The sequence below is a fragment of the Patella vulgata genome, chromosome 7 (genome assembly GCF_932274485.2).
Source record: "Patella vulgata chromosome 7, xgPatVulg1.2, whole genome shotgun sequence".
Taxonomy (NCBI): domain Eukaryota; kingdom Metazoa; phylum Mollusca; class Gastropoda; family Patellidae; genus Patella; species Patella vulgata.
Window position 1 is genome coordinate 2,515,970 of NC_065885.2, and position 144,179 is coordinate 2,660,148.

Below are 144,179 nucleotides of genomic sequence, written 5' to 3' on the forward strand. Positions count from 1 at the left end.
CCGAAACACGTCCTGGATTAAACCATTATATTTTAAAGTCTTGTTAAGATTGTTGTTCAGGGATTAATTTATTTGGATTAATCTAAAGAACATGGTGGTACATGTAAACTGACATATAACTCCATAAATTGTTAATCAGATCTTTTATCCCATGTCTAACAGTATATCTCCCCAGGACAATCAGGTGTTAACTGGTAATTACTAATGAAGAAAAGTAATTAACTTTATTGTTGAGGTCAAAGGTCAATATTATTGAAGTATGTCCTAGTTTAAACAATGCTATGAATTTGTAGGTTGTAGTAGGATGGGTTTCAAGTATATCATATCCTAGTGTGGATATTTTATAAGTATAAAGTGGGATGGTCATGCGGGTGTTAGGCACTTCAATAGAAGGTGTTACTACCAGGTATATCAAATATAAACAATACCAACACCCCCCCCCCCCCTGCTCAGGATCAAATTAGGGTGTCTGGTTCTTTAAATAGTCAGAAATGGTAATCTGAAATTTCTGGAAACCGCCTCCTCGCGAATCCCCTCCTCGCCACCGAAAAAGTTCTGCATCTGCCCCACAATATCAGTACAAAAAAAACAAAACATCTTTGTATTATATTTATCCTGTCAAATGAAACTATTTATAATTATTGAGAAATCTTATAGGAAAGATCAATCACATGTGTATCTATCATATTTGAGATGGTTACTATCACATCCGATAGTGAAACTTGGAACATGGGGTTTGTCCAATATAAGAATTTACAGTGATGCAGGACGGAGGGCCTGACAAGGACAGCTGTCTAGTCCTTCGGATGAGACGAAAAACCGAGGTCCCGCGTATACATTGGAATGCACGTAAAAGATCCCTTGGCAGTTGGAATTCGATATAAGAGTAGGCGATAGTGCCGCTGTCCGGGCAAAATTTCCCTCATAGCACACTGTATGGCGTATGTCCGTCTTCATTAGCCCATTATAGGAGCAGAACAATAGGACGTTAAACCCCATTTCAATTCATTTCATTTCACTGTATCACCTCTCTCCCCCAAACCACGTGGGTAAGATATTGGTACATTCACATGACTATCAACTCACGAGACCATATCACGTGAATCAAGGTATATATATATATGGAAAATTCTGCGTACTAAAATAAATGTATGGAGGAGTGTCATCACATTTTAAATTTATGTAAACTGAAACCGTTTTGATTAGATATAAAGCAGTAGGCTATCAATTTAAGATATTATTAAATGGGTGACTGGTTTAAATACCCGAGCAAGGTCATGAAGTTTATGTTTTGAGTAATTCGGACCTTTTCATATAATTGGAAATATATTTTGCTGTTGCTCAGTTCATTGTTTTTTTTAATCTGTGGTTTTGACTTGACAAGGCATTTTCGTAAATTCTAAGACGGCTTATGCAACATATTAACACGATCAGCAATATTCACTAACCCAGAACGCAGAAAAAACTTGACAGGTGACGTAGTACCACGTGGCTTTGTTTATTTGCTGCTATTTTTAGGATTTACCTAATCGCTGGATTAATACGCGTTAGTGTGCGAATAGCTGATTGTTTTGTGACGTCACTCGGGGATTATTGTGTTATCACAAGGTATAATCTCGATATTTATAAAGTTTAACGTTGGCAACTGTATATATACATGTGATTTTAGTAGTGATATCCAATAAATGTAATCGTGTGTATGGAAACAACACCGTTCACAGGGAACTATTTTTTTTATCTCGCAATGATATCTAGAAAAGGGTGAAAACATCGTAGCCATATTGAGGAAGAAAACAACCTTGCAACAATAATTTATTCTGAATCGTAAAAACAATATTTCATCTGCAGACATGAAGTGGCAATACAAAGAAGAACATCCCTTTGAAAAGCGACGGGCAGAGGGAGAGAAAATCAGAAAGAAGTACCCAGACCGTGTACCAGTACGTATAAAAATGTCATTTCTGTTTTGTGTTTACAATGAAAAATCGGCCATATTATTTTGGCTGGGTCAGCTGACAGAAAGATGGCTTCCCCAGAAATTGCGATTTGTTTGGATTCATTGTTACGATCTCATTGGGAACAGAATTGAAGCCTGATCCTCGAATTTGATTAGCAGATGTCATCCCCAGCGAAAATTGAGAATGTTCAGACTTTCTATTTTGAATTTTTATTTTATGGAGCTCGCCCAGAAATCGATTAGCTCAAATTTGCATAAATTTCTAGATCCTACACTGGCTACAGTTGTATTTGGTTTGCAACACAAACTATTTTGAACATACACTGAATATTTTGCCATAGAAGTTCCTGATCTGCATCCACTAGATCTAGATTTTATGAGACAAAAAGGCTATTTGGTGATCCGTGTTCCAGTGCACAATAATGCTGACTCTTCGTTGACCTGTCTAAAAATAGCTATTTATTAGTGAGGCCATCTCCTTGGTTTGCCAATTCTTTGTCAAACTGATAAGATAGAATGATTTAATAATACACTACACTAGAAACCTTTCACTGTCTTCTTTAGCCCAATTGGTGTAGACAAGTTGGTTATTAATGTTAAACCCTGTTCCATTTCTAGATTTATATTTTTATGTCAACAAACAGTAACTGGTCACATTTCTGTTGACTGTTGCAATAAAAACATGGCAATACTTATTGAAAGCACCTGATTAATATCCAAGCTTGAAAGCCAGAGTTTTCTGGCACAGTCATCCCCTGGTTAATGGTGCAGAATGGAGGGCCTAACAGTAACAAGGACAGCTGTCCAGTTGTTTGGATGGGACAAAAAACCAAGATACCATGTACACAATTGCATGCACGTAAAAGATCCCTTGGAATTCGATTTAAGAGTAGGCCATAGCGCCGCTGCCACTGTCTGGACAAAATTTCCCTCATAGTACACTGTTCGATCCCCTTGTTGATCTCGTTTATTAGGATTTTTCGGTGTGGTTTCCCATATCACCGAGTGGTGCAGGACGGAGAGTCTGGCAAGGGATGTCTAGTTGTTTGGATGGGACCAAAAAAACAACATCTTGTGTACACGTTTGTGTGCGTGTAAAAGAACACTTGACAATTGGAATTCAAAATAAGGGTAGATGTGATAGGTCCGGGCAAAATTTTCTCGTTGCACACTGTATGGAATATGCCAGTTTTCATTAGTCCAGTCTGTGTGGACAATAGGACGTTAGGATTACATGTCATTTCGGTCCCGCGTCATTTCGGACTTACGTCATTTCGGACTCCAAAAAATATGTCCCCGACATTTCGGACTCGGGTAGGTGACATTTCGGACTCGGGTAGGTGACGTTTCGGACTCGGGTAGGTGACGTTTCGGACTCGGGTAGGTAAGATAGAATTATACAACACACTGACGCCAATTTACTTATTTTTTTTAATAGTCTACTAGTGCTCATCTGTTTTTCATTGTATGAATCCCATATATTAAAAAGTTGGCCTTCTACATGTCGATACCGACGTCTTTGGTGTCGTCTCAATGAACCTTCCGACATCATTGTGAGGTCCAGTGGTATCTTTGTAGCTTCTGAAAAAAGTGCGCAAATCAATAGATAAAATGGCACAGGACCTCTGGCGTTGACACGGGAATTTAGTCTGTTGTGCCAGCCCTCCACGTCGTTATTGGTTCTCACTGGCAACATAAACACGCACCAATCTTCTATTGGAAACAGACGAGATGAAATCCATTGATCTTCTATGTATGTACATATCGGCCCTAACTGTTCTGGGCACCTGTCTTTCAAATGGGCAAACATGCCCGCCACGTGTTCTTCGGGCAGGAAAGGGAGAGCCATCAATCGCCTCAAATAATTAAACACGTCCCCCTTTTCGTTGTACGCTGTCTGAAATAATAAAATATTAGAAATATATTAATACTGAAAATCTATTTGTGCACTTGTACTTTAAAAGAAGATATTATAATAAGAATTTTTTTATTTTACTATAAGAAGATTTATTATAAGAAGAACGCACAACATACCTGGAATCCCTTTTCTTGAATTTTCCGGAAAACGGCCTGGGTCCAATGAAACACGCATCCTTGAATTCTTATATCTACAAAACGGCGTCTAAGGGCCTGCCATAACCCCGCCTCAAAATCCACCACAAATCCCTCCAACCAGATTAAATACGAGTTGCAGTGTTTTTATTTCTCAATCATTTCTTAGCGGCTATTAGAAACGCCGATCAGTGTTTTTATTTCTCAATCATTTCTTAGCGGCTATTAGAAACGCCGATCAATTATCGCTATTAATCTTAAATACAACAATGGGATGGTTTCACTAATCGCTGGATTCACTAATCGCTAGATTAAAACAACAATCGCGGATCGATTATCGTCAACAATCTAAACTAATTCATCGTCAACAATCAAAATTTACTCATCAAAATACAATAATATCCGATCAAGTAAATAAACAAATACAAAAAAGGCAAGTAGCATAGGTTTTACTTCAAGTTCAAGTTCAAAGGCGTGTTGTCAAGTAATGGCCTGTATGGGATAAATAAAACAAGACTAACAATGTTTAAATCTTTATTAATGTGAATGGTCTGTCTTGAGCCTCACCTACAACGAAAGAAAAACAGCTATTACTAATATATACACACATAATTTTAAGTTTTATTTGAGTCCGAGTCCGAGTCCGAAATGTCGCCGGTCCGAGTCCTAAATGTCGTTTGACTGAGTCCGAAATGACACCGAGTAAGTCCGAAAAGTCGCCATACTGAGTCCGAAACGACGTTTGTGCTGAGTCCGAAATGACGCGGGACCGAAATGACGTGCTACCGACGTTAGACCCTAATTTATTCCAGAAAAGGGGAAATTATAGAACAAGATTGTTTTGTTTTTTCAGGTTATTGTGGAAAAAGCCCCTAAAGCACGAGTTGGTGATCTTGATAAAAAGAAATACTTAGTTCCATCTGATTTAACTGTTGGACAATTTTACTTCTTAATCAGAAAGAGGATTCATTTACGGCCAGAAGACGCTTTATTTTTCTTTGTAAATAATGTGATTCCTCCAACCAGTGCAACAATGGGACAACTATACCAGGTGGGTTGTTTATTTAAAAATCTGTGACGATGTATAATTTGTATTGGGGGATGTTTCCATGCAATCTGAGTAAAATACAGATCTATATTTCGTTTCGTTTTTTTATACTTTCAATGGCCTACACTACATGAAGATCTGACGAGTTATAGTGATAGGTCACGTCAGAGGTCAAAAGACCGACTTTTGACCTATGACATCAGACATTTGATTAACCAATCAGCATTGATGTTACTAGTGGATTACCCACAGTTCCGGGCAAACAAGGTCAAACACTCGATTCGACAGACAATTTGATTGGCTGACCCCTCATTTCAAGCAGAACACAAGTTAAATAACAAGTCTTCCAGATCCAAGTGTAGTAAAGACAAGTGAAACGAAATTTTGAACTATAAAAAATGAAACGAAATAGGATCTGTGTTTTAATCAGATTGATTTCCATGGATTATTAATTAGGCTTAGATTACTTTGAGGCGAGGAAGAGGGAGGGTCGAGGAGTCTATCACATACCCTTTGGATAACATTGAGTCAAGTGACATGAGTTTTGATCCCACAAGGAGTACGGTAGTCTGTCTAACCGTGTGGGCTTTCTCAGGGTTCTTCAGCTTCCTCCCACTTCTAATGACCCCTACACACAAGCAAATTGTTGAAACATGAAATGACCTAGTTTTTGTTTGAGTTTATATTAAGCTTATTCTTGGCCTGTGAATTCAAGGAATGAAGCAATAAAACAACTCCCTAAGAAGAGTAAAATTGGAAGTTGGTGCGAATCTTAGGATGTTAATTGACAATAAATTATCATTAATTGCTGTCTTTATGCATGACATGTATAGGAAAGAGCCAAACTGAAACAGATCCTATTTCGTTTCGTTTTTTATAGTTCAAAATTTCATTTTACTAGTCTTTACTACACTAGGATCTGGAAGAGCTGTTATATAACTCTCGTTCTGCTTAATGTGAGGGTTTAGCCAATGAAACGGTCTGTTGTGGCGAGTTATTGGCGTGCGGTGCACAGAACTGTCGGTAAATCACTAGAAACATCAACGCTGATTGATTAATCAGTGTCTGATGTCATAGGGTCAAAAGCCTCTCGTATGAACCCTGACGTGACCTTCCACTACAACTGGTCAGATCTTCATCTAAAGTACATGTATAAAAAAATCGTAACGAAATATAGATCTGTATTTTAATCAGATTCAGGAAAGAGCAGCACTAGAATATGTTTGTTGTTGTTTTATATCAAAAGCTAATAAATGCAATACAGGTCAAAGGTTAAAAATGTCTATAACGGGTTTTTTCTATTTCAGGAACATCATGAAGAGGATTTTTTCCTGTATATTGCTTACAGTGATGAGAGTGTTTATGGAGCGTAAAATGTATGGAAGGATTATGGGTTCGGAGAGGGATGTTGTGTAAATAAAACTATCATCGTTTATTATTATTATTACCTTGTTTATTGGGCCGATTGACTTGGACTCAAAGAAATATTTTAAACTTATTTGGTGATATTTAATTAAGAGATTCCGTACACTACAGCTAATATTCATAATACATAGAAATTTCATCCTAATTTATTTTCTTTTACTCTAATATTGTCGATCAACCTGGAATTTCAATTTACTGATTTTTCCATCCAAATTTTTGCAATGTTTTTTCGAAAAGAATTGCATAAAATGTCAAATAAATGTTCCCCAAATGTTTATTTTTAAAGTGTGAGACATGTATATTATGTAGCCTAACTGCCCACCCAATTGGATAGGACGTGATAATTGGAAGAATTTTTTTTTCTTTTCCCCGTATATCCAATATAGTATGTACCGGTAAATATAATAAATTAAATTTGTGTATATTTTTAGTGGAAACTGAATAAAAATATCTTTATATTGTGAAAGATAGTTACGCTTGAAGATGCAATATTGTCCAGCTTACCGTTACTCTGTATGTAGACTTTGTGTCATTTATCTTAATGGTTAAAAAATAAGTTCTATGAAATAACGAATCTAAAAAATTGAAAATAGTTTTAAACACCCAGATGCTCTTGATTCGTCCATGCCATTGGAAGCAACAATTTATCAGATTTTCTTTCTCAAATCAACAGCAGTTTGCACCTAAAAAAAACCCCAAAGTCTGTGAGTGGACTTTGTTCAATGCTTTGGAAATAAAGGGGAGATAACTTGTAGATCATTATGGTATTCTTAAAACATCCTTTCAGTTATTCCGCTTGAAGGGTCGGTATATAGCTTCACCCCTTAATATCTTATTTATTTTAAAAGAAAATTATCTTCTCCATGTAGATGTTTTTATTTTTTTTTTTCTCATGTTTTTAAGATTTATTGTATGTATTTTTTTTGTCTATAGATTATAATAAGTGTATCTCAATTCTGTGTTGGGTTAGTTCATTTTAATAAACCATATAAAAACATCCATTTAGTTTTTTAATTAAAACAAGTTTATAGTTGGGATAATTTGCTAGATGTGTATATTGATTAAGAATTTCTCGTAGTTTAATCTCTGTACCCTACACTAGAAACCTTTCACTGTCGTCTTTTGCCCAATTGGTGTAGGGGGTTGGATGGTCGAATGGTTAGCACATGCGTGCTGTATCATAAGGCCTGTCATTGAGTCAACTGGCATGGTTTCGAATCCCCGGTTGTACATGACAAGGAGTAGGGTCGCCTGTCCAGTCTCATTGGTTTTCTCCGGGTCCCCCAGTTTCCTCCCACTGCTTAAGACCCCTACGCGCAAGCGAATTATTGAAATAAAATTAAACAAAATGTTAGTCCGAAATGACCTAGTTTGTGTTGAGTGGACGTTAACCCCATTTCTCTCCAATTGGTGTAGACAAGTTGGTTAAGTTAAACCCTGTTCCATTTCTAGAAACAGATTTTAATGTCAACCCCATTTCTCTCTCTCCAGTTGGTGTAGACTTGGTTGTTAACGTTAAACCCTGTTCCATTTCTAGAAACTGATTTTTATGTCAACAAACAGTAACTGGTCAGATTTCTGTTGACTGTTGCAATACTTATTTATATCCAAGATTTCCGGCGTGGTTTCCCCTTTTCAGTGGTGCAGGGTTAAGGGACTGACAAGGACAGCTGTAAAGTCATTTTGATGGGACGTAAATCTGAGGTCCTGTGTACACCTTGGTGTGCATGTAAAAGCTCCCTTGGCAGTAGGAATTTTTTTTTTTTTTATTTAAAACAAGTTTATAGATGGAATAATTTGCCAGATGAGTATATAAAGAAATTCTCATAGTTTAGTCTCTGTTGAATCAGAAAAAATACAGTTGTGTGGAGCTATCAACAAAAGTATGTTTGCATACTCCACACAAGTCTCGCTATCCAGCAGTCGTGTGGACTGCAAGGGAAGACAACTCTATGATCATAATATGACCGGGACAACCAAAGACAGAATATAACGGTGATTTGGTGTTAATTTACATCTGATATAAACCTTGGGCAAAACGCTGCTGCCTAAGCAATGTTTTCGACTAGATATAAGCAGGGAAAGGAAATGGGGGGTTTACCGGTAACCTTGGTTACGCAACCAACTGGGCATATGAAGAAAGGCATACAGATACCCTGCTATGTCTAACCTTTCTGCACCAACTGGATTTGACAAGCAAAAGGTGGATCTGGAGAGAGAAATGGGGTTTAACGTCCACTCGACACGGAATAGGTCATTTCCGGACTAACATTTAATTTTATTTCAATAATTCGCAGTGTGAGGAAACCCACAAGGTTGGACAGGCACAACCGGGGATTCGAAACTACGCCAGTTGACTCAATGACAGACCTTATGGATCTGGAAGTGCCAGCATGCAGAACATGAAATGAGGTTTAACATCCTACTGGGCTAATGAAGACGGAGCAACCACAACAGGATCTGCTACAAGAAAACGAATAAAGAGTGGTTACTTTTTTTATAAACATTTATTTCATAACAAAAACAATGAAAAGAAACAAGTATTGTCAACCCCTAGTTGAACCCAAAAATTCGGTTTAGGCCAAGATACTATGTTAAGCTGTGGACACAATAGCCAAAATTCACCTAGTGTGTCTGCTTCACCGAAGCATACGCTTGATTGTTGAATTAATTAGCCAATCGCCACTCATATCAAGAGGTAGATTGATTGAAGACATGGTTAATCAATGATGTGAAAGGTGATAAAATCGACTGGGGAAGGATTTGCCTTGTGCGTCCACTCATTCGGACGATTGATTCGACTAGTGTGTCCACCGCTTAAAGAGCCCTCAACTGACATTAAAGTGATCTTATCAACTAAGATTTAAGTCTTGATTCTGACTTTAATTTGATCAACAAAGATTTAAATCGTTTTGATTTTAATGATAATATAATGTAATCAACTAAAATTTAATCCTATCTGATTCTGACATTTATAAAAATTGATCAAGTAAAATTTAAATCTATCGGGTTCTAACATTGTACAGGGCCCTTATTCACGAAAACTTAAACTAAGATACAATCGAAATTTTAAGAAATACTGCAATTCGATTGGCTGACCAGTAAAATCAATTTGCATATATCCAATTTGCATATTGGTCAGCCAATCGAATTGCAGTATTTCTTAAAATTTCGATTGTATCTTAGTTTAAGTTTTCGTGAATAAGGGCCCCGCTCTATATCCAAATCTAACCTAATGCATCTTTAATGTGATTTCATATACCCATATATTAAAGATGCATTATGTAAAAGCTAAATCTGCCTAATGCTTTTGGCCTCAAATGTTATATAAATTATTAATTAAACATTTATTCACATCACAAGCCTATAATCAACTCTCTAGTGCGTCAGATGGTTGTGATTTGTAATGGATTGAAACATGACTGCCATTTAGTAATTTAATTTAAAAATGGATGATGAATACTTTATTATTGTAACCATGGTAGCAATGCAAATCGAGACTACACTAAACTTCAGACACTGATAACTTCACTCAGAATAAAGTAATTTAACTGAAATTTTCAATATTCCATTTTCATTGACCTATTTTTAAACTATTATATGACTAGACCTGTCAGCTTTTTTATTTAAATCTTACATAATGCAAATAATATTATTTAATCACTAACTGAAAAGAAATCTTTTTTTTAATATCCCAAAATTATAATATCGTCATCACAATTTTGTCATGGAAATAATTAAAATACATGTTTTTTTTAAAAAAAACAACAAAACAAACCAAATCTATCTTTTTAACAAAAAAACAAAACAAACAATAATGACTTAAAACTCATGTTAGTCCCAAAATGGCCTGGTTTGTGTCGAGTGGACGTTAAACCCCATTTCTCTCTCTCTCAACTCAAAACTATGGCGGTCTGTGTGACAAGACCCTTTGGAGTCCTATGAATAGCTGCAAACTTTTTAGGGAGAGAAATGGAGATTAACGGCCACTCGACACAAACTAGGTTAGTTCGGGACTAACATGGTTTAACTCTATTTCTATAATTTGCTTGAACTTACATCTTGTCACATATAAACGGGGAATGGAAACCATGCCACCTGACTTGATGACAGACCTTACGATGCAATGCAACGCAAAAGCATTAACCATTCCCCCCCCAAAAAAACCTGTTGGACGGTATACTAGTTATGTCACTTGGGCAATTTGAGGAGTCAGGGAGTTGTTTTGAGAATGAGCTACCAAGCATGATGTAAAAATAACATCAATATTTCAGGGAACTGTGGTAGTCAGTCAATATTTACATGTTTTAAAGGGTTAATCCTTCAGCAAAATATTATATAATGATAACAAACAATAAATACAAGAGGGTTGCCATGCAAGATACGCCCACATTTTGCAAGAGATGGACAGAGAACAAGTTAAGTGATTTTCAGAAAAAAAAAGTGATTTTCAGAAAGTTACGATCTGATATGTGCAAGTATTGACAGGTATACCCAGATCTTTCGGATATAAACATACGATTTAAATTTCTTTAAAATTGGATAGTAATTGTGACATCTAGAAATCTAGAGTAGAGGGTTTCACATCCTTGGCATTACATACTTTTACACTATTTGTGTACGAGGAAAGGTCATTTTGACGGGTAGTTTTGGTCCGATTTTAACGAAAAGGTGATATATTTGAACAGTCTTTAAAATCGGTTAACATTTGTGACCATTAAGGGGCCAAAAGCTAAAAATGTGATTTTTCGTACAATCAGGTGCCATTATCCAGGAAATTATGTTCCAATATGTGGGAATATTGAAAGGAACCAAAATATATATTTTAAGCTTCATCAAAATCGGATAAAAATTGTGACCTCTAGAGTCTTCACAAGCAAAAAGCATGATTTTTCATATAATCAGGAGCCGTAATCCATTAAGTTATGATCCAATACATCCCATTATTGAAAGGAACCGAGATCATTGTACAGATATTTCAAGTTTCATCAAAATCGGATAAAAATTGTGACCTGTAGAGTTGTCCACAAACAAATTGTGGATGGACGGACATGGGTGACAACACGGAAATTAATTAACATCCTAATTTCTGCTCCATATGAGCTAATGAAGACGGGCAAATGTGGAGTGTAAATTAAGCCTGGACTGCGGCAATGAGTCTACTCTTTTTAAAAAATTCCAACTATCAAGGATTCTCTTATGTACACGGCAACGTGTAAGGACCTTGGTATCTCGAGGAATTTTCTTGGTCAACACTTCTAAGTTAGCGAACCAGTGCCTTACTCAATGAACCACTGCAGCTTCATATCAAACAAGAAGATATTTGACTTGACCTTTGTGATATAAAAGAATTAAAAACAATTATACATGCTTCAGAAAGATAAAAAAAAACAATGTTGTAGGCCTAATTAATATAAGTTTCGGCAAAAACCCCTTGTTGGGAAAAACAAGTATTATAGTACTGTACGGAACAGGAACTGAGAATGACATCATTGCCACCATTCTGGAATTGTGACATCACATCAAAAATCTGTTAATTGATCCAGAATCGTCCAAGGAATCTTCAATCAACAAATTGAAAAAATCGCTCCCGTAAAAAAGCTCTCCCATTTCCGATAAGAGTGATTTAGAAATTAAGGAGAGTGATTAGTTGTGTGTATGAGAAATGGTTCTAAAGATCAATAACTGCATGTTATGGGATCATTCCTGGTTTCACAAATGATAATAAACCCCCAATGACTTTGTAAAGGAGAGTGATTTTCTATTTTAAGGGGAGGGGGAAAAACCTCCCCTCGTTCGACATTCAGGTAAGCGGCAGGTGCTCAAGACCGGTCGCTTGCCTTAAAAAATAATGACTGGTTGATCGTACTCGAACTAGCAAAGCCACATTATTTTAGAAGAGCATTGCCCCCAAGAAGAAGACTTAAAGAACAAGACGAGTAACACTTGGGGCCCAGTTCCTGTTAATATTATATTAAACTGCATTCAATCTAACGACATCTGACATTTTCCAAACATTTCTAATCCTTGTATCGTAAAATATTGTATGATACTTTTTAGAATTATAAAATTATCTTGTATTATAACTCCACTTGTATGCCTGTATCTTCTCTGGTTTTTAACCTTAGAAAATTGAGAGAGCGCAACACATTTCTACCACGACAAGAGAACTAACTCAAAAAAGAGCCCCTATTTTGGGGGTCCTATCATGTTTGAATACTTCATCGTAAAATAATCTTCACTCACATAGATTTCATTCTCTTTCCAGGGGCAGATAACTCCGCTTCTTTATCGGATCCAGATTCTAAAAATCTTTTACGATAATTTCGAATGTCTTCCATAGTAGAATAAATGGAGTTCTTCATGACGGTTGCTAGACTTGTATCTGTCGGAATCATTTTTGATCTCGATACATGATTAGATTCAACAATAAATTTAAGCTTATTTTCCACAAAGCTCAAAACGCGTACCATTTTATTTTGCATGATTTGACGTGAATTGGTTAGTTTGCGTTTATAAATGCAGCTTTGTCTGCACCATAAGGTGTCAAGATTGGGAGAGTTGATTGGTTCACTGGTCGTTAATTCTGAGTCTCTCGTATCCCACAAAATGTCACTGTCATGACTTTCTATGTATTCCTGCGAAGCCATATTGCTATTGAATGCACAATTTTGTCCAGAGTCAAATCTTAGAGACTTATTACCAGTTGTGACTTTCCTTGAAGCACTATCGAAAAGGTTATCACCTAAATCTAGTTCCTTTTCTGAATGTCTTGTATCCATGGAGACACTCCTTTGTGGATATTTGTTGTTGATCCTGGTATAAGAGTTGCAGCATGAATTATTTGTACTTTTTAAAGTTTCACTATTATCAATATCAACAGCCTGTTGTTTCAAATAGCAATCCAATAATGATCTTCTCCTTGTGGAACTTTGCAGTGTTCTTTTACCAGAAACAAAGAAGGAATCATCAGCTTCCACAAACACATGCATACCTATAGATTGTTCATTAACTCTGGTGTCCATGGTATCACATGTACATTTTTCCATTACTGAGTCTTTAAGTCTAGGTACTGGTATGTCCATGTTTGCAATACATGGTGATTGGGGACAACTATCCTCAAAATTATCATTGTCTGGTATTGCGCAAGTCTGCTGTCTCAGTTCTTGTGTGCAATGTTGCACTTCTTCTGTGCGCTTTCTCAATTCTCTGGTATGTTGTATTCCTTGTTGTTGATGTTTCAGTCCCAATTCTCTGGTATGTTGTATTCCTTGTTGTTGATGTTTCAGTCCCAATTCTCTGGTATGATGTTGAGCCAGTGGACCAGGTCCCAGGATCTTTCTCGTGGGTTGTTGGACTTGATCTTGGCTGTTGAGATGAACTTCATTAAGTAAGACATCATGGCCGTTCTGTATTTCTGGAATGCTGTTGCGTTGTTCATTATGTTGACCTTGATGCATCTCAGCAGCAACATTGATACAGTTGCTTTTATCTTTGTTTGCTGGTGGATTTTCTATGACAGAATCAAGAGTTTCTAGAAATCTTTTATTCAGAAATGAACTAGTTTCACTACGTAGCGACCCATACATCTTGGAGAATTTCTGTAACCTTTGTCTTAACTGTGCTACAGTATAATGTGAAGTTTCCGAGTACGATAAAACCGTCACCCATAAAGCGAAAGCGTTCCATGTTTTTTGGTATTTTATACGGTAACGATTTAGCTGTAAAACCATTGCATTGGTCAACATGATTTTATGTGGATAGTTGTTGACATGGGCTTTCAGATGATTTCTGTTCTCCAGCATGGTTTCCGTTATTCCAACAGATGAAAGTTGTTTGATGAATTTATTACAAAAATTTGGACCTGGACAGTGTGATTCTGTCAGATATCCACAGTGAATATGAGGTGACATCGGTATCGGCCATCTTTCCAATACTGTGACATCGGTCTTTTGATTTGGGCTGTACATTATTTCTGAAATTCGAACAGTGGAAGCAGGACCTTTAGGATTTTGGATATCTGAAGTTTCTGAAACTGTGGAAGAAGAGTTTTTTGGATGTTGAGTGTTCATTGTTTCTACTGTGGAAGAATTGATTTTTGGATTGGCAGTGTCAGTTGTTTCAGAAACTCCATTAATGGATCTGGTGCCTTCTGTTGGAATAATTGCTGCTGAAACTGTGGAAGAAGTGCTTTTCAGATTTGGGCTATCAATCACTTCTGAAACACTAGAAGAAGTTCTTTTTTGATTAGGAGTGTCTATATTTTCTGAAACTCTGGTTATGTCAGTATCAATCATTTCTGAATCACTAACTGTGTCTGCACTACCTTTTGGATATTGACTGTCCATAATTCCAGAAACTGTTTTTGAAAGAACATTTCTACAAGAATTGGATTTCCTTTTCAGTGTGTCCATTCTTACTGATGCACAAGAACTGGTTTTTTGACTTGGCATGTCCATTTTCTCTAGGACTACAACTGGAGAAATCAAAGTTATCTCTGTTCCTTTCTTTTGCCCTTCTTGTTCACAAAGTTTTGGATTTGAGGACAATATAGTTGGCCTGTTTCTGTCATTAGTATTTAATCTATCGTTGTGGATATCATTTGTTTTTTCAGAACTTCTATTTGGTGATGAGTAGCCACTCAGACCCCATTCTGTTAGCTCAATATTTGAGAAAGATGAAGAACTACCAATTGTTGAGTCATCTGGTTTATCTGCATGACCATTAACAGGTGCTTGCTGTGCTGCTTGGTACTCTGCTGCTATTTGTTTATTATGTCGAGGCCATCGGACCTGAGTTACTTTCACATTGGTTGGAACCCTAAGGGAAACTCTTTTATTTAATGTAGGGCCTTGAAACTGAATTTTCTTACTTGTAGAGGAATCAATTGAACCTTGATCAAGACTGGACAGTCGATCTATATCTATTTCTTCATTATGGGACAACCTCTCTTGTATATCGTCTACATTTTGAACCGATTCGTGACCAGAAACGGCAACAGTTTCACTTTCCGAGGCACAATTCTTCCGTCTTAAGCTTAGAATACTTTTATCTTTATTAGCAAATAATTTATTTTCTACATTCATAAATGCATCTCTGTTTAAATGTAGGACTTCCTTACGAACATTCACTGCTGTTTTTATTTGAAATCGTAATTGATCACATACGACATTATGTTGTGTAAGAAAATTACAGGTGAGAATATTGACTAATTGATGAATCTTGGGGAAAGGTATATTATTCTTCAGGTGATAATAATTCAGATCAACCAGGATTCCATTAGTAATTTTAATTTCTGTCTGTCTGCTCTCCACAAAACTTTGCAACTCAGCTTTCTTCATTAACAGATCTTCGGTAATTTTCTCCGCAGCAAGATAACTCCCAATTTTTGCTGCGGAATTACCTCGCCTAAAAATTGGTTCAATGTTAAGAAATCTAGGTGCGGATCCAAAAAAGTCTTGTTTACAAAATTTTATCGATTTTTCAAATAAACATTGAATGCTGCTTTCGAAGGTTTCGTAATTTACATCTTTAACAAATGCGCATAAATCTGACCAGGGTATCGATTGTACTAGTTTCATTAAGTAGATCTGTAGAATGCTTTTGTTGTCCAGTGGTTTATTTTGTTGGATTGGTTTAAATAATTCCTGTCTGGTAAGTGGACTACATTGATAAACTTTTCTCCAGCGACTGTAGATGAATTTAATCTCTGTATAACCTTCATCTACTGTATGAATAAAAAAGAAAAGGTTAGGGTTAGGAGGGTAGGTGAAGGTTAGGCGGCTAGGTTAGGGTTAGGGCAACAATTTATTGAGACACTGTAGTGTACAATAAACAGAGAGAGAAACAGGGTTTAACGTCCACTCAATACAAATTAGTTAATTTCGTGACTAACACGTGGTTTAATTTGATTTCAATAAATCGCTTGCGCGAAGGGATCTTTAGTTGTGGGAGGAAACCAGAGGACCCAGAGAAAACCCATGAGGTTGGACAATCGACCTTACTCCTCTCCATGTGCAACCGGGGAATCGAAATCACCGCGCCATCCAACCCCCCGTACAATTAAACAAGCAGAAGGTTTAGGGTAAGATCAGTCAATGTTTGTCATTCTTTGCAATGGTTCAAAAATGTTTACGTGATAATCGTAATTTATCATACAGTAGGCCTATAGCCTACACAAGGTAATTCTTTATACATAAAATAAATAACAAAAATATTCAAGTTATCCCTGTATACCAATAACTAAGTTAAATTTGTTTCCATGGAAACACAAAAATGATTAAACATGATAAGTTTTTGAATTGGAAAAATGCAGCTAGTCTACTATACTACTGGTATCAGCTAATAATGGGCTAATGTGTAGGCCTACAAAATCCCAACGGACATTCTCAGCTGACGCAGGGATCGAACACCAGATCTCCAGGTTAGCGAGCCAACATCGTATTCACTGAGTCACTGTGGTTCCCTCTATAAGAATTAGAGGTTGATGTGCGTAGGACCTACAAAGTTTCATAAAGTAGGCCCATCCCCTTCATCTGCGCACTATTCCATTAAATAGCCAACTATTTAGTACAGGTCTTTATTAATCTAATTCACACAAATTTTGTTGATATGCTACATAGCCTACTATGGCTACGTTTATCAATTCACTTTTGGCGCCAAAATTACTTTCAATGACGTCAAGGTCACGTAGTTAGGCCCTATGTTGTTTTTAACAGTGAGCTATTTTTTTGTAATAGGGAATTTCATTCAATCTAAAATCAACAAACTGTCCATTTATTTTCTGGTAACAAAGTTCGTTCTTCAAGTTCATCTGTATTTTTAACGAATGATATTTCAAACTGAACCCAGCGAAACACAATAAATAAACAAAACTGACATCGAAATGATCGAACAGGTCATAATTGGCATAAGAACAACCCATATTACGCACTTATTACAGAAAGACATCTACTGAAAAAACCTTCATAGAAATTGGGATCTCTTATAAAGAAAAATGGCGTGTCTTTTGACCATGCCAACTTACATATAAACGGCAAATATAGCTTTAACCAATTCGGTATAATGGCATTTTCCACAAGCGCCTCCATCTTTTTTTTATGAAAGGCTGGATAATCCCCCTTTTTTTAGTTGTGCCCCCTTGACCTAAAAATTAATGAAAATTTCTAAAGACAATAATTATGTCTTTACGCGTGTGTATGTTACAGCATAGGCTAATTCCCATATCAACAATTGTTCTTCTGGTTTTTTAAATTCTAATTTTAATGATATTCACGAAGGCTCATTCCCATCTAAGAATAAACATTTGAAATTGTAATTAAAGTTATATTTGAAATTTATCGTATTTTATTTGAAATTTATAGTTAGTATTTTATTTGAAATTTAAAGTTATGGGCCTATAGCCCTATACTGTAATTTTCCGGGGCGAACTGGGTCTCAGACGGTCGTGGTCCAGAGTCCAAGGGCCTTAGAGGAGAAACATTAGCCTCTGAGGCGCGGTAGGTCTTTGAAATCCTTTTTTTCATTCTCCCCGCCCCTGGTAATTTTTATGGTTGTTATAAAACACGAACTGTTGCCAACACTAGTGTAGCAGGGATTGCAAAACCTCACATCGACAAGTTTTTCAATAGATTTATTTTTTATTTATTTAATAAAATTTGACAAACAAAGGTGCGTAGGTGCCAAAATATGCGGTAAATAGTCAACGTCCTTTCCAATTCCATGCGGGGAAATTATTATCACAGAACACATCGTGCTGTCATTATTACCATAGTGTTAAATTCCCCCCATTACGATAGGCTACGTTGACATTAGGCCTATCTAAAAATATTGGTAGGCCTGCTATGATTAACTATGGGAAGTCTTTATAACTGTGCAGTACTATAATTCCACGCGATTTTAACACAACCATATGTCTTCCACGGTCTTCAAAATGGCGCCAAAAGAAATAGCTAGTAATTTCCTTCGTAGCGTCCACTAATTCCTAGAAATAGACTTGTTGACGGACTATATAGGACTTCCAATATACATTTGTATCTCCATCGAAACTCGGGAAAACAATGTTCCTCATAAATACGTTTTATATCAAGCACCAGATACATTTGCACAAGCATACAAGTCCAGATAAAAATAAAATGACTTTTGGTCTCTCTCAACTGCTGGAAACGTTACACACCGTGTCTTCCTAACAATGTCAAATGGTCCTGGGTCTTTCAACCCCGATATTCTTAGTTTAGTCGATTTTTTTCATTATTTGATTGGTTAAATATGCTCAGTATAGGTGTTCGTTAGCCAAATAAGGATTATGTAAATAAGGATAGAAAACAGTAGGACTATCTTATATCGGCCCTATTTATGGTTCAACAACATGCCTGGAATCTAGACCACATTTCATTTACGCTGTTTATTGGTGACCGATGCATCTGTCAAACCAAATCAATTGCGTTTTTTAAAAAAAAAACAAAACAAAAAAACTAAACAAACATTTAGCCTAACAAAGAGCTTTTTAGGCCGGGCTGTGATCATCATATTCATGGTAATTAGAACAGAACAGAACTTTATTTAGAACGTTCGTTATTTGTTACACGTATATTTGTTGTATTGTATTAATGTTCGTTTATTTGTTACATGTATATTTGTTGTCTTGTATTAATGTAATTTTGTAATTGTATGTTGCTCTTCGTGGGCGTTTTTATGCAATAAATTTACTTACTTACTTACTTACTCAGATCAAATACATGACAGGTTATTTACAAGACGGGGGCTTTTAATTTCCTTGTCAATGGACACAAATCTGTTAAGTGTTATCTTTAAAAACATACATAATTTTATAGTTATTGATTGTTTGCTTGCTTGAATTAAAAAGTTTATTATATTTAAAAGTATTCGGTCTTGTATAATAATATCTGGATATATAGTTTTCACGTTTTGTAATAAAATATGTACAATTGAATAGGTAGTGATATTCGTCGCCGACTGTATTTACTTCACATAAAGGACAAATTCTTTGTTTAAAATCTACATTCATTCATCTCCCGACCTCGGCAGGGAGTTTATGGTTATATGTTCTATATTTTATAAAAGTATATTTATAATTATTCAGCAATGAGATAAGATACGACTCTAATTTAAATCTCTAGATGGCAGCAATCCATTATTATACATGTATTACACGATTTGATCTGAAAGTCAATTATCTTGGACAGCTCCTTCCTGTAGTAGTTCTTGGGGTAATTAGTACGAGTTTCAACTAACGGGCTTTGGTAATAATTAACGAGTTACCAGTGAAAATATGTTTGTTCTTTTGGGGTTGATTTGGGTAATTCATGCTACAGGATGAGAACTGATTACTTTTTAAGGCCTTAAAACTTATCCTAATTAAACGACAAACAACACGAGTTTAACATGTAATCATTTTATTTATATAAACATCTAAAAAAGATTATGCATTCATATGACTAACGGTTACAATATATTATAGTCTCTACAATTATTAATAAAAACAGAATTATAATTTTATTACTCTCTATATCAGCAAATATTTCCAGGATCTAAACCGCTTTGATTTAGGTCAAAACACAATAATGAACTGGCTTGATCTGACGTGTTATTTACATTCAGGATGTGTTATTTCATAGGATGTGTTATTTCTATTCCTGATGTGTTAAATCCATACAGGATGTGTTCAATCCTGATTTGCTTTTTGCATATCTGAGGCGTTAATTCCATCCCTGGTGTCTTATTTCCGTATCCAATGTGTTATTTCCATACAGGATGTGTTATTTCTATCCCTGAAGTGTTATTTTCATATCTAATGTGTTTAAATCCAAATGATTAAATTTTATTTTAATTTTTGACGACAAGATACCCACGTCGTTAAATCAGTCAAACTATTTATTTTCAACCAAATTAAAGAGGTTTAGTTTTAACTATATAGTTCAGATTATTAATAAACTTAAAAACTTTATATAGTTTTAAACTTTGGCTTGAAGGTAAACATCAGATTATTACTTATTACCATTTCTAGAACACCTGACAACACTTCTCAGTTGTAATTTAAAGGAGGTCAGAAAGCTAAAAATATCTATTGCACTTCTATATGGAATTAATACTATTTCCAATCTGATTTAAATACAGATTTATATTTCGTTTCGTTTTTTTTTACTTTCGATGGCCTACACTACATGAAGATCTGACCGGTTGTACTGAAACGTCGTGTCAGAGGTCGCACGAGCGGTTTTTGACCTTATGACGCCAAACATTGATTAATCAATCAATTTCTATTGGTTTACCAACAGTACTGTGCACCGCACGGCAAGAACTCGTCATAACAGACCGATTCGTTGGCTAGTCCCTCACATCATCCAGAACGCGGGTTATATAACAACCCTACCAGATCCTAGTGTAGTAAAGACAAGTAAACCGAAAATTTGAACTATAAAAAAACGAAACGAAATAGGATCTGTATTTTAATCAGATTGTACAATTTCATAGTTAGCTGGAAATACAACAGGAAATTTCATTTTGATCATCTTTTTAAATATATACACATAATGAAATATAAAAAAGAGAAATGGCATTGGTATACATGAAGTCAAAGCCCAGCTTGAGCATGGGCCTGAGGGGCCCAGGCCCAGGGGCCCGTTGTTTAGGGGGCCCAGCGGTTCATGGCAAAAGGAGAAATAATTTAAATGCCAGATGAAAGTTTCACGGTAATCGATCTAGCAGTGCGAGGGCGGAAACTGAGCCACCATCAACCTTCAAAAGGATATGAAATAATCTTTTCGTCGCGTTAGGGGCCCAGCGATTCTACTTAGGCCCAAGGCCCCGCTCCGGTTAAGCTGGGCGTTGCATGAAGTATATAAATAAAATTACATCCCAAGAATGGTCCCAAGTATTCTTTTAAATAATACTGATATTCCTGTAAAAATTTCTATATACATATAGAAAGGTTAAACATCAGTATGTAAATCAAAATTACGAGAACAGCTTCAAGCATTGTTTTAAAATAATATCGACACTCCCGTGTTAGATGAAATATAAAAAAGACAATTGCCATTGGTATACCAACATTAAACATGCAGTATATTAACCAACAGAATGGTCCGAAGTATTCTTTTAAACAAAACCAGCTCTCCTGTAAAAAGGCCACGTAACAAGAATCTATGTACAAATGGAACACCGTTAATGCACTTACGAAGAAAGGTATATAAATATAAGGTATTTAAAACAACTTCTGACAACAAATAACAAGAATATCCTGCAATAATAAGACAATTTATATTTGATATATGTAAATATTTAAATATTATATACCACAGCACCCTATTAATTATACCACTTATTATACAGAACTACTGGGGAAGGAATGAGGGGTTAGAACTACTGGGAAAGGAATGGGGGGGTTAGAACTACTGGGGAAGGAATGGGGATTAGTACTATTGGGAAAGGAATGGGGTTTAATTAAGGTCCCTGGCTCAAATTTTGCTATCTGGTGAATTCTTCATCAATTTGTGAAACTTGTCTAGGAACCCTTTTTCCAGAAAATTATGTCAAATTCCAGAAAAATACGACAATTTCTACAATAATCTCAATTCTAAAAGTGTTTTTACACATAAATACTACAAATTTAACTGTCTTGTGTCATGAAAATTGAATAACAGGTAAATTGGTTTGCTGATTACCTGGCCAGTCAGATGAACATGAAAATGTAAGTGAAACAAGAGTTTTGATTCTTCGAGAGGGGGAGGGGGGGGGGCGTTCCTGGCTTTGAAGTGTCATGATTGTGTTCTTTATCCTTTATCATCAGATGGTGGAATGGGATGGACATTCAAAGTACGAGATAATGATACAGACATATGTGATATCATTGCATCAATGAAATTGAATCACAATGTGATAGTATTAATTCATAAAAAAAAAATCCGTCAAATGGGGTGTTGTGTTTTTCTCTGTATATAAGTGAAAAAGACGATAGATACATTATCTCAGGAACCTGGCAAACCCCCTCCTGCAAAAACTCCTGGATCCGCCCCTGATGAGCAATATATAAAATAATATACATGTACCTTTAGATAATTAACAAATAAAAAAAATACAGTCATCTAATTATCATATATTCAGTGTAATATTATGTAACTTTTATAATAAACCAAATAACAAACTTGTTATACAAGTATTATCTTAATTATTTTATAAATATTACTTTTACCAGAACAGCAGTTGATACAACTTTAAGTAGAGTACACTCAGACAGACATTGCTATAATATTCACAATAGTATAGGATACAGAATACAATTGGTGTTTAGAATATGTCCTGAGTATTTCTAGTATGACTATAAAATAGGCCGTAGTTCAGGACACATTACATGGAATACAAATTACTCTTTATTAGAATAGTGCCCTGAATATTTCTAGTATAACATACAGGACACATTACATGGAATATAATTACGTTTTGTTAGCACTGTCTCTTGAGCATTTCGGTCAATAACCAATCTGTGACATCATTTTAGTCCTTCTTCTCATATTCTAATCTATATTTCTATGAGGGAACGGACTAAAATGACATCACAGATTGTTTATTGATAGAAAGTTACGACTACTCATGGAGAACGGAGGAAATTACTAATGTTTAAATTTACCTGTTGCAGGTAATATTGACATTTGGCTTCGTGTTATACTTATGAAAAGGATATGTTGACATAATTACTTGCATAATTTATAAAAAAAACAATTGAAGCTTTTCCAGTGACCTTTAATATTTCACATTGTTCGGCCGGAGCCAGATAAAATATTTAGATGGACCTGATTTTAATTGGATTAAATCCAAGCTAAAAGATTATCTACTGTTGATAATTTGGTTGTAATAAATGTCAAATAATCAATTTGAGTAAACTTTAGTGTTGTGTGAGAGAGAAATGGGGTTTAATGTTCACTCGACACAATCTAGGTCATTTCGGGACTAACATATGGTTCAGTTTTATTTCAATTCGCTTGCGTGTAGGTGTCTTTAGCAGTGGGAGGACCCAGAAAAACCCACGAGGTTGGACAGGTGATTTTAGTGTGGTTTAGGATGTGAAATATTAGGGAAAAATAGAAAAAGGTGGTTGAACAACTACTCTACACAAACTAGGTCAATTTGAGACTAACATATGGTTCAGTTTCATTTCAATAATTCGCTTGCGCATAGGGTCTTTAGTAGTGGGAGCAAACCTTAGGACTGGAGAAAACCCACAAGGTTGGACAGACAACCCTACTCCTTGTCACAAATAAGCGGGGAATCGAAACCATGCCCCTTGACTCAATGACAGACCTCACGATCCTCCCCACCCCCACTTAAAAATATAAAAATCTTGATAATAAAGACAAAGTTTCAAAATCTCTTGCACCCGATATTTAACGTTAAATTAAATCGATACTACACAGTTACCATTCTTAGTTCAACTAATATTCAGGAGCATTACCCATCAAGGAATAAATTTAATAACTAAAACTTAACAGATAAAAGAGAAATAACATAATAAAACTGCTGCGTTTTGTTAAGGAGGAGGAGGGGCCGAAGCCCTTGTAGGAAGATGTACATTGGGTGGGGCAGGGCTGTACCTTGCTGGTGGCCCCCCTTGGGGTGAGGCATTATATTGATTAGGGTATCCCCCTTGAGAGGGATAAGGGGGAACACTGGCAGGGTTTTGGTTAGGGTATCCCCCTTGAGACGGGTAAGGGGGAACACTGGCTGGGTTTTGGTTAGGGTATCCCCCTGGCGAGGGGTAAGGGGGAACATTAGCAGAGTTCTGGTTATATTGGGGAGGAGCAGCAGCAGGGCTTTGGTTGTATTGGGGAGGGGCAGCTTGAGCAGGGCTTTGGTTGTATTGGGGAGGGGCAGCTTGAGCACCTGCAGGAGCTGCATTAGGCACTGGTGCTCCATGTGCTGGTGGTTGGTAAGGGGGTGGAGGTTTAGGTACAATTCCTCTCCTCTTCATATATCGCGTAACTTGATCTGGTATTTCTGCTAAAACTTCTTTCGCTAGATATCCTTTACTCATCTGTAGATTATTACCATATTTACCACCAATAAACTCACGGAACGGCACAAACTACAATACAAAATACATTAGGATCTGTATATTATTGCCGTATTTACCACCAATGAACTCACGGAACGGCACAAACTACAATACAAAATACATTGTAAAATTCTACTTGAAAATAGTGTTAAATTATTATAAATGTGTGTCAGCTGTGGCAAGAAATGATTCCTTTGGCAAACAAAGAAGAATCAGGGTGACAAATAGTCGATAAGGATTCCAAAATAGCCTTAGACCAGAGGTAGTATATTTATATTGCAGCTATAATAGGAACTGTCAGCGGACATCTTCCGATCAGAGACAGTTCCTAAAGGAACTACATATAAACATCAGAATTTACAGATTACCTCTGGACCTTGCCTAGTACCATTCAACAGATCTCTGTTTTTCTGTTTTCACATAGAACCTAGTTTTTAGCAGTCAAGTAATGCCTTATCATCTTACTTGACCGTTTGTTAATCGCCATTATCAAATCCGCCACTAGAGAGCTTTTCAAAGCCTAATCTTTAATTTGGTATTCGGTTTCAAAATTATTTACATGTTTTACTAGTAAAAATATCAAGGGTCAACTTTTTGACAAGTAATACAAAAATGAACCAAGTCAAACCAGGTACCAAGTCAAACCAGAGAGAGAGAGAGAGAGAGAAATTGGGTTTAAGGTCCACTTGACACAAACTAGGTCATTTCGGGACTAACATATGGTTTTAATTTTTTATTTCAATAATTCGCTTGCTCAAAGAGGTCTTTAGCAGTGGGAGGAAACCGGAGGACTCGGAGAAAACCCACAAGGTTGGACAGGCGCAAGTCAAACCAGGTACCAAGTTAAACTGTGATACTGGGCTTGACAAATCCTAAAGATACTTCTTCAACCACACTGGGATATTAGTCAAAACTGTTGTGCCTTAATCGCTTGATGACCTTGATCCAATTTAGTAAAACAACCCACCTGTACTATGTCTTGTTCAGCATATTTTCCGTTGTAACCTAATCTTTTATTATCAGAATCTAATTCATCCATAGCTTTAAAAAAATATATATAAAAAAAATAATACATTTCTATTCACTGTGCTTTAAAAAATTGTTATTATTATTATTCACTGTGTTTGTTAGGCTTGTTTTGCAGTTATAATGTCTTGTGGAGCCACAGTGGATAAGTGGGTATAACGTTAGCTTGCTAGATTGGAGGTCGCGTGTTCGACCCCTGCATTGGCTGAGAAAGTTCAGTGGGATTTTCCAGCGTGGTTTTCCCTTGTCAGTGGTGCAGGATGGAGGGCATGACAAAGACAGCTCTCTAGTCGTTCAGATGAGCCGAAAAATCGAGGTTCTTTGATACATTGGGGTGCACATAAAAGATCCCTTGAATAAGAGTGGGCCACAGTGCCGCTGCTTAGGCAAAATATCCCTCATAGCACACTGTATGGCGTATGCCCGTCTTTATTAGCCCAGTATAGAGCAGAAAAGTAGGACGTTAAACCCCATTTCATTTCATTTATAATATTTTGTTTATCAAAGAATCGATTTCCAGCATCATGGCTCTCCTCACTTACATACCGTGGGTGTAAAGTATCAAAGATGAAATACTGAATTCATTGAAACTATCTGCATACTGATCAAAGCTAACTAAAACTTTCATAATTATTGCATATTATTAGGTTGTATTCATGGAAAGTTTATAAAATATTAATAATTATGAATAACATTTTTGTTTCAAATATGCATTCAAGTATTTAAAGATACATTATGGGAGATTAGATAAAGGGCTGGCAGTTTTCACTATAATAGTTAATAGATAATGTAATAGATAATGTAATAGATAATGTAAAGGGAATTTGCTGAAAATTTCAGTCAAATTGATCCACTCTGAACCAAGAATTTAGCGATTCAATTTTGGCCTAGCCTCGATCATCATTACTAAAGTCAGTACAGTAAAAAAAACATAGTCTTGATTATCCATTTTTTGATTTAATTTTCAGTGAGCGTTGTGCAGCAGATATGAATCTAATCCAGTAAATATCGTAGGCTAGCGATGCCATCGATAGTTGATTATGGTCTGGGTAAGTTAATTAATATCTAATTAATCATTTAGATAACATTTCAGGCCTATAGAAAGATGTGTAATTTGCAGATTTAGCTCTTGCATAATGTATGTTTAAATAAAGTCTTCATAATTTGTTTATAAAGGAATGACTTTCCACACCATTCACTGGCTTCTGAGAGGAAAAAAGACAACTAATTGAAACTTTGACAATATTTGTTTACCTTCAAAATCAGCATTTCCAACACCAACAATAATTATAGACATAGGAAGACTTGATGCCTAAAAAAAGCAAAATAAAATAACATTTTTGACAATTAAAGGAGAAATCTGGCCATTGCATTTTTTTAAAATACCATGTGCTATAATAACAATCTTGGTGAATAGATTTTGGACCAATCAGTTTAGATTGCACATGGTTTTAAATTTCAAAATTTTGCTTGCCTGACAATTTTAACTCATTTTGTGCACTTTAGAGTAGGAAGATTGTTTTCCAAATGGATGCCAATCTTTAGCATTATCCCAAATATTTTAAAGTGTTTAATGTCCACTCAACACAAATTAGGTAATTTTGGGACTAACATATAATTCAAATTTATTTCAATAATTTGCTTGCTTGCTGTTTTTATTTTAGCAGTGGGAGGAACCGGAGGAATTTGAGAAAACCTACAAAGTTGGACAAGGAACTTTCCCTTTAAGTAAAATAGATAAAAGATAAGATTACCTCTACAATAGATTTCACAGTTTGTGGCATGTCTGTTATAACACCATCAGTTATTATCAACAACACAAAATAACTTGATCCATCTCGTATTGGTGCAGCAAATCTGAAATATAAACATGTAACAATCTAATATACTTTTTTATTCTTTCAGTGGCTTTGCAAGGGAGCTTACATTGGTGAACTCCGACTGAATCAATCTTAGCACAGCTTAATTATACATCGATTGAACTGATCATTTCAATGTTTATTGAACTGATCATTTCATTGGCTAATGTTTATTGAACTGATCATTTCATTGGCTAATGTTTATTGAGAGTGTTTGTATTAATATAATATATTACTACACTGATATATTGATATACTGTAAAACATGAAATTATTGCGAGCATGAAATTATTGCAAAAATTGCGAGCGAGGCCCTCTCGCAATAATTTCATGTTCGCAATAATTTTGTGAAAATTCGTTGAAATGTCGGCCATATTGAATTATCCCCCCCTTCATTACTCTTCACAAGAAAGAGTCCCAATAAGTACCAATATCGCCATTTTGAAAGTAATAAAAATGTCGCATGCCATGTGTTTTATAGTCGCTCGTCAGCTTGGAGTTAATCAAGGGATTTAATTTAACAATAATTATTTAAAAATTGAGTTTGATAACAGGTATTTAATTTTCTTTGATCTGTTGAATACAGACTCAAAGCCATAATCCTCAATAGTTGTTTATTTACTGTTACTAATGATCACCAATCAACCGATGTTTTGAAGAGCCGACTGTCACCTCAAAATGACAAAATTTCATGTCGCAATAATTTTTTCCCCACTATAGAAATTCGCAATAATTTTATGTCGCAATTATGTTTCACCACCCCAACTCGCAATAATTTCATGTCGCAATAATTTCATGTTTTACAGTATTATGACAAACAAAAGAAACAATAGAGTGATTGCTTTGCATGCTAGAACTGATAACCGAGTGGTTACTAATGATAAAATACTTAGCCAATGTAATCAATTTTATATTTTTTCTAATGAGCCCGGAGCAGACTGATAAATGAAATGGGGTTTAACGTCCTACTGTTCTGCACCGAACTGGGCTAATGAAGATGGGCATACACCATACAGTGTGCTATAGGGGAAATTTTGCCCGGACAGCAGCACTACAGCCTACTCTTATATCGAATTCCAACTGCCAAGGGATCTTTTACGTGCACGGAATGTGTACACAGGACTTCGGTTTTTCATCCCACCATGTGAAGATATAACTAACCTTGCCACATGATTTATAACTGGGGAGAAGTTAGTTGGTCCGTATAATTCCACTTGTGGAAGACAATTATGATACACTTGTAAAATACCATCTACACCGCTACAGTACGGATTGTTAGGGTTGAAATTCTGCAAATAAAAAATATCTAAACATTTGTATATTACAGATAAATATTTATACTTTCTAATATATCACTGATAAATATTCAAATATTATACTTTATGGTGAATAACTTTGACATTTCATGGGGGCCGGGTCTGTGTAATAAATCATAGGGGAGGGGTGGGGGGGAGATAATAGATGGTTAGGGTAGGAGGAGGAGGGGGTGAACATCATGGTGGCGGCTTGACACATCATGGGGGCTGGGTCTGTATAATAAATTATAGCAGAGAGGGAGGGAGGGGATAATTCACGTTGATGGTAGGAGGAGGGGGAGGTATACATCATGGTGTAGGCTTGACATATCATCATGGGGTATGGCATAAATTCGTCAATAATCCTAAACCCTTGTTTGGGTAAACAAACAATTAAATTATTCAAAAATCTGACTTACCACAGCGAATTCATGATGAACTTTACCATCCGGTAATCTGGCACCAAATCCTAAAACTGGAAATAATTTATCACTGAAAAACAAGATATAAATGATATTACCATTACACTGTAACAAAGGTTAGACGTCGGCAATATCAATCAAGGGACAGAATCACCAAACACAATCAACCAGTCTTTGAGATCGGCATTTGGTTTTCCCCTAATACGGTTGTTATCCATTTTTGCCCAATGATAGTTATATTGTTTCCATGTTCGATCCCTGTATTGGCAGAGAAAGTTCATCAGGATTTTCCGATGTGGTTTCCCCTTGTCAGTGGTGCAGAACGGAGGGCCTGACAAGGAGAGTTGTCTAATCGTTCAGATAGGACGAAAAACCAAGGTCCCGTGTATACATTAGCATGCACGTAAAAGATCCCTTGACAGTTGGAATTCGATGTAAGAGTAGGCTATAGTGCCGCTGCCTGGGCAAAATTTCCCTCATAGCACACTTGCTCAATCCCATTCGTTTATGAATACAATACTGTTTAGGTAAATCTAAATATATAAATTATAAATAAAATACTGTTTAAATATATAAATTATAAATAAAATACTGTTTAAATCGAAATATATAAATTCTCAATAATCACCTGTCATAATCTTGTACAATTTCCCCGACTGCTTGTATAGCAGCAGCATATTGATTGGGTTGTTGTGGATTTATAAAATGTAATGACGATGGCTGCCGTGGATGACCATTAGATGCTGTAAAATCTATAGCCACTGTAAAATTCATCTGCATCCTGAAGAAATATAGAAATGGATTGGAATTGAAAGGAATTAACACAGTATTTTTCTTATTTCTAAAGTTGAAATGAAATGAAATGAAACGAAACTACCGTTCTGCTCCAGCTGGGCTAATGAAGAAATGAAATTAAATGAAACAAAAGGGAATTAAACATCCTATGTTTTGCTCCGACAGGGCTAATGAAGGCAGGCATATACCATACAGTGTGCTATGAGGGAAATTTTGCCCGGGCAGTGTCGCTACAGCCTACTTTTCATCTAATTCCAACTGTCAAGGGAACTTTTACGTGCACGCCAATGTGTAGATGGGACCTCAGTATTTCGTCCCATCTGAATAACTTGACACTGTTTTTTGTCAGGTTCTCTGTCCTACACCAATGACAAGTGGGGATCACACTGAAAAAGTCTGAGGAACTTTCTCAGCAAACATTTGGATCAAATTAAGTGAATCAGCGCGTTACTCATTCAGCCACTATCACAACCTATTTCTAAAGTTACATGCCCAATGAGCGGAAGAAGAAATGTAAAATTAGTGCCAATAAATTCCATGCTAGACAGTCAAGACCAACAAATGCAGCTCAAATGAGAACCAAGCCTGGAAATAAGACACCTGTCACAGACAGGTACAAACAAAGACATTATCCAAATACAGATATTGTCAGGTGAAAATACAGATATTTTCAGGTGAAAATACAGACATTGTCAGGTGAAAATACAGACATTGTCAGGCACAGTTAATCTGGTGACTGTTGATATGGCAATGCATTTACAGAGAATACCCAAGCCTAGAAGTAAGACACCTGTCACAGACATTGACAGACACAAATTGAGGCTTTGTCAAGTACATTTCATTGGATGTATGTCTTGTATTCAAATTTGTCTTTTTATTAGTGCTTTAATAATACATGTTCCATACAAAATCAATGTCAATCCCAGAGATAAGTTTGCATTCTGCTTATGTCTGGTAAAACTCGCCGGCCATTTTCAATGTCACATGATGTATCCTTCCATCAGTCACTTCACAAAGATCCAAGATGGCGGTTCAAACTCTTTAGCAATTTCACATATTTAGCTAAATCACTGATATTGTGCCATAAAAATAGTTCTCAGTTAATGATCACATTGGCTGTTTTCGAAAGAACTTTTGATGTCAAGATGTGGAAAATGTTCCAAGGAGGATTAATATGTAACTCATGCAATCAATTGATGCCTAATTGTTGAGAAATCGTTACCATTTCATTTTAACAAATCCTGCCAATCAGTAGCCACTGGGGGCAGAGCTTAAGAACTGATTTCATGCTGATTAATGGCCGGTGAGTTTTACCAGAGATAAACGAAGGGTAAAGATATCTCTGGAATTGAGATTGATATGAAATGTCAGGTATTTATATTACAGGGGCCTGTTTCATGAAATTTTAACTAAGATAAAATCCAAATTTTAGTAATTTGATTAGACAATATTAAATTGATTTTAGTCCTTAGCCAATCAAAATTGAAGTATCTACTAAAATTTGGATTTTATCTTTAGTTAAGATTTCGTGAAACAGGCCACAGGAACTAGTACTGTTGTTTCCAGACTTGAGAGATGTATATCTACTCACCCTCGTTTGATATAGTCTAAGAAGATGTATAACTACTCACCTTCCCTTGATATAGTCTAAGAAGATGTATAACTACTCACCCTCCCTTGATATAGTCTAAGAAGGAATACACTGGAGTAACTTTTGAACTAATCAGGTGAACCTGAAAATATAAACACGACAATCATCAGTAACTTGATGTCTTAACAAATAAAAGTTATAGGGAGTCGCAGTAGTTGTGTAATTAGTGTACCTGAGAGTCCAGTGTTCGGCAGGGATCAAGTTTAGTTCCTATCTGTCAGTGGGTCTGTGTGGCTGATGAGGAATGTTTGTCTAGTTATTTGGATGATATAAAGACCTAAGTCCCCTTTTCTACTACTGACAGCAACATTTTCGTCTTCTCATTGTTAAATGCCAACTATCAAGTGGGAGGAAACCGGAGGACCCAGAGAAAACCCATGAGGTTGGACAGGCGATCCTACTCCTTGTCACGTACAACCGGGGATTCGAAACCACGCCAGTTGACTCAATGACAGGCCTTATGATACAGTGTTAACCATTCGGCCATCCAACCCCCCTACAGAATTTTGGACCATCCAAACAACTAGATTCTTCTCAATTTTATTTCAATAATTCGCTTGCACGTAGAGGTTTTTAGCAGTGGAAGGAAACTGGAGGACCCGGAGAAAACCCACAAGTTTGGACAGGGGATCCTACTCCTGGGCACATACAAGCAAGTAGTCAACACCATGCCAACTGACCCAATGACAGACATAATGATATCATGCGCGCGCGTTAAACCAGTAGACCCCCCCCGCACCCTCGGTTATTCAAGTGTACATGTATATGCACTATTTATTTAATATTAGAAAACACTTTGGGATTGCCACAGCTAATATAAATTGGACATTCAGATTAAGTATAAAACGGCTATTTTGTGATTTTTTGTTGTCCACAGTAATGTTAGACACTGAAGGACTTACCTGTCCGGAATCCTGGTAACTTTTCTTTTTGGCTTTTTTTTTGGTATTTACAACCTAAAATAAAAATATTTCCAATAATTAGTATTCATTAATTATTTGTAATAAATTAGTATTCATCAAAAATTAGTATTTAATATTAATTAGTATTCATTAGTAGATTTATGATGGTAAGTAGCCTTATTTCAGTAGTTTAGACGAATATTGCATTTCAAAACTCACTTGATAAACATTATGTGTCCCTGGACCTTTTTCTAATTCTCGTACATTGGATATAAATTCTCCAATAATCTCATGCCTGAAATATATGAAAAAACAAAACAATCATCCATTGGTCTTTGAAAGCTACATGGAGAATCACTTATTCTTTAAGGTAGTGGCTATAAAATCACACTAATACAAACCCTAAACATTTAAACCCTGAACTTAAAAAAAAACTTTTTTTTTTTCAATTGTCATTAATGTTTTAGATGTTAATGCATTTGCTTAAGAATAACAAATTCAAATACTCACGATCCATTACTATTCCAATCATAGCATTCTACTTTCACCGATCTACAAATCAATAATCAAAATTACAATAAAAGTCAAATGAGACAAACTGCTGACTGTGATTCAAAGAATTTTGAATCTCTCGTAAACTACTATATTGTGAAAGTTAAATTTCTAAAAGGAATATCAATCCACAAATGGTTCAATTCCGTTCAGTATTTACACAGATGAATTGAAATCTTCAGCAGATGAAATAACAAAACAAACACCCATCTAGAAATTTTAGATGGTGCTCCTTTGAATCCAAGCCGTTGACTATGATTTCATTATTAATTAGAGAGAGAGCAATGGGGTTTAACGTCCACTCGACACAAACTAGGTCATTTTGGGATCAACATATGGTTCAATTTTATTTAAAAAAATTTGCTTGTGCGTAGGGGTCTTTAGCAGTGGGAGGGAACCGGAGGAGCCAGCGAAAACCCACAAGGTTGGACAGGCGACCCAACTCCTTGTCACATACAACCGGGGAATCGAAACCACGCCAGCTGACTCAATGACAGACCTTATGATACAGCTCGCACGCTCCAACCATTATTAATTAGAATTATATATATATATATATCTGAAAATATTAGCATAACTGTAAAGCTTCACTACTTTGAAAAGATAAAAGGTATGCGGACACAAACTTTTAAAGTAGTGTTTCCCTCATCCCCTCCTTCCCCCTAACACAAAGATTATCAATTTGTAATTAGTTATTACCAACTTACACTGCACTGCCCTCCCTCCCCACCCACCAAAACACACAAAACAAAAATTATCAATTTGTAATTAGTTAGTACCAACCTACACTTCACTGCCCTCTCTCTCCCCTCCTTCCCACCCCCAACATAAAGATTATCAATTTGTAATTAGTTACTAACCTGTCTTTATCACCATTACATAAGGCTTGTAGTGAAACACAAAATGGTCGCCAAGTTGGATTCAAATTATTCTTTACTACTTCCGTTTTGTGACAAATAGTAAAACTTAAAACAAATGACATCTTCATTTTAACAAATTATAAATCAAACAATTTCATAGGTTCAAAAACTTATCAAACCATGTATAGAAAGGACTAACAGTAGGACGTTAAACCCCATTTCATTTCATAGCAAGGGCTAAAATAGGTCAAGTGACCCCTCAAAGATGGATTAGGAGCCATGGTGGCTCAGTGAGTAAGACTTTGGCTCGCTAACCATGTTTGCTTATCATGTTGCTCGAGAAAGTTCCTTAAGGTTTTCTGGCCTGGTTCCACCACGTAAAAGAACTCTTTCTTGTTGGAATTTGATATAAGAATAGGCCGAAGCGCAGCTGTCTGGGCAAAATAGCACACTGTATGGCATAAGCCCGTAATTATTTGCTCAGTCAGCTCATTTCATTTCTAACATGGACTAACGAAATGATGTACGTGTTCACGTGGAGATTCTACACGAACCCTGAGTCATACGTTCTTCCTGAAACATGCTCCCTTTCTGTATGTGAGAGAGAAATGGGGTTTAACGTTCACTAGGCACAGACTAGGTCATTTTGGGGTTAACATATGGTTCAATTTTATTTCAATAATTCGCCTGCGCGTAGGGGTCTTTAGCAGTGGGAGGAAACCGGAGGACCCGGAGAAAACCTATGAGGTTGGACAGACAACCCTACTCCTTGTCACGTACAGCTGGGGATTCGAAACCACATCAGTTGACTCAGTGACAGGCCTCATGATACAGCGCGCACATGCTAACCATTCGGCCATCTACCCCCCCCCCCCCACGTTGATGGACATTAACCCCCCCTTAGACCATCCAACCCCCCTGTAAAATCATTTAGTTATAAACCTAAATACCTTTGATCTTCATTTGCTCTGTAAAAAACTAAAAACGGGTCAGATTTTCCAAAGAAATCCTTTTTATCTAGATTGGTTGCTTTAAACTGCATGGTGATTTCATCCTGAAAGACATAAATCAGAAGAAATTATTATATATACAATTAAACATACATTATACAGAGGTAAATCTGTCTATTGCAGGTCTCTCTTTAGGCCTGAAATGTTATATAAATTAGTATACATTAATTAACTTATCCAGACCATAATCAACTCTCGATGCCATCGCTAGCCTGTGATATTTAGCGGATGGGAATACGTTTTTTTAAAAAGATAATAAACATGAAAATGGATATTCGTATTTACACAGTGATTTGCATTCTTAATACTTGATGGTGGACTGTTCCACAGTTTAGGAGCAGCAACAGAAAAGCTTCTGTCTCCACATTTCAATATATATGATCATAGCAATACACTTCAATTATTAATTATTTCATCTCCAACTGCATACCTAGGTAATTTGTTCTTAATAAAAAGTTATTGATATTCACGTGTGTAACAATATATCTCAATTAAAAATTAATTTTCATTAAATAAATACAGTCTTACCTTGTTTGTACTGACCTCTTCAACTCGTACTGGAAAATATAAACATACAAATATATTAACGGCTATAAACTGAATTTATACTAATTTGTGACTGTCGTTTGTTTGTCTGTCTATCTGTCTATTCAGGGTTGGAAGCACCAGGTTATCCGCTATAAGTTATAAAAATTCTAAACTTTGAGCGGAATATGTGAGGCATGTGAGATAAAATAGCCAATTCCATGTCAAGATACTGTAAAACATTTTAACAGAAATAAAATTAAATCCATCGGTAATTACCAGGAAGTGCATCATGAGCCAAATTTTCCCCCAAGACAGATGCAGTACGGTCAACTCTTACTTCATTTTTCAACTGTCAGGGGATCTTTAAGGTGTGGCCAATTGCAGACAACAGGACCCTCTTTTCTTGCCAGGGGGGAGAGAGAGAAATGGGGTTTAGTAATCAAGACTTTGTTTATTATTGTGACAACATTAGTAATCACAGTCCAGGCTAAGCTATAATTGTATCGACAACAGGGGATCACGTGGCTAAGTGGGTAAGACGCTGGCTCGCTAGCCTGGAGGTCGGGTGTTCGATCCCTGCATTGGCCGAGAAAGTTCATCCAGATTTTCAGGCGTGGTTTCCCCTTGTCAGTGATGCAGGATGGAGGGCCTGACAAGGAGAGCTGTCTAGTTGTTCGGATGGGACGAAAAACCGAGGTCCCGTGTACATATTGGCGTGCACGTAAAAGATCCCTTGGCAGTTGGAATTCGATATAAGAGTAGGCCGTAGCGCCGCTCCCCAGGCAAAATTTCCCTCATAGCACACTGTATGGCGTATGCCCATCTTCATTACCCCAGTTTAGGAGCAGAACAGTAGGACGTTAAACCCCATTTCATTTCATTTCATTTGTATCGACAACAGGTTGGCTAAGAGTGAAGTAATTTGACTGAAATTTTCAATTCTCTTTTCATTATCTATGTTTCAACTATTATAGTGAGAACTGTCAGCTCTTTATCTAATCTCCCATAATGTCACTTTAACTTAATACAAATATCAATTTAAAGGATCCACAATGAGAATCTTTAGAAATTTGGCCGATGGTGGAAGCAGGAAATGACACTGTTCATTGGAGGTGTTCACACATACTAACAAGTTCTTTTACTTTTGAAAATAATTAAAAACAAAATAAAGTCTTGATACTTACTGCTGATGGTTCCAAAATTCCCATGACCTTTACCCCTAAAACGAAAGGAAAAGGAAACACCATGAAAAAACAAACCGGAACTTCAATTTTGCCGGGTAGAGTGGGGTTGTATTTGAAGGATCAAATGATTTAGAGCTCACTCACCTTTATTAGAAGCTCTGTTAAAATATGTCTTACAATGAAATGAAATGAAATGGGGTTTAACGTCCTACTGTTCTGCTCCTAACCTGGGCTAATGAAGACGGGTATACGCCATACAGTGTGCTATGAGGGAAATTTTGCCCGGACAACAGCGCTACAGCCTACTCTTATATCGAATTCCAAATGCCATGGGATATTTTACGTGCATGGCAATGTGTACACAGGACATCGGTTTTTCATCCTATCCGAATAACTAGACAGCTGTCCTTGTCAGGCCCTTCGTCCAGCATCACTGACAAGGCCGAACCACGCTGGAAAATCTGATTGAACTTTCTCAGCGAGCCAGCGTCTTACCCACTTAGCGTGTCTTATAGGTGGGAGGAAAAAGGAAATCAGATAGAGTGTATTAACGTCCTACTGTTCTAGTCAAATTCTACATTGTTTTAAAACAATATTCATTTTGATTTGAAAACAGAGAGATTGAGAGAAATCGGGTTTAACATCCACTAATGACAAGTTAAAATCCGACTCGAAAATTGTGCATTTTTTTCTCGGCCAAATCACTGAGCATGAACCATACTCATTAGGTCATTTCGTGAATAACATATGGTTCAATTTAATTTCAATAATTCGTTTGTGCACAGGGGTCTTTAGCCGTGGGAGAAAACCGGAGACAACCCACAAGGTTGGACAGGCGACCCTACTCCTTGTCACGTACAACCGGGGAATCGAAACCACACCAGTTGACTCAATGACAGATCTTATGATACAATGTGCACATGCTAACCATTCGGCCATCCCCCCCCCCATTTGAAAACAAGCCGAAACTTATGAATGTATTTGAAAGTTTAAATAAATTCACCTCTATGTTCACTTTGGTATTTAAATGATATTCTATATTATTAATTTTGGTGCATTTTCAAATGTGCTTTACAAAACATAAATTATTACAAAGCAGTATCACAGACAAAGAAAAATATAATCATAAATTAATTATTAAGCAACAAATTATGAAGATATTATAAATAAAGGTATAAAACAAGACAACAGAAGTCAGTCAAATAAAAGATTACTGAGAGATTAACACAAATTCAGTATAAGCTAAAGACTTCTTTAAATAAAAAAGCTTTGAAAGATTTTTTTCAAAACAGCAAGAGACAAACAGCATTTCTGATAGAAAATCAAAGCTTATTCCATGCAATTGGTGCTCCTGCTGCAATAAAAGTCCTATCACCAATTGTTTTGAGTCTTGATCGTTTAGAACATAAAATTAATGCATCGGAGGAGGAACGAAGTGTTCGGGACGATGTATATAATTCAAGTAAATCTCGTAAGTAAAGAGGTGCAAGGCCATTAAGACATTTAAAAAGTAAAAGAATGATTTTATATTGAATTCTAAAATAAATAGGTAGCCAGTGTAACTCAACTACTGCTCTTTAAACTTTGATCTGGTGAAAAGCCTTGCTGCACTATTTTGTACGATTTGTAGTTTATTAATTAAAACATGTGGGATTCCTGCTAAAAGTGAGTTGTAATTATCTAATCTTGATGTTACTATAAGGGAGTTTACAACAGTTTTAATGGCATCAATAGTAAGGGTTGACCTAATTCTACTAATGTTTCTTAGATGGTAATATACAGAGTTGACAGATATTGTTAATTTAAGCATTCATGAACATATAATCGTCAAAAAGTACACCAATATTTCGAGCGGATTCAACCAAACAGACAGTATGGGAACCAATTTGTATCAGCCCCTGTTCAAGGAGTAGACTAAAGTCTTCAAGAAACAATTGTTCATGCTACTTTAACTGGGGGTCTGTATATTGTTATTAACCTGTGTTTACTCCGACTGACAGATAAAATACAGTCAATGTATTCAAATGAGGATAGTTTCATGTTTTTCTGGACAGAGACTTTAATACTGCCTTTGTAAATTAGAGCTACGCCGCCACCCCTAGTATGGGGGTTTATGTTCTTTATATGATATCCTTTCGGAACAAGATCAGAGATAGTATGATCGTCACTGTCAATACCAAGCCAAGTTTCGGTAATAGCAAGAGCATCAACTTTTGATTCACAAATTAAGTCATTTATTTCAGTTGCTTTGTTGTTAACCGATCGCATATTCAGGAGAGAGATGAAATTTTTTAATTTTAGCATCATTATCAATCTTTGGTACACGAAGATTGTTGTGATTGACAGTACGGTCGTTTGGTTTACAGACGATTCTAGTTGTTGTATGGACAGGGATTCGATTTCAAAGCTTAGCCTGACGCCTTTCCCCCCGCAGAACAGCCCCGTTTCGTGCATTTAACTAGACTCATTATAGCATTTTTTTTAGAAAGCTCAATTTATTTTCGGAGAAAATGTTACTTAAAGATACATTAGTTAAGAGTTTAATAAAGAGTTGGTCATTCTTGCTATAATAATTCAAAAATAGATGATATAAAAAGAAAATATTGAAAATTTCATTCAAATTACTTCAATCTCAGCCAAGTTATCATTGTTTGTAGTTTTGACAAGATGTGTGCACAGTGGTAACCAGGGCACTGATATAATCGGGACTTAGCCTCGCTTTCCCATTTTTAAATTAAATTTTTAAATGGCGAACCGTTTCAATTTAGTTAAAATCTCGAGGATCCGATGCCATCGAGAGTCGATTATGGTCTTGTTTTGTTAATAAATGTCCAATTAATAGTTTATATAACATTTCAGGCCTAAAGAAAGACCTGCAATAGACAGATTTAGATCTTGCATATAATGTATGTTTAAAGAAAATTGTATCAAGAAGTCTCTGGACTACTTCAGCGACATTACTGATTGGTAACCACTGACACAGTCATTGTCACACCTGAATGATCACTATTAAAAATCCGTAGACACACAAATCTTGCAAAAATTTCGCAAATTTCACACAAAAAGTTAAAAAAATTACCTCCCACAATGTGTCGACAGTAGTCCTAAAATGTCCATACAAAAAATGGCACATCAAAATTGTATATAAATAACATAAAAATCCAAAAATTCACACAGGTAAACACGAGCAGCATATCACGATCAGCTTCACTTTTATTATATGTTTCTTTATTCATGGACGGAGACAAAAAAAGATCAAAATCTATCAGATCTAATTGACACTGAATGTTGTATACAGAAATAATGGATACCACAAAAAAAAACCCCAGTGAACTTAGGTGTACTGACTAAATCCACATTGTGCTGACAAAATTAAATGGGGTTTAACATCCTACTCCGACTGGGTTAATGAAGACGGGCATACAACATAGAGTGTGCTATGAGGGAATTTTGCCCAGATAGCGCGGCTATGGCCTACTCTTATACTGAATTCCAACTGCTAAGGGATCTTTTATGTGCATGTACCCTCAGTTCTGCACTACTGACAAGGGGAAGCCACACTGGAAAATCCCTATTAACTTTCTCGGCCACTACAGGGAGCGAACCCACAACTTTCAGGCTAGCGCGCCAGTGTCTTACTCACTTAGCCACCGTTACAGCCACATTACAGCAAGACCCTCATGTATCATACACAAGCCACATTACAGCAAGACCTTTATATATCATACACAAGCCACATTACAGTAAGACCCCCATACATCATACACAAGCTACATTACAGTAAGACCCCCATACATCATACACATTACAGTAAGACCCTCCGCCCCCATACATCATACACAGGCCACGTTACAGTAAGACCCTCATACATCATACACAAGCTACGATACAGTAAGACCCTCATACATCATACACAAGCTACATTACAGTAAGACCCCCATACATCATACACAAGCTACATTACAGTAAGACCCCCATACATCATACACAAGCTACATTACAGTAAGACCCCCAAACATCATACACATACCACATTACAGTAAGACCCCCATATATTATACTTCCAAGGATATGTGCCAAGCTCCCCCCCCCCCCCACACACACACACCACACTACACCCAAGCCTCCCTTAGGGACCACGAATGATACATTGAAACCAGGCTCGATTATACAGAAGATGACGACTAATCTGTAACAGGTTACTACTTGGCAACATGCAAGGAACTTGGGAGTTTACACGAATGATACATTGGAACCAGGCTCGATTATACAGAAGATGACGACTAATCTGTAACAGGTTACTACTTGGCAACATGCAAGGAACTTGGGAGTTTACACATGCAAATATACGTATAGCTTTATTCAAAATGCATAACTCCATTCACTTTTTCAAAATTATTATTGTATTTTTAGCACCTATCCCACATATATATAACAATATTTATATGTTTTGACCATTCAGTCGTTTAAAATGAAATTAAACGAGGTTTGACATCCTCCTTTTCTGCACCAATGAGGCCATTGAAGTTATATTTATAGCACGGCTTTCGTGAGTTAACAGGTTTAACCAGAGGCCAAAGGCCGAGGGGTTAAACCTGTTAATGAATGAAGCGTGCTATAAATGACTTAACATTGACACCTGCTCAACATGCTTGTTGTTATTGCACAGAAAACCCACCCCACTTCTCTATATGATTTCTACTAAAACTAGTGTAAACCAACAAAAGTGTGCAATAACATTGAACATGTCTAGTTATTGCACGGCTAAGCTCCACCCAATCTACTAGAGGGAAAACAATCTGCTTATTCAACGAAAAGAACAAAGGAAGATTTCCCATCCATGTTACAAGATAGGCGTACTCCATGCAGTGTGATATGAGGGACATTTTGACTTACTCTTCACCAAAAGCCAACTGTGTTTTTGTCCTATCCGATTAACTAGATGCTTTTACTTGCATGACTCTCCCCCCTCCTGCAATACTGACAAGAGGTAGACGAGGATTGATACTTCCGATATTTCTTAGACAACTCCAAAATGAAGCTCAGAAGCTCCAGATTAGTGAGGCTGGTTCTAATTTTTACTCTCAAAATGGTCGCCATTTATCATTACCTTTTAGATAATCCCTATCCTTATATAAATACACAAATATCACCTTACTTTAAGGGTTTGTTCATACATCCTTGGGCACTGACTAATTCTCCTAGAGAAGCTTCGTAGATTCCAAGGTAATCCTGTCAAAATAAATATAAATATTCAAAAAATGGGTGAAAAAAACAAACTTACTTTAAAGGTTTTTCAACTCTTCCGCCAGAAGAATTTACTACTTCTCCAAGACTAATGTCTAAACAGCCGAGAAAATCCTGCAAAATATTTGGATGGTTCTTACTTAAAGATAATGTAAAATGGACTGGATGTTAACGTCTCGTCAGTGCTGTGAGAAGGGGGGGGGGGGTACTGGTGGTGGTGGATGGCTGACTGAATGCATGAATGCATGATTATAAAGTCTGTCATTGAGTCAACTATTGTAGGTTGGATACCCCTCGTGTACTTGACAGAGTCGCCTGTCCAACCTTGTGGGTTTTAATCAGGTCCTTCAGCTTACTTCCACAGCTATAGAACCCTACATGCAAGAGAATTATGGAAAATCATTTGAACCATGTGTTAGTCCCGAAATGACCTAGTTTGTGTTGAGTTGTCGTTAAATCCATTTCCTATCTCTCTAATGTCTTGTCAACACTAGCAAGAACGATCAGGGCCCTTATTCACGAAAACTTAAACTAAGATACAAGCGAAATTTTAAGAAATACTGCAATTCGATTGGCTGACCAGTAAAATCAATTTGCATATATCCAATGAAGTTGCAGTATTTCTTAAAATTTTGGTTGTAACTTAGTTTAAGTTTTCGTGAATAAGGGCCCAGCTTTCTATCTAAGTCTTTTATAATACAACTTTAATTCAGCAACTTACATGATCATCCAGTCTCACACTATGTGAATCTACATCATACCTGAAAAAAAAGTCATGATAACAAAGAATAAATATCTAGAATTACTATGCCACTTACACAAATGAAATGAAATGGGGTTTAACGTCCTACTGTTCTACTCCGACAGACATACACCATACATTGAGCTATAAGGAAAATTTTGCCTGTGGCCTATTCTTATATCGAATCCCAACTGCAAAGTGATCTTTTACCTCAGATTTTTGTCCTATCCAAATGACTAGACTGCTGTCCATGTTAGGTTTTGCATTATGCACCACTGACAAGGGGAAATCAAGCCGTAAATCCAGATGAATGCCACTTACAAAAACTTATTTTTATTTTAATAATACACAGTGGAAGGAAACTGGAGAAGCAAGGGATCAAGCTCATGCTTTTACACTGATTGACAGACCGAATAAATGTGTGTGGTAGATATGAAATTAAATAGCGTTTATCATCCTACTTTTCTGTACCGAAATGAAAGAGAGAGAGAATTGGGGTTTCACGTCCACTCAACTCAAACTAGGTCATTTCGTGACTAACATATGGTTCAATTTTATTTCAATAATTCGCTTGTGCGTAGGGGTCTTTAGCAGAGGGTGGAAACTGGAGGACCTAGAGAAAACCCACGAGGTTGGACAGACGACCTTACTCTTTGTCACTTACAACCAGGGAATCAAAACCATGCCAGCTGACTCAATGACAGACCTTATGATATAGCGCACATATGCTAACCATTTGGCCATCCAACCCCACCAAGATTGAGTGAACCAAAATACTAACACCTTCCAAACTGAATTCAATCAATAGGAAACTTTAAATTTTCTCCTTGTTTTGTATATAAATCAGATAAAGTTTTGTATTTTTAAAATTACTTACAGTTCAAATCTCAATAACTGTCTTTCTTCAAAAAAATATTGCACAATAAATTTTTTAACAAAATCAGGATTTAATGTGTCTTTTATTTGTTCTGTTCTTCCAACCTACAAAAAAAAAATATTCATTATTATCCCAATCTATTTTGCAGAAGAATTAGAATTTACAGCAAAAATGGGTACAAACCTCCCGATCATTTAGTAATTTCATAATCTTTGAGTGGCATTTAGCGATTGAACACATTAAAAAACACAAGAGAGAGAGACATGGGGTTTAACGTCCACTCAGCACAAACTAGGTCATTTTGGGACTAACATGATTCAATTTTATTTCAATAATTCGCTTGCATGTAGGGGTCTTCGATCAGCAGTGGAAGGAAACCTGTGGACTGGGAGAAAACCCACCTCCCTACTCCTTGTCATGACAACCGGGGAATCGAAACCACACCAGTTAAATTAATGACACCCTCCCATTCTGTAAAGTAAAACCAGAACGAAGATTCAAAATTATAAAAATTTAAAAAAACACAGAAATTACCTCTCTGTACGATTGTGATCTAAAATCTCTCATCTTTAAAACACACAATGGATCCGATTTAGAAAATGTGTCCATATCTCGTAAATTTCTGAAAAATAACCCAAAACAAATAAAAACATGAATTGCCAGTCAAAAAAAGCGGAATAGTATAAACTCTGAAACCGAAAGTGGTAGTGTGAAACAATCAGGAACATGTTAATCCCCAATTCCAATTGCCCTTACACCCAAAGCTTCAACATCGGGGCAGCTCGAGTGTAGCTGTCAACCTCGAACATACAAAAAAAACACCAATTATTATATATACTATTATTTGTGACTGTCGTTTGTCTGTCTGTTTGTCCTTACACCCAAAGCTTCAACATCGGGGCAGCTCGAGTGTAGCTGTCAACCTCGAACATACAAAAAAAACACCAATTATTATATATACTATTATTTGTGACTGTCGTTTGTCTGTCTGTTTGTCTGTCTGTTCGGGGTTGGCGGCTACACTAGGTCTGCCCAGAGTCTGAAATTTGGGGTATAGGGGTAGCTCGGACCGGGGAGTAACATTGGCCAGGTGGCGTTAGTCTACCACTTTCGGTGTCGGGGTTATGACTCCCGAGCGAAGCCGGGCATTCTTCTAGTATGAGATAAAATGGGCAAGGTGACCAGATATCCCTATTTGAATAAAGGGGCATTATGGAAGATTAGTTAAAGAGCTGACAGTTCTTGCTATAACAGTTACAAAATAGATAATGTAAAGGGAATATGCTGAAAATTTCAGTCAAATTGCTCCACTCTGAAGCTAGATATTAGCAATTGAATTTTAGGCCTAGCCTTGATCATCATTAATAAAGTCGGTATGATAAAAAAACATACTCTCGATTATTTTTACGTTAAATTATTCATCACAAAATGTATTCAAATCCAGTAAATATTGCAGGCTTGCGATGGGATCGAGAGTTGATTATGATCTGGATATGTTAATTAATTTCTATTTTAATCATTTAGATATGTTTCAGGCCTAAAGAAAGACCCGCAATAGGTAGATTTAGCTCTTGTATAATGTATGTTTAAAAAGCTTTCTACTGTACCGGATCAATGACAAAATATGAACTTTGGCATCCCCAATTTTTTCCCTTTTGTTGTATGTATAATTTTGTTATACATGTATGTATAATTTTAATGTTACCTGCAGGATACACTGATTTCAACCTGTGTTACAGGCACACTCGCCCGTCCTGGATCAAACGAATTCATCTTCTAATTCAATATCTTTCTTTTTCTTTATAAAACTCAGAAACTGAAAAAAAAAACCCCAGATTTAATCACATTTATATTCAAATTTGAAAAATCTTTTAATTCTGTTTATTCTGAAAAGTAAGTTTAATATTTAAATTTGAAAAAAAATATGCTTTACAGACATCATGAGTATCACAATGGTACCATGTTTTTTGTGTATTGAGTCAATAAAATTGATGGCAATGGGATCCTGGGCATAGGCGTACGTGGAAATTTTTTACTGGGGGGGGGGGGGCGGTGGTGGTTGGTGCCCCAAAAATGTAGTTAGGTTTTTAGTATGTTACATAATAATCATAATATCTCTTTTGCGATGAATAAGTTCTTAATTTCTAAATCATCAATAAAAGAGAACTAAATTTTATTTACTTGTAATATACACAACTAAAAACAGTTGTTTAGGTAACTGTAATTTGTCGCTTACTGTACTCCAAACAATAGAGGGTTCAAGTCTTAAGATTTCTATTTAATTGCCTAACTATAGACACTCTGAATTTAAATTCGCTGTTAAATTGGACGCATTCAAGAACACAATATTTTTTTATACAACTTTTACAAAGTACAATTGTGTGCCCAAATTTTCCCAGCATTTGGTGCCCAAAATGGGGGGGCGGCTGCCCCCCCAGCTCGTACGCCAATGATCCTGGGATCATTTTACCCTGATCTGATGGTGAGTGCTAAATGATAAGACCAGCTCAATTTTTCGTCATAGGTCACGAGATATAAACAGGGCTAGCACTAATCCCAACCCTAACCCTAACCTGCATGCTTACCCTAACCCTAACTTACAATCTCGCCAACAAATACTGGATTCCCTTTAAAACATCCATGGAGCGCACAGAGGACAAAAATGAGAAGGTGTCACTATTTGTCAATCTGACGATTAGGGCTGACTACTTGAGTGACGTCAAGGGTTGGACGCATACATTGTCTGACCTCTGTTCATTAGGAAGCGCTTGATGTTGATTAACATGATCGTGAGTGGACACGGGGAAAAATATAAAGACTTAATAAACATACAACAGATTCCGAGACTAAACAGCAGAAAAAGAAGTGGACAGGGGTAATCCCAGAATTTACTTAGGATTCGATATTTATTGTAAATGGACAGCGATTAAAGACAACATCCTCTTTAATATGCCAAGAATTTTTCTTCGACTCTGCAGCCTTGACTAGTTTCCCCGACCGCCAAGTCACATGACACAAACATGGCTTCTTTAAATAGCTTGTTTATAGCTTGGGTATGTCCTCTCCAATACAATGTTTTGCCAGGGATTTGAAGCAAAGTTTTGATTAATTAGTTTGAATATGTTTTCAGCCCAAGTATATCATCAAATCACAAAATTTGTACATGGGAAGGCATCGTTAAATGTTCAAAACACAAAGTCAGTGGATGGTAACTTCAATGATGAATTAAGTACATGTATGTTCACAACGCCCTTGAAAATAGCTCTTCCTATACAACTATTCAATCAAATAGTCAATGCTAAGGCCAAACCTGTTGAATTTTCATTTCTTCCTAGTCTTAACAAATAAATAGCCACTTAAATCATATGAAAGATTTTTTGTTTAAAATTTCAAAACTTATAAATTTTGGAACTAAAAGCTTTTGAACAGCATAATCAAGTACTTTTGGTTTTTAAATTAGTCTCTTTCTAGAAGAAATAGAAGCAGAATTTTAACTGGTGATCCAGAACAACAGAAAATCATATTGTTATGGCCTGTATATATTTTGTACCGTTAGAACTATTTGATAAGGCCAACTTCAAGTTTGGTCAAAGGTCACAAGATGTAAACAGGGCTAGTGCTAATCCCAATCCTAACCCTAACCCTGGACCTAGCCCTAATGCTTACCCTTACCCTAACTTACAATCTCGCCAACAATCACGTGCCCTAACCTTATTTACATAGAGCAGCGACCTTAACGAAAATTGAGCTGGTCTTAACAAAAAGGTTTAGCCCTTTTGTACATATTTGCTTTGCAAGGATATCATGATCTTGCATAATAAATGTCACTTGACTGATTCATAGTCCTGTTTATCATGTCTTTTTTTTCCTTATTTTTATTTTTCATGATTACTTCTTTTTATTATGTCCGTGTTACTATAGTAACACTTATAATAGAAACTTTATTTTTTAATTGAGGCAATTTAAATTTATTCAGTTTGTAAACAACTATAGTCTTCCATAAACCCCTCTTACAAAACATAATGCATGTACATATAATATTTAAGGGAAGAATACAAACTTTTATAAATAAAACAAGATGAAAACATAATGCATGTACATGAAATATTTATGGGAAGAATACAAACTTCTATAAATAAAACAAGATGAAAAGCAATTTAAAGGAAGAAGCTTTGGTTAATTAATAATAATAATTTCATTAATAATATGAGCACATGATGAAAACAAAACTAAAAAAAAAAAAAAAAACAGCAAAGAAATGAAACGGAGTTTAACATCCTACTTTTCTGAATTGACTATAGATTAATCAAAACAGATATATCTACAGTGTGTTATGAGGGATATTTTGTCCTTTAATGCATTCCTACTGTCAAGGGTTCTTTAACGTGCACAAAAGACCTTTGGTTTTCCATCCAATCACACTGTCCTTGTTAGACCCTCCGCCCTGCACTACTGACAAGGGGAAACTACACTGGCATAACTTTTTTTGGCCAACACCGGGATCAAACCCATACCTCCTGGTTAGCGAGCCAGTGCTTTTTCCACTGTGCCACCACAGCCAAAAAACAAAAACAGTATGATAGCAATTTAATAACATGGTTTCTTTACTTCTTAGATTCAATGGGTTTTTAGTTTAAACTTAAAAATTTCAACATTTTTACATCAAGGTTGATTCTTCCTCACAAGACATGCAGAATAATGAGAAGCCAATCTGTTTTACACAGGTATTGTGAAAGGCTTAAAGATTCATTATGGGAGATAAGATAAAGCGATGGCAGTTATCGCTATAATAGTTAAAAACTAGTTAGTGTAAAGGTAATTTGCTGGAAATTTCAGTCAAATTGATCCACTATGAGCTGAGAAAGAAGCGGGTGAAATTTTTGCATAGTCTCGGTCATCATTACTAAAATCATTAATATAAACAGCATAGTCTCGATTATCCACTTTTTCTGATTTAATTATCAGTGGCCGTTAGCGGCATATAGGAATCTAATCCAGCTAACATCGAAGGCTAGCCTTGACATCGAGAGTTTATTATGGTCTGGATAAGTTAATTAATGTCTAATTGATAATTTAGATAACATTTCAAGCCTAAAGAAAGACTTGTAATAAGCAGATTTTGCTCTTGCATAATGCATGTTTAACTAATACCTGTATTTTATCAAAAATGACATCAAAACACGGTTCGTGTGCATTGTTTACAGAAAGTCTTAAGACGTTGCTGCGTTAACTGGTCCGGGCAGAATGGTGCCTTTTACTCATATCATATACTCATTTACACTAAATAGGAAATATTTGTCTAGATATACTTCAAACACCTTTATTTATTTTTATAATACTTCAAAAAGATGTTTTAGTATTTAATTTGAAGATGGAAAAAAGTTAATATCGTAAGCTCATTGTCATCCCTATCAGTGATCCTTAGTCACTGCTGATCAGGGGGAGAGCATGCTCAATAATCGGTGTAGACTGGAATAACCAGACGCTAGATGTTGCCATTCAATTAAGACTTATGGCATATTTCGTCGAACATAACTGATTTGAAATTAGAGTAAACGGAAACGACCGAATGTAAATCAATTTATGTACATTCATATTACATTATTATATGCGTTGCGACCCATTTGTGTCAATTTCTAGGTCGCAAATATAAGGGATTTAACTCCTTAAATGATTGTCCCTTGGACAAGCCCCCAGAATCCCATTTTGACTCACTATACTAACAGCTCTCCCACCGCCCACTCCACTCGACACATCCACTAGGAATTGCTGGAATAACATATGGTTCAATTTAATTTCAATGCAATAATTTCACTTGTATTACGGGTCTTCAGCTGTGGAAGAAATGGGAGGACCCTGTGAAACCCAAGAGGTTGGACAGGCAACCCTACATATTGTCCTGTACAAGCGGGGAATCAAAACCACGCCACTTAATTGACTCAATTATGACAGAACTGATCATGGTCACGGTCCGTCACACTCACACAAATGCAATTTGTATGTCAGATTTATCTGCTTATGCTTTATATGTATAAATTTTGGGGCTCCTTTTGTATTTGTATTTATATTGTTCTTTTTACAATACTCATGTATTTGTGTAATTCTGTATTGTTATTGTATAATTCAAAGGGACAATAACACTCTTGCTGGCTTGACAGCTCCAGAAAATAAAAAATAGCCTTATTCTAAGTACTAGATGTGTTGGTGTCTTACCTGTTGTGTATATTATCCATTAAATCCTACATGTATTTTACTTGTCCAAAGGGTTCAAAAATATTTTTAAATCCAAGTCACATTTGAAAAGCTTTACGTCAGGCTTTTCAAATCATTTTGTTGAATTTTTCCAACTTTTTAAATTAGGTGTGTTAAAGTTACAATTTCATATTTCTAAGAAAGTCAAAACATAATTATTTCTATGTGTTTTGCTCAATAGGTTGTCAACTCACTATTATACGATCATAGGTAATCTTCCTCACACTTAAAAATCTTCACACCGGAAATAATAACACAATTACCTCCCTTGTTTTCCTATTCCCCACCATGGAATAGCTATCTTCAAACTAGATAACAAACCTTAATCTCTCAACCCTCCGTGTTTCGTGATAAGACATGAGGCCATTACCTTCAACGTAGCACATGCGGGAGCGATTCGCACCCGGCATTTGTAAACAAAATTGACAATATTTTTAATAAAAACAACGATTGATTATTGTTATTTATAATATTTCTGCCAGACCCAACTACAATTAAGCATAAAATCCTACCTGAAACAGGAACAAATCGTCGTTTTTATAATCGAGGCTTTAAGCCGTTACTAAGACCGCCATCTTTTTAAACGATACGCTGTCATCATGAAGGCGGGGCTAAATATAAGGCTTTTATAACAGCCAATCAAAAGGGCAATCTAAAGCACTGTAACGATGAATGGATTTCGATGGCGGTAAACGTCAGACAAAAACTACGCTTCATTAATTTAAACGTGAATATTTAGAGTTAGGCGACAGTTGTGCCACTACAATGGCCTCTGTAACGTTTGAATTTGAAGTTGAAAATGATATTTATGCCAATTTCTCAACTGGCAATAGTGAATTATAGGATTAAGGGTTATTTTTTTAACAAGGCAGGACTGTTTATAGATACATGTACCATTTATTTTAGGGCTTTATTTTAATACATTTTAAAAATATTACTTAAAAATATGAAATTGTAATTTTCAGATGAAATTTGTATCATCAATTAATTGGAATATTGTAAAATAATACAATTTGTTGACCAGTATAAAGATTGGGACATATTATTCAGTTACAACAAGAGTGGAACTGGTATTGAGCCTTTAATGACAGGCACAAAAAACAAAAAAATGAATAACAATTAACAAATAGTGTGAACCTGAACATGAACAGTCACATTAAAATAATATTCATAATTCTATATTTACCACTTAGACTTACCAATATCCAACAGGTTATGTGCAGATTATTTCAAAACATCTTGCTATATGTCACTACTAAACTTACAAAATATCGTATATTAGTCCTATTGCGTAAATCCTCCAGAATATTATTTCTGTACTTTTCCCACTGTCACTGAATGACGTCTTTACTCGTTCCCACTTTCTATTTAATTTGGTCTAAGGGGGGTAACTCTATTTACTGGAACAGGGATGAGAATGATAATTTTGTCCCAAAAAATGAGATTATCAACGCCCGTGACTGAAAATATAAACTCTCTTTGATTTTAATTAAGTAATAGTCAACAGAAAATAGCCTAGGAGGTGATGAAAAAAAAAGGGAAAAGCGACAAAAAAAATGAATGTAGTTCGACATCATGAATCAGGGGACATAATTAGCAGTCTCAAGCCAACTTTACATGCTCTTTAGTCTATAAAGAATAAAAACGGACACATTGAGACATTACCAAAAGAATGGAGGATTTGACAGGCTATCTTGTAGCGATCGGGGCTATTTTAGTTTGTTTGGGATTTACATTATTAGCTCTTCTTGTATATTCCGGCCTTTTTGAAAATGTTACCGTCGGAGCTGGACCTCCACCCATAGGCGAAGTGTTCGTCGCTTATCGATTCAGTAGAGGGCCTTACAAGGAGGCTGGTCAGATATTTACAGAATTGACACATTTAGCTCCTGACAACAAATGTTTAGGAATATATTATGATGATCCTAAACGGGTAGGTAACATATAATCAGGTGACTGAAAAACATTTAATACCACAGAATTGTTTCTGTTTGCTTCGATGCAGTCCAGGGTTTAGACTGACGAGTGACACTTGTTTATTTGTACAATGATATTAAAATGACAAGTCAGCTATTTCTTGACAATGACATGACATATCATCTTTCAGACATTTCGACCGCAATAAAAATGTGTCTCAACTTTTCGGACTCGGGTGACACAATGGCATACCTGATGATCTAAAGTGCTATTTGGCCACCCATTATCCCCACATTTCATAGCAAAGCCTATCTTCAAATCTCTACACGGATCTCTGAAATGCTATATTATCTCCAGCTCTGGAATCTTTTCTCCCCCTTCCTCTGAGACAAAGCATCCAAACTACATATTTAAACCCACAACCAGCAAGGTGTAGAACTACTCCTTTAATATTGGTTTTTTTTGTTTTCTCTGTCAGAAGGGTTTGGATGGCCGAATAGTTGGTATCACGTCATTTGGGACTCAACATAAACGACATTTGGGACTCAGTTGACGACGTTGGCGTCAATTGGGACTCAACACAAACGACATTTGGGACTCAATATAAACGACAGTTGGGACTATTTATTTATGAGATATACATGTATAGTAACAGCTGTCTTAGTTGTCTTTCGTTTTATTTAGTTGATCGGCGATTGTTGAGACCGCGATTAACACTGCTAGTTCTCCTTTGTTTTGTTTTATCTGCGAGTATAAAACTTCTCCTTTGTTTTGTTTTATCTGCGAGTATAAAACTTGACATTAATATATTGTTGAAAATTTGTGTATATTTAGTAATACTTCGTTGTTTTTCTTTTATCAAATAGTAAACGAGCTTGATTGACCGACTACTGCTCATGTTTTTTCGTGAAACGGTATAACTGCATTCAACACACGGACGCCATTCTCGATGATTGACAACTCACATTTTTCCTCATCCACCAAAGAACCGTTAGGTTTCTTTGAACATACTGCAATAACATCGGGATTATCAGTTAATCAGCTTTAATTATCCCGCTTTGATCGTTGCCATTTCTTATATTTTCCACAAAAAAACTTTGCCTTGTACGCACTAATTTATTGATTGGTATTGCCATCTACGACAAGCATGTCAACGTGCAGCTCACGGATTATCGTTAACAATTTCTAGGGGCTTGTAAAAAAGATTGCATGTCGTGTAAATATTTATATTGTTTTTTTGTGTAGGTCATTTTCAAATAAATTCATCAGCATATTATTAGTTTTAAATAAATATATAACTTTTATGAGAATCGATGATTATCAAAGAACCGTAAGTGCAACAAATGTTTTATCGTTTGGTTGAGCCTTTTACTAACCACGTGTTTCATGTTAATAAATATTTTCTTTCGTGTTTTGAATTTGCCTATTTCTAATAAATTATCCCGATACGAGTCCCAAACGTCGTATACCCGAGTCCCAAACGACGTATACCAAAGTCCCAAACGTCGTATACCCGAGTCCCAAATGTGGTCATATTTTTTTGAGTCCCAAATGACGCGAGTCCCAAATGACGTGAATCCCAAATGACATGTAATCGAATAGTTAACGCGTGCACGTATCATGAGGTCTGCCATTGAATCAACTGGCGTGGTTTTGATTCCCCGGTTGTTCGTGGCAAGGTTGTTCGGGGGTTTTCTCCGGGTCCTTCGGTTTCCTCCCACTGCTAAAGCTAATTATTGAAATAAAGTTGAATCATGTTAGTCCCAAAATGACCTCATTTGTGTTGAGTAGATGTTAAACTCTCTCTCTCTCTCTCTCTCTCATTCATTCATTCATTCATGTGTTTGATGTAGAAAGAGAAACTGACTCTCTCTCTCTCTATCTCTCTCTCTCTCTCTCTCTCTCTCTCTCATTCATTCATTCATGTGTTTGATGTAGAAAGAGAAACTGACTCTCTCTCTCTCTATCTCTTTTCTTTGTCAAATAAAAGTTACAGTGATAAGTTTGGACAAAAAAGTTTGATTCATAAACTCTGTGCAATTACAAAAATCATTTTGTATTTTTTAATTCTTTTTTTAGGTTCCATCCCATTTAACTAGATTTGTTGTTGGATCAATCCTTGCCTACGATGATCAGGAAGTAGATCCAGATATGAAGAAAAAATTTGAAGAAAATGGATACAAATTTATGCGATTACCGAAAGTCACAAATGTTGTGAAAACATCATTCCCACATATAAGTTCTTTTTCAATTTTTATCGCCATATTCAAAGTTTATCCACTGATGGGAGATTATGTACAGGTAAGTCAGCTAATGTTTTATCAATAATTGGGGTGACTGGGAAGCATTCTGTGTGGTATAATGGTAGAGAGTGATGCCAGACGTTAGCCAGAATGTCGTTTCAAAATATTACATATCGTCTTGCTCACGACATTCAAATATGAATGAAATGAAATGGTGTTGAATGTCCTACTGTTTTGTTTTGACTGCGTTAGTTAAGATGGGCATACGTGTACACCATATAGTGTTCTATGGGAGAAATTTTGCCAGAACAGATGCGCTATAGCTTACTCTTATATCGAATTCCAACTGCCAAGGGATCTTTAACGCATACACCAATGTGTACACAGGACCTCGTTTTTCATCCAAACCGAATGACTATACTTTGTCCCTTGCCAGGTACTCTGTCCTAATCCACTGACAAGGGAGCAACCCTGCCAGAAAATCCCTTGGCCAACAATGGGATTGAACACGGGACCTCCAGGCTAGTAAGCCAACGTCTTACTCTCTGAGCCACCGCTGCTTGAGACATTCAAACACACTTGTATACAGACATTATCACACACTTGTATTTCAATGACCGTCTTCATTAGCCCAGTTCAGAGCAAAACAGTAGGACGTTAAACCCCATTTCATTTCATTTGTATTTCAATGAAAATGTCATGCAAGTCCAATATTTCATCTAGTATACATTGTATGACACATTATCAACATCAAAGGATGACATCACATCTGTATTTTATGTGTTTATCATTCAACATTTAAAATTATTTATTTTAGTCTGAATAAATTTATAATTCAGCTATTTTTTTAAGTTTTACATGCATGTGAAGTGAAATGATATAAAATGGAGTTTAAAGTGCACATAAGATGGGTTTTGGAACTTTTGGATACGTGTAGCCAATGGTTACTATATCAACTTTACGGCAAGTTCACACCAATCTGATTGAAATTAATTCAGTTATCTTCACTCAAAGTCGTAAAAATGGACCTCCCGTGAAAACGACTTTGCCAATTATCGAAAACACTCTTAATCCCCTCAGACGCCAGTGACGTCACAGTGACCGAATGCATATTCGGAATGTTTATTCCTTAATTACCTTTATACAGCCGGCGTGTGTACTCATTAACGCCTGACTGATTCCTTAATCTCCCTTAGTTCTTAATTAAATAAAACAATTGACTTCGGAATAATTCGTTTTGTAATTCATTTTAATTTAAGATCCAATTTAGAGTGCCTACAACTTTTAAACTTTGAAGTCTTGAACTCTTGATTAATTTTTTACAATATGGAACTTATTGGACGAACACTTTTAATATGTAAATAATATACCGGTCCAGCTATGTGTTTTTTACTGCGAGCACTTCGCTTTTCCACATAAAGTGTAGTGTCGTTAATATTTGTCATTAATTAATCAATCTGACTATAAAAGTTATACAGGCATGGGTCATAAATTACACGTCGGTGTTAGCAGTGAGTGTTAGTGGGATTAAGAATGTTGATTAGGTAATTATCTTTTTTTACGCCGGCCAGATCAAAGACATCACTCTAAGTGGAACGTGTGCATAATACCTCATGAACGAACTAATGGTAGAATCGTACACCCACACATTAATTGTATAAAATCATTAAGTTTTACTCATCAGTTGTTTATAATTATTATTTACCCAATAATTATTGCTCACCAGTGTTTTTGTAATCAAGTAGCCTCGTATTATTTGTTGATTGGCGTTTAAACAACAATCGATTATCTTCTTTTTAATAAAAGTATTTTACAATTGCATTGACAGTTTAATCACTCACCAAACGGCACCAGGAACTCCACATATGATCCCGTGCAATTTTCGTGCCGAAGTTTAACCTCATTTACTACACCCGTAGTACATGTAACCGTAAATGGTAATAAGATTCCCAGCGTTGATTGGCTGAGAAATGAGGGCGATCTATTGTACATGTTATGCATAGTCATCGGAAAATTCCATATTCACTGTAAATTTCAAATGGAGTTACGATAAAAGTTGTTCTTTATGTATAGAAATGGTTATTATTATTATATATAGCTAATAATGAATATATCGACAAATGACTGGCGCCATTATATCAAGTATTACCGGGTTATCCAAATTACCGGTAAATGCGCTAATTTCTTGAGTCGTCTTCATTTGACATGTGGCCTATTTAAACAAAGGCAGCTTAAATGGATCTACGGCATGATACGGCATTTGAAATTCACTCTAAAATATTCCAATCACAAATGAAAGACGATAATTCGGTGATTATGATTACGCCAGTCACGTGGTAATTGGAACGTCAACAGACGCTTGTCAACTTGCCGTGTGTATTGATAGTGCTATATTGTACAGACGGTGAGATATTGTATAGATAATGTATATCCTATGTGTAGTGCCTGTGACGTCACCAGCTAATCAACCGGATTAAGGTCGTAATTGAAAAATTGAAAAGATTTTGGCGTGTCGGACACTTAAACTTTAACAGCCGACTTAATTTTAATCAGATTGGTGTGAACTTGCCGTAAAGTTTATATAGTAACCATGGGCTATACATACATGTAATTTAGATTTTCGATCATACGTGGTCTTTAACGTCCCCTTGCTCTGAACCAACCAGATTAATGAAGAAGACAGGCATACACAAGGCAGTGTGTTATTAGGAAAAGAAGGGATTGGGTGGCCGAATCGTGAACACGTTCGCATTGAATCAGAAAGTCTGTCATTGACTTAAACATACAATATGCAAGAGCAAAATCTGATTATTGCAAGTCTTAATTTAGGCTTCAGATGTTATCGAAATTATAAATTAGATCTTTATTTAAACAACAAGCCCAAAATCAACTCTGTAGACCCCCGGATGGCTCGGCTACAGCTCGGATTTAAATAGGATTTCACTTATTGATTAATTCAAATATGGCGCACACTGATGAGAATACTTCAGTTGGATCGAGGCTAAATGATAGAGTGTACTTAGCGAGGCCGCTGTAGGGCGTTTCCGCATGCCATTGAAAACTTAACATGATAATCGAGATATGTAGGGGGAGTTAACGCCTGTCAATCAAACGATCGGCCAAGGTGAAGGCACATTTCACTACCATTTCTTGTCAAATATTACAACGATGATAACTATGTTCAGAATAAAGTAATTTGACTTAAATTTTCAATATACTGTATTCTTCTTTCATCATCTACTTTTGAACTGTTATAGCAAGAATGGCCAACTCTCTATTAAAATCTCCCATAATGTATCTTTAAGTGGCATGATTTTGATTTCTTGCTTGTAGGGTCGCAGTGTGCTATGAGGGAAATTTTGTCTAGACAGCAGCATTTCTGTCTACTCCATTGCGGAGAGAGAGAGAGGGAGGGAGAGAGGGAGGGAGAGAGGGAGGGTCTAACTTCCACTCGCCACAAACTAGATCATTTCGGGACCAACATAAGGTCGCATGGGTGTAGGGGTCTTTAGCAGTGGGAGGAAACCAGACCACCTGGAGAACAGGTGAACAGGTTGAACAGGTGACGCTACTCCTTGTCACATACATCTGGGGGATCGAAATCGCACCAGTTGACTCAATGACAGACCTTATGATACAACGCCCACGTTCTAACCATTTGGCCCTCCAACTTCCCTATATTTGAATAATTGCCCACAATCTCACGTGACATAATTACATATGTTCATACGGTATCTCATATGAAATGAAATGGGTTTTAACGTCCAACTTTTCGGCACTTACTGGGTTAATTAAGACAAGCATGCCATACAGTATGCTACGAGGGAAATTTTGTTGGCACAGCGACGCTATGGCCTACAAGTACTTAGAATTGAAACTGTTAAGGATTCTTTTACATGTACGAGGGAATCACGTGGCTAAGTGGGTAAGACGCTGGCTCGCTAGCCTGGAGGTAGGGTGTTCGATCCCTGCATTGGCCGAGAAAGTTCATCCAGATTTTCCAGCGTGGTTTCCCCTTGTCAGTGATGCAGGACACAGGGCCTGACAAGAACAGCTGTCTAGTCGTTCTGATGGGACGAAAAACCGAGGTCCCATGTACACATTGGTGTGCGCGTAAAAGATCCCTTGGCAGTTGGAATTCGATATAAGAGTAGGCCGTAATGCCGCTGCCGGGCCAAATTTCCCTCATAGCACACTGTATGGCGTATGCCCATCCTCATTAGCCCAGTTTAGGAGCAGAACAGTACAACGTTAAACCCCATTTCATTTTACATGTACGCCAACTTTTTCATCCCATACGAACGACTAGACACTGTCCCTTCATTACTTGGGGAACTGATACTTGTGTAGTAATGAATAATGCTTGACCACAATATTTTATTATATTTTCAGGATAATAAATTGTGTGCTCATCCTTTTTTGGAAGTTTATGATGGTAAAACCATACATTTTATGGCCCCTCTTGCTAAACAAGATGAGTTCTATCTTCCTGAAATGAAGAAAATGGGGCCAGACGGTTTAGTGATCATGGAACCAAGTGAACAATTGCCTATCGATAGCTACACTAATTCGGCACCAGTTCCAGAAATTCCAGAACCTGTGGAAGAAGACACAAATGAAGCCGATGCCTTAATATCGGAAATAAACTCGAATACAGAGGACATGAACGGTGCCGACTCTGAAGCAAGTACAGGATCTTCCTTTGAAGAACTGAAGTTAGATGGTGACGATCAAAGAAAAGAAAAGGCCCATTCCCCAGACTCCACAACAGTTTAGATATATTTTTATCTTGTCAAGTTGAACTCACTAAAAGTCTCTGTTCGTCATTGGCTTTTTGGGGAAAATATCCAATTTTCCACCACTTAATTATGCTAATATGTACGCAAATTGATTATTCAACATTCAGTTAAAGTGGGAGTAGGCAAGATTAGAAGTTCTCGCTATAGTTCTTGCTATAATAGTTAACAAATAGATAACGGAAACAAAATATGCTGAAAATTTCAGTCAGATTGCTTCACCCTGAACCAAGATATTAGCGATTAAATTTTAGGCTAGCCTCGATCGTCATTACTAACGTTCGTAAGATAATAAACAAAATTCTGATTATCCATTTTTACGTTAAATTATCCATCAAAAAATGTATTCAAATCCACTAAATCTCGCCAGCTAACAATGGCATCGAGAGTTGGTTATGGTCTGGATAAGTTGATTAATGTCTAATTAATAATTTAGGTAACATTTAAGACCTAAAGAAAGACCTGCAATAGGCAGATTTAGCTCTTGTATAATGTATGTTCAAGAAAGTAATATCAAAATATCCGCAGTAGATAATCTTCCAACTTAAAAGTGGACCATTAATTAGCGGGTATTGTCTGTACAAGTGGATGCAGAGTAGTGAACAATTCAATTCATCGTACCTTTGTAAATACTGAATGGACTTGAATTTTTCTTTGCCTGGTATTCCTTTAAGAGATTCATTTTTCATAACATACCAAGGGATCAACAATCTCTCAAACATTTTATATCATCTGCTGTTGTAGATGCGGAGTTGTGAAAAATTTTCAATTTATCGTATCTTTGTAAATACTGAAATGAATCGAACCAATGACGTCCAGAGACTTTAAACATATGTACATTGATATTTTATGGTTATTTGTTTAAGTTGGTATCCAGTTTTGTTTGTCTGAACCCAGTTTAGCACCTGACCTCCTTTAACTGCTGGTCCAGGCTCCCTCAAGTCTTGTGAATAGGTTTCAGGTGGTCTAGGGAGCTGTAGTTTAGGGCACTTTCGAAAATGGGCTACAGAGCTCGAGATATAGAAAGATCACTTTGCTTTAATTTAGCACTTTATGATTGATTTTGAAGAAATAACTTATATGAAAACATTATAAATATTTGTATATGCTTGTAAGCAAACTGACATCGTTTTCTTTGGTTCATATGTATGATTTTTATTTACTTAATATAACATCGCATTTGCTTTGGGTAGGGTTTTTATTTAATTCATAATTGACATTTTTTCTGAAATTGACTTGCAGAAGAATTTACTAGTCAGTCAATTTATATGGCATAAAATTAGAATTTTAAAGAATTTACCTTAAATGATATGATGGTTAAAATGCTGGTTAAATTACCTTAAATGATGGTTAAATTACCTTAAATAATAGTTGAATTACCTTAAATGATGGTTAAATTACCTTAAATAATAGTTGAATTACCTTAAATGATGGTTAAATTACCTTAAATAATAGTTAAATTACCTTAAATGATGGTTAAATTATGGTTAAATTGATGGTTAAATTACCTTAAATGATGGTTGAATTACCTTAAATGATGGTTGAATTACCTCAGGTGATGGTTAAATAACCTTAAATGATGGTTAAATTACCTTAAATGATGGTTAAAATGATGGTTAAATTGATGGTTAAATGATGGTTAAATTGATGGTTAAATTGATGGTTAAATGATGGTTAAATAACCTTAAATGATGGTTGAATTACCTTAAATGATGGTTAAATGACCTTAAATGATGGTTAAATTACCTTAAATAATAGTTAAATTAATGGTTGAATTACCTTAAATGATGGTTAATAAATAGTCATAAATTGACTAACTGCTAGACTTTTAGAGTGAAAACCCTAAAATTAGGATAATGCGTAAAAGATGGGAAAAATTATCACTAAATGTTATTTGTGTTTTTCATTATCTGGAATTTATATATTTTTAATTTTGTTACATTTCTTAGTTGCCATATTTTCTGCATTTTGCTTGTAGATTCAACTTTGTCTAGTTATATAATTGTGTTTCCAATCAGGTCCACGGGTGATAATTCTTTTTGAAAGTCTCTGTGAGCCGTGTGCCATATGCATTTTTGGGAAAATATCAACATTGCTATAGCTTAATCTACGCTAAAATGTATTAAACATTTCATTAGATAACCTCCTGACTTGGATTCAAGCGGATTATAAAGAGGCCCATCAAAAGATTTTTAGAAAAGATTCAGGTGTCGCTGACCGATGCTGAATGTTGATTTCAATTCATAATAGTTTTGTTTACAGAATTGAACTATTTTTTTATTTGTACTGATGTTACTGATTCAAATTTCACAATAATTTAGTTTAAAAGAGATTAAAATATAAAGTCAAATAATGATCTTGCGCCTCATTCACAAAAATTTAAACTAAAATATTTTAAGGATGCAAGCATTTCATTGGTTGAGATTTAAAATCCTCAGACAAATTTGAGCTCTTGGCCAATGAAAGAACTGAATTTTTAAAATAGTTTAGTTTTATGTTTTCGTTTATAAAACCCCAGAGTCTTTAACTATTATTATTATTATTATTATACAATGTAAATATAGTTATCGGCCATATCAAAGTGATATTATGTGAAGAATAAATTGTATTTCATTTTGTAAATGTTTATTATTGAATGTTATAAACTATTGTTTTGTTTCATATTCTATTTAAGACACCTGGTTTTCTCCGGGTCCTCCAGTTTCCTCCCACTGCTAAAGACCCCTATCCACAAGTGAATTATTGAAATAAAATTGAACCATATGTTAGTCCCGAAATGATCTAGTTTGTGTCGAGTGGATGTCAAACCCCATTCTCTCTCTCTCTCTTTTTAAGACACCTCAATCTATTTTAAAGTGGGAGTAGCCTTTGCGTGACAAAGAGTAGGGTCTCCTGTCTATCCTCGTGAGTTTTCTCCAGATCCTCCGGTTTCATCTTACTGCTAACGAACCCTTTGCACAAGCGAATTACTGAAATAGAATTGAACCATATGTTACTCCCAAAATTACCAAGTATGTGTTGAGTGGACATTAACCGACCTCTCTCTCTCGCCCGCTCTATGTTAAGTACGATTTCAGATTTTGCATATTGTCTATTTTCATGGGGGAGGAGTATTTTTATTATATAGATGTAGATGTAAACAACCATGGTTGGAATACTCCCACTTTAAAGGAGCTAAACCTCTGTATTAGGGGGGATTGGATGGCTGAATGCTGTATCATAAGACCTGTCATTGAGTCAACTGGCGTGGTTTCGAATCCCTGGTTATACGTGACAAGGAGTAGGGTCGCCTGTCCAACCTCTTGGGTTTTTTCCGGGTGCTCCGGTTTTCTCCCACTGCTAAAGACCCCTATGCGCAAACGAATTATTGAAATAAAAATTAAACCATATGTTAGTCCCGAAATGACCTAGTTTGTGTCGAGTGGACGTTAAACCCTATTTCTCTCTCTCTCTCTCTCACCTCTGTATTATCCATAATATTGAAAATTAAAAACACGAATTATTGATGTTATTATCTAAGAGCATTAACTTTTTTTTATTTGATTATTTCTGTAGTTTTGTAATCGGAGTTCAGCTTTAACTTAAAAAAACAAAAATGTTGACTGGGAAATAAAGATACCACTTTTTTTGTCTAAAGAAAATTTTTCTAAAGAAGTGTTTGCTAAGTCACAGATTGAATTATACACATATGCTGACCTTGACAAAATGTCTAAAATTTTCAGTGGGTTCTACTGGTTCTTTTGATACCCATATCCATTATGGTATTTTATATAGTGATCAACTCACAGACTATCCTGCATAACGACTTAAACATGCATTATGCAAGAGCAAAATCTGCTTATTACAAGTCTTTCTTTAGGCCTGAAATGTTATCTAAATTATCAATTAGACATTAACTTATCCAGACCATAATAAACTCTCGATGTCAAGGCTAGCCTTCGATGTTGGCTGGATTAGATTCCTATATGCCGCTTAACGGCCATTGATAATTAAATCAAAACAGTGGATAATCGAGACTATGCTGTTTATATTAATGATTTTAGTAATGATGACCGAGACTATGCGAAAATTTCACCCGCTTCGTTCTCGGCTCATAGTGGATCAATTTGACTGAAATTTTCAGCAAATTACCTTTACACTATCTAGTTTTTATCTATTATATTGAGAACTGCCATCTCTTTATCTTATCTCCCATAATGTATCTTTAAGGAATATTAATGACTAGCCGATGACCTGGCGCTGCACGGTTTGAAAGTAGTATAACCAGAAGTGGTAGTCCAACGCCACCTAGCCCATGTTATTAATCAGTCCAAGCTACCCCTATACATCAAATTTCAGCCTCAGGACCATTGACAGGACAGCTATAGTGTAGCCACCAACACTGAACAGACAGTCGAACAAACGACAGTCACAATTATTAGTCACAAATATTGATATAGAGAACTAATTACTGTTACATATCTTGACTTATAAAGGTAAAACTTGTGAGGTGGAATAACTTGAGTTATACAGGTAAAACTTTTGAGGTGAAATAACTTGAGTTATACAGGTAAAACGTACTGTAGTGAGGTGGAATAACTTGATAATTGTTAATCCTTACATAATTGGAAGTGTTAAATGCTTCATTATTAAATAGATACCTATTGCATTTTCAATTTTTTTTGTCAAAATCAAAAGGTGTGATGTGTTTGTTTTTGTCTTTGTTTTTGTATTACTTGTATGCTTAATTAAGGCTTTCTAGTATTTTTAATATATGATTTATATTCAATATCTATTATCTAATAACTTCATATTTTTTCATCATTTTTTAAGTTTGAACAAAAAAACATGCCCGTTATTAGAAATCAACAATGTGATAATTTATTAAGTTTTGCATGGATCTTATAAACAATGCTACTTGATGAATTTTTAAAAGAACAATAAATCTTTCTCTCCATAACTTGTGTTTATTTTTTGAAAATAAAAAAAAAACAATTAAATTATTTGTTTGACTGTTCACTCCATAACATTAGAACTAGTAGTGCCTCTAGTTATAGCAATTCTCCCTTTTGCACGATTTTGCATAGTAATTTTTGGTTGAGAATCGAAGAAGAGTGTTTGAATTTCCATTTTGGGTGAATATTCATGATTTTAGGGCGAAAGGATCAGGAAGTTAACAGACCTGAATCGAGGTGCTTGCCGCATACCAAAATGACATCACTGACTAACACAATCAAAATGGTGTACCTCTTTCAATATTTTTATCAGATTTTAGGCCCATTGTGTTTTTAAAGTTTGAGATCAGCGGAATGTTGAAAAAAATTACAGGCCAAGGAATGTCATTGAAACATTGAAGATAATGGGGAGAGAATTACTAGTCTGACTCCATTAGCAGTAGTTACAGAGGAGTTATCTCCACTTGACAGGATTTCGAGGCGCTAGCAGTAATGGCGGAGTTTGTAAATAAACTGTATTGACCTCCCGTTCGGCGTTCTTGGATACCAAAATGAAGAAATTTTTCAAAAAAATAACGAAAAAATCCCCCTCCAAGGAACAGGGTGCTGCCGGATCACCGAACTTGGGGGGAGCAGGAGGTGCACAGGCTTCGGAAACGTCAAATCAAGGTTATATGTATGATGTCCGAGAAAAAGATTTGGGAAGACTTCACAAGGCCGCCTGGACAGGGGATATAAATAAAGTGCGACAGCTAGCTAAGAAAGATCACAGCCCACTTGATAAAGAAAACAGGTAGGCTAAACAATAAGTAATAATTAATTAATTAATTAACAAAAAATTATTCACATGAAAGTAGTTTGGTAAACTAAAAAAAAAAGAATCCTGTCCACAGAACAAGAAACATGAATTGACATGCCCGTCAATAATTCATTCTATAATTGATATTAACAAGAAAATCACCCCCTGCAAATTTTATGACATATGATACATTTTATGAATGAAATTAAATCTGAGTACCGGTATTTTATATAATTTGTCAATTATGAAAACAGCTTGTACTGTAAGCTTATACGAGGATGCATTCACAGTCACATCAGGATTTCGAGAAACTTGATCTATCTGAGATTGGTATGGGCTACACATTATTTATTATTTATATATTGATTGATTTGATTGATTAATTATTTATTTCCTAATTAACAGAACACCATTGCATCTGGCATGTGCTCGCGGTCACGCTGCCGTAGTACAAGAATTACTAGAATGGAAAGCAAAGACAAATTTAGGTGATAACGATGCCAATACACCATTAATGAAGGTATTATTTTATTATATAATAATTTACATATTAATTGGACGTTTGATAGAAACCAATTGCAAGTCATATAGACCGTACACCCTCTCGCTCCAAGTCCTGAACATTACTTCATGAATTGCTTCATGTAGTATTAAAGATTTGGCTTATAATAAGTTATATATGCATGCATGTAGGCTATATGTAAGCCTAGCTCACTATGAATGATGGAAGTTTTATTGTCAAAAGTAAAGACACCTATGAATTAAATAATAAACAGAACTAAACTCGAAACATGATAGTTACTTTTTTTAGTTATTCATGTCTTTGAAGGGAAAAAGTTAAGAAACTTTTGATGACAGATGTTTGATCAAGATTTTAATTGCTGTTAGTTTTTCGGTCGTGTGATTTGATTAATTAAGTGATTATTTATTTATAGAAATGAAATAAAACTTTTCCCAGTGACAGCGTAGTCTAAGCTTACAGTTAATTAACTTCTTTACTGCTCTAAATTAAAAGTTAGGATAAACTGGATGAGTCATAAAGCATTGTTATTAATTATTAATAGGCTAATAATAAAACTTTGGACAGACTGGAAGACAATCAAGCCAATTCTATATAGGCAAGTACAGGAATAAATTATATAGGTCTTCATGTAAATAAATCCAGAAGTGTTGTACAGCAGCAGCATCTGAGTAAATGTGTGTCACCTATGTGTTGGATCTCTTAAAGTTACTGATTGCCATTTGCATATTACGGACAATAATTTGTTTAATCCACGCTAAAATTTATGCGGATTGATTGTTTTAAATTTAATTGACAGAACAAAATCACAGCTATATATAATCAATAAGATTATAAAGACTGATTTCAGCTAAAATTATAAGTGACACTAGCATGTTTTGACTTTATCCGTTAAACATTTGCAGAGGATATCAAATGGTGACGAATTTTCAATGCATAATGTCTTTGTAAATACTGAACAGAATTTAACCATTTTTGGATTGTAATTCCTTTTAGAGATTTAACTTTCACAATATTATAGTTTACAAGGAATTGACACTCGTCAAATGACGATCAGAGACCTTTAATTAATTGTTGCAGCTGTACACTTAAAGATTTAGGACATGCTCTGATATAAAATGGCCAAAATGCGTTCAATGTATTGATAATGTGTTTGCAGTAAAAAAAGAGGATACCCGTTCCCATCTTCTGGATTTCTTTATTACAAAGTGTTAAAAACATGGATAATTGAATTTAAATACAACTTTTTCACCAGTCATATTGGTAACAACTTTCTTGTGACAATGTAATTTGAGGTGGTGAACAGTCACTTGGTTTCAATCAGCTCTATGATAAGAGAGTGAGAGAAATGGGGTTTAACATCCACTTGACACAAACTAGGTCATTTCGGGACTAACATGGTTCAATTTTATTTCGATAATTCGCTTGCGCGTAGGGATCTTTAGCAGTGGGAGGAAACTGGAGGACCCAGAGAAAACCCTCAAGGTTGGACAAGTGACCCTACTCCTTATAATGTACAAGTTGGGCTCTATGATAGATAGTTATTGTTATTTTTGTGAATAAAAATGAAAGAGCATGGTTTGAGATACAGAAAAAGCACATTAAATAATTCATCAAGGATTTGAACAATGTAGAAGTCTGAAAAAACAATATTTTCTTTGTGAATGATTTCCTGCAGTGCCGTTAACGAGGTGTTACTGTGTAATTAAAAGATGGAGAAAAGACTAAAAATTTCCACCGTATTTGGAACATTTTTCTTTAAGCCCAAATCCTATCTACATCTCTGTTCCTATCTGCATGTAGGTGATAGTTAACTTTTGACCATATGTATGGAAACATTGTCTTGTATTTGCAATAAATACCGTTGCGAGGTACCGCACCCACCAAGTCACGTGACACAAACATAACTGCTTTTAATACATGTAGTTGTTTTTTTATAGCAGGGGTGTTCCCTGGCAAATACAATGTTTTGAGAAGGATTTAAAGCAAAATTTTGGTAGATTAATTGGTTTGAATATGGTTTTAGTCCAAATTATCAAGAAGTAACCAGTTTGTACACCGGAAGGTATTTTTAATAGATGAATTGCTATGTTTAAAATTCTAGTTTGTTGTATCCCAATCTGGTTAAAACACAGATCCTATTTCGTTTCGTTTTTTTATAGTTCAAACTTTCGTTGTACTTTATTGCACTAGGAGGGATGTCAGGGGTTAATCAATGAAACAGTCTGTTTCGGCGATTTTTTGGTGTGAGGTGCACAGAACTTTTGTTAAACCACTAGAAACGTCAATGCTGATTGGTTAATCACATATCTGATGCCATAGGGTCAAAAGCCGCTCATATGACGCCTGACACGACCTTCCACTACTAGTCATGTAGTAGAGGCCATCGAAAGTAAGGGTCGCCTGTCCAATTTCGTGGGTTTTCTCCGGGTCCTCCGGTTTCCTCCCACTGCTAAAGACCCCTACGCGCAAGTGAATTATTGAAATAAAATTAAAACCATATGTTAGTCCCGAAATGACCTAGTTTGTGTCGAGTAGACGTTAAACCCCATTTCTCTCTCTCTCTCTCCATCGAAAGTATAAAAAAGGAAACGAAATATAGATTTGTATTTTAATCAGATTTGTTATATTCTATGGCTATATCGTATAATTATAAATGAACTATTTCAGGCTGTACAATGTCAACATGCAGATTGTGTCGAGCTATTATTAGAACATCATGCTAACGTTGAAGCCATGGATACCGAAGGAAACACATGTTTACATCAAGCAGTTCAAGATGGAAATCACCAAATAGCAGACATGTTGTTAAAAGCTGGAGCTAGTCCTGATGCTAAAAATAAAGTAGGAATATTTTCGTATTATTTATGAAGGGCGTATTATCATCTCAAATGCATGTTAACCTTGGTTAAAAGGGAAACCACACCGGAAAATCCGCCCTGTATTAAACATTTTATTTTATTTATTCAAATAAATATTTTTGAATTTTTACAGAATGGTGAAACGATTCTACATGCTGCCGTCAAGACAAAACAGGAAGAAATCTGTCGTCTGCTGTTAAAGAATGGTGCTAATGTCAACATGTTCGATAAAGAATTTAGGTAAGAGTGAAAATAAACTGAATGATACAATTATACTATTCAAAAAAAGTAGGGGATATTTGATTTTGGGGGCATAATACTAAAATATGCAAATGACTACGAAAAAAGTCACTATAGAACTTAACAGAAGAAACATTTCCAGTTACATGTGACGCCCAAACGCACCAATAGCTACCGCATGGAATGCAGGTGATGCTTGGGATCATCATGGGGGTCCAACCCAAGATTTGCACGACTCTGACTTTGAATGTTACAGTCATTGTGGCATTGAATTCCAGGGTGGAAACATCAGTTTAATTGTTTTAGTGACCAGAAAACAAATTTTGATATGCGTCGGCTTACCCAAAATGAAAGGTTACGTGCCCTTGGCATGCTACAGATCGGCACAACACAGGCGGTTTTGGCGCAGACGATGAATGTTTCTCAGTCTGTCATAAGCAGGCTATGGTCCAGATACCGTGATACACAATCTGTACAGGACAGACCACGCTCAGGTCGACCAAGGGCGACAACTCAAGCCCAGGATCGATTTATCCGTACCTTGGCCTTGAGAAATCGTGTCATCACAGCAAATCAGATCAGCGCTCGTCTTCAAACAGACACTGGTGTGAGAGTGAGTGGCCAGACGATTCGGAATCGACTGCATAGGGGTCACCTTCGCGCCCGACGTCCTCGCGTGATCCCTTGTTTGAGAGATCATCACATTCAGGCAAGACGTCGTTGGTGTAGGGATCGTCAACACTGGGATAATCGACGCTGGAGCAATGTGATGTTTTCAGATGAGTCAAGGTTCACTGTTGATTTTTTGGACAGACGTAGGAGGGTGTGGCGTCGTCGAAACGAGCGCTTCCAAGACGTTAACGTCATCAGACATGATCGATTTGGGGGTGGTTCTGTTATGGTGTGGGGAGGCATCACTGTTGCTGGAAGAACGGCTTTACATGTTGTTGCAGGGCGTGTTACAGGCCAGTACTACCGGGACAACATCTTGGCAGTCCATGTTGTGCCGTTCGCACGACGTCATGGCCGCCGTTTCATCTTCCAGGATGACAACGCAAGATGTCACAGGGCCAGGATCGTTACAGGTTACCTCCAACAACAGAACATCACCACATTACCTTGGCCAGCACTGAGTCCCGACCTCTCCCCCATCGAGCATGTCTGGGACATGCTTGGACAGAGGTTACGTCAACATCAACAACGTCCTGCCAATGTCCAAGAACTTGCTGCTGCGTTGCAACAGGAATGGGACAATCTGGACCAAAATGACCTTAGACGTCTCATTAGGAGTATGCCACGTCGGATCAATGCTTGTTTGGTAAACAGAGGAGGATTTACCCGTTACTGACTTGGTTGTGATGCTGTGGTAACTTTGCTGTTTGACCCCGGGTATCATTTTACCCTTATAATGGTCAGTCTGTGCCTTACTTAGTCTAACGATCATTTGGAATAAATCGATGAATGTGAACTTCATTTCATTTTGTCATTTGTTTCTTCGTCAGTTTCATTAGGTGACTTTAATAACACTTAAAAATCAAATATCCCCTACTTTTTTTGAATAGTATATATACGTACGCAAGTGTCACATATTTTAAATCCTTCCGTAAAATTTGATTAGTCTGTATGTCTGTCTTCATTAGCTCAGTCGGAGCAGAACAATAGGATGTTAATCCACATTTCATTTCATTTATGTCTAATAAGAAATATTTAATAAGATAACTTTGTAAAATGAAGATATGAAGTTTGTTATTATTTGCAGGTTACCGTTAATGTACGCATGTCAAGATGGTTCGATAAATTTAGTAAAATTATTATTAGAATATCAAGCTGATACAAGTTCTAAAGATGATAAAGGTTAGTAGATTGTTTAGCGGACCAACTGATCTATAAAATATAATACAGTCGGCCCACTATTCCATAGAATAAAACCCAACTGCTCCATAAAATATAGAACAGCCACCCAACTACTCCATAAAATATAGAATAAAGCCCAACTGTTCCATAAAACATAAAATAAAGCTTAACTGTTCCATAAAACATAAAATAAAGCCCAACTGTTCCATAAAACATAAAAAAAAGCCCAACTGTTCCATAAAACATAAAATAAAGCCCAACTGTTCCATAAAACATAGAATAAAGCCCAACTGTTCCATAGGTAGGGTGACCCACCATAAATAAATATCTCCACATATCTCCATATATCTCGACAATTACGCCACAATATTTATATATATGCCAAGCCTCAAATCAGTTTCACACAATTATAGTCACTAAATAAACGATCATGTTGTACTTAATAAGCTATGACCATTAATCATCTATAAATAATAGACTGAAAACTGGTTCCAAGTGTCGTCCATAACATCCAGACACTTTTGAGTAAAAGATAGGTTACGTGCCCTTGTTTTGAAATTAGTCTCGCTTAACCAGTCTATTGACCATTCTACGTCTGATTGACAGGTCGGGATAATCAAGACTACTTTTTTACGAAACATAACAGAAAGCTAGAACAAGAAATTGAATTTAGAAATAAGCACGTTAGGTAGCCCAACAATCGTTTTAAGAACCTTGTAAAAGTAAAATGAAACTACTGCTAGTATCATGTTCCTGTCTAACCCGAGTGATTCAGAGATATTATTTGTACTAAACCAAAAGATGCCGCTCTTAAAGGTACAGTTAATGATAAAGCGATTTAAAAAATGAAACGAACGTAATTTCTAAATCTGCTGTAATAACCAAGAAGCTTAATTTCACTGCTATTCAAAATCGTCAACAATAGATTTTTTACGACTGTAATAGTTGATAGATTTGTAGAGAATTGCACGTGCCATGGCTATTTATAGTATCATACTGTCAGAAAGTTGGTCTCGGCACGGCGAATGTGTACGCTTCAGTGGTAGTCTCGAACTATCAGCGGTGGACTTTATTTCTGTAGAGTACATGGGCCACCCTACCATAGGCATAGCATATAGCCCAACTGTTCCATAGGCATAACATATAGCTCAACTGTTCCATAAAATGTTGAATAAAGAATGCATAAATGAAAGTAACTGCTTCATAAAACAGTGCATGAATCAAAAACCTTCATAAATTATCAATCCTTGTTCTCACTGGTCCAGACAGACGAGGAAAGTTGGCAACGTCATTCGGAAAAAAATGGGGAACACCTGTGTACATATTGACATGTACAATTGGCAGTCAAAGAAGCATGAGTGGAAATGCAGCTGTCTGGGCTAAATTCTCCCCCTTGTATTGCCCATTTAACCACAGAAATGAAATGTGTTAACAAGACATGAAACCCTGTTCAATCCATTTAGAAATCTATGAGCGGTGAATAACCGTCCCAGATTTCTCTCATGAAACGACTTAAAGATACATTCTGGGTCATTCGATAACGAGTTGGCAGTTCTCACTATAATAATTAAAAACTAGATAATGTAAAGGCAATTTGCTGAAAATTTCATTCAAATTGATCCACTATGAACCAAGAACTAAGCAATGACATTTCTGCCTAGCCTCGGTCATCATTACTAAAGTCAGTACGATAAACAGCATAGTCTCGATTATCCATTTAATCGTTTAATCGAGAAGGAAAGTTATGCATAAATCGGCTCACAATCCACTTAAGATAGCAGGCTAGCGATGCCATCTAGAGTTGATTATGGTCTGGATAGGTTAATTAATGTCTAATTAATAATTTAGATAATATTTCAGGCCTAAAGAAAGACCTGCAATGGACAGATTTAGCTTTTGCATAATGTATGTTTAAGAGCTTTCACAATGAATGGCTATACAATTTTATAAAATTTAGTCCCGAAGGGTCCCCACCACATTCTTTATATTTATATCCTGTTCAATCCATTTAATTCTTTTTTATTTTTCAGGCTGGACAGCAGATGACTACGCAGTAATTAAAGGACATCATGCCTGTTCAACTTTAATAGCAGACCACGATAGGAAATATAACCTAGGTAGTGCGGCCAGTACACCAAGAACTGCATCATTTCCCCCCAGTTCTCAAGTTACACCTAGAGAAAGGACTGGTTCTGTTGTATTGGGTATACCTGCTGAAGATGTTGCTGGTGTGTATCACTGTTTTTATATTTCATTTTTAGATAGTTTATTAAATATTATCCAAGTCATTGGCTTGAATACAAATACAGTTTTTAAAATTGTACATATCAAAGAACAGTTTACAAAATTGTACATATCAATAAACAGTTTACAAAATTGAGCAAGCACAATATAAATAACAGAAGAGTTCAGAGCAGAACAGTAGGACATTAAACCCCATTTCATTTCATTTCAAATAACAGAAGTGGTAAACAATTGGGAAATCGAGGAGAATACACTTTCTGAAAGTATCCGACAATGTGATTCTGTGTCAGTTTTTAAATCCAAAGTGTAAACAAGGTTATTTTTTTACTATCATTAGCAATCTAAGCAAAGTTAGATCAATTTCTAGCGCCTAGATCATTCCCTACTGGATACAAATATCTTTAGAGGGGGTTGGAATGGCGTGGTTTCGATTCCCGGGTTGTACGTGACAAGGAGTAGGGCCATATGCCCAACCTTGTGGGTTTACTCTGGGTCCTCCAGTTTCCTCCCACTGCTAAAGATCCTTACGCGCAAGCGAATTTTTAAATTAAAATTGAACCATATGTTAGTCCCAAAATGACCTAGTTTGTGTCGAGTGGATGTATTATTATAAAGAAATGCCATGTTATAATTTCAGGAGATGATTCTGGTGAAGAATCAGCTAGTAGAATATCAGGTCATGGTGGTGGTGCTGGGGATTCATGGGGAGATGATACAGACATTAGTCTAGCAGCTGATGACAAGGGAAAGGTAATCACAACTCTGATTTACAACTTTTAGCATGCTTAAAGAAACAGGGGCTTTTCTCGTGATAGCCATTATAATATGACTTAAATGTCGGGAGGGTATTTTCATTAATTATCGTAATTTGGTCAAAAAATTATTCAATCCGACCGACTTGTGTAGAGACAGAGACCTGTACAGTGATTTGGGTAGATATGTTGTTGAGCAGCATTTAGTAAATTGCACACATTTAAGATAATCACAATAGTTCCATGGAAACAGTTACTGAATTTTATGCATGAAAAACAACAGATGAATCATTGTAGAAACGTAGATCATTTAAACTTTGGTTAATTGTCTTCCATAGAACTGATTATTTTATTACGTAGAAAAGACTAAATCTTCAATGTCCACAGATACTACTTTATTATCTGTGACTCGGAGGAAAATTATCTTTTCCTATAAATAGTGCCCATATGTGGAATAAGCTACCAAGAGCAATTAGAGAAAGCTTGACCTTTGTTAAATTTAAATCGGAGTTAAAAACACAAATATTATTACCAACTACTACATGAAGATCTGACCGGTTGTAGTGGAAGGTTGTGTCATACGACTTACAAGCGTTTTTGACCCTATGACATCAGACATTTGATCAACCAATCAATGTTGATGTTTCTAGTGGGTTACCGGGTGCCAAAAACTCGTCGTAACAGACCGTTTTATTAGCTAATCCCTCACATCATCCAGAATGCGGGTTATATAACAACTCTTCCAGATCCTAGTGTAGTGAAGACAAGTAAAAAGAATTTTGAACTATAAAAAACGAAACGAAATAGGATCTGTGTTTTAATCAGATTGTGATTTAGATAAATATTTATGGGTGTTATTGTTTGCTTGTCATGCCGCTAGGAAGGATCAGACGTAGATGATAATATATTTGATGAAGAGCCACCAGAGGTTTGTTCGTTTATGCATAAGATGTGAAATGCATTTTCTTCTTGGCCTCCATTTTTTGTTTGATTTTGTTGTGGTTTTGTTTTGTTGGGCTTTTATTTTTTCTCTCTGCCATTCAGCATCCGGTGGACCCAGAGAAAACCCACGTTTTCCAGCTTTTTTTTATCTCTTTGATTGTTATTATTTTGCATCAATAACGATTGTCCTTGCCTTTTGAAGAAAGCAGGGTACTACTAAAATTTATTTTGTACGTCTGCTTGTATGTCTCTCACACTTTTCCGGCATGGATTCCCGTTGTCAGTGATGCAGGACGGAGGGCCTGGCAAGGGACAACATATAGTTGTTTGAATAGAATGAAAGACTGAGGTCTCGTGTACACATTGGCGTGCATGTAAAAGATCCCTTGGCAGTTGAAATTTTGATATAAGAGTAGGCTGTAGTGCCGCTGTCTGGGTATAGCACACTGCTTGACTTATGCCCGTCTTCATTAGCCCAGTCGGAGCAGAACAGTAGGGCGTTAAACCCCATTTCATCTCATGTCTGTCACACCTTTTGGAACTCTCCTAATTGAAGTAGGGCATTCATACTTTGTCTAGATATTCATCAGGTGAATTTTTGAATAAGTTTCTCCGTGCATCGAACTTTCTGGAAGACAATAACTCTGCTTCTAATTAAGGTAGATTAATTGAACTTGGTGTAGATGTCATGACTGTGTTCGGTAAAAAGCAGGGTTAAGCAATTTGATAGGCCGAATCTTTAGAGCACAATAACAGTTTGAATTAAAACAGATCATGCAGCCCTCTGTGACATAGGATTATCTAACAACCGGTCCCCGCATCCACAAAACATTTTTAATGTTAAGTTAATTTACTCAACTTTCAATCACAGTTTATGAGAAATATATTTGATTCAGAAACACAAAAAACTTATTGATGTATTTGATACATTAAAACAACAAATTTTTTATAAAGGGCTATATTTTAGTTAAAATAAGGTGAACCATTTTGCGTTAATTCTTAAATTTGTGTACTTGGGGTCTGAATGTTAATTTCATATGACCTAAACTACACTATGATCTTTTATCATTTCAGATTTTTTACTATTTAGTTAAGAATAATAATTTTTCTGTTTAATTTTTCTTTGAATACTTGTTTAGTTGTTGTCGCTTTCCTTAAACAGGCATTAAGTAAGCTAAATATGTGTATTGCAGGTCTTTCTTTAGGCCTTAAGTATTATATAAATTGTTAAAGACATTTATTAACATGACAAGACCATAATCAATTCTCGATGCTTTAGGATGGCTCAGAATTTAAGTAGATTAAAATGGTGTGGCCATTTAATGATTTAATTTAAAAATCGAGAACCAAGACTAAGACTCAAATGAAAAGTACAGTGGTTACGATCAGTGCACAACCGTTGATCACTTTGCTCAAAATAAAGTAATGGAATGAAATTTTCAATATATTCATTTTGCATTATCTATTTTTGAAATATTATAGCGAAAATGGAAATAATGCTCCTTTATTTATGTAATTTCTAATTATGATTTTATATTATTTTAGGCCAGAACTAAGATTAATCTGTCCAAGTTAGTTCGTAACATGTCTGAAAGTGAAAAAGAAGGTAAGTTGCATATTTTCTGGAGGGGATGTGACGTCATCCTTTGATGTTGGCCTACCATTATTTCACATAATGGTACTGGCAATGTGTCAAATGTACATTATTTATACTAGTTGAAGTTTTGGACCTGCGTGACGTATTTCATTGAAATGCATGTGCTGGATAGTGTCTGTCTCGTGCAAGACATTGTGTAATATATAGATATAGTCCTCGTGCTAAACGCACTCGTGCAATATCAATATATTACTTAATGTCTCGCACTCGACCATTAAAATACACTTGATTATGAATAGGTCTGTTGGCGAATTGGAAAAATTCAAATTCATTAAATTTGTATTATCTGAAGTACATGAAGTCTCATTCAATCAAGCTTCGATATAAAATAACCCTTGACCACTGGAATTCGTAGTAAAAATAACTTGTAGTGATGCTGTCTGGGCAAAATGTCTCTCATAGCAAACTGCATGCCTATGCCTCTCCTCAATAGCCCAGTCGGTGCAGAAAAGTAGGATTTAAACCTCATGCTAACCGATCAGATCTATATGAAATAAATATTTATTTTAATCAGATTGTTTAAATTTTTCTAAAACCTGATAAATGTGATATTCAGTTGTTGTCACCCTTGTCTGTCCGTCAGTTGTCCACTATTGCTTATGGATGTTTTAGGTGATAAAATTAATATCTGATTAACTTAAAATTTATAAAAATTGTTTAAGGTCATGAGACGAAAAAGCCTATTGATTTTTCACTTTGAAAAATCTTTTGGATGTTCTAGAGGATAAAGAAGAAGTTAATATCCGATTGACTTAAAATTTATACGCAGTGTTTACTGTTATGTCACGACGAAGGATATTAATTTCAACGATTTCCGATGATTTGAACAGTTTGCTTCATGATATTGAATGTTTTGTATACAAAACGTTAGTAACTTAGTATAGGGTAGAAGCCAAACAAATTATAATGATTTCTGATAATTACTTAATTTGTTGTAAATGTTTTCATTACCGACAATTGTGTCGACTGGACGTTAAACACATTTTCTCTCTCTCTCATTATTGATAAAAGAAAAACATGAGACAACCCTTGATGACTGCTTCAACGACTTAGCTGCTGTGGGCGTATGTTTTTTTGCCTGGACAGACTGTGTTTAAAAAAAAAATGTTATTTGAAATATTTTAAAGAATCTGTGCGATCCAGTCATTCACCTCTGCCAGATCAAGATGGCAAACAATCCAGACCATCTTTAGATCAACAGAACTCAATTGTATCTCAGCCATCAATAGAAGATTCCTGGGCGGCAGCTGATTCTCCCATTACACCGAGACGTGTTTCCTTTAAAAAAGATGCTGAATTATCAGAAATCCGAGATATTGTAAGTAAATTAAAGCTTTTCCTATTACCCAAAACTACTCGAGGGTGGCTCTAGTCGTGTGTGTGTGGGGTGGGGGGCACCATTGAAGTCCCATTAAAAGTCATTATCTTAGAACCGGATTCTTGTCTCAGATCACTGGGAATGACTTTTTCTGGATGCTAGTTTTTGAAAATTTCCACCCCCCCACCTGCTTATCCATTGTCTCTGGATCCACCCTTGTTACAAGCCTGAAAATTTAAACAATGTCACTGACATTGTAAGACACAAATTGAGGCTTTCTCGGGTACAGCTACTCTGGTGTCTGCCATTTTGAATTTTGTCTGAAACTACAGGTATTAACAGGGTCAGTTTGTGCACCTGAGAAAAGACGGGGTACATTAATGTAACACCTGTCATAATAGTCTAGCATACATCTGCAAAATAACAAGAAAATAAGTCAAATTGAGTTAAGTGAGTTGATGAAAAAAATTAAAAAGACATATAATGCTTGTGTATGTCATGCTGGTTTCTGTGAGTTTGTTGTCCTCTTAGTTTTTGTGATATTTTGTTATTGTGTGTTGTACAGTCCTCCTGTTTGTTATTGTGTGTTGTGCAGTCCTCCTGTTTGTTATTGTGTGTTGTACAGTCCTCCCATATTTACCAGAGTTTAATCTTTATATTTATAGAGTATGCAAGAAGAACCCGAGGAAGTAAAACAAACGGTAAATATTAAATTCATTTATCTCGGAGGTTGGGGTGGGGCGCAGTATGTTCTTCAATCAATGTATTTGCAATGACAGAAGTAGAAAAGAAAATACAATTTTTCAGTTTAAAAAATTACACATTTTTATTTAAATGGAAGTGTCTATTAAAGTCGGAAAGCACCATTTGCATTTTTCTGACAATAGCAAATTTTATGTGGCCTAATAATAATATGCACTAAAATATATTCTCGTTGCATGACTATTTGACATTCAATGTAGATAATCACATGACTTAGATTGTGTTGGATTTAAAAGAGGGAAATGAAGACCGGTTTCCCAGCACTTATTGGTGTTGCTCTCTTGTTCAAATCATCCTCATACCATCCCAAATATTATATTAATCATATCCTTGTAGGGGGGTTGGATGGCCGAATGGTTAGCGCGTGCACATTGTATCATAAGGTCTTTTAGTGAGTCAGCTGGCGTGGTTTCGATTCCCCGGTGGTATGTGACAAGAAGTAGGGTTGCCTGTAATTATCAGAAATATTATAATTTGTTTGTTTCTAGTTTTGCCCTACTCTTAACATTTAGTATACAAAACTATTAATAATATCATGGATTTAGCTGTTCAAGTAGTCGGAAATCATTAAAAATAAATAGACTTCATCGTCCCATGACCGCAAACCTCGTGGGTTTTCTCCGGGTCCTCCAGTTGTTAAACTCTCTCTCTCCCCCTCTTTCTCTCTCTGGGAGAGAGAGTGAGAGAAATGGGGTTTAACGCCCACTTGACACAAACTAGGTCATTTCGGGACTAACATATGGTTTAATTTTATTTCAATAATTCGCTTGCGCGTAGGGGTCTTTAGCAGTGGTAGGAAACCGGAGGACCCGGAGAAAACCCACGAGGTTAGTCAGGCGACCCTACTCCTTGTCACGTACAACCGGGGATTCGAAACCACGCCAGTCGACTCAATGACAGACTTTATGATACAGCGCGCGCACGCTAACCATTCAGCCATCCAACCCCCCTTTCTCTCTCTGGACTGAGATTTCTTATCGAGATTCAAATTTCACAGTGATGACCAGTGATTTTATGATTATATATTTTATTGGACAGCCATCTGGTAAATCAGCTGGATATACACCTACAGCAATAGCTACTTCTACACCGAAAGTACAACTTACAGCTGAAAAACAGAGAGGTAAATACAATCTAAATATTTACTACCTTCGCTACAATTTAATTTTGTTCTGTCTGAATTTTGTAAATTAAGATAAAATGAATAGAAATAAGATACTTTATTCCACGATCATGGTCGGTTAAATTACCATAATAACACCAGAGTTATTGTGCCAGGCAGAATAACACCAGGCCCCGAGTTCACAAAGCTTTCTCAAGTTAAGAATTTACTCAAAATTGTTGACCTTATTGTAACTAAAATATAGCCCTTTATAAAGCTTTTCTTGTTTTAATGTATCAAATACAACAATAAGGAACTATGTGCAAAGTTTTGTGTTTCTGGATCAAAGTTATTTCTCAAAAACAGTGATGAAAACTTAGTAAATTCTTAACTTAAGTCTGAGAATGCTTTGTGAACTCAGTGCCAGAGTTATTGTGCCTGACAGAATAACACCAGAGTTATTGTGCCTGACTGAATAACACTAGAGTTATTGTGCCTGACAGAATAACATCAGAGTTATTGTGCCTGACTGAATAACACTAGAGTTATTGTGCCTGACAGAATAACATCAGAGTTATTGTGCCTGACTGAATAACACTAGAGTTATTGTGCCTGACAGAATAACATCAGAGTTATTGTGCCTGACTGAATAACACTAGAGTTATTGTGCCTGACAGAATAACATCAGAGTTATTGTGCCTGACTTAGTCTGAATTTGTGACTGACAATGTCAGTGTCAACTACCTCATTTCCAGACTTGATGTTAGCTTATATTACCCGTAGTAAAAACCATAATTTGGTGACGGATCGTAGCAAGCTTGTAATGAATTTACATAATGCATGATGAATTAAAATGTTATTAATGAAAACCTTATAGAATAGTTGAAATATTTGAAAGCATTTTTTTTATTAACCTGCATGTTTTTTCCTTCTAAAGAAATCCAAGGTGAAAAGAATGGTATGTTAATGCTTTTCCTAATATGGATGTTTTATCTTTTCTGTTTTTTATATAATCATCTTTGATAGTGGATATAGGACTGGATCTCCTTAACAACCTGTATAAACTAAAGAATCAGACGTGATTTACGATTGGTTGATATATTCACATGAATTAGGTGTTTCCAACGACGGAAATCTAGGAAATCAGCTGTCATCGGTTGTTTTTACATGAAATCTCTACTGTAACCCTGTCAGAGACCGGGGAATCCCAACTGTCCCATAGTCCCTACCTTAGACATACAGTAATATTATTCTCATTTTTGTAGACTTTAAAGACGCATTATGTAAGAGCTAAATCTGTCTAATGCTGGGCCCGATTCCTAGAAAATTCTTAAGCATGTTCTTTTGCTTAGATTTAAGTAGACTTTGCATTTAAGTAATCTTACCTTATTTTGTGTTCCCAGAAAATTCTTGTGCTAAGATTTTAAGTAGACTTTATTGTAAGCACAAGAACGTTATTATGCGTTCCAAGAAAAAAATTAAGCACAACTTCGTTCTTAAACATAGTCAATGTAAGCACAAGTCCCAAGCAAGGTATACGGCTTGCTTACCAACCTTAAGTCTGTTTCTGCTTCAAAAAGATGGCTAACCGTAGAGTAAGAATGGTCTTGAGAATTTTCTAGGGACGGTATTTTTATAAGTTTCTTACGTAAGAAAAAGTGAAGCATGACTTTGTGCTTACTTTAAGAATTTTCTAGGAACCGGGCCCAGATCTTTATTTAGCCTCAAATGTTATATAAATTATTAATTAGACATTATTTATATGCCAGGCCCATCATCTTGAACATCGGATGATTTTGATTTTCAACAGATTTAAATACGTTTGGCGGTTGATTATTTAATTAAAATACATGTATAGATAATCAGGACATTGCTTATTGTTTATTTCCAAACAGCTCTAAAGTCGCTCAGAATAAACTAATTTGACTGAAATTTCCAATATATTGATTTGTCATTATCTATTTTCAAACTATTATAATATAAACTTTCAGGTCTTTTCATTTGTCATTATCTATTTTTAAACTATTATAACTGTCAGCTCTTTATCTAAATCTTACATAGTGCGTGCATCTTTAGTCATCTCTAAAAAACATTTTGATATTGAAAATTCACTTGGATAGAAGTGGCCATTTCTAAAGATGCTAAAAATAAACTCCAATCAGAAATCTTCTCTGGTTCTTTAGTGTCTGTTGGTCAAGAATAAAATCCACTTTCTATATCTTTGAGATGTGTTGTATTAGATGTCGTCTCTAGTATTGTATTAGATGTCGTCTCTAGTTTTGTATGTTGAATTGTGTTTTATTTTTAGCACTCACATTGTTTAATTCAATTTATTAATTTACCCAATAGTTCACAGAGATAACGCAAATTTTAAACACATAATTCTCAATACTTAAATATATCAAATTCTTCAGCTCGCTAGAAATGCAACAAAATGTTGCCAAATGTTCTTAAAATCATTTGTGCTGGCACTATATATATATCATTAAATAGATGTATTGCGATTTTAATTTTTTACAATTTCGTTTTTGTGTTTTTTGTTTTTTGTTGCTTTAGTAACTAACCTGTCATTCTTAATTATCCACATCACACATTATCTATAGGTACACAAACTGTTCGTGACAAACACTCTTCTATTGTTTGGGTCCTTATTTTGACCTGAACAATAATTGCAATTTTCTTTCTAGGTTTTAGTGACTCTAATAAAAATATAAATTATTCATTTATCCCGTTGTTTACTTAGTAGATATGGACCTTGTCATGAATCGTGATACGAATCAACACTAAAATCTACTCAAATTGGTTATTTAAAATTAAAATAAACAAAAGAAAATTACCAATTGATAAGTTTTCGTCTTGGATTTAAAAGAGGCCCATCAAAGTATTTTAACGATTGTGTTATCTGAAGAGGATGTAGAATGGAATAGAACCATTCTTAGACTGACATTCATTTTGGGAGTGGAGCCACGGTGTCTAGTTGGTTAAGACGCTGGCTCGCTAGCCTGGAGGTCGGGTGTTCGATCCCTGCATTGGCCGAGAAAGTTCATCCAGATTTTCCGACGTGGTTTCTCCCTGTCAGTGGTGCAGAACGGAGGGCCTGACAAGGACAGCTGTCTAGTAAGATCCCCTGGCAGTTGGAATTCGATATAAGAGTAGGCGATAGTGCCGCTGCCCGAGCAAAATTTCCCTCATAGCACACTGTATGGCGTATGCCCGTCTTCATTAGCCCAGTATAGGAGCAGAACAGTAGGACGTTAAACCACATTTCATTTCCTTTTGGGAGATGCTTATTGTAGGCTGGTTGGCGAGGTCCGGGAATTTCCGGAGTCAACAATGTCCGCTCTATATAAATGAGTATTTTGGGAAATACTAAGCATAAATTGGTTCCAAGTTCAGTCTTCTAAAAAGGGTTAGGGTTAGTATTCCCCAAAATACTCATTTATATAAAACGGCCATTGTTGACTCCAGAAAGTCCTGAACCTCCCCAACTGGCCTACAATTAGTATCTCTCATTCCTTTTAGAGGTCCAACTTTTAGCAAGGGATACAAAATCCTTCAAATGACTTTCAGAGACTAAGTGATCCTTCGGAAGCAGATCCAAATCGTATTCCGCTATTTGACAAACTGTTATTTGTTTATATTTTTTCACAGCGTTTTTAGAAGATTTTGGTCTCGGTGATGTAGATGATATCAGTGAATTAAGTGAACATTCGGCAGCAGACCCAAATAAATTAAAAAGTTCCGCTGCTGAGAGTGACTGGGATTCTACGATAGCCTCGGATCAACAGATAACACCACGACCAGGAATTCTTAAAAAATGGAAACAGGTAATGAATTATTCCCCAACAGTAGGCCTACCTTATTAGAACTGTATATTGAAATATGGTCATTTATTGTCATCACGTCTGTTCGTTGGTCCAATAGTTACTGTCAGAGTTGATCAGAACAGTGGGACGTTAAACCCTATTTCATCTCATGTGTTTCCAAATAGTACAAACGAATAAAATGTTACAACCTTTATGGATGACTTGATTTGGGTGTATGTTTCATTGCATGCCAACCTATTTTTATTTATGATTTTAATAACTTTTGTAGTGTAATTTACATATATATTTTCCCATTCTTCTCTGTGTATAATCTCTTATTTCTGGTACATATAGAATGTTATTTTAATTACATATTATATATATTCCTTCTTTTCTTTCTATTGAGTCATTTAACTAACTAGATTACTTTTAATTAAATCTGTTGGCATGGTTACTTGCATGATTAATGATCAGGGCTTTCATTTCTAGATATTTTCTCCAAAGAACACGACAATTTTCAGCATTATCCCAATTTTCTTTTTACACGTAAAACCCAATCTGATTAAAATACAGATCTATATTTTTTTGTACTTTCAATGGCCTTCACAAAACGAGCGGCTTTTGACCCTATGAGGTAGCACATTCGATTAACCAAGAACTCGCCGCAACAGACCGTTTCATTGGCTAATCCCTCACATCAATCAGTACGCTAGTTATATAGCAACTCTTCCAGATCCCAGTGTATTAAAGACAAGTAAAACAAAATTTTGAACTATAAAAAAGGAAACGAAATCTTGCTGATTTTATTCGTTTTGAAATTCTAATTCATGTAAATTGGTTAATTTCACTGACACTCAGTCAAGGCTGGTCAATATGGCTGAAACTGGAGCCATGATAATAACCAAGGCTGGTCAATATGACTGAAACGGGAGTCCTGATGATAACCAAGGCTATTCACTATGGCTGAAACGGGAGCCCTGATGATAACTTTATATATTTTATGCTTTATTATATCCTAGTTACTAACATCCATTTTCTCTGGTTTATTTCTATATTTATTGCTATTTCTGTGCATGATGTGTAGGCAGCAGCTAAAAGTACCCTGTCTGCTAAAATGGCAGAACAGCCAGACGAAGTAAGTTTCTGATACTCATTGAGCCTTATTTTGTCGACGGTGATTTATTATTATAGGATTCTAAATGGGTAGTAAAATAATGTGAGTTTGGGTTGATGTGGACGCATTAGATCATAAGGTCTGTCATTGAGTCAAGTGTTGTGGTTTCGATTTCCCGCTTGTCGGGTAGCCTGTCAAACCTCGTGGGTTTTTACCGTTTCCTCCGATTTCTTCCAACAGCTAAAAGACCCCCTCTGTGCGCAAGCGAATTATTGAAATAAAAAATGGAACCAAGTTATTCCCAAAATGACCTAGTTTGTCAAGTGGACGTTAAACCCCATTTCTCTCTATATATATATACTGTTATATATTATTATACGATTCTGGGATAGTGAATAATGTTATATACATGTATTATTATAGGATTCTGAATGGGATAGTGAATAATGTTATATATTATTATAGGATTCTGGATGGGATAGTGATTAATGTTATATATTATTATAGGATTCTGAATGGGATAGTGAATATTGTTATATATTATTATACGATTCTGGGATAGTGAATAATGTTATATATTATTATAGGATTCTGAATGGGATAGTGAATATTGTTATATATTATTATAGGATTCTGGATTGGATAGTGATTAATGTTATATATTATTATAGGATTCTGGATGGGATAGTGATTAATGTTATATATTATTATAGGATTCTGAATGGGATAGTGATTAATGTTATATATTATTATAGGATTCTGAATGGGATAGTGAATATTGTTATATATTATTATAGGATTCTGAATGGGATAGTGAATATTGTTATATATTATTATAGAATTCTGAATGGGATAGTGAATAATGTTATATATTATTATAGGATTCTGAATGGGATAGTGAAGTTGAAGACGATGCTATGCCTGGTAATATAACTACACAGGTACATGTATATTTATTTCTAATTTGATTTCCAATTCGATTATTGATAATTTATTTAACCACGTATATTAGATTCATTATAATTGTAAATATCAGTAAGTAATGTATTCAATATATATATATTTATGAAACAGGAACAAGTTGCGTACACATAATAATCTTGTTCTTCTTGGGGCAGTGCTCTTCAAAAAAAAGCCTAGCCCCACGCATTGGGGTACGATTCACATAATGCTTGGCTTGCTTGTTCTTTGGACAAGGGAAGCCATAGTGGCTATGTGAGCAAGATGCTGGCTCGCTTGCCTGGTGGGCACATGTTCGATCCCTGTATTGGCTGAAAAAGTTCATCAGGATCTTCTGGCGTGGTTTCCCCTTCGCAGTGGTTCAGGATAGAGGGACTGGCAAGGACAGCTGTCTAGTCATTCTGATGGGACGAAAAACTGAGGGCCTGTGTATACATTGGCGTGCACGTAAAAGAGTAGGCCATAGTGCCACTGCCCAGGCAAAATTTCCCTCATAGCACACTGTATGGTGTATGCCCGGCCAGTATAGGAGCAGAAGAGTAGGATGTTAAATGTCATTTCATTTCTTTGGACAAGTGTGGCTCGACTTTGGTTTCTGGTTTTTTACAATTCCAAGATGTCACAAATCAAAGTTTCCTGGTTCATATAGTAGTGTGGTTGGACTTGTTAAATTAGTAGACATTATTTATTCCGATATACTTTAGAATTGAGATTCTGTTATTGGTAATTTAGCCATATATTAATAGTAATATATTAAATTAATTACATGTCAGACATTTTATTTTGTTACTTCATTTTCCACCTCATTTGTTGTCATCATTTTGTCAATCTGATTAAAATACAGATCTATATTTCGATTCGTCGTTTTATACTTTCAATGGCCTGCATTTGATTAACCAATCAGCATTGATATTTCTAATAATAGGATACCCACAATTCTGTGCTGCAACCAACCGTTTCATTGGCTAATCCCTGACATCAACCAGAACATGGGTTATATAACAACTCTTCCAGATCCTAGTGGAGTAAAGACAAGTAAAACGAAATTTTCAACTATAAAATACAAAACGAAATAGGATCTATATTTTAATCAGATTGTCTTTCTGTATATTTGTAATCGTTGTCATCTTTCTGTATATTTGTAATCGTTGTCATCTTTCTGTATATTTGTAATCGTTGTCATCTTTCTGTATATTTGTAATCGTTGTCATCTTTCTGTATATTTGTAATCGTTGTCATCTTTCTGTATATTTGTAATCGTTGTCATCTTTCTGTATATTTGTAATCGTTGTCATCTTTCTGTATATTTGTAATCGTTGTCATCTTTCTGTATATTTGTAATCGTTGTCATCTTTCTGTATATTTGTAATCGTTGTCATCTTTCTGTATATTTGTAATTAGCATGTTTAATTTAACAAAAACTGTTATCTTGGTCATCAGTCGGACAGTTTGATAAGCGACCTGGAAGTATCGGAAACAGTCGTAATTCCTTTCATTGAGGATATACAAAACCAGGTTTGACAGCACTCAAATGTTCGTATGTGGATTAATACTGCTTTATCTTGTAAATCAAGTAATACTAAATGTTGTTTATTTTATCCTTAAAGTCGCGGAACCCTGAATGTGCATTTTTCGGATGTTATCTGATTTTTCATGACGTAAAGTCTCTGAATGTCATTTCAGGGATTTTTAATCCCCAGCAAACGATAATATTGCGGATATTCAAACATGGTTCAATTCCGTATTTACGAAAATGGTTCAATTCTCAGCGTAATCCACCGTAAAATGTAATGTCATTCAAGGATATTGTTAAACATTTAATTACGAAAACAAAACCATAATATCAACGGACAATAATCTTTCGGCTTGTATACATTCAGATTTAGAAATAGAATAGGCCTATCATTTGTGTCCGACCACAACAAAATATCAATGAATGATAACGTCCCGGCTTTTATTCATTGGGATTAAAACAAGGCACATCAAGAGATTTTACAATACAATTAGTATACATGTATATGGTCGTGGGTTTCTCTGGCGTGGTTGCGAATCCCTGGTTGTACGTGACAAGGAGTAGGGTCACCTGTCCAACCTCGTGGGCTTTCTCCGGGTCCTCCGGTTTCCTCCCACTGCTAAAGACCCCTACGCGCAAGCGAATTATTGAAATAAAAATTAAACCATATGTTAGTCCCGAAATGACCTAGTTTGTGTCGAGTGGACGTTAAACCCCATTTCTCTCTCTCCCTCTCTCTCCTCCCACTGCTAAAAGACCCTTACGCGCAATTGAGTTATTGAAATTTATTGAACCATATGTTATCCTGAAATGACCTTGTTTGTGTCGAGTGGATGTTAAATCCCATATCTCTCTCTATATTGTCAACGGATGTTGCCGGTATCTTTGTAAATACTCAATGGAATTGAACAATGTTTGGATTGTTATTTTGTTGAGACAATTAGTGGCATTAAAGTTACAATTTCATATTTTTAAGTTATATTTTTAAAATTTATTGAAATAAAGCCTTAAAATAGATGGTATCTATAAACAGTCCTACCTTGTTAAAGAATAATCCTATTAATACTATAATTCACTATTGCCAGTTGAGAAATTGGCAAAAATATCATTTTCAACTTCAAATTCAAACGTTTGAAGATAGCTATTCCATGGTGGGCAATAGGAAAACAAGGAAGGTAATTGGGAGGCAATTGTGTTATTTTTTCCGGTGTGAAGATTTTTAAGTGTGAGAAAGATAACCTATAATCGTATACTAGTGAGTTGACAAAAGACAGAAATAATTATATGCTTTGACTTTCTTAGAAAATATGAAATTGTAACTTTAACCAATCATGAGTAGTGTCTTGTTAATTCATATTAAAACTTTTCTTTGATCATATGATAATCCTAAGTGTTGTCTTTGTCTGTAATTAATTCATATTATGTATAATACAGGTATTATTAACATTAAAACAGGTCTAGTTGTCAGACGGGGGTGGGGGTGGCCATGGCCGAATGGTTAGCCTGTGCACGTTGTATCATAAGGTCTGTCATTGAGTCAACTGGCGTGGTTTCGATTCCCCAGTTGTACTTGACAAGGAGTAGGGTCGTCTGTCCAACCTCGTGGGTTTTCTCATGGCCTTCCGATTTCCTCCCACTGATAAAAACCCATTCGCGCATGCAAATTATTGAAATAAAATTGATAATCGAGACTTGTCAAAACTTCATACATTCATAAATTCGCTCAGAACAAATTAACTTGAATAAAATTTTCAATATATTCAATTTTCATAATCTATTTTTAAACTATTATTGCAAGAACAGTCAGTTCTCTATCTAAATCTTACATAATGCATCTTTTAATAAGTACCACCTTTGTCTTTACAACCACAAATTTAGATGGTCTCATGAATAGAACTACTGGCAACAAGTCAATGACATACAGTCTCAGAAGATAATTCTATAGAAAACAATTACTGATTATTATTGATCAACATTTCAATTCGGCTTCTCTAGTCTTTTTTCCAACAATAAACGTCTCTAAGTTTAAACAGTAATTTTTTCCATAGAATTGTTACCTGTCTCTCAGTGATAAACAGTAATTGATTCCATAGAATTGTTACCTGTGTCTAAGTATATTCCATAGAATTGGGACCTATATTCTTCATGTTCATTCCAATTACTAAATGCCATTGAAACTAAGTCTGTGACAATTTAAAATAATTATGTTCTGTGTGCTAATTAACGTGTTTTGCTATCAGACTACATTTATTAACAACAGTTGTGTGCTAACCGATGTATTTTTTATATCAGACTACATTTATGAACAACAACAGTGTGCTAATCTAAGTATTTTTGATATCAGGCTACATTTATTAACAACAACAGTGTGCTTTTCTATGTATTTTTGATATCAGACTACATTTATTAACAACAATTGTGTGCTAACCGATGTATTTTTGTATCCGACTACATTTATTATCAACAACTGTGTGCTAACCGATGTATTTTTTATATCAAACTTCATTTATTAACAATAATTTGTGTTACAATATTTGTATCTGTAAATTATGTCTATATGGATGTTTTAAATGTCTTTAAACAGTTTATATACTATGCTGAAAAAAATACCCTGATTCTGCCGTTCATGTGGTTTTGTTATCGTTTACTAGCCTGTTTTCCCTCTCAGATCAGATACGTGTTGGTAGTAATTTATTAGTATTACATGTTAACTTTTCCTTCAGATCCCCATTTTATTTTAGCTCATTATATGTGTATAGTCTTTGTTGTATAATTCTGGTTGTGGACTTGTATCAATTTATCAGTGAACTTTATTTTAGCTGAAGTATTTATAATTTTTGTAGGAAAAAGACAAGGAATCAACATTTGGCGCTGTTACTCCCAGACCTGTCACAGAGCAACAGGTAAACATAATGTGTCTGGTATTCTTCAAATTATCTCTCTCTCTCTCTCTCTCTCTCTCTCTCTCTCCAGAGATAAGATTTGTCATTGAGTCATGGGGCTTGGTTTTTAGCCAAAACATGTATATTATCCTTGTTGATTTTCTCTGTGTCCTCCGGTTTCCTCCCACTGCTACAGGCTACAGAATTATTGAAATAAAAATTAACCATATGTTAGTTTCAAAATGACCTTATTTGTGGGAAATGGCCTTTAAGCACCATGGCTAAAGGAAATATCTTGTGCTTGCATCCTACATTTTTGTTATATGCACGATTGATTAGGTAATTGGTGATCAACCCTTTTATGGTATTAAACACCTACCTTATACCTATGTTCCTATGGACATTGTTGACCTTGTACAAGTGCTTTTTTTCCTTTTTCATTAATTAATCAAGCAGTACTCTAACAACAGCAATACTTTATGTGGACGTTTTATCATAAAGACAACAGAATGACCCAAGAGTAGAAGTATATCAATCATTAATATAAAGAATGGTGTTAAGGTTATATTATGGTGTGCATATAATCAGTTAATCATTATTTATTGATGGAGCTTATTATCTAGGCGTATAATCTCATTCTACTTGATTCTATATAGTATATATATAACTTTTGTTTTTACCTGTCTATCCACCTGTGTACCAGGTATCTGGGAGTATAATCTCATTGAACTTGATTCTATATAGTATATATATATAGCTTTTGTTTTTACCTGTCTATCTACCTGTGTACCAGGTATCTAGCAGTATAATATTATTGTACTTGATTCTATATAGTATATATAGCTTTTGTTTTTACCTGTCTACCTACCTGTGTACCAGGTATCTAGCAGTATAGTCTCATTGTACTTGATTCTATATAGTATATATATATATATATACACCCACCTATCTACCTGTGTACCAGGTATCTACCTCTGTACTATATATCTAGGAGTATAATCTCATTGTAATGTAGCTTTTGGTTTTACTTACCTATCTACCTGTGTAATATCTGCACATATTTCATATGGACATATATAACTAAGCTTAAAGATTGTGTGTTTGTTTCTCACGATTCTATTTTAATTAAAATGCCAGGGTACCGGTAAAGTATACACATTGTTTGTTAGTTCTGGGAATGATTATATTAGTTGTACCTGGCACTAATAAACTAATACCTGACATTTAAACTTTGTGCCAGAGATTTGTTATAAATATTATTACAAACACTGTTAAAATACCAGTTTTTGTTAGACAGAATGACAGTCTCTAAAAGGGTTGTACCTTATAAAGACTATATTTTTGCCTGACAGGTGTTTGTAACAGGTGTTCTATTATCAGACTTCATGATTATTATCAATCTGATTAAAACACAGATCCTATTTCGTTTCGTTTTTTATTGTTCAAAATTTCGTTTTACTTGTCTTTACTACACTTGAATCTGGAAGAGTTACCCGCGTTCTGAATGATGCGAGGGATGAGCCAATGAAACATTCAGTGGGTATCCTACTAGAAACATCAACACTGATTGGTTAATCAAATGTCAGATGTCATAGGGTCAAAAGCTGCACGTTAGAGCTCTGACTCGACCTCCCACTACAACTGGTCAGATCTTCATTTAGTAGAGATTTGTGACAGGTGCCTTATTGCTGGGCTTGAGATTAATATACATGTAGTAGATTACTGAAGATTGTTTGATATTATTGTTTGATATTATTGTTTGATATTATTGTTATTTAAGGAAAGTGATTGGGATTCTACAGTTGAAGCTGTAACACCCAGACAGAACGCTGGACTCTCGTTTCAACAGGTAATATGTTTGAACAAATTCCTGATTAATAAAAGTTTACATTTAAACAACTTTATAATTAACAAGAGTTTATGTTTAAACAACTCTATACAAGAGTTTATAATTAGTTGATGTAGGACATATAGAGTTTGAATGACAGAGTATCTATGTGATTGTCCACTCACAATGAAATGATGTACATAACGTTTTCTCTTCGATGCTAGACAGTAACGTAATGCCTCGTTGATTGTGTACATAATCTAAAATCTTTCATTATTACAAGAAATAAAATTGTTATGCTTCAAGATATTTTCATGCGGATATTGGTGATGGTGTTGATGTTGTTAAGTTACAGTTTGGTATTGGTGATGGTATTTTACAGGTTGGGGTTGGGGATGGTATTGATGTTGTTATTGTTACTGGCTGGAGTTGGTGATGGTATTGATGTTGTTATTTTACAGGTTGGAATTGATGATGGTATTGATGTTGTTATTTTATAGGTTGGAGTAGATGATGGTATTGATGTTGTTATTTTACAGGTTGGAATTGATGATGGTATTATTGTTGTTATTTTACAGGTTGGAGTTGATATTATTGATGTTATTTTACAGGTTTGAGTTGATGATGGTATTGATGTTGTTATTTTACAGGTTGGAGTAGATGATGGTATTGATGTTGTTATTTTACAGGTTGGAGTTGATGATAGTATTGATGTTGTTATTTTACAGGTTGGAGTTGATGATATTATTGATGTTATTTTACAGGTTGGAGTTGATGATGGTATTGATGTTGTTATTTTACAGGTTGGAGTTGATGATATTATTGATGTTATTTTACAGGTTGGAGTTGATGATGGTATTGATGTTGTTATTTTACAGGTTGGAGTAGATGATGGTATTGATGTTGTTATTTTACAGGTTGGAGTTGATGATATTATTGATTTTATTTTACAGGTTGGAGTTGGTAATGGTATTAATGTTATTTTATAGGTTGGAGTAGATGATGGTATTGATGTTGTTTTTTATAGGTTGGAGTTGATGATAGTATTGATGTTGTTATTTTATAGGTTGGAGTTGACGATATTGAAGAAGAGAATTTAGAAGAGGAAGTAAAACCGCCACCCTTACCCCGTGATTATCCGTCTCCAACACATCCTATGGAGGAAGAAGATGGTATAACGGCAATATCTGGTGTTAAAGTACACGAAGAAGATGAAATATCGGGCTGGGACTCTGACGATGTATGTATTTAAAATAGAGACATTAAAATAAGAATTTAAAGATACATTATGTAAGATTTAGATAAATAGCTGGCTATAATGGTTTAAAAAAAAGTAACGAAGTATAAATTAAGGGTGATAATTTTCTGCGGAAATCGCAGAATTCGGCAATCAAAACAGAATTTAAAACCTCACACGGAAAAAGACAAAAAAGTTGATATTTGCTGATATTTAACAAAACCTCAAAACAATTTTTTGTTTATCCAAGTATTTCATCTTTGTATTCATAAAAATCGAAAATATTAAATGATATCACATGGTTTTATTATTAGTTTAGTATTTACTCATTTTCTTAAAACATATTTTTTTTTTGAAGGGTGATTTGCCATCAGAACCTCTTTCCCCACCTAGTAATTTTGCTGATAGACTTCAGAGTTCACCTCTAGCTAGTCCCCTAAAACAGAGTCCACATCAAAGTCCTAGAAAAGACAGTCCTCGTGAAAGTCCAAGAAAAGAAAGTCCCAGAGGTTTAAGTCCATTGTCGACTCCTAGAAAAAGTCCAAAAGGACTAAGCCCTAGGGCAAGCCCCAAAAGAAAACCCAGTCCAAAGACGAGCCCAAGAAAAAGTCCAAGAAGACAGAGAGATCCAAGTGATTCAGAGGAGGATAGTGAAACTATTAGTGAGTGGGAGCTGGAGAGAAAGAAAAAGAAGGTATTGTTTAACAGGCTCTGCACATCATCAGTGCTTTCATGTGGTTAATTTTTACTGTGAACAGATTCACATGCAGTTGGAATTTCATATAAGAGTAGGTCGTTGCACTGCTCTCCTGGCAAAATTTCCCTCATCGAACACTGTATGCCCATCTTCATTAGCCGGGTCCGAGCAGAACATTAGGACTTTATACCACATTTCATTTACGTCATTATTTTCCTGGTCAGTCAATTTTAGTAAGCTATTTTCCACAAAGAATATCGCATGGCTTGAAACTCATTTTTTTTTTTTACCAGGCTTATTCCTGTCAGTAGTGAAATTGAAAAAAGTATACTTATTTTTTGTTTTAAAAAAAATGTAAATGATCTAAAAATAAAATGAAATGAAATGGGGTTTAACGTCCTACTATTCTGCTCCGAACTGGGCTAATGAAGACAGGAGAAAAATGATCTAAAATGTCACATAACGCATAACACATAAAATTGTATTGTACATAATTTCAGTCTTTACTTCCACCACCAGTCGCTAGTAAATTTGTAGATGATTTTTATGATGATGACGATGATGTACCTATTAAATTATCTAATCGACTTAGTTTTGAAGAAATGGAGAGACAGAAACAATGGGAAGAAGATGGGAAAGCTAAGGATGCTTTACTAAAAAGAGAAGCAGAAGAAGCCATTGAAGTAAGGCGAAACTCTGTAACATAAATAAGCGATAAAGTGGAATCTGACACATAATAATTTAATCGTCCTATCCAATACCTAGATACTCTCAGTATATGGGTTTCAGTAGATTTTAATGCGACACAATGGTGAGCATTGGTATCGAATGTACATTCGTGGACTTGGATTTCAAATCAATATATTATGGGGTCAAGGTTGTGTCGAGAAGCACTTTCAAGATCTTTCAAGCCAGATCCCTACTTGTCAGGGGTGGTCATAGTTCGCACTAGTTAGGGCACAGCGGTGGTGCATAATTGAGCATATGCCGACAAGCCCCTGTTGTCACTTCTGATGGATTATGCCTGTTTGACTGATAAGCAAAATTGGTGCCTAGGCCTTCGGATGGGATGAAAAACCAAGGTTCACCCATGTACATATGGCTTATTAATTGAAATTTGAAGAAGAGTGTGCAAAAACGCTGCTGATGTCTGGCCAAAATTCTACTCTTAGTTTTTAACCATAGAAATAAAATTTACCATATATTGTCCATATGTTAATTTGAAAATGACCAAAGTATTGTGGTAACGAGACTTGAACCCCATTCCATAATAATATACATGACATACAGTAAAACACCAGATACTTGTTAATCATAGACTTTTGAAATACAATGTGAATGTTTAGAATATTTAACAGAACAGAAATTATAAAGATACTTGTCGAAACATTGTGCTTTTAGAGAGAGAGAAATGGGGTTTAACGTCCACTCGACACAAACTAGGTCATTTCATGACTAACATGGTTAAATATTATTTCCATAATTCGCTTGCGCGTAGGGGTCTTTAGCAGTGGGAGGAAACCGGAGGACCCAGAGAAAACCCATGAGGTTGGACAGGCGACCCAACTCCTTGTCACTTTGTGCTTTTAAAATAAAACTGGTGATTGTTTCCCATAAAAACTATATTCTGTTAATGTGTTCCCAATCACCAAATGCCACTTATAATGTTTAATGTTAGGACGATTTTGGAAAGATAATTAGTGATGTTATATATTGTTTATTATTATGTTTACCAGGCTGAAAGAAAAGAACTTGAAGATCAACTCAGTGAAGATGATCAACCTGTAAGTTTTATTTTTATTTAAGTTTTAAAAGATCATTTATTAATTTGGAATACAATGGAGAGTAGGCTGAAATGCCGCTGCCCAGACAAAATTCTCCTACTCACATAGCACACATTGCCATATGTTAGTCTCAAAATGCCAACATATTGTGTTGACAAGATGTTAAATTCCAATTTAAGTTATTATGATTCTCATAAACTACGAAGTTATAATTATTAAAAGATTGATAAAAGTCTGTAAGTCAAAAAGTTAAACGAAAATATTTTACGGCAGCAGTCATTTTATTGGTTGAGAGTTAAAATCGCAGAGCAAATTTTAGCCATTGGCTAATGAATTCTTGAAATGAATAGCGCCCCTGAACATACCCTATTTGTCCTTAATTTGTTTTACTGGTTTTGTCTGTTACTGTCCTTCTGGCCTTAAAAAAACGAAATTACACAATTTGATTCTTTGATAAATAGCTAATTGAGTCTTGTGACGATGTTTTATTTAAAATTCAACAGTTAAACATTTGGAACAAAAAAGGTTTTTGTTTTTCGAAGAAATAGGATGCTAAATGTTTAATACCGGTACCGGTAGGTGTTCCGAAAAAACAAAAATTCAAACTAGTATGGTACATAAATGTTTCTAAAGTACAAAAATTCAAACTAATATGGTACAGTAGTAGACCCTGTCCGGCTCCTCAAATTAGTATGCTGTCTTCATTAGTCCAATTGGTGCAGAGAAGTAGGACGTAGTATCCCCTGTCCGGCTCCTCAAATTAGTATGCTGTCTTCATTAGTCCAATTGGTGCAGAGAAGTAGGACGTAGTAGCCCCAGTCCGGCCCCTGTAGGATATGGTTCCACTAGTTTTAGATGTGAATGTTTTATTTACAGGTTATAGATATCAAGACAACACCTGTATTGAATAAACCAGTAGAATTCCAAGAACCAACGATATCACTTGATGATTCTGATGATCCAGGGTAAGTATGTAGTCTATAAAACATACTTCATGATGACACAATAGAAGCTGATGGTAATATTAGTCCTGATATAAGGGGGAACATCGATGCACCTAAAGCAAACATCACTACTGTAATGTACCAATCTGATGAAAATACAGATCTATATTTCGTTTCTTTTTTTTTATACTTTCGATGGCCTCTACTGCATGAAGATCTGACAAGTTGTAGTGGGAGGTTGTATCAGGTGTCATACGATCGGCTTTTGACCCTATGACGTTTGATTAACCAATCAGTGTTGATGTTTTTAATGGGTTACTCGCAGTTCCGTGCACAGCACACCAAGAACTCGTTGTAACAGACTGTTTCATTGGCTAAGCCCTCACATCATCCAGAACGCTCATCCATCGCATCATTCAGAATGCGGGTAACTCTTCCAGATCACAGTGTAGTAAAGACAAGTAAAGTGAAATTTTGAACACTAAAAAACGAAATGAAATAGGATCTGTGATTTAATTGGATTGGTAATGTACTGACTAAGACGCCAAGGTAACTAGGTGGGTTTAGCGCTAGCTCACTAACCAGGAGTTCCTGGCCCCAAGTTCACAAAATATTCTCAGACTTAAGTTCAGAATTTACTCAAAATTGTTAGCCTTATTTTAACCCTTTATAAAAGTTTTGTTGTTTTAATGTATCAAATACATCAATAAGAAACTATATGCAAAGTTTTGTGTTTCTGGATCAAAGATATTTCTCATTAACAGTGAGAATGTTTTGTTAACTCGGGCCCTGGTTTCATGTCGGCTGGTCATGACTGAGGACTATTGAAAATAGTGATAGACTGATCATATTAACAACCCATAGACCATACTTTATTTAGTGTAAACAAAAAGTTATTTTGGTAGCTTACTTATTTTTAAGAGCTAGAGTTTTCAAATGTATTTGATAAATGGGGAGGTTTTTAATTCTAAGCAAAGACTGGAAGTGGTTGATTTTTATAAATTAACTAGAGGTTGACCCGGGTATAGCCATAAACCGAAAGTGGTAGTCCATCACCACCAGGCCCATGTTACTCCCCCGTCTTCTAGCTACCGCTATACACCAAATTTCAGCCTCGGGACAGTCTTAGTGTAGCCGCCAACCTGAACAGAGAGATAAACAAACGACAGTCACAAATATTATAGATACCAGTTGTCTCCGGGAGAAGTATTATTGAAATACTATACAATATAAATACATGTATATTCTATATTCCATGGAATTTAAATACATATAAATATAAATACATGTATTTATATTCCATGGAGTATAAATACATGTATATTATATTCCATGGAATATAAATACATGTAAATTTAAATTCATGTATTCCATAGATTTATAAATACATCTATGCTATATTCTATAGATCATAAGTACATGTAAATTTAAATATGTATTCTATATTCCATAGATTATAAATACGTCTAAACCCCGTTTATATGTGACAAGGAGTAGGGTCGCCTGTCCAACCTTGAGGGTTTTCTCCGGGTCCTCCGGTTTCCTCCCACTGCTAAAGACCCCTACGCGCAAGCAAATTATGGAAATAAAATTGAACCATATGTTAGTCCCGAAATGACCTAGTTTGTGTCGAGTGGACGTTAAACCCCATTTATCTCTCTCTCTTTATAAATACGTCTAAAGATTATAAATACATGTATAGATTATATTTTATAGATAAATACATCTAAATATAAATACATGTATATTCTATATTCCATGGATTATAAATACATGTATAGATTATGAATAAAGACAGTTATATAATTGTATGCTAATCATGAATTACGTTTGATATAGAAATAATAATAGTTGTTAGCTGAATACAAATAATATTGACCATCACTACATTTCAACACATAGCACATTCATTTGCTAGTAATTTAGTTCTACGTGAGTTCTATTTTTTTTTGTATAATGAGGCTTTTTAGTCAGAATAGTAAGATCTTAAATGTGTCAATGAATATGAAAATTTGTGGCATTATCCCCATTATTTATACAAAAAAACCTAAATATTAGACTATATTTATTGGGTTTGAAGATTAGATTCTTTGAATTCTTCTTTCATGACATGTAATTAATAATTGATTGACATAAGTTTTCTAGTTGGTCAATTTCACTGTCAGTAGGACTCAGGACTGACACAAAAACTTTAAAGCAGAATATATACTTCTCAAAATTCTTGAAATATACTTAGTGTTTTTGACATAAAATCGGGGGGGGGGGGAGGCGTTGGGTTGGATGGCCGAATGGTTAGCATGCGCGCGCTGTATCATACAATCTGTCATTGAGCCAACTGGCGGGGTTTTGATTCCCCGGTTGTACGTGACAAGGAGTAAGGTCGCCTGTCTAACCTCGTGGGTTTTCTCGGGGTCCTCCAGTTTCCTCCCACTGCTAAAGACCCCTATGCGCAAGCAAATTATTGAAATAAAATTGAATCATGTGTTAGTCCCGAAATGACCTAGTTTGTGTCGAGTGGACGTTAAACCCTATTACTCTCTCTCTGTGCCCTAAATGGCCCTCGTATTCAAAAATTAGTATATTGTTTTGTAATGCGATCCTACTCCGGTTCACATCTGTTTTACCCCAAAAAAACTAAAACCTTTTCAATTGAATTTAATGAAAGCAGAATATATACTTCTCAAAATTCTTGAAATATACTTAAGAGTTTTCGACTAAAATCATTGATTTAAGATTTAAAATGTTGGTCAACTGGCTTAGTGTCTGTTTTCAAGTGGAGCTAACTGTAGACAGACAGCCTAAGTTTAGTATGCTGATTGGTTTGACATTTTCATGACTAGAAATATTAATAACTCTATTCATAATTCTCAGACAAACTTTATTCAACTTTGACATTTGGTTGTGGGTGTATTAGTTAGTTGTTGGTTAGTCTACTGACAGCTATATTGACACTAGATGAAGTGTTGAAACTGCCTTAAAAATGTGTAGTCCATTATTTAGGACTATAATACACATGTGATGTCATCTTTGGATGTTGGTGACATTTTAAATAATGTACTGGTAGCGTGTCAATCTTATTTTATATACACGTATACTAGATGAAATATTGAACTTGTGTGACAATTTCATTGAAATTCATATCTAGGATAATGATTAGGCTGACCTTAAAAATATCTTTGTTTCACCAAACCCGACCCACAATCGAGGAGAAGGGTCGGTAGGTCGGGTTTTTTTCAGATTTTTTTTTTAAGAGCTAATTTGACAGCTTGATAATTTTCCGGGTGCAAACATTCGTCTTCTTTTATTGGCAAACAAATCAATGACATCGGCATCGGGATTTTTCTTGATGCACGACTCGCACACAAATTGCGACAAACTCACGTTTGAAACTCCCTCAACACGTTTTTAACGATCGTGCGGGTTGTGCCTTTATTTTTCTCGAAAACGGATATTGAAAATATCGTCGTCATGTTTAAAACGACGCCCCACAGACATAGAGGCAGAATCATTTCGTGGGAATGGACGTGCTTTCGTCTGCAACCATTTTGTTGAGAAGCGACACCTATGACGCTTTCGTCTTGATCAACCAGTTTCAATAATGAATCAAACCATAGCCATAATAAAGGGAAATAACTCTCGTGATATATTTCAGGTTGACACACAAAATAAAATAAAAAGATCGCGGAAAAGTGCAATAAAATAATTTAAGTCGGGGGTGGTTTTAGTTAGTCGGTCGCGTTAGGCGAAACAAAGATATTTTTAAGGTCAGCCTTAAGTATTTCAAGTTGTTGAATGGTCTCGAGCAAGACACTGCGTAATATATTGATACAACCCGCAGACGAACGCCCTCTTGCTGTATCAATATATCTCACACTCCACCATTAAACCATACATAATAATAACTTTATGTAGAAGTAGGGGTGGATGGCCAAATGGTTAGCACGTGTGCATGGTCTGTCATTAACTCAACCGGCGTCGTTTCGATTCCCATGTGGGTTTTCTCCAAGTCCTTCGGTTTCCTCCCAGTCCTCCCACTGCTAAAGACCCCTATGCGCAATCGAATTATTGAAATAAAATTGTATCATATGTTAGTACCAAAATGATCTAGTATGTGTCAAGTGGACGTTAAACCTCATTTTTCTCTCTTTATTTACAAAGAGTAGAAAATTAGTTGAAGGGCCTGTTCGCATTTTGAATTATGTTTTAATTTTATTTATATAATATAACATTGAATCATGGGTCATTTTCCGATAGGATGTAAAATTAGCAGTTCTCAATTTTAAAAAACTTGTTACAGTGAAGAGATAAAGAAAGAGTCAAATAATAATATAACAAGGGGAGTAACTACCACAGATACCAAACCAAATGAGCAGACGACACCTCTCACTCAGCCACTTCAGCCTGTTATTTCTATGAAAGAACCACAATTTTCCACTCATAGAGAATTACAGCAGCGCCTACAGATCCGTGGAGTTCAAAGCTCGTTACCAACTACACAAGCCATGCAGTTTGGTTCTTCAGACCCGTTTGAGGTGGATGAAGATTCCTATGCCTCTGATAATCCGGAACTACCTTTAGACAAGTAAGATTTTTTCGCTTTTTTTTCATTTTGTTAAAAATGCCTGATATATTGATCAAGTTTTTCTTACTGAACCATTCCATCAGAGATAAATTTCACCTGGATAATCAAACCTATCTTGAAAATTTTCATTCATAAAAAAAAAAATTATGACATCATTGGTTTTAATGACATCAGCATTTGTTGATGGTTTCCATGACGTCATGGTCAAGATATCAGTATTATGATGTCATATATTTATGACATCATTCATAAGTTTTTTATTTTTTATGGGGGGTTGAAAGTTTTTTTGTGAATTTATTTTAGTTTTTGCTACTACTATTTATATTTATTGTTGACTTTTGGTCAATGATTGATTTCGTGAAGTAAATCCAGGTAATATAATGGCTTTTCTTTTCATAATTTAATTACATTTAGATCTAATTCAATTTATATCTGAGTTCACAAAGCATTCTCAGACTTAAGTCTTAAGTTAAGGATTCCGATTTACACTAAAACTTGTTAGCCTTATTTTAACTAAAATATTGCCCTTTATAAAATATTTGTTTTTTTAATATATCAAATACATCAATAAGAAACCATGTGCAAATTTTTGTGTTTCTGGATCAAGACATTTCTCATAAAACAGTAATTGAAAGTTGAGTAAATTCTTAACTCGTCTTAAGACTGAAATGCTTTGTGAATTCGGGGCCTGGACTTTTAATATATTTTCCTAAACATATTAATTTTTAGAGGTTTCATAATTTGCTTCCCAATTCACAAATTGGAAGTCACCATGGTAGATTTATTTTTTGATGTTTTATGTTAAGACAATTAGGCCTATGTATTATTTCTATATTTCAGGCCGGACACCTCCTCTACATATTATCCTGGTTTATTAAGTGCCGGACATTTCTATAATTTAGAACGGACCCCCGATGATGATGTGCTCTCTTATACTTCAACAGAATTTGATAATGATAGTGTTGCACAACCTGTAATAGGAAAAGACTTACTCATGAATCTGAATATAAGTGGTAAGTCTTTCGTTATGAACTGTTGGTAAACATATAGTTTTAATATTAGTTTTAACTTGGCTGTGTATTGGAAAGTTGTAAGCTTATTTCTCTATATTGTAATATACCTAAATTGCACTGCAATATGTAAGCTTAAATTTACTAAACTTTCAATCACACTCACAGTTTACGAGAAATATCTTTGATCCAGAAATAACCAAATTTGCATGTAGTTACTTATTGATGTATTTGATACATTAAAACAAAAAATGTTTTATAAAGGTCTATATTTTAGTTAAAATAAGGCCCAAAAATTTGAGATAATTCTTAACGTAAGTCTGGGCATGTTTTGTGAACTTGGGGACAGGTTGATGTAGACAAATAGAAGAATAATTTTTTTGTTCGCCAATATGCTTGTCACAGATTTCTGATTAAAATCATAGGCGTACGAGCTGGGGGGGCGGCCGCTCCCCCATTTTGGGCACCAAATGCTGGGGAAAATTGGGCACACAATTGTAAAAGTTGTATAAAAAAAATATTGCGTTTTTGAATGTGTCCAATATAACAGCGAATTTATTATTATTATGTAACATACTAAGAACCTATCTACATTTTTTGGGCACCAACCACAACCGCCCCCCCAGTCAAATATTGGCATGGTTAAATACTTTTAAGAATTTATTTCTTTCATTTAGATCCCACAACAGTCCTGAAGATTCAGGATCATGTTCGGCAGACTCAAAAATCATTTGAACAAGAACGAAATCAACGTCTGATCTTAGATAATAAACATCGTCTTCTGTCTAAAGAGAAACATGATCTTCAAAAGTAAGTTAAGAAGTATTATCCATAAATCTTTTAGGATGCCATATTCTTGATAGTTATAGGCCTTGTGGAGAGGCGTCAACATAGGCCTAGCCTGTTTCTCAATCAAATTTAAAATGGAATATAATATTGTTTATAAAAATTTCACTTCTAAATTTTTGGACATATTTTGTTTGCTTCAGACTAACAAGATATTGCTTCTGAAGAATATTTTTAACCGAGGCAATGGTCTTTGACAGAATTGATAGAATTTACAATAATTTTGTTTTCTCTGTCTTTTCCAGGAAAATTGATGGAATTACATCTCAAAAATCAGCATTGGAACAGAATAAACTGAACTTAGAGGCCAAGATAAGAAGTTTAGAGTAAGTTTCTTCTCCAGTAATTATAAACGATATTCAATCTTACGAGCAAGGTTTTGATGCTTTAGGCCGAATGGTTAGTGTCTGCGTGTTGTATCAAAAGGTCTGTCATTGAGTCAGCTGGTGTAGTTTCGATTCCCCGGTTGTACGTGACAAGGAGTAGGGTCGCCTGTCCAACCTCGTGGGTTTTCTCCAGGTCCTCTGGTTTCCTCTCACTGCTAAAGACTCCTACTCGCAGGCGAATTATTGAACTAAAATTAAACCATATGTTAGTCCCGAAATGACCTAGTTTGTGTAGCGGACGTTAAACCCCATTTCTCTCTCTCATATTATTTATTTTGTTATAGATATGGATTAACAGAAGAAGTAGAAAAAAGAAAGAATGCTGAAACATTATTGAGTAAAACTAAAGATCAGTTAGTGAGGAAAGAAGAACAGTATACAAAGTAAGTTAATTGATTTTTATTTTTTCAAGCATCTCTCCGCTCTGCCCATCTCGTTATTACATTTGTGCGTGTTGCGATATACAGGAGATTAACACCTCGTCAACTTCGATCTGTTTGAGACTAACATTCAATGCAGGGCTCGTGAGGTAAATTTCTCCTGGATAGTTTTGTTTCAACTTTGTCTTCATTGAATTTCACTACAACTGCTTGGGTATCGTTGAATTTCCTTTAATGCAAGGCTTGGGAGTTTTGTTTCAACTTTCTCTTCATGGAATTTCCTTTAAATACATGCACACCAATCTGTATATTTCCCCGTTTATTCCAGGGAGATTGAAGCGAAACAGCAGGCAGAATTAAATCTAAGAAATCTACAGTTAGAATTAAGAGCAGCTAATAATAAAGTTAAAGAGGTAAGTTATTCATACATTATTCATATATTCTACAATCTGTTTAATTCTCAGAGTATAAATATTAGTATTTGTCAAGTATAGTTGTTTAGAAGATTGTTGTATATTAATTGTACAATTTAAAACAACTGTAACTTGGGCAAGTAGTTCCAAATGATTTTACTTGCCCAAAAATAAAACAGATTGCCCGAAGGTACAAATTGCACAAATTTTGCATTGTGTGCTATATAAATGATTGGTTGGTTGTGTGTGTGTCTGTGTATTCTGATACAAATGCACCAGGATAGGATATCTTATTTATAGTGCTGAAGATGCAAGGTAAAAATGACACGGGTAAAAACAGCACAACTGGGGAAAAAACCAAAACGGTACAATGCTGAAATATGTAGAAAAATGAATTAATTTTTGCAATATGACTGTGTATTTATTTCATAATGGAACTGTATTTATTGTATAATATAGCCATTTATTAAATGTATAATTTATTGTACAATATGATAATGTCTTTTTATTCTATAACTACATGCAAATACAAGCAAATATCATTGAATACCGCCATTGAATACAGTCATTGAATAACCTATGGTTGTATTCAATGGCTTGTACTTGTACTACTTTTGTCCAGAATGACTTCACTTTCAGAATTACATCAAACTGTAATTACCTCAACACTAGCAACCACAATTTTTGTAAAAAAAAAAAAGAAAGAAAAAAGTGCGAAACCTATGATGAATTTTAACGTTATTGATGATTTTTTTTTTTTATAATCTGGATAGTACAGTGTATTTTGATATTTACATGTAGTTATAGAATAAAAACAAAACTCAATGACCACTGAATACCGCTCAGATTTGTCAATGGTTCACTCGAGTGTATCCCTACCGCATTCCACTCGCCATCGCTACTTGCGCAGGGATACACTCTCTTGAACCATTGAATTACCCGAGTGGTATTCAATGGTCATTGAGTTCTATCTATTTATTGTACAATGTGACTGTATTTATTGTACAATATAACTGTGTATCTATTGTATAATATAACTGTGTGTATCTATTGTACAACAGTTAAATGATGAAGTACGAGAATTACAACAACAGGCACAACATGAGAAGAATGCTCGTCAATTACAAGAACAGATCAATGATGAACAACAAAAACTACAGCTACACCAACAACGAGAGGTCATCCAATCATCATCACATCATCCAGTAAGTACTTATATTAATACCGGTGTGGACGGGGGGGTGGGGGGGGGAATGAATGGTTAATACATGAAATTGAATCATGAACGGAAATATGTCAACATTTTCTTATTCCAACGGCTCGGATCCATAAGTGGGTAGCTCATTCGATAGGCAGGTGGGTAGCTCGTTCGATAGGCAGGTGGGTAGCTCGTTCGATAGGCAGGTGGGTAGCTCGTTTGATAGGTAGGTGGTATCTATCAATGGGTTTATTCGTTTGGATGCAAGAGTTTAATGTTTGCGACGTTCCTTTAACAATGCTGCACTCATATGAATTAAACTTTACATCATGTTTGTTGCTGCTAGCTTCTGTCTGAAATATATAACTATAAATACATATCCTTCTTCTGTTAGATGGTTTTTAATTCACTGTGTATATATTTTGCAAGTAGACTAGATTAATAAGATATATAGAAGTAGACTAGATTAATAAGATGTATTTTGATATATAGAAGTAGACTAGATTAATAAGGTGTATTTTGACAGGTTCAGAGAAGTAGTTCCGGTGAGATAGATGAAGGCACAGCAGACAATGAAAAACTTAGAGCAGAGTTGTATGCTCTTCAGGTACTGTAAACTTGATTGGATATCAATCTTCTTTAGTCCGGTCTGTGCTGATATGTAGTACACTATTAACTCCATTTCATTTCATCGGAATGTCTTTCTTATTAAATGGGGATTGGATGGCCAAATGGTTAGCGTGTGCATGTTGTATCATAAAGTCTGTCATTGAGTCAACTGGCATGGTTTTGATTCCTCGGTTGTACATGACAAGGAGTAGGGTCGCCTGTCCAACCTTGTGGGTTTTCTCTGGGTCCTCCAGTTTCTTCACACTGCTACGTGTCAGCGATTTATTGAACTATAATTAAATCATATGTTAGTCCAAAAATGACCTAGTTTTGTCGAGTGGACGTTTCTCTCTCTCTCTCTGTCGGGGCCAAATTCCCTCTTAGTACAATATACCTTCATGCTGAAAATTAAGATGTCGAACCCCATTTCATTTCTTTTCTTTGTTGCTTGTAGAAGACATTTAGTTTTAACTTGAGAAAGGGGTTTGATTTTACCTGATAGAATAGATTTAGTTTTATCTTGTAGAAGAGATTTTGAGATGCTTCTGTGGATTGTTAGGTCTTGAATTTTAATTTTAGATGGAACTGGAGCGACAGAGATCCCGATTAAAAGATGAGAATGCTCTGTTATCCAGTGAGAATGATGACTATCATCAGAAGATAGAAGAACTCAAGAATACTATTGTAAGTCATACCCGATTTAATGGGTTAATTATCACTGTAACCTGGATATCATTTAATCTTGTGTATTTAGCACTAATTTCTTTTACATTCATTCAATATCAAATATTTGTTTAAAAATTCTTAAAAATCGTTTAAAATCACCCCAAATCATCTAATTAGTACTTGTGTCCAGTTTAAAGCTGACCATTCAATTTTGATAATGAGTGTCCAAATTGAATGTCTTTTTCATTTGGGTAAGGTGTTATATGAATTTATTTTATTACAGAAATTAGATGAAGAAGCTATGGTACATTTGAATATGCAGCATAATATAACATTAAGTAATCTGAAGACAGAATGTAATCATATTAGTTCTAATCTAGATAAAGAAAGGGCTGCTAAAGAAAAGGCTGAAGCTGAGGTAAATATCTAATTTTGGGTTAACGTGACAGAAAATGGATTCCACGCGACCGTTAGTTGATAATTTTAGGGTTCAGCATACAGGTATCTTTGAACTCAAGAGGGTCAAAATTTAGGCCACACAAAAAAATATGTACTGGTTCTCAGATACCGCGGCGCCATCAAATAAGGGCTGAGTCACCCGTTTTTATTTATAAAAAAATGAAAATAAAAACAAACTTAATAATTCCACAAAGCCGCTGTCAAGGCAGTATTTTCCTCATAGCACACTGTATGGCATATGCCCATCTTCATTAGCTCATTTCGGAGCAGAACAGTAGGACGTTAAACCCCATTTCATTTCATTTCTATTGTTATTAATTTATGAAAAACCAACCATGTTCAGTCTTTGTTAAAGTGGCAATATTTAAATTTTTATTGAGTTATAAAAAAACCCAAACACATCCAGTGTTAGCATGGGTTTCAGTTAAAACGTGATATATTATTTTACAGCTTGGTTCTATCTCGACTCGACTAACATCAACTATCAGTGAAATGGAGAGGGCTAATCAAGCTAGGAATGAGTTAGAACAGTAAGTAATTATCACATCTTGAAATATATTTATTGGGCTAACATGGATCAGTTAAGAGTTAATGTCTACTCGACACAAACTACGTCATTTTGTGACTAACGTACATTTCAATTTTATTTCAATAGGGCTCTTTTGTTGTGAGAGGAAACTGGAAGACCCTTAAAAAAAAAAAAAAAAAGAGGTTAGAGAAGACAAACCAACCTCGTGTCCACATACAAGTCAGGGATCAAACCATGCCACTTGACTAAAGAACAGACCTTATGATCATTTTGTGTCTAACGTAGATCTCAATTTTATTTCAAAAGGGCTCTTTTGCTGTGGGAGGAAACTTGAAGACCCTACAAATCCTTTTAAAAAAACGAGGTTGGAAGAAAACCCTACCTCTTGTCACTTACAAATCAGGAATCAAACCACGCCACTTGACTAAAGGTCAGACCTTATGATCTAAACCAAGCCCATTAAACCCCCCACTCCCACCCCCACCCCCATCCCACCCCCCTGGATAATATTAGGCTAAATAGATTTGTGTTTTTTAGGATATAGAAAGTTTAGTTTTTATAATAATTGAATTGTTCTGTTTCTTTCTCCGACAGATCACTTCAACATGACAAGGATATGTGGAGTCAAAAATTAGATAAAAAGGAAGATGAATTAAATGGACTGAAACAAACAAATAATGTAAGTAAAATAATATTTAGTGCCGAATAAACCTTTCATTGAAAGTAGTAGAAGTGTGCACTGTAACCCTGGAATCATTTAAACTTATGTATCTAGCATTTATTTTTTTTCAAGTTCATTCAATATCAAATCTTTGTTTAAAAGTCATCTAATTTGTACTTGTGTTCAGTTTAAAGCTGACCATTCAATTTTGATAATAAGTGTCCAATTTACCAGCGTTTAATTTCTCAATCACTGATAAAAAAATAAACAGCCAAATTGATTATTGATGTATAATGATTAATTTTTGAACAGTGGTCAGGAAATTAAATACTTGTAAATTGGAAACTCAGTATCAAAATTAATCAGCCAGCTTTAAACTGGACACATGTACAAATTAGATGATTTGGGGTGATTTTAAATGGTTTTTAAGAATTTTTAAACAATGGTTTGATATTGAAGGAATGTGAAGGAAATTAGTGCTAAATTCCTAAGATTAAATGATAACCAGGTTACACTGCAAGTAAATTTCGATCTCAGTGCTTTGACCAGGGAAGAGCAGGAAAAGAATTCTGGTAAATAATCCAAATAAATTAATCCCCGAGCAACAAACATGATAAAACTGTGTAAAGTTTAATCCAGGACGTGTTTCAGGTTAAAGCCCTTCATCAACTGGTACAAAATAAATAATATAATATATTTTGATGTACGTTTTCGCTACCATCATGCACCCATACTACAAAATAACTACTCGATTGGATGAGGCATTGTTTTAATCTGTGTAAGCTACATTGGAGCTTTCTGTGTCTGTTGTGTAGGCCTATATTGTTTATTGACAGTAAATATTTTTGATTTTATTTACAGCAATTATCTCAGCGTATCCGATCACTGGAAGAAAAACATCATCAAATGGAAAGTGAGGTAATGGACATGTTTATTTTGTATTTATACATTATCTTGGACAGTATCTAATGTTTCACGGCTAATCTGTACTCAAATTTATTATTTAGTTGAGAAAACAACATAAAAATAATAGACATGTCCCAGCTCGGATTCAGTCATTTTAGTCCTTCTGCACATGGAAATATAGACTAGAATATGAGCAGAAGGACTAAAATGACGTCACTGATTGTTTATTGACAACAAGTTATGACTACTCCCGGAGATCAGCGGAAATTACTAATGTTGAAATTTACCTGTTGCAGGTAATATTGACCTTCATGTTCGTGTTATACTTATGGAAAGGATATGTTGACATATTACTTGCATTATTTGAAAAAAAAACAATAGAAAGGATATGTTGACATAATTACTGCATTATTGACCTCAAGGGTTTTCTCCATGTCCTCCAGTTTCCTCCCATTTCTAAAGACCTCTACACGTAAGCGAATTATTGAAGTAAAAATTGAATCATACGTAAGTCCCGAAATGACCTAGTTTGTGTTGAGTGGATGTTATACCCCATTTCGTTCTCTATCAGACATTGGCATTCCCGTAAAAGAACACTAACTTGACAGTTGGATTTTGAAATAGAAAGTAGGCTGTAATTGCTACTCTGTTTGGGAATAATTTTCCTCATTGCACACTGCGTGGCATATGTCTGTCTTCATTAGCACACTGCGTGGCATATGTCTGTCTTCATTAGCACACTGCGTGGCATATGTCTGTCTTCATTAGCCTAGTCATTTTACTTCATTTCCTAATACATGTTTATTTTATTCTTTTTTTTTTTTTTTTAATAATGTAGCTAAATGTATCGAACACATCACTGATGGAAAGAACCAATCAACTACAGCAATACAGATTCGATGTCGAGAAAAACAAATCATCAAATGGTGATTCAGATTTCAACTTCCGTTTAGAGAAGGTAAAAACAAATTGTAGTCAAGTAGCGTGGTTTCGATTCACTGCTTATACGTGACAAGGATTAGGGCATCCAGATAGGTTTTCTCCAAGTCCTCCAGTTACTGACCACTGTAAAATACCCCTACATACAAGCAAATTATTGAAATAAATTTAAACCCTATTTTAGCCCCAAAATGACCTAGTTTCTCTCTTCTTTTTTTATTAGGAACAAAACTCCAAGCTGCAGATGAAGATTGAAACATTACAAGAAAAGTAAGTCTTTGTTTTAAGCTTATCCTGATATTGAAGTATTTTGTCGTCACCCCTGTCTGTCCGTCTGATAGTCCATCTATCCATTACAATTTTTGTAAACAGGTATTTATATATATATATATATTTAGTTTGTCTCAATAAGGTCACCATGTATTTGGTGCCATATATAGCCCAGTCGGAGATCACTTACTATAAAAATCCATTTTATTTCATATCTAAAGGTGGGATTATTTTTTCAAACTTGCTGGGATTCTTCAACACGTCATGAGGAAGAAACCTATCTGCTAAGATTCCAGTACTAATAGTGGAGGGTCATTGCAGTGGAGTGGTAAGGCGCTGTCTCTTGACTAGATTCTCATGGGTTCGACCACAGGTGTGCATGATACCTTGTGTACATGTAAACGAACAACTTGATATTTGGTGTACATGCAAATGAACAAATATTGAAAATCTAAGAAGAGTGGATAGAAATGTCACCTTTCTTGCAAATGTAATGTAACCGGAGAAATAAATGTTAACATATGTTAGTAGCAAAATGACCATCATTGTGTTGACTCGATTAGGAAACCCAAATTCATTCCATTCTCCATTACATTCTCCCTCATAGTCATTCTCCATTTCATCCCATTTTCAATTCCATTCCATCCCATTCTCCCTTCATATCATTCTCCATTCCATTCTCCCTCCCATCTCATTCTGCATTCCATCACATCCCATGCCATCCCATTCTCTATCCCATCCCATTCTCCATCCCATCCCAACCCATCTCATCTCAACTTATTCTTCATTCCATCCCATTCTCCATCACATCCCATCTCATCTGATTCTCTATTACATCCCATTCTCCTTTCCATTCCCTCATTCTAATAAAGCGTGTTATTTTATTAATATAGGTTAAATCAAGCCCAACACGAGAGTCTGAATCTGAAACAGCAACTTGAAGTTATGAAGCAGACAGTATCCAAAGAATATAGTGCCAGTAGTAACGAGCAGATGAATACAATTGTTAACAATATGAGGATAGAAAATGAAAAGGTAGGCGTGGCTATTTGAATATAATTTAAAGAGCGTATAACTCTTATTATTCGGAACCTTAAAATAACGAAAACTAGCCTAAACGCACATATTTATAAAATGTAATACGACTATAGATGTCATGTGGATATGTTTTTCTTTGTTAATTACAAATGGCGCTCGAAACCATAGAGTACATAAGTCGTGTAGTGATTTTAAAAATGGTGCCTTAAATATTGGATATTAGGATCCTATATTTTCAGGATAAGATAATAACATTAGTAGTATTGATTGAAATGAATTCTAATTCGTGTTTTTAATTTAGAATATTATGGAAAATATTTAGTTAGAGATTTAGTCCCTTTAACTAAGGGGAGTTGGTAAAGCGTGCGTGTTGCATTATTGAGTCAACTGGCGTGGTGTCGATTCCCTGCTGGAGGATTTTCTGCGGTTTCCCCCACTGCTAAAGACCCCTGTGCGCAAACGAATTAATGAAATAAAATTGAACTGCCTCTCTCTCTCTCTCTCAGAACCTGGTGGCCAATATTTACACTACCAAATACTGAAAGGTTATAATTAACAATCCAATTTTTCTTTAATGCAGTTTTTGTTTTCCTTCCAGGTGAAATCAGCATTAGAGGATAAAAATACAGCATTAAGTGAATCAGTAACCAGGTTACGAGAGGAACTACGTAACTCAGACAATCGACGTTCTACGATAGAACAAGATCTACGCAAATTAACTCAGGAACATACAGAATTGATTAAAAAACTGTCTTCAGCTGAGGCCAACCTGACAGTAGCTATTAAAGTAAGGAAAATAACTGACAATGGTTGCCTATTGTTGACGTTTACGTGTTCATTTCGTCAAGATAAAACATCTTGTGACAGTTAAATAAACATCATTATGTAAGAGCTAAATGTCTTTCTTTAGGCCTGAAATGTTATCTAAATTATTAATTAAACATTTATTAACTTATCCACACCATAATCAACTCTTGATGTCATCGCTAGCCTGTGATATTTACTGGATTTGAATACATTTTGTGATGGATAATTTAACGTAAGGTGAATAATCGAGACTTTGTTTATTATCACACCAAAGTTATTAATGATGTTCGAGACTAACCTAAAATTTGAGTCATATATCTCGGTTCAGAGTGAAGCAATTTAAATGAAATTTTCAGCATATTTTGTTTTCATTATCTATTTTTTTTAACAATTATAGCAAGAACTGTCAGATCTTTATCTAATCTTACCTTATGCCACTTTAAACAAATTTGTTAATATTCAATAACCGGGACGTCTTGCGTTCCATTCCTGGTGTTGGCAGAATTTTCCAGTGTGGTTTCCCCCCTTTTACTAGTGGTGCAGGATGGTGGGCCTGGCCTTGTAAATAGTTATTTGGATGGAACAAAAAAAGAATAGTAGTCTTGTTCTGCACATAAAAGGTCATTAATTTGACTGTTGGAAAAGCCTCTGTTAGATATAAATCCCTCATAGCACACTGTATGGCATATGTCTGTCTTCATTAGCCCAATATATGAGCAGAAAATTAGGACATTAAACTACATTTCATTTCATTCCACTGTGATTTCCATACTGGTAATAAAATTTGACTTTTTTTTCTCCAGGCAAAAGAACATTTAGATTTTGAAAGAGGACAGTTAAAATTAGAAGTAGAGAGGTTACAGCAGAAATACGAATCTGCACATGAGCAGACGATTGAATCTCAAGCTCGTATATCTGATTTAGTCGAGAGAACCCAACGAGCTGAACAGAATTCCATGTTAAGCAGTCAGAAACTGTTAAATTCATCAGCTAGTATCGAAGCTAATCACAAGTCAAAGGTAGGACATATTTTCATAATAGGGATAGGTGATAATATCGGGATATATGTAGGAGGTATTTTGATAATAGGGATAGTTATAGGAGATATGTTGATAATAGGGATATGTAGGACATATTTTGATAATACGTATAGTTATAGGAGATATTTTGATAAAGGGATATGTAGGACATATTTTGATAATAGGGATATGAAGGAGATATTTGATAATAGGGATGTCTACTGAAGCCCAAAATTGTATTGAAATCTATGGATTTTTTGGGACAGCTCTATCTGATATCATATTTTAGGTTTTGAATTTTTTTGAAATATTCAAATTTTATGTCCCATACTTGCAAAGCTTAAAGGCTGCAATTATTCACTTATCTTTCTGAAATTTATATAAATAAGTCTGACCTATTGAAAGGAAGAAGACTTCGATTCTCGGTCATTTCATTTATAGTTTCCACAGTTATTGACCTTTCAAGATTACAAAATAAAGTTATGGATTGCAATTTTTCAACCAATCATGACAGCTGAAACATATTCGTTGGGTTTAATTACGTCACAAGTCTACTTAAACCACCTCAGTTGTTGGGACTGATACAATTGTGACAGGACTGAATTCTGCGTCACTCGATTGCAATTCTGTCAATTCGGGGCAATCCAGCATCCCTCTATGAATTGTTTAGCTAATGATTCCTCAAACAATTTAGCTGATTGTCAACCTGTTTTGTTACTTGGCGACCAATGTTTATATTATTTTACAGTATAAGATATTTTCTGTGTTTTGTTACTTGGCGACCAATGTTTATATTATTTTACAGTATAAGATATTTTCTGTGTTTTGTTACTTGGCGACCGATGTTTATTATATTTTACAGTATTAGATATTTGTCTGTGTTTTGTAGGATGAAGTTAAAGATGAGCTACAGAAATTACAGATTAGTTACGCTAAAATAGAAGCTGAATTAAAACACGAGAAACAGAGAGCAGACATGTTGCAACAAGATTTATTGGATTCACAGAAGGTAAAATCTTTATACAGACAGGTCCCCGTGGGGAGGGGGGCCGAATGGTTAGCGTGTGCACGTTGTGTCATAAGGTCTGTCATTGAGTCAACTGGTGTGATTTCGATTCCCCAGTTGTACGTGACAAGGAGTAGGCTCGCCTGTCCAACCTCGTGAGTTTTCTCCAGGTCTTTCGGTTTCCTCCCACTGCTAAAGACCCCTTCATGCAATCAAATTATTGAAATAAAATTGAACCATGTGTTAGTCCCGAAATTATCTAGTTTGTGTCGAGTGGACGTTAAACCCCATTTCTCTCTCTCTTATACATGTCCCGAGTTCTCAAAGCATTCTCAAACTTAAGAATTTACTCATTTACTCAACTTTCAATCACTGTTTATGAGAAATATCTTTGATCCAGAAACACAAAACTTTGCACATAGTTTCTTATTGATGTATTTGATATGTTAAAACAGAAGTTTTATAAAGGTCTATATTTTAGTTATAATACGGCGAATGATTTTGAGTAAATTCTTAACTTAAGTCTGAGGATGTTTTATGAACTCGGGACTTGAAGATTTTATACCAACTAGAATTGTTTTTTTTCACACTTTTTAAAGAATTGTCAAGCCTTTACATTTTGAGGGGGGTTGGAGTGGTCTGGAAGTCTAACGTGCACTTTAGATCATGAAGTCTGTCATCGGGTTAATGGGCTTGGTTTTGATTCCCAGCTTGTGGGTGACTAGGGTGGCTTGACCAACCGGTTTCCTCCAAATAAGTGCAAGAGAATTATTGAAATAAAATTGAAAAATATGTTGGTCCCGAAATGACATAGTTTGTGTCGAGTGGACTTAAGCCCCTCTCTCTCTCTCTCTCTCTCTCTCTCTCTCTCTCTCTCTCTCTAACAGTAGGACGTTAAACCCCATTTCATTTCATTTCATCTCTCTCTCTCTCTCTCTCTCTCTCCCTCTAATATTCTATGTATTTATTTATCTATAGGTGAGAACAAGTCTAGAAGCTTTATGTAGCAATTTAAAATCTACATCTTCACATCTAGAAGATAAACTCGGCGTAAGTAGAATTAATAATATTACAATTTCTATTGTATTCAAAATCAAAGTTTAAAGATACATTATGGGAGATTAGATAACGAGTTGGCAGTTCTCTCTATAATAGTTAAAAACTAGATAATGTAAAGGCAACTTGCTGAAAATTTCAGTCAAATTGATCCACTATGAACCGAGAACTAAGCAGATGAAAGTTCCGCTTAGCCTCGATCATCATTACTGAAGTCGATAAGACAAAACTAATAGTCTTGATTATCCATTTAATCGTTAATCATGAAGGAAAGTTTTGCAGCAAATCGGACTGTAATCCAACAAATATCGCAGGCAAGCCTTGACATCGAAAGCTGATTATGGTCTGGATAAGTTAATTAATGTCTAATTAATAGTTTTTATAACATTTCAGGCCTAAAGAAAGACCTACAATAGGCCGATTTTGCTCTTGCATAATGTATGTTTAAGTGAGATAAAAAATAATATTGTCTATTCTGCTAATATAATGAAAATATTTCAAATCATTCAGTGAGAGAAAGGAATATTTTTTATTCTGCAAATATGATAAAAATATTTTGCATCATTCAAGGCATGAAATTAATCTAACAGCCTGCCTTAATGAATTGTGAACTTATTGGAATGAGAATGATGAATATTAAAATTAGGTCAATAAAACAGGGCTCTCGATTCAACATTTTGCCAGCTGGTCAATTATTCTCGTATTTCATTTATCTCACATTGGACCAATTTATTTTTTTTATAAAAGATGCGACTATTGGTAGTTTGATTTATAAAACCTATACACTAGCGAGTTGCATTCCTAGGTTGCTCTCCATAAGCTATCTCTTGAGAAGGTGTGCCTGTCCTTTTTAAAGCAAGTTTAGATGTTTTTGCTCCCTTTTTATCTTGTTTTATGGTGAAATTCTTTAAATGGCTTGATTTTTTGGAATGTAATTCAACTGACAGCTCAATCCTTTCATCAGGCCTGGCGGCTAAATTCTTCCATCAAGCATTCCAGCTGAATTCTTCCATCAGGACTGGGATCTAAATTCTTTCATCGGGACTGGCAAATATGGTCAAATGAGAGCCCTGTTAATACAAACCCTGTGTATGGATTATAATCCTGGCCCTTATTTTACAATAATATAATAACTACACACTCCCTGTTAGCATATTGTGTGTTAATCAGGTCTATGCTAGTATTTGTGAGTTAATCAGGTCTATGCCAGTATTTGTGAGTTAATCAGGTCAATGCTAGACTTGTATATTAATTGCATGTAATTTTTACAGTCTGATAATAATGAGGATTATAATGATGGTCCATTAGAAGTAAGTTATAATACCAGTGTTATATACCCTGTAGACCTTCATATACCTTAATCCTTTAATCCTTTAATCCTAGAGCTTCCTTACTTATTTTACCTTAAAACCTGGTTCTGTGTTTAAAAAAAAAAAAAAAAAGAAAAAAAAAATTTTTTCGGGTTATTGTTAGGCTGAATGAAAAAATTGTGGTTCTCAGATATTCTGTGTCAATTATAAAAGACCTGCATAACTTGTTTTAATTTCAAAAATATGCATCCCTGATTCAAAAACCTCCCTCCCTCAGCAGATGTTCTGAGAACCATAATATTTTTTTTGTATGGCCTTATATTAAATTTCATCCAACTATTCTGTTTCCAGAATTATATTTTTTTATTTATTTATTGTTTTTTCATGGAACCTGTTTTAAAATGTGTGTGCTTACTAAATATAGCTTACCATAATATCTACTATATGTACATGTATTATCTGTGTGATATTAACCTTTATTTATCCTTTCTGTGGGGTTTATATACATGTATTCTTAGTTTAAAGTCTCTAATCGTCTCTTGAGGTGGATGGCCGAATGGTTAGCGCGTGCACGTTGCATCATAAAGTCTGTCATTGAATCAACTGGCGTGGTTTTGATTCCCCGGTTGTATGTGACAAGGAGTAGGGTGGCCTGTCCAACCTCGTAGGTTTTCTCCGGGTCCTCCAGTTTCCTTCCACTGCTAAAGACCCCTACACGCAAGCGAATTATTGAAATAAAATTGAACCATGTGTCAGTCTCGAAATGACATAGTTTGTGTCGAGTGGACGTTAAACCCCATCTCTCTCTCTCTCTCCTCCTCCCTCTTTTGTAATTTTTTAGGCTTGTGTATATCGTCTGCAGAGAATATCGAATATTGACAAATTTTGGGTTTATTGCAAATTTCACTCTGTTACAATTTTCAATTTGTTGCAAATTTCAATTTGTCGTATCTCTGTTGCAAATTTTTAAAATCTTCATATTTTTGTAAATACCATAATTGAACCATTTTTGGTATAATATTCCTATTAGGGATTCTACGTTCAAGATATTGACGATCCCACCAATGACGATTAGAGATTTTAAAGCTTACCCTAGATTCCCTTAACATGTACATACCCAATATCCTGTTTCCCCATTCAAATCCTTTAATATTGTGGTTTAAAATCAACGAGTACTGTATTCCAATAGTTATACTAGCTCGTCAGAAATCATAACCCACAGATTGATTCGGACAATGAAATGGAAAGTTAGTTCGACAAAAGTGGAAGCCACTAATATTCTAATAGCTATACTAGCTCATCAGAAATCATAACCCACAGCATTGATTCGGACAATGAAATGGAAAGTTAGTTCGGCAAAAGTGGAAGCCACCCTTTTTATTCTACCAGTATAAAGGGTTGCAAGTTTTAGAGTAAAGTAGATAAGTTTATAATAAAACCAGCAAACTCTTTTGACTGGACAGAACGAGAGCCAGCCACAGACTACTGCTTTCACAAGATCAGGGGGCTTGAGCCCATACTAATTAATATTCATGAGATATGAATATTCATAGTGTTACAAGATCAAGCTCAGGGTGCTTGAGTACATGCTAATTAGTATTCATTAGGTATGAATATTCATTGTGTTACAAGCTCAAGCTCCGGGTGCTTTAGTACATGCTAATTAATATTCATGAGATATGAATATTCATAGTGTCACAAGATCAAACTCAGCGAGCTTGAGTACATGCTAATTAGTATTCATGAGATATGAATATTCATAATGTCACAAGAATTTAATATTTACATACAGCTGATCAAATCTTTACTAACCCATATTTAATAATATATAGGAAGAGACTGCTAACCGTACAGCTTTAGAACTGGAAACGCAGGAATCAAAAGGATTGTGGGAACAAGAAGTTATATCGCGGTCTAAATTAGGGTTACGGGTAAGTGAGCATGCTCAGAAACTGCATCTCAATTTGCATGATCAAATATTTAAAGAATTCATGGCGGAAATTAATTCTTCAGAGAAAAGTAAATTTGTCAGTGATTTCTATAAGGGGAAGTTATTCTGTTCCTTGTCCCAAACACAATATTATCTCCCCTTAGACCACATGTTGAACTTAAGATACAACTTTGAACTAGAACTTTCAGACTAAATAAAAAAAATGTTGATTACATTTAGTTTATTTTACTAATCTTTAATTTATGTTTTTCTTATTGATTAACAGTTTGTTTTCAACCCTTTTATTATGTCATAGGGCTAGGTCATCACACATATGACCTGGTGACTGGGTCCATTTTTGACGCCATTAGCTTAGAACATGACCACAACAGCCAAAAGTGAATTGCACTAACATGGGACCCAGTTACAGGGTTTAATTTTATTATAAAACATAAATGAAATGGGGTTTAACATCCTACTTTTCTGCTCTGACTGGGCTAATGAAGGCATACACCGTACAGTGTGCTATATGTATGTTGTCCCTAGAGCTAGCGTAGAAATAGACTCCATCAGCTGGTGACCAGTAATGAAAAGGGGTATAACTTCCTACTATTCTGCTCCGACTGGACTAATAGCTACAGTGTGCTATACGTTGTCCCTTGCCTATAAAAAGTATCTAGCGTAGAAATAGACTCTTGTCAGTTGGTGACCAGTAATGAAAGGGTTGATTTTACTAATCTTTAATTGATGTTTTTTAGTTTCTTATAGTTAGTTAATCAAATATATCTGGTAGCATCTTTTATACCAAGGACACAATTCTCTGCAATACATTTTATTACCGAGTGCCGTTTCAACTAGACCTCTCTAGTCATTATCAAACAGTAATAAGCAGTAATTGTATTCCATAGAATTGTGACCTGTATACTCTACTTCAATTACTGAATGTGATTGACACAACTCATCTTTTACTAATAAATAGTTGCAGACACTTACTTTTAAATCATATAAATATTAAAAGTACAATTTCTATGTCAAACAATCACTGGTTTATACACATAGCACGACGTTTTGACAATTATTCCCTTATTGTTTTCTATATAAATGCCACTCAAGGATTATAGTCATGGAAATATTTTATTTGTTTGAAATAATGTGAATATTTATTGAATTGATTACATTATGTTTACCAAATGTTATTCCTAACAAGATTAATCAAAGAATTTAAAGGATGCTAAGCTTAGGGCAAACCGATTTGAACTTTCGATTCCTGTTTCTTCATGGGAAAAAAAAAACTAATTTAAAACCAAAAAGTAGCCTTTTTGGTTGTTAGGTCGCCGAATGGTTAACGCCTGTGCGTTGCATCATAAGGTCTGCTATTGAGTCATCTGGCATGGTTTCGATTCCCTGCTTGTACGTGACAAGGACTAGGGTCGCCTGTCCAACCTCGTGTTTTTTCTCCCGCTCCCCTGATTTCCTCCCACTGCTAAAGACCCCTACGCACAAGCAAATTAATGAAATAAAATTGAAACATATGTTAGTCCTGAAATGACCTAGTTTATGTCAAGTGGACTTTAAAACCCATTTATCTCCCTCTCTCTCAGTACTCTTAACCAAACGACCTAAGAATTATATTGGTTTGACGTTACATAAAAGCTGAGTTTTTCAAATAATGTTTAATTGTTATTTCCGTTTATTTAGCTTGCTCAGTTACAGAGACAGAATCAGGAGAGTAGTTCCCAACTTGATGAGGTAGACAATTCTTTCATTGATAAGTTTCACTTTTATATTCACTGATTGTTTTGGATATTTATTTTGATATTATGATTTTGATATTAAGCCTGATTTTCTTTGATATATTATTTTTATGATTTTGATATTTGACCGATGGTAATTCACTTTTAGGAGAGACGCAGGTTGAGAAAAATTGCTAATGGTAAAAAAACGGCTGATACAAAATACGAAGAGGAGAGAGCCAGGTAGAGAACTTTTAAAGATACATTATTTAAGATTTAGATAAAGAACTGACAGTTCTCATTATAATGGTTAAAAAATGAATAATCGAGACTATGTTTGTTTTCGTACCGACTTTAGTAATGATGATCGAGGCTAGGCTGAAGATTCAATCGCTAAATTCTCGGTTCCGAGTGGATCAATTAGACTGAAATTTTCAGCAAATTGCCTTTACATGTAGTTTTTAACTATTATAGTGATAACTGCCAGCTTTTGATCTAATCTCCCATAATGTATCTTTAATAATTTATATATAACATTTGAGGCCTAAAGAAAGACATGTAATGGGCAGATTTAGTTCTGAAAGCATCATTAAAGATACATTTATAAGATTTAGATAAAGAGCTAGTCATTTCTGCTATAATAGTTTGAATTGCTGAAATAAAATTGTACCGTATTTTTGCTTGTCCCGAAATGACCTTTTTGTGCCGAGTAAGCCCCATTTTTTCCTCTCTTTTAATAATTCAACTATATTAAACATACATTATGCAAGAGCTAAATCTGCCTATTGCAAGTCTTACTTTAGGCTTCAGATGTTATAGAAATTATTAATAAGACCTTTATTTACTTGACAAGCTCAAAATTAACTCTGTAGACCCACGGATGGCTTAGATACAGTTTGGATTTAAACAGTCGTCCATTTAAAATTAAGTCAATAAATGGCAGACCAAGCTAACGTTTACCGTTAGTCGCTGATGTCTCTACCAGAAACTGGTGATGAAAGGCCTGCTATTCGAGGCTACCATAGCCATTTGGCCATTTGAGCATGTTACTTGATAATCGAGAATATGACGGTGGAGTTATCGTCTGTCAATCAAACGATCGTCAATTCTCGTAGACGGTGCAGACACAATTGATGCCTATTTCTAGTACAAACTTCCAACAGTGATAATTCCGTTCAGAACAAAGTAATTTGACTGAAATTTTCAACATTTTCTTTTTTTATCATCTTTTTTTGAATTATTATAGCAAGAATGGCCAACGCTTTATAAAACTCTTAACTAATGTATCTTTAAATGATACCGTTTTATTGTTACAGATGTAATGAACTAGAAAAAGAAGTAACACAACTGAAAGCCCATCTTAAAGCAGCTAGAAAACGACTGAAGGTAAGAATTGATATTAAATATTTTATAAATATATTATATCGGGAGAATTTGGTTGCACTGAATGCATTTTGACAAGTTTGATGGGAGAAATTATTGTTTGAAATTAATTTTAAATATTTTATAAATGTTACGGGTGAATTTGGTTGCACTAATAGCTTTTTGACAAATTAATATTAAATATTTTATAAATGTAATCTATGAACTTGGTTGCATTGAAAGCTTTTAACTGTTTAATGGTTGTGAAGATATTATCATGTGTATGCTATTAGCTTTATAAACATGATTGTTTTGGCTTGGTTTTTATACTGGTTTATTATTATGTCCTAATTAATTCTCTATGAAAACTAAACGATTCAAGAAACAGAATTCTGCTTGTTTAATGAAATTTGATCTAAAATAAAACCGGATGTATGCTTATTTTAATATATTCTAACTCTATTGAAAATTGGGGGGTTGGATGGCCGAGTGGTTAGTGCGTTCGTGTTGTATCATAATGTCTGTCATTGAGTCAACTGGCGTGGTTTTGATTCCCCGGTTGTACATGACAAGGATTAGGGTGGCCTGTCCAACCTCTTGAGTTTTCTCTGGGTCCTCTAGTTTCCTTCCACTGCAAGCAAATTCTTGAAATAGAATTGAATCATATTTTGATCCCGAAAGACCTAGACAGACCTAGTTTGTGTTAAGTGGACCCTCTCCTCTCTCTCTCTCTCTCTCTCTCTCTCTATCTCATTGCATGGCTTATATTAATAATATTCTAATATTTAAACCATGTAAAATAGGATACAGATTACACTGATACAAGAATCAGTGGTTTACAATCAGACTATGATAAAGAGAGATTACAGATGGAATCAACTCTCTCTACAGCTAAACGACAGGTGAGACTAACCTATATAACACATGATAATCTTTAACAGGTATTTTAATAACTGAGGAGATTAATAAACTTTATCAGCCAATAACAGGTTCTACAGTAGATATCACTTGTCTGATAAATTTCTCTTTCTAAATTTAGGAATCCCCGCACAACAGCAGCACAACAGACTTGGTTTAGAGTAGAGATACCCTAAAAATAAACACAATTATGTGGATATACTACTTCTGAATTTTATTAACATACTACGTTTCAATACACATACAGGTATGCTTGATGATAACGATATCTGTATGTGTATTGAAAATCCAGAAGTAGTATATCCATATAAGTGTGTTTAGTTTTAGTGAAATCTATTTCTATATGTCTTATAAGGATTAGAGATACCCTTTTTCAAATAATCATATATCAGGTTGTAATACCCTTTTTTGTTCAAATAATCAAATTTATTTGAGAAAAGGTATTTCAGCCCGAAATGTTATAATCTTTACTCTAGACCAAGTCTGTTGTGCGGGGATTCCTAAATTTATTGTATTGCTCTCTTGCCCCGCCGGTACCATCTTCCCGATCCAGTACCCACACAGATGTACCAGTCTGTCCAGCTATAGTTACTCTGTCAAGTGAATGTTGCCATTCATCTTCTTGTATCTAATTTCATATTCTACTCGAGGACGTCGAATGTTTTAAATATTTCAATTAACCATGTACCTGAATGGAATTGGTCCATTCTTGGACTGATATTCTTTTTAGAGATTCACCTGCCACAATATGATAGTTTGCCAGGGATTTACGCAGTTTGATTTCCATTCAGACCAGAAATTAGAAGATTTTATGAAATTAAGATGAAATTACAATAACCTGAACAGTGTATTTTGGCATAAATTTGATTTCCTTAGAAAAAGTTTAATTTGCCAGGGATTTAAAGAGTTTGATTTCCAGAAATTAGAAGATCTTATAGTTGTCTGAAGTACTTTGCAGGCAGTATATATTTCAAAATCGGGGATCACGTGGCTAAGTGGGTAAGATGCTGGCTCGCTATCCTTGAGGTCGGGTGTTCGATCCCTGCATTGGCTGAGGAAGTTCATTCAGATTTTCCGGCGTGGTTTCCCCTTGACAGTGATGCAGGATGGAGAGCCTGGCAAGGACAGCTGTCTAGTCATTCAGATGGGACAGAAAACCAAGGTCCCGTGTACACATTGGCGTGCAAGTAAAAGATCCCTTGACAGTTGGAATTCGATATAAGAGTAGGCCGTAGCGCCGCTGACCGGGCAAAATTTCCCTCATAGCACACTGTATGGCGTAAGCTTATGCCCGTGTTCATTAGCCCAGGTTAGGAGCAGAACAGTAGGATGTTAAACCCCATTTCATTTCATTTATTTCAAAATGAAATGAAATTACAATATTATTAGCAGTGTATTTTGGATGAATTAGTCATGTATTTTGGCATAAATTTGATATCCTTAAAAGAAGTAGATTTTGACATAAATTTAATATAATCGTCATTTTCCAACAGTTAGAGGATCTACAATCAAAGTACGATTATGAAGTTGAAGTGAACGAAAAACTCAGTTCTAAAAATCGTCAACTTCAATCCGAGTTGTCGAAACTACGGGAATTAGAACATTCTGTTAATGAATTGGAATCTAGTAAAATAAAACTAGAGTCTAATTATAGTAAAATAAAGGTATAATCGTGCATGAAACAAGTTTTATATCCCATGTTTTCAATTATGCATGTTAATATCAAGTATGTCATTTTCGCTTTTCAGATATTTCTATGGTTAATTATTCCATTTGTTGTTCACAACCTTTGTGCATGATTATTGATTATTATATGATTGATGGGATTTTTACATTATTCCATTAAAGATACATTATGTAAGATTTAGATAAAGAACTAGCCATTCTTGCTATAATAGTTTGAAAATAGATAATGTAAAATGAATAATTTGAAATTTGCATTCAAATTACTCTATTGATTATGGTCTGGATAAGTTAATGTCTAATTAATAATTTAGATAACATTTCAGGCTTAAAGAAAGAAATGAAATAGGCAGATTTAGCTCTTGCATAATGTATGTTTAATAGAACAAAATTGATTGTGAAGAATATTTTATATTGTTCGTGATTATTTCATGAATGAGGCTTACATTAGTACTACTACTACCCATTACTGTATAACACTTTATGGCTCAACTTTTATTAATAACTTATGATATAATGAAAGTGCCTACAAAATCAACCTCAAATAATCTTTAATTCTCAATTATCAAATCTGTTTTCGGCACATATGCATTGTCATTAGTATGGAAATGGAATGTAAATGATTACATTTCCATTACTCATTACATGACCATTATTTCAAAACTATCATTACCTCAGCCCTGCCATGAAGAATCTCAGTCCTTATTCAAAACATCACATTCCAGACTACCTTAAAATACTTTGTGCCCATTAAATGCCACTGATTTTGTACCCATTAAATATCACAGACCTTGTACCCATTAAATGCCACTGACTTTGTACCCATTCAATATCACTGACATTGTACCCATTAAATATTACTGATTTTATACCCATTAAATGCCACTGACTTTGTACCCATTCAATATCACTGACATTGTACCCATTAAACGTCACTGACAGTACACACTTTCAAATACAGATCCCAATATCGAGTAGCCTAACAGCTGCTGATTATGTTAAACAGATCTTCCTCATTTAAAGTTATGTTTATTAAATAATATTAATATAAATTGATTGACTGAGATATATATACAGTTTAACTAATATAAATATGTTTACAGGAAAATGAAGTTATATTGTAATGTATGATATTTAGAAATAACTATTTGTATCTATGTGAAGAGAGTTAGTTCCATGCTTAGAGCATTTCCCTATTGTGATGTGGATTTGAGCACATTATAAGACTTATTATTATTATGAATATTATTATTTATATTATTATTATTGTTTATATTATTATTTATATTATTATGAATATTATTATTTATATTATTATTTATATTATTATTATTATTATTTATATTATTATGAATATTATTATTATTATTATTTATATTATTATGAATATTATTATTATTTATATTATTATTTATATTATTATTATTATTTATATTATTATTATTATTTTTATTATTATTTATATTATTATTTATGATTATTATTATTATTATTATAGTCGCAGATAGATGGTAGCCCTATGGATACAGATCATATCCGTAAAGAAATGGAAGCCAAATATAGAATGGAATTAAATCGTAAATTAGAGGATGTGAATTTCTATCTGGAAGAACAAGCCCGAGCTAGAGACAAGTTAGATCGATCAAGGGGAGATAACGAGAGTAAATTGATGTCCGAGAGAAAACGTCTTGATGTAAGTGGTGAATAGGAAATTACTGTATTTTATGAATGTTTATAACTTGATTTTCCTCAAACACATTTGTTGGCCGAGGGATTTTCTGGCGTGGTTCCCCCTTGTCAGTAGTACATGACATCTGGCCTAGCAAGGGACAACGTATAATCGTCCCGATGAGATGAAAAACTGAGGTACCGTGTACACGTAAATGATCCCGCAAGGCAGTTTGAATTCGATATAAGAATAGCGCAGCTGTCCGGGCAAAATTTTCCTCATAGCACACTGTATGGCATATGCCTGTCTTCATTAACCGAGTCTTACCCCCCCCCCCTTTCTCTCTCTATCTCTCTCTCTCATTAACCCAATCAGAGCAGAACAGCATCACATTGAATTTTATTTCATTGCCGCAAATGCATTTACAAGTTTGCTTGGCGGGTATAGCACTGGTAATTAACTTCTAGGAGGTTTCAATTACGATCCCAGTGTTTGCTGAGAAAGTTCCGCAAAATATTCCAGCCTGGTTGTCCCTTGTCAAGTGTTACAGACCGAAGCACCTGGCAATGAAGAGCAAACAGTCCAAAATCACAACTTTGACTTGAGTCTCTATATGTAAAAAACTTTAAAAAGGATTTTGAATCTCAATCTGATTACAATACAGATCTATATTTTGTTTCATTTTTTTATACTTTCGATGGCCTCTACTACATGAAGATCTGACCAGTTGTAGTAGGAGGTCGTGTCAGGGGTCAAATGAGCGACTTTTGGTCATATACACAGTTCCATGCATTGCACACCAAGAACTCACTGTAACAGACTGTTTCATTGGCTAATCCCTCACATCAACCAGAATGCGGTTTATATAACAACTCTCCCAGATCCTAGTGTAGTAAAGACAAGTAAAACGAAATTTTGAACTATAAAACATGAAACAAAATAGGATCTGTGTTTTAATCAGATTGAGATTACATAGATTATTGGGTTTGATTTTCAGGATGAGAATACCAATCTACGATTAAAATACGAACAAGCACTTGCCGCTAAAGAAAGTAAGGAGATGGAATCGAGACGATATCGGGAACTATATGAAAGTGAAATGAAATGGCGGATGCGATTAAATGAACAATTACAAGAAAACACTGATAAAGCTTTAAATTTAAAATCAAAATTAGTGTAAGTATTTTTGTTATGTTTAAGGGATAGTCCGGGATTTCTCAGGGTATCGGTTGATAAAGATGGGTTGTTTTTAAGGAGGCCTGGATACACAGGATGAACTTCTACCTAACATTTCAAACTTTGTTCAGGACCTGAATTAATATCAATAAAAATACAGAAAATAAGACAGGGGTTGGGTGGCTGAAAGGTTAGCGTGTGCGCATTGTATGTAACAAGGTCTGTCATTGAGTCAGCTGGCGTGGTTTCGATTCCCTGGTTGTATGTGACAAGGAGAAGGGTCGCCTGTTAAACCTTGTGTGTTTTCTCTGGGTCCTCCTGTTGTCTCCCACTGCTAAAGACCCCAATGCACAAGCGAATTATTGAAATTAGATTGAACCATGTGTTATCCCGAAATGACCTAGATTGTGTGAGTAAACCTTAAACCCAATCTCTCTCTCTCTCTCTCTCTTTCTCTCTCTCTCTCTCTCTCTCTCTCTCTCTTCAGAAAAATAAGACACTTTTGTGTAACACCAGAGGAATCGTGCTTAAGAAATGATATTATTTCATAAACAAATTGCGTTTAATTATCGTTATTTATAATTCTAGAGCTGAAAAACATCGAAGTAAACTACAGGCAAGTTTTGGTAATATGAATTTTTCTGCTATATCTGGTGGTTCGTATGATGGAAGTCGTGTATTAGGTGGTGATGATATTCTCAGTAACAAATTACGAGCTGAATTAGACAGAAGTATAGCGAAACATTTAGAAGCTGGTGAGTTCTAATATGAAAACATAATCCTTGCTGAAACGGACAGCTGTCTAGTCATTCGGATGGGACGAAAAACCGAGATCCCTTGTATACATTGGTGTGTACGTAAAAGATCCCCTGGCAGTTGGAATTCGATATAAAAGTAGGTCGTAGTGCCGCTGCCTGGGCAAAATTTCCCTTATAGCACACTGTATGGCGTCTTCATTAGCCCAGTTCTGAGCAGAACAGTAGGACGTTAAATCACATAACATTTCATTTTTTAGCTTATTCTCTATCCATCTCTTGCAAAATGTGGGCGTATCTTGCCTGGCAACCACTGGTTAATAAAAGGGAGCAGAATAAATACTTATCAACATTCTTGAATTATACTTGGTGTTTTCGCTTAAAAATCATCGATGTAGGAATTAAAATGTCAGTTAACTATCTTAGTGTTTGTTCTCAAGCGGAGTTAATTGTAGACAAGTAGCCTAACCAACTGGTTCCTTCACATGCATGCCATTGTGTACACAGGTAGATCTTGGTCTATCAGATCGGTTTGTGTAAAATATGTAAAATTTCTATTGTTGTTTTATTTTAGCACCTCACGATGATGTTATTCCAGTAGTTCGATCTACAGATGAAGCCGTCCTAAATTCTTCCTATGCAAAATCTAGTGCTGAATACCAGAGACTCTTAAATCGTAAATTCTGTGTTTAGATTATATCCTACAATTTTACAATTCCACAGATCCAATTTGGTTTCGTTTCGTATTCTATAGTTTTATTAGTGTTTATGATGGGAGGATGTGAAAGGATTTTTTGATAAACCCATGATCCTTTTGGTTAGAGATTAGCCAATGAAATGGTCTGGTTAAATATGAATCATTTACGTCATTCACTGATTTGACCTCTGACCTTTCTGACCTGACCTCCATCGCAAACCCTGTCAGATCTATATATAGTGAAGGCCATTTAAAGTATAAAAAATAAAAAAATGGAATTACCATCTGTGTTATAATCTGAATTTATAGAATTATCAAATATTTCATTTATTTCATTATTTTTCTGTAATTATTATAACAACTTATATTAGACATTATAAATATATTTACAGCAAGAAATCCAGACCAATAGTTTTAATAATTCTACAAAATATTTTTATTATTATGAAATCCCTCCATATTATTACAATCCCTCCAGGAATATTCAATAAATTTAAACTTTGGTTACCTATTCCACCATATGTTACAATTGTAGTGAAATGTCCAAGTTCTGTTCTAAATAAATCCGTCCTTTCAATTTTTAATTTAATGAAAGGATTTTTAATTAAAATGAAATCCATTGAATCAATAAATACTGTGATATTCATTTAGAAAACCCTTTCAACAACCTTCTTTTAAATGTTCGTATTAATTTTCGTGTTTTAATTAAAGAAGTTGATTAAAGAAAGGGTTTTCACACACAATGAAGTGAAAATGATATTAGGATATCTAATGGTACTTTTAGTTACCGGTGGGCCTATTTTAAATTACGAAGATCTTTTATTTTCGTTTATTTTTATCCGTCCAAATATATATATATATATATATACATACAAGGTATGAGTTTATTATGTTATTTAAGTGTAGTCGATATGTCAAGCATAATATTCACTGTTTTAACACCCAGACAACAAAGGATATACATTAGGATACAATTCTATTGAATACGAGAGCCACGGTGGCTCAGTGAGTAAGAGGCTGGCTTGCTAACCAGGAGGTCTTCGGTTCGCTCCTGGCATTGGCCAAGAAAGTTCCCCAGGAAAACCTGACGATGGAATACAAAATAAGAGTAGACCGTAGTGTCGCTGTCCGGGCAAAATTTCACTCATAGCACATGCATGACGTAAACCTGTATACATTAGCGCAGTCGGGGCAGAACAGTAGTATGTTAAACCCCATTTAAAATCATTACAATTCTATGGAATACATTGATTGTTTTTTTACTTGATTCGTCTAGTCGTTATCAGTAATATATAAACACTGAATAGTGGCGGTAATTGTGTTCCATAGAATTATGTTGTATGTATTTCTAGTTATAAATGCCATTGAAACAGTGGCAGTAATTGTGTTCCATAGATTTGTATTCTGTCTATATCCTGTGATTAATACCATTGAAACAGTTTACAACAAAAGATGATATTATTACAAGTGCTTGTACGTTAGAAGTAACCATTAAAATGGTTTTACTTATTTTAGATCTATGTATTCAGTTTGTGAAGTATCTGTGTAGAGAAATTAGTTATTGTATTAGATTATAGTTGCCAAAAAGCATGTAGAGAACCTTGAAGAAGTTAGGAACTTAGGCCAAAGCCATCTGATATTCTGTTCATCAGGGGCGCATGATAAATAAATAGCCACCTGAATAACGTGAAAAATGTTTTGTTTAAAATCTCAAAACTTAAAAATTTGGAATTAAAAGCTTTTGAACAGTGCAACCAAGTACATTTGGTTTTTGAATTGGTCTTTTTCCCAAGAAATAAAAACAAAAATTTTAACAAGTGTTGCCCTGAAGAACAAAAAATCAGATTGGTGTGATCTGACTTGTTTATTTAGGGAAATAAATCAAAATTGTGACTTTTGTTTTTAGACACGCGGTTATTACTTTACAGTCACAAAAATTTTAGGTACACAGGAACAAATTGAAGAAGCTCTGGAATAATTCAATTTAGTATAAAATTTATTCAATTATGCGATTTATCAAGATTTTAGCGTAGGATTATTATACTTCAGGACCTATACTAAGCTTTAAATAGATTTAAAAACAAGTCGACCATGACAATAATAATAATAATGTTTGACAGTGCTAAGTATTCTGTAGAGGTAGATATTCCATGTATTTTATATGTATATAATCCCCCTGTATAAATATTACACGTATGTTACCGTATAACATATTTTATATGTATATAATCCCCATGTATAAATACTACCCACTTATATTTGTTACCATTTACATAACAACCATATTCAATTCAAATATTAAACAAACTTTTATGAGAAGTATAATAAAATATATTATATACCTATAAATAGAGCTGTTTTTATTAATTTTATAGATAACAATGAAATGTGGTTGTATATTGTCTTCACCCCTGGTTGTTCATCTAGCAGTTCGGTTAACACATTTTTATTGACTGGGTATGCTCCAGAAGCTACTTTGGCCGGGGGGGGGGGGGGGGGGAGGGCATGGGTGGTGGATGGCCAAACGGTTATCACTGTGCGCTGTATCATAAGGTCTGTCATTAAGTCAACTGGCGTGGTTTCGATTCGACGCTCGTACATGACAAGGAGTAGGATCGTCTGTCCAAAAATTGAACCATATGTTAGTCCTAAAATGACCTACATGTAGTTTGTGTCAAGTGAAGGTTATACCCCATTTCTCTCTCTCTCTCTCTCTCTCTCTAGTTGAGAGGCCTGTCCCATTTCACTCAAAGGACAACGTGGGCTCGGGCACCCTCGGATATTACTTGACTGCTTTGTCTGACATATTTTTGCCCCCAGGAAAAAACAGATTTATATTTAATGTCTATTAAATTTTTTGAGTGATTTTTTCATGTAGTGTTCATGTATCTAATGGTTTTAAGAAAAGAAATTTTTTTCTGCTTCTTTCATTTTATGACAACGAAATATATATACTGACTATTCAACCATTTGGCCGTTTTAAAACAGATCCCTAATATTTTTCTGTCGAACAGGAACCAAGTGATTTCTGGACCAACATAGGGTTCATTTTTATTTCCATAATTCACTTGCGCGTAAGGCTGCGCATAGGGGTCTTTAGCAGTTTGAGGAAACATGGAGAAAACCCACGAGATTGGACAGGCGACCCATACTTCTTGTCATGTACAAGTGGGGAATTGAAACGTCACCTGACTCAATGACAGACCTTATGATTATGATCTAAATCTGGCTGATAAGCAATAGAAGATAACTTAGTTAAGGTAGCATCAGAGATTTTGCTGCGTCAGACCTCCTCGACTAGTCCGCATCAATTGCTAGGTTTATTTATAATTTGTTTCTGAGAGAGAGAGGGAAATGGCGTTTAACGTCCACTCGTCCAAACTAGGACATATCGGGACTAACATATGGTTCAATTTCATTTTCATTTCAATAATTCGCTTGTGCATAGGGGGTCTTTAGCAGTGGGAGGAAACCAGAGGACCAAGAGAAAACCCACGAGGCTGGACAGGCTGGGGAATCGAATCCAGGCCATTCGACTCAATGTCAGATTCTATGATACAACGCGAACGCACACATGCTAACTATTCCACACATGCTAACTATTCGGCCATCCAACCCTCTCTAGTTTGTTTCTGTGAAATGTTATCACAGACTGATTTTATAATTGAACAAGCAACATTCTCTTCGATTCAATATTTTATAATACATACTCTATAATATATAATAAACCTGTTATATATATAAAAAAAACATCATACAAATATGTAATTGTCGTTTATTTGTTTCTGTGAAAAGTAACCACAGACTAATAACAATAGCACTTTAAAATAGAACAATTCTTGTTCTCTCTGTGATTCAATATCTTACAACAGAAAAATCCAAAGTCTCTTTTATTCAATATATTATATATAATCTATATATAAACCTGTTATATAAAAAAACATACAAATACATAATTATCATTATCATCTGTTTATAAAAATAATGCTTGTAACTTCTTATCTTTATGTGAAGTCACCTGGTCCTGGTAGCAGTCACATTTATAATCTTCATTATTGTACTGAATAATAATCAATAATAACAATACTAAATGGTCCCTTTTTCCCTCTACCAGAGGCATTTAGACCCTTCAAGATTATAGGCCCTTACCAAAGGTTCCCTCCTGCCCTCTAACAAACGGTCCCTCCTTCCCTCTACCACAGGCAGTTAGACCCTTCAGGATTATAGGCCCATGCCAGCTGGGCCAACTGGTCCAATCCCTGTCACAAATTACCTGTACGTGTACACATAGCTTTGGTTTCGACAGCAGCAATCATTTGTTTCAAGTATATGGTAGTTCATATTTGTGTGTTTTATTTAACGTGCGTTACCACTGAAGTGATATCACAGACAACAGATTTGTGTTGAGTCAAAGTTAACAAATATGGTTGACACAGGACTAGCATCGAACGTTGGGCAGAAGTGCAACATGGTTTGGTTTACAGTGTAATTTGATATTTAGAACTAATACCATATTTAGAACTAATATCATAGAACTAATACTATATTTAGATCTAATACCATATTTAGATCTAATACCATATTTAGAACTAATACCATATTTAGAACTAATACCATATTTAGAACTAATACCATATTTAGAACTACAATATTTAGAACTAATATCATAAAACTAATACCATATTTAGAACTAATATCATCGAACTAATACCATATTTAGAACTGTAATAATATCAAATCAATTCCACATAAGACGGGAACTTTAACCAACATTTTCATTCGGGGACCTGCATTGTTTGTCTGAATACCTATTAAAATGTTCACTAACCTTAAAACAGCTTAATAATGTAAACTGTTATATAAGTAACGGTGCTTGATTTGTATTTCGTTGGAAAATATCAGATTTCTCACAACTAAATCCACGCTAATATGTACTTCGATTGATTATTGAACCTTGAATTAACTTAAAGATACATTATGGAAGATTAGATAGAAAGCTGACAGTTCTCACGATAATAACTGAAAAATAGATAATGTAAAGGGAATTTGCTGAACCGAGATATTAGCGATTGAATTTTAGGCTTAGTTTCGATCATCATTACTAAAGTTGGTATGATAAAAAACATAGTCTTGATTATCTATTTTTGGATTTAATCATCAATGAGCATTGAGCAGCAGATAGGATTCAAATCCAGTAAAAATCGAACACATAACATGGCATTGAGAGTTGATTATGGTCTTTTCATATTTATAAATGTCTAATTAATAATTTAGAAAACATTTCAGGCCTGAAGAAAGACCCACAATGGGCAGATTTAGCTCTTTCATAATGTATGTTTAAAGTAATAGTGTGTTATTTGTATTTTGTTGGAAAATATCATTTTTCTCACAGCTTAATTCACATCAATATGTACTTAGATTATTTAACATTAAATTAAAAAAATCAAAATGAAATTACAAAATGTAAAATAAGGGTTATCTTCATACAACTAGTGAAATACAAAATGCAAAAAAATTATCATCTACACTTTAGAAGTGTTACACTAATGAAATTTAAATTGTGAAAAAATCATAATCTACATTTTGGAATTGTGAAACACCAAAATGACATCACAGATTTGTTCTTTGTAAGAACCTTTAAAAGGTAACCAGCACTGTAACCCAGGTATCGTTTAATCTTGTGTATCTAGCACTAATTTCTTTCACATACGTTTAATATCCAATCTTTGTTCAAAAATTTGTAAAAACTGTTTGAAATCACCATAACCCAGGTATCGTTTAATCTTGTGTATCTAGCACTAATTTCTTTCACATTCGTTTAATATCAAATTCGTAAAAATTGTTTAAAATCACCAAAAATCATCTAATTTGTACATGTGTCCAGTTTAAAGCTGACTGATTAATTTTGATAATGAGTGTCCAACTTACAAGTGTTTAATTTCTCAATCATTGTTCAAAAATAAACAACCCAATTGATTAATGATGTATAATGATTAATTTTTGAACAGTGATCAGGAAATTAAATACTTGTAAATTGGACACTCATTATCAAAATTAATCAGTCAGCTTTAAACTGGACACATTTACAAATTAGATGATTTTTGGTGATTTTAAACAATTTTTACGAATTTGATATTAAACGAATGTGAAAGAAATTAGTGCTAGATACACAAGATTAAACGATACCTGGGTTACAGTGCAGTATCCAAGGTAACCAGTATCCATGGTAACCAGTTATGTTAAGCAACCACACACATATATCCCACTACATATAAAATTATAATATGATACATTGGCAAGTTTAACCCTTTGTACTTGACAGGTAAAAAAATACCCAATGTATCTACAATCCGATTAAAAGACAGATCTATATTTTTTTTCGTTTTTTATACTTTCGATGGCCTACACTACATGAAGATCTGGCCGGTTGTAGTAAAAGGTTGTGACAGAGGTCGTACGATCGGCTTTTGACCCTATGACATCAGACATTTGATTAACCAATCAGCATTGATGTTACTAGTGGTTTACCCACAGTTCCGTGTGTCGCACGCCAAGAGGTCGCCGTAACAGATCATTTCATTGGTTAATCCCTCAAGTCATGCAGGATGCAGGTTATATAACAACTCTTCCAGATCCTAGTGTAGTAAAAACAAGTAAAACAAAATTTTGAACTATAAAAAACTAAACGAAATAGGATCTGTGTTTTAATCAAATTGCTGTGTCTATTGACTAGTTATGTCAAAGATCACATGCATGTCTCAGACTGTATAAATTATACACTGGCAAGTTTAAATTTTATCACTAGGTACATATACACACCCGATCCACAGGGCAAATTAGAATAAAGTGATATTTTAATAGCAGTATATCCCTGTACAGACCGAAACTGCTTTTCCTTAGTCCGTCTCAAACTATGTGAATATCTTTCTGTATTATTGGCCCCATTCTTTAGTTCATGCAGTTGTGACAGGTAGTTTGAGATGGTCTAAAGGAGCCGTAGTTAGGGCAGTTTGGGACGGTCAAAGGGTTAATGTTTTCATTCTGTATATTTAGATATATATTTACACTACTACAATAACAATTGGTGTCAGCACGAACATCTGTTACGCTGCGTTATTTGACCGATTTCATTGTTTAAACGTATGTTGTTTTCTCCACGACCATTTTGATTGGTTGAATCATTTAAGTCATCTATTTCAGAATGTTTCGTCATCATTTCTTCTATTAAAAATCTACAAGAAAAAAATTAAAATGAAATCATTGAAAGACCTTTACTGTTCAATTTTATTTCAACAATTCACTTGCGCGTACTTGTCTTTAACAGTTGAAGGAAATCGGAGAAAACCCACGAGGTTGGATACTACTCAAACCTCTACTCTTTGTCATGTAGGGGGTGGGGGGTAGGGGGCGGAGGGGATGGCCGAATGGTTAGAGCATGTGCATTGTATCCTAAGGTCTGTCATTGACTCAACTGAAGTGGGTTCGATTCCGTGGTTGCCTGTCCAACCTTATCTCTCTCTCTCTCTCTCTTTCTCTTTCTCTCTTGTCATGTAGAAGTGGGGAATCAAAACCACACCACTTGACTCACTGACAGACCTTTTGATCTAAAGCGTAAGCATTAAACCATTCGGCCACCCACTACAGTAATTATAACTATCTACACACCTCATAGATTCTTCGACCATTAAACCATCTTTAACAGATGTTTCTGTCCAACCGAGGAAATCTTGTTCTTTACACATATCTTCTATTTCTGATTGTTCTACTTCTCTATGAGCTAAATCAGCCTACAATAAATAAACTCAATCTTATTGTTCTGATTAAAACACAGATCCTATGTGCTAAATCAACATACAATTAAAAAATATACTATCTTTAAAGGGCATGTAGAGAAATGTTATCTTTAAAGGGTATTAAGTGAAAGCGATATATAATACAGCTTTAGTATGAAAACTCATCTACTTTAGAGCTATCTTGCTTTAGTACAAAAACTCAACTATTTTAGAGCTTTCTTGCTCTAGTACAAAAACCCAACTATTTTAGAGCTATCTTGCTTGAGTAAGAAAACTCATCTATTTTAGAGCTATCTTGCTTGAGTAAGAAAACTCATCTATTTTAGAGCAACCTTGCTTTAGTAAGAAAACAACAACTATTTTAGAGCTTTCTTTTTAGAGTATTCTTGCTTTAGTAAGAAAACTCAACTATTTTTGATTTTTGCTTTAGTACAAAAACTCAACTATTTTTGAGCTACCTTGATTTAGTAAGAAAAACTCAGCTATTTTACAGCTACCTGGCTTTAGTATAAAAATTCAACTATTTTAGCGCTACCTGGCTTTAGAGCTTAAACTTTTAGAATTTCTAAATTAATATACATATACAACAAGTGATCAAGAAACTTACAAACCTTGTTAGCTAATAGAAGACAAGGAACAGGACTACCATCTAATAACGAACATTTTGTATCTAAATCTTTTTTCCATTTAACGGCACTTTGAAATGTGGATCTCTGGGTCAAATCAAACATTATAACACAAGCATGGGCATCTTTATAATATACGCGTGTCATTGACGTAAATCTTTCTTGACCTGTAAAATAAAATCAATTACGTGCATTTTGCATACCGATAGTCCATTGGCCAATCACGCTATTTTACCGAGATTTCGCCTAATAGTTTGGATGCAGCTATGGCGGGTGTGGCGCCAGGCAGGGTAAGCTTACTCTTCCGGACACCTTTTACCGCTGTTTGTTGTGTAGGACTTCGAATTTTGTCTCATGGTTTGGATTGTTCGTACTTGGTTTTATTTTATTTCTTTACATTCTTAATCAGGAATTAAATTGAAATCAAATTAAGGTGTATGGTAATGTTCCACTGTTCTGCACATACAGGGAGAGAGGGAAATGGGGTTAATGTTCACTCGACAAAAACTAGGTCATTTCAGGACTAACATATGGTTCACTTTTATTGTCCCCCGCCTTTCGAAGAAAGCAGGGGACTATTAAAATGGGTTCGTCCGTCTGTCTGTCTGTCCGTCTGTCCGTCCGTCTGTCTGTCCGTCACACTTTTTGGGACACAATAACTCTCTTCCTAATTGAGCTAGAATGTTCAAACTTGGTGTATGTGTTTATTAGGTCAATGCCTTCATGGAGTTCGAAGATGAGCATTTTCCGCTTAGGGTAAGCAGAGATAAGCAATTTGATTGGTTGATGCTTTGGGACACGATAACTCTCTTCCTAATTGGGCTAGAATGTTCAAACTTGGTGTATGTGTTGATTAGGTCAATGCCTTGATGGAGTTCGAAGATGAGCATTTTCCGCTTAGGGTAAGCAGAGATAAGCAATTTGATTGGTTGATGCTTTGGGACACGATAACTTTTAATTGAGCTAGAATGTTCAAACTTGGTGTATGTGTTTATTAGGTCAATGCCTTGATGGAGTTCGAAGATGAGCATTTTCCGCTTAGGGTAAGCAGAGATAAGCAATTTGATTGGTTGATACTTTGGGGCACGATAACTCTCTTCCTAATTGAGCTAGAATGTTCAAACTTGGTGTATGTGTTGATTAGGTCAATGCCTTGATGGAGTTCGAAGATGAGCATTTTCCGCTTAGGGTAAGCAGAGATAAGCAATTTGATTGGTTGATGCTTTGGGACACGATAACTTTAGTTCTAATTAAGTGAGATTGATGAAACTTGGTGTATAGTTTCATTACAGTAATACCTTGACTAAGGTTGATAATGAGCATTTTCTGCTCAGGGTAAGCAGAGCGATACGCAATTTGATTGGTCGAGACTTTGGAAAACAATAACTCTCCTACTTTGATTGTTAGACTATAAGTAAAGATATACTGTTTGATTGTTCAATACTTTGTAAAAGATAATTTGTGATAAATTTATATGTGTCCTCTAATTATTTTCCTATTTCGGCGGGGGACATCAGCCTCACTGTTGGCTTGTTTCAATAAATTGCAGTGGAACAAAACCAGAGTACCTGGAGAAAATTCATTAGGTTGAACAGACGACCCTACTCCTTGTCATATACAAGCTTGGGCTCAAAACCACGCCAGTTGACTCAATGAAAGACTGGACCAAACTGGCTAATGAAGGACATCTTGAGTGAAATCTTGACAGAATACGGATAGCAACGTTTCTGTCGACTGTTCATTAAATTCGAACTGTTACGAGTTCTTTTACCAGTGTTGGCTGAAAAAATTCCTCTGGATTATCTGATATGCGTTCCCTTTGTCAGTGTTGCAGGACAGTAGGGCGGGCAAGGAAAGTGTCTAGTTGTTTGGATAGAACGAAAAACCAATGTCCCGTATACATGTTGGCATGCACGTAAAAGAATGCTTGATAGTTGAAATTCGATATTTCCCTCATAGCACACAGTATGGTATATGCCAGTATTCATTAACCCATCATTCACCCACTCGATACAGAAAAATAGGACTTTAAACCCCATTTCATTTCCTTTATGTTGATACACCTGTAAGATGTTGTATATTTACCTGCAATATCCCACAGTTGTAACTTGATATTTCTATTGTCCGACCATTTGATCACTTTTAAAGCAAAATCAACTAAAATATAAAATAGATAAAATATATCAATATAAATAGATACACAAGTTATCAGACATTGTTGCAGTTTGTGTTACTATTCTGAACAATCAGGGAGGGAACTGGGCCTTGGACCGTCGGACGTGGTCCGAGGGTCTAGAGAGTTCAGAGCAGTGTTGGGATGTCAACATTCATACTGGCGCTGATTGGAAAAAAAACATCTAGATATTTTTTTTTTTTTTCAAAATAAAGAAAATTCATCTTTGCATCCACTTAAAAATAAAAATATAATGACCTAAATCCGAGGAGAAACATGACCTTGAAGAAAGGTGCAGGAAAGAAGAAGGGAGCTAGTTTCGTTTTCTCGTTATGTCACTTTAATGTGATGTGGGCCCAAGGAAACCAGCGCAGAGCTACCCAGTCTGCCCTTGTGAACAATGCATAGAAATTACAAACCGATCTAAAGATTACCATTGTCACTAGAGTATTGTCACTATAAGTAATTTATAAAAATTGTTCGAATTCAACAGGTTTCTTCATATTACTTGTTTACTCAATGCATGAATCTATGAATTTCAAGCAGGTCAGTTGATAACTTTTGTTGCAAGAGAGTTCATAAGATTTTACAAAATGAATATACATGTATGTAATTCTGGCATTTATTATCAGAAATTGTCTCACTACTATAAAAAATAATTAAAATAAAAATATTCAAAGATAGATTCTGGTCCGACTTTAAAAAGATAAAAGACTAACATGCGTATATGTAGTACAACTTTCTCAACAAACTTCACTTTGCACCAAGCATACATTTTGATAGTAAAAAGATTCTGACAAACATCAGATCAATATACTTATATGCCTAACCTGCCCTATTCAGAAATACTGACATGCACTAGAAAAAATACTGGCATGCACCAGAACAGAAATACGGACATAAACCAAGAAAAAAAAAATACTGACACAACCAAAACAAAAATACTAACATGCGCAAAGAAAAAAATATATGGAATGAACTAGAAAAACTACTGAAATACACAAAAAATACACAGATGTATATCACGTAGCCTAAAGGAAAATTTTGAAGTATTCTGTGCACAGAGCCGGTTCCATTCGGCAGCGGCTCTATCAGGATATGGGGTTGTCTTTGATACAGTATGACTGTAATAAGCTTCCACTAGTAACAGTTACAGATAATCTCAATGGGCAACGGTACCAAAGAAAGATCCTGGATAGAGTTGTAGTGCTCCACTTTAGCAATCATGCTTGGCTCACAGGCCAATCTTTATGGACGACAACCCTGACTACACTGACTAGGTACAATTTTTGACTTTCTGCATCAAAAGGCTGATGCAACATTACCTTGGTCAGATAGAAGCCCTGACCTGAATACAATTGAGCCAGAGAAACCCCACGAGGTTGTCACGTACAACCAGGGAATCGAAACCACACCAGTTGACTCAATGACAGACCTTACATGTATGATACAACGCGAACATACTAACCATTCGGCCATCCAACCCCCCAAAAAACTTACAAATAGAAGACAAGGAACAGGACTACCATCTAATAACGAACATATAATATAACAAAAAACAAACAATATAACAAAAATCATGCATAATACCTAATGATAAATTACCTCCAATAGTCATTTTATAGTCTTTTCTGTACGAATTGTTCACATATCGCTGTACAAACGATGTTTTTCCTACAGTTGGATCTCCAATAATAATCACTTTAAACAGTAGTTCAGCCATTATAATAAGTCTCTTCTCAAATTTTATCAACACACATCTAGATTCAATATATTACATCATACTGGTATGATGGGGGTGTCAAATCTCCACGGTATCCATCACATGAAATCTGTTTCCGATCCACTTATTTGGTGAAGATTCTGAAATATCAAAATAAAATGTTTATCAAATTTGATGTTATACACATTGTGGGGTTGGGTGGTCGGATGGTTTACTGCCTGCACGTTAGATGGCTCGGTCTGTCATTGAGTCAAGTGGTGTGGTTTCAATCCCAAGAATGTGAAGTTGATTCTCCAACATCGTGAGTTTTCTCCTACGGTTCTCTCACTGCTAAAGGCTTAACAACACTGAATTAAAAGAACGATAAAACATCAGTGCTATCTCAAACAATGTTCATTAAAACAGCACATAAAATGGTCAAACAAAATTTTATATACTTATAACCAGTGGTAAGTTCACTTTACGGTTAGTTCACACCAATCTGTGATTGAAAAATTGAGAAATATTTTAGAGGGTTTGACACATGAATGGTCATAGATCGAATAATTTTAATCAGATTGGTGTGCAATTCGCTAAAGGGTTTATAATAAACCCTGGCTTCAAGTACATACAACTTTCACATGGCCATTTGATGTGCCCTTTAACAAAGTCAAATAGTGGTTTTTAGGATTATGATCTGACATGACACTTCAACGCTTTTTAAGTAATATGTGTCTGTACAAATTTATTATTAGCATTTAGGAGAATCACAACAGTCGTGTCAGTGTCTTCTAAAAGATTCATGTAACTTCTGTAACCTACAACAACCATAGGGTAGCATAGTGTTATCATTTCTGCTGTGAATAATAATAATAATGAGTTTTTGTATAGCGCAGCCTATCAATAAAAATGCTCAAGGTGTTTGGAGATGGTATAAAGCTTATCAATGTTACAATGTTCAGTTGTTGTGTGAGTTGAAAAGGAAGGTTTTCAGTTTTGACTTAAAAGTTTCGAGATTATCACATCGCCTTATATCAATATGTATTGTGTTCCAGAGTAATGGTGCAGCATGGGAAAATGAATTGAGAGGAGTAACAATAAAACCTGGGGTGTATTTCTTGTAATTAACAATTAATGGAGCTAAACTCCTATTCTGTGGAACTTAAATAGATGAAAAAGGGTCCTAATGATGTAATACGGGTGAATATAAACTGATTTATATTCATCTTTTAGAGTCTTTTATTGTTATTTTATTGTTCATCGAAATAAGTGAGCAGTCCAAATTGAATGACAGTAGCTCGTCCTGATTGATCCAGTCTACATCGAAGTATACAGTTTGACATTTCCCTTACACACTGTCATTCAGTCTCGATCATCAAGGTGCCTCGAATTACAAATCGCACTCAAGAGCATACAGTATACTGGTTTTAACATATCAGGAGCCCATATTTTCACAGTATGATAACATCACTATTAATTAATATTAAATTGGTTGAAATGGACCAATAATTCGTTTTTGACTCTGGAGAATATTGAATTAGTTTTACCCCCCCCCCCTTTAACAATTAAAACAGTGATTACCTTATTACCACTAAACAATAAAAACAATATTTTCGCCCTTTTACCCTTAACATTACATGTCGCAAAAAAAATAAATAAATAATGATTTATTGCTATAGTATTAGTCTACGGCTACGCTAAATAATAGTTTATGAAATTGTACCTTGGTGTATTTTTTGTCTAATGAAGCGGATTTTATATGCAGCAAATAGTAATTAGCAATATTTTAAATTAATAATAAGTTTCACGTTACTTTTTTCATCTCAGTTAAATTTGCTGAACTATTCTTCTAGATCTTTATACATTATTTAGAAACAATTCTGACTCGGTTAAAAGAAAAATAACCGGAAGTAATACAAACGATCATGTGACAAAAATATCATGTGATAAATCACGTGACGTCCTATTTATGGAACGATAACGCGGTCATAAAATGTAACCAGAAAGAGGCGCTTGATTTAAACTCCGGTTGTGTTTAGGCAATCAATAGGTATAAAAAAAAAATCAAAAAAAAAAAAAAAATCTCCATGTTGCAGTACAACAAAATTTCTATTATGTCAAATTAACCATAGAAAATGAAATAATTTTTATATTAAAATGTTTAATTTATGAATCAATTTAATCTAAATCTCTATATAATATTATAAATTCTACAAACATACTGAAATACATTTATATAATAAAATCAATCTGTCAAATAAGAACGTTTTTACTTTCCTTTTCTATTTTTAGCGGTGACAAGGAGTAGAGTCGCCTGTCCAACCTTGTGGGTTTCCTCCAACTGCTAAAGACCCTTACGCGCAACCGAAGTATTGAGAGAGAGAGAGAGAAATGGGGTTTAACGTCCACTGGACACAAAGTAGGTCATTTCGGGACTAACATATGGTTTAATTTTATTTCAATAATTCGCTTGCGCGTAGGGGTCTTTAGCAGTGGGAGGAAACCGGAGGACCCGGAGAAAACCCACGAGGTTGGACAGGCGACCCTACTCCTTGTCACGTACAACCGGGGATTCGAAACCACGCCAGTCGACTCAATGACAGACTTTATGATACAGCGCGCGCACGCTAACCATTCAGCCATCCACCCCCCACTTCCAGTTTGTGTATCTCAAATAAAATTGAAATAAAATTAAACCATATGTTAGTCCCAAAATGACCTAGTTTGTATCGAGTGGAAGTAGGATTCTTACCATGATTGAAGTTTGAAACGTACGTTCTAATACTAAAACAATGTACAATATTTATATTTTATTTAAATTCTGTTTCCCACCCAGAATATACCTTACAATCTACCAATACGAATCTGTTTTCACTGGGCTTTTTTCTGATGCGCTGAGAGGTTCGTTAGGTTGAAATGTAGGGCGGAAAATTGAATGTTTTCTTCCAGTTTGAGAGAGAGAGATAGAGAAATGGGGTTTAACGTCCACTCGACACAAACTAGGTCATTTTGGGACTAAAATATGGTTGAATTTTATTTCAATAATTCGCTTGCGCGTAGGGGTCTTTAGCAGTGGGAGGAAACCGGAGGACCCAGAGAAAACCCACGAGGTTGGACAGGCGACCCTACTCCTTGTCACGTACAACCGGGGATTCGAAACCACGCCAGTTGACTCAATGACAGGCTTTACGATACAGCACGCACGTGCTAATCATTCGGCCATCCAACCCCCCACTTCCAGTTTGTGTATCTCAAATTTTCTATGATGAACCTCCTACGTGCTCTTGACCAAAAGGTTGCCACATGTTGCTCCATCTGTGGTAGAAAGCTTTCTAGCCATAGAAAATTTAGGAAAAAGTTAGAGCCGGTCTAAGAGATGAGAATTCAATGGGGAAATCATTGGTGATCTGTGGCCGCATAAATAGAGTAAAGAATTGTTTACTGGAAAGATGTCACATGTTGTTGAAATCAATATTTCATGAAGTCAAAGAAAATAACCAACTCATAACAACAAAAACCTTTTATTAAAAGAACAACATAGAAATAATGGAGAGACACAAGGGACTGCCGATTTGTACCTAATACAAGAGATCTAGAAATATTAATTAATAATTAAAGCGATGCGTGGACGGAATAAGATATGCGAACGTAAAACAGTAAAAAAAACAACGATCTAGTGAATTAGGAAATGGGGTTTAAAGTCTTACTATCCTGCACAAACCGGGATATTGGAGATAGGGAAACGCCACCGTGTGCTACTAGAGAAATTTTCACTCTCAGCAATTAAATTCGAATTGTCAATGGTTTTTTTGCGTACACGCCAGCGTCTAGGCTGAACTTCAGTTCTTCGTCTCCCCTGAACGACTACAGACTGGGCTTTCCTATACTACTGGCATTACCAGGGGAAACCACATTCGAAATTCGCCGGGAAACTTCCGGATTAATAATCCCTTAATTAACGACCATAGACTTTGAGTTAAAAAAAAACAGTGTTTCTTAAATTAGTCATATCGATCAATTCTAACTTAAAACGGCATTAGATAAGAGTATATAAAGTGCTGATAATTCGCACTATAAAAATATAATGAAAAAGAGTATGCTGAAATTTTCAGTCAAGTTACTTCACTCTGAGCCAAGATTTTGGCGATACAATTAACAAAGTCTCGATTATCTATTTTTACGGAAACCGCATCGACCATAAAATGTATTTAAATCTACTTATATCGCATCCGACACAAATGATTTATATAACATTTAGGGCTAAAGAAAGACCTGCAATACGCAGATTTAGCTTGATGGCCGAATGGTTAGCACGTGCGCGTTGTATCATAAGGTCTGTCATTGAGTCAACTGGCGTGGTTTCGATTCCCCGGTCGTACGTGACCATGAGTAAGGTCACCTGTCCAACCTCGTGG

At 35.2% G+C, this 144,179-nt stretch overlaps 4 protein-coding genes across 5 annotated transcripts; 2 read left to right on the forward strand and 2 right to left on the reverse strand.

The window, feature by feature from the left end:
- Positions 1 to 24,579: 24,579 nt before the first annotated feature.
- LOC126828131 (copine-8) lies at positions 24,580 to 51,099 on the reverse strand. The gene is made up of 21 exons (XM_050557712.2): positions 50,951 to 51,099; positions 45,205 to 45,315; positions 44,034 to 44,121; positions 43,500 to 43,603; positions 42,602 to 42,641; positions 41,918 to 41,994; positions 36,634 to 36,668; positions 35,450 to 35,478; positions 34,862 to 34,965; positions 33,912 to 34,016; positions 33,010 to 33,051; positions 32,719 to 32,794; positions 32,500 to 32,553; positions 31,618 to 31,679; positions 29,780 to 29,932; positions 29,149 to 29,221; positions 28,596 to 28,723; positions 27,330 to 27,432; positions 26,830 to 26,887; positions 25,517 to 25,590; positions 24,580 to 24,654 (listed from the first exon to the last, which is right to left on the reverse strand). The coding sequence occupies exons 2-21, from the start codon at positions 45,270 to 45,272 to the stop codon at positions 24,580 to 24,582; spliced, it is 1,548 nt and encodes a 515-aa protein (XP_050413669.1). The 5' UTR covers positions 45,273 to 45,315; positions 50,951 to 51,099.
- A 313-nt stretch (positions 51,100 to 51,412) lies between these two features.
- Positions 51,413 to 63,646, forward strand: LOC126827418 (testis-expressed protein 264 homolog). The gene is made up of 3 exons (XM_050556733.2): positions 51,413 to 51,684; positions 53,748 to 53,969; positions 58,304 to 63,646. The coding sequence occupies exons 1-3, from the start codon at positions 51,424 to 51,426 to the stop codon at positions 58,685 to 58,687; spliced, it is 867 nt and encodes a 288-aa protein (XP_050412690.1). The 5' UTR covers positions 51,413 to 51,423; the 3' UTR covers positions 58,688 to 63,646.
- Positions 63,647 to 64,119: 473 nt separating this feature from the next.
- On the forward strand, positions 64,120 to 74,648 carry LOC126828130 (ankyrin repeat domain-containing protein 7). The gene is made up of 9 exons (XM_050557711.1): positions 64,120 to 64,434; positions 64,846 to 64,960; positions 67,631 to 67,804; positions 67,955 to 68,061; positions 69,821 to 69,915; positions 71,946 to 72,143; positions 72,797 to 72,909; positions 73,792 to 73,839; positions 74,625 to 74,648. Exons 1-9 carry the CDS (start codon positions 64,193 to 64,195, stop codon positions 74,646 to 74,648), a joined length of 1,116 nt encoding a protein of 371 aa, XP_050413668.1. The 5' UTR covers positions 64,120 to 64,192.
- Positions 74,649 to 131,229: 56,581 nt separating this feature from the next.
- Positions 131,230 to 141,693, reverse strand: LOC126827419 (ras-related protein Rab-7L1). Of its 2 annotated transcripts, none has more exons than XM_050556735.2 (6): positions 141,578 to 141,693; positions 139,668 to 139,925; positions 137,975 to 138,046; positions 135,875 to 136,056; positions 135,136 to 135,257; positions 131,230 to 134,702 (listed from the first exon to the last, which is right to left on the reverse strand). In XM_050556735.2, the coding sequence occupies exons 2-6, from the start codon at positions 139,783 to 139,785 to the stop codon at positions 134,558 to 134,560; spliced, it is 639 nt and encodes a 212-aa protein (XP_050412692.1). In that variant the 5' UTR covers positions 139,786 to 139,925; positions 141,578 to 141,693; the 3' UTR covers positions 131,230 to 134,557. The 2 variants fall into 2 exon arrangements, with proteins under 2 accessions (XP_050412692.1, XP_050412691.1); XM_050556734.2 differs by having other exon boundaries at positions 141,488 to 141,679.
- Between the last annotated feature and the right edge of the window lie 2,486 nt (positions 141,694 to 144,179).

Bases quoted from the DNA above. Each gene is read 5' to 3' on its own strand.
- LOC126828131 (XM_050557712.2), bottom strand. From the start codon at position 45,272: ATGAATTCGTTTGATCCAGGACGGGCGAGTGTGCCTGTAACACAGGTT. The intron at 41,995-42,601 runs GTAAGTTGCTGA...AATATTTTGCAG, and splicing joins GTGTGAGACTGGATGATCAT to GATTTTCTCGGCTGTTTAGA. The intron at 34,966-35,449 runs GTAAGACTGTAT...TATGTCTTTCAG, and splicing joins AAGAGGTCAGTACAAACAAG to GATGAAATCACCATGCAGTT.
- LOC126827418 (XM_050556733.2), top strand. From the start codon at position 51,424: ATGGAGGATTTGACAGGCTATCTTGTAGCGATCGGGGCTATTTTAGTT. The intron at 51,685-53,747 runs GTAGGTAACATA...TTCTTTTTTTAG, and splicing joins ATTATGATGATCCTAAACGG to GTTCCATCCCATTTAACTAG. The intron at 53,970-58,303 runs GTAAGTCAGCTA...TTATATTTTCAG, and splicing joins TGATGGGAGATTATGTACAG to GATAATAAATTGTGTGCTCA.
- LOC126828130 (XM_050557711.1), top strand. From the start codon at position 64,193: ATGAAGAAATTTTTCAAAAAAATAACGAAAAAATCCCCCTCCAAGGAA. The intron at 68,062-69,820 runs GTAAGAGTGAAA...TATTATTTGCAG, and splicing joins ATGTTCGATAAAGAATTTAG to GTTACCGTTAATGTACGCAT. The intron at 73,840-74,624 runs GTTTGTTCGTTT...GAATTAAAACAG, and splicing joins TTGATGAAGAGCCACCAGAG to ATCATGCAGCCCTCTGTGAC.
- LOC126827419 (XM_050556735.2), bottom strand. From the start codon at position 139,785: ATGGCTGAACTACTGTTTAAAGTGATTATTATTGGAGATCCAACTGTA. The intron at 136,057-137,974 runs GTAAATATACAA...TTTATTTTACAG, and splicing joins ACAACTGTGGGATATTGCAG to GTCAAGAAAGATTTACGTCA. The intron at 135,258-135,874 runs GTTTGTAAGTTT...TATTTATTGTAG, and splicing joins GTCTTCTATTAGCTAACAAG to GCTGATTTAGCTCATAGAGA.